Source organism: Notolabrus celidotus, chromosome 9 (assembly GCF_009762535.1).
Source record: "Notolabrus celidotus isolate fNotCel1 chromosome 9, fNotCel1.pri, whole genome shotgun sequence".
NCBI lineage: Eukaryota > Metazoa > Chordata > Actinopteri > Labriformes > Labridae > Notolabrus > Notolabrus celidotus.
This window is the reverse complement of record NC_048280.1, coordinates 20,631,437-20,741,267: the sequence shown is the minus strand read 5'-3', so window position 1 is coordinate 20,741,267 and position 109,831 is coordinate 20,631,437. Positions and strand designations below refer to the sequence as shown.

The 109,831-nt window shown below is 39.8% G+C and overlaps 6 protein-coding genes and 2 long non-coding RNA genes across 16 annotated transcripts; 5 read left to right on the top strand and 3 right to left on the bottom strand.

The window, feature by feature from the left end:
• Positions 1-2,295: 2,295 nt before the first annotated feature.
• Positions 2,296-6,316, top strand: ubl4a (ubiquitin like 4A). The gene is made up of 4 exons (XM_034692715.1): positions 2,296-2,512; positions 4,283-4,388; positions 4,524-4,735; positions 5,595-6,316. Exons 1-4 carry the CDS (start codon positions 2,465-2,467, stop codon positions 5,700-5,702), a joined length of 474 nt encoding a protein of 157 aa, XP_034548606.1. The 5' UTR covers positions 2,296-2,464; the 3' UTR covers positions 5,703-6,316.
• A 1,350-nt stretch (positions 6,317-7,666) lies between these two features.
• si:dkey-32e23.4 (dynamin-1-like protein) lies at positions 7,667-17,446 on the top strand. The gene is made up of 17 exons (XM_034692053.1): positions 7,667-7,840; positions 8,361-8,487; positions 9,232-9,373; positions 9,910-9,956; positions 10,056-10,127; positions 10,223-10,309; positions 10,427-10,589; positions 11,452-11,572; positions 11,723-12,061; positions 12,421-12,541; positions 14,362-14,517; positions 14,602-14,691; positions 14,797-14,895; positions 15,048-15,164; positions 15,254-15,363; positions 15,506-15,665; positions 15,799-17,446. The coding sequence occupies exons 2-17, from the start codon at positions 8,386-8,388 to the stop codon at positions 15,853-15,855; spliced, it is 1,983 nt and encodes a 660-aa protein (XP_034547944.1). The 5' UTR covers positions 7,667-7,840; positions 8,361-8,385; the 3' UTR covers positions 15,856-17,446.
• A 1,014-nt stretch (positions 17,447-18,460) lies between these two features.
• Positions 18,461-31,957, top strand: disp3 (dispatched RND transporter family member 3). Its single transcript, XM_034691548.1, is given in 27 exon segments — positions 18,461-18,512; positions 18,745-18,846; positions 22,857-23,861; positions 23,961-24,180; positions 24,316-24,452; positions 24,564-24,698; positions 26,249-26,409; positions 26,584-26,723; positions 26,844-26,935; positions 27,059-27,223; positions 27,846-27,857; positions 27,860-28,006; positions 28,096-28,242; positions 28,343-28,479; positions 28,600-28,769; positions 28,864-28,994; positions 29,278-29,462; positions 29,575-29,701; positions 30,473-30,565; positions 30,568-30,617; positions 30,708-30,867; positions 31,000-31,098; positions 31,101-31,112; positions 31,242-31,322; positions 31,325-31,413; positions 31,602-31,653; positions 31,656-31,957. Coding segments are annotated over 25 exon segments (4,041 nt in total). The 5' UTR covers positions 18,461-18,512; positions 18,745-18,846; positions 22,857-22,864.
• A 2,869-nt stretch (positions 31,958-34,826) lies between these two features.
• bmp1a (bone morphogenetic protein 1a) lies at positions 34,827-65,382 on the bottom strand. Its single transcript, XM_034692045.1, is given in 22 exon segments — positions 34,827-36,257; positions 37,540-37,790; positions 38,173-38,386; positions 40,100-40,227; positions 40,397-40,522; positions 40,643-40,823; positions 40,993-41,153; positions 42,347-42,490; positions 42,711-42,806; positions 42,809-42,841; positions 42,844-42,904; positions 43,019-43,164; positions 43,547-43,663; positions 44,208-44,310; positions 44,450-44,565; positions 46,125-46,249; positions 51,167-51,272; positions 51,672-51,850; positions 53,269-53,386; positions 53,946-54,071; positions 56,984-57,097; positions 65,159-65,382. Coding segments are annotated over 22 exon segments (2,925 nt in total). The 5' UTR covers positions 65,304-65,382; the 3' UTR covers positions 34,827-36,122.
• Positions 65,383-68,765: 3,383 nt separating this feature from the next.
• Positions 68,766-86,604, bottom strand: kansl3 (KAT8 regulatory NSL complex subunit 3). Of its 5 annotated transcripts, XM_034691183.1 has the most exons (22): positions 86,472-86,604; positions 83,293-83,571; positions 82,971-83,141; positions 82,744-82,834; positions 81,956-82,141; positions 81,019-81,147; positions 79,592-79,708; positions 79,411-79,509; positions 78,298-78,369; positions 78,116-78,190; positions 77,820-77,977; positions 77,651-77,714; positions 77,351-77,539; positions 76,827-76,983; positions 76,418-76,495; positions 75,365-75,544; positions 74,072-74,159; positions 73,723-73,853; positions 73,230-73,336; positions 71,724-71,922; positions 70,680-70,795; positions 68,766-69,427 (listed from the first exon to the last, which is right to left on the bottom strand). In XM_034691183.1, the coding sequence occupies exons 1-22, from the start codon at positions 86,516-86,518 to the stop codon at positions 69,422-69,424; spliced, it is 2,739 nt and encodes a 912-aa protein (XP_034547074.1). In that variant the 5' UTR covers positions 86,519-86,604; the 3' UTR covers positions 68,766-69,421. The 5 variants fall into 5 exon arrangements, with proteins under 5 accessions (XP_034547074.1, XP_034547070.1, XP_034547071.1 ...); XM_034691179.1 differs by lacking the exons at positions 68,766-69,427; positions 70,680-70,795; positions 76,418-76,495 and having other exon boundaries at positions 71,052-71,922; positions 86,472-86,603; XM_034691180.1 differs by lacking the exons at positions 68,766-69,427; positions 70,680-70,795; positions 76,418-76,495 and having other exon boundaries at positions 71,052-71,922; positions 73,230-73,333; positions 86,472-86,603.
• Positions 86,605-91,934: 5,330 nt separating this feature from the next.
• On the top strand, positions 91,935-92,584 carry LOC117818352. Its single transcript, XR_004632347.1, has 3 exons — positions 91,935-91,988; positions 92,304-92,385; positions 92,554-92,584. It is a non-coding gene; the product is annotated as an uncharacterized LOC117818352 (long non-coding RNA).
• A 4,424-nt stretch (positions 92,585-97,008) lies between these two features.
• LOC117818351 lies at positions 97,009-100,726 on the bottom strand. The gene is made up of 3 exons (XR_004632346.1): positions 100,017-100,726; positions 98,432-98,616; positions 97,009-98,041 (listed from the first exon to the last, which is right to left on the bottom strand). It is a non-coding gene; the product is annotated as an uncharacterized LOC117818351 (long non-coding RNA).
• A 34-nt stretch (positions 100,727-100,760) lies between these two features.
• LOC117818348 lies at positions 100,761-107,263 on the top strand. 5 transcript variants are annotated; one of them, XR_004632343.1, is made up of 7 exons: positions 100,792-102,186; positions 102,660-102,920; positions 103,280-103,493; positions 106,015-106,126; positions 106,425-106,506; positions 106,676-106,775; positions 106,894-107,263. XR_004632343.1 is itself a non-coding variant. In XM_034691184.1 (4 exons), exons 1-4 carry the CDS (start codon positions 101,707-101,709, stop codon positions 103,333-103,335), a joined length of 906 nt encoding a protein of 301 aa, XP_034547075.1. In that variant the 5' UTR covers positions 100,764-101,706; the 3' UTR covers positions 103,336-103,395. The 5 variants fall into 5 exon arrangements, 2 of the variants coding, with proteins under 2 accessions (XP_034547075.1, XP_034547076.1); XR_004632344.1 differs by lacking the exons at positions 106,015-106,126; positions 106,425-106,506; positions 106,676-106,775; positions 106,894-107,263 and adding an exon at positions 103,050-103,150 and having other exon boundaries at positions 100,761-102,186; positions 103,250-103,395; XR_004632345.1 differs by lacking the exons at positions 106,015-106,126; positions 106,425-106,506; positions 106,676-106,775; positions 106,894-107,263 and adding an exon at positions 103,069-103,150 and having other exon boundaries at positions 100,763-102,186; positions 103,250-103,395.
• The last annotated feature ends 2,568 nt before the right edge of the window (positions 107,264-109,831 follow it).

Here is a 109,831-nt window from a genome sequence, read left to right as displayed (position 1 = left end):
CCAGCCTACAGGAGAAACGTTTTCATGGATATCTGAAACATTAATGTGGGAAGATATCCAAGAATACTGTTTTAGATAATGCAATTTAATTGTTTCAAGGTAGAACTCTAGTAGTAGATGTCTAAAAATGATGTGACCATAGTCATAATCCTAAATATGGTCATCTAAGAATTATGTTTTGGATATCTGAAATGTCTATTTCAAGGTGGAAGAATTGAATTACAGATATAACAGATATCCAATGTAGCTATACAATCTCAAACCCAGTTGCTATGATAAAACATGCGGGAGGCTATAAACAGAAATGCATGGACTGGATCCCAATTGGGTCAGATGGTCTTTGGGGTATTTTGAAGCCCAGGGGATGGATGTGTTTTAGGTAAACTGGGCGGTGAGCATCAATCATTAAATTCCCCTGCTATCTGGTACATGTGTGAGACTAAAGGTCAGTTGTGAGTACCATTAGGATTTTTTATTCTCCCTGCAATGCAAAGTGACCTGATACCCTACATAATGTGATTAAATGTGATGTATGTCATAGAAAAGTAATGATTAATTGAAATATTGATAGAAATTGTAGTGTCTCATGTCTTTTTTGATATTTTAACCAGACGATAATATTAATAATAGTCCTAATGGCGGATAAATAGTAAATGTAAGTAATAGCAATAATTTTCACAAGAAGGTGACTTAAGATCTGATCCATAATAGTCTCATCTGTCAAAATGGAGGAGGTTGACTTTATGACTTACACTGCAGCCAGTCAGCAGGGGGAGATCGAAATTGTCCCCCCTCATCGTCCATTTTTGATTCAGTCTATGGATGTGTACAAAACCAAACACTAATGTTGTACCTCCTACATACTCAAATAGTACTGCATTCTGCCTAATAACTTGGCCGTTAATATGCAGTTAACAACATACTAATGTGTGTCTTCTCTGGCTCATATGACTTCACCAATCACATAAAACTGATCCAAGTTATAATGGCTAAGCTATAGCACATCTGTTAGACTGTAGAAAGAATTAAACATCAATATAAAAATGTTTGTGACTTACAGCTACTAACTGTAGTTATTAGAATATAATTATATAGGCTTATATTCATATTGCCTATAAATCGTTGAAAACAAATAATGATTGAACAACATGGTCAATTTAGGATTGCTATTGTATTTGGATAAACCTCTTTTGAAGCATATCACATGGTTTTGATTCTGTTTTTGCTCCTTTTGTCTGATTGTTACTTACCCCAGCATCTGTTGCAACCTACCCTGGTATTGGGGTTGGTTTTCACCATACTTTATAAAATATGGACGTAGAATCCGTGACGTCACCCATCTGTTTCTGAAGCGCTGTTTTGAGGCCAATCGGCGGCCACAGCCATAACGCTGCTGTCGAGCGATTGTGACATAAAGAGGCGGGCTTTGAGCCTCCTAGCCAACAGCTACAGTGTTCCCGCCTGACAATCGAGTCAGCTGTGCCTCTAATTGGAAAACTTGTAATCTCAATATCTTCGAAATTGCTGCGTTTGAAAAAAATCACCCCCCGTACAGTGTGTGCCGATCAAAAAATTAGCTATCCAGACTACACTCATCTTTTGTACCAGGCTGTAAACATGTTTATTTCTGCTGTAAAGATCGGCTTTTTTGAATTGGTGTGTATGTGGTTTTTGGTACTTCCGGAGCCAGCCTCAAGCGGATCCTCGATGAACTGCAGTTTTTAGCACTTCCACATTGGACTCATATTTTTTAGACCGGAGGTAGCCGCTTGGTTGTAACAAAGGACCACCGTGTCTTTGATATCAACTCATGAGGTCTTCTTTGTTCAGTTTGTAGTAGGCTTATGTGGGTAATTTATAGAAGAATTTGAGCACTCTAGATCCCAAACTCAGTGAGTTGCTGATGCTGAGGCAAAAAGTCTTGCCACGGTACCCAGTCTCCCCTACAGTAAGCTTTTGTATACTCTATATATATATACATATATATATTTATTTTTTTGTATGTCTTATTCTTATGCCTTGTACAAAGAGAGCACAGTTTACCAATGTCAAATTCCTTGTGTGTTCATAAGCATACCTGGCCTATAAAGCTGATTCTGATTCTGATTCTGATTAAGATATGCTTATTTCGACTTAATTAATTTTAATTGCTAATACATTTTTAATAATTGGTATTCTATAGGCTCTTGTTTACTGTTTTGCACTATCTACTTTGCTGCTGTAACACTTTCCCTTAGAGGAGCAGGCCTACATGACTCCAGCCAGTGGATGGCAGTAGTGTCTTAAGAAAGTAGCAGATGCAGCAGATGCAGCAGCATCCCGCAGCTGTCGGGGAAGAAGAAGAAGTGCTGTTGACAAGCGTGAATCCTTGTGGCTAACCCGAGCTAGCAGAGCAACAAAACTCAGTGGCGAAGATCCTGTAGCTGAACATTTGAACGTTTTGTTTGTGGGTGTATTTTCAAAAATGATCCTCACCGTGAAACCGCTACAGGGGAAAGAATGCAGTGTACAGGTAAGATGAGTAAACACCGTACAGGAAAGAACCACAGAGCAAGCTAGCTCCCTGCTAACAGTTACCTAGCCCGCTAACGCTAGCTTAACAACATCACACAGTCTTTAAGATATTTTACATTTTGAGCTGTATTCAAATTCAGAAACTGACATATGATGCTTGAGATGAAACAAATGACTGTGATGTATCGTGCAAAGAAATTCACTAGATTATCATTTGGTAAAGTAATGTCACATTTCGCTCATTTTTGGAGGAACTCTAAGTTAGCTAGCACTCCTATCCGTAACCACCGTGAAACAGCGGTTTGATTTAATTTGAGGTCTTTATTTCGAACGTGTAAAAATAAAATAGAAAAAACATACAAGTAAAAAAGAAGAAATAGTTGTACAAAAATAACCAACAACCCCAAAATCAACCAGTTCCATTACCAAGCACTGAAACATTTTACTTTACATGTGTGAAAAGGAGTAGGAAGAAGTTAAAACTTATCTAATCCTACCCTTTTATTCACTATTTACTGGCATTATACGAGTGCATTCCCGCAAAACAAATCTTCATCTGCTATCCTCATACTTACACCTACAATCAAAAGCAAACCCCTCATGATTGTCTACACTTGTCTTCCTCCTTATACCTCATGAAAAATGTTTCTTTATACTTCTTCTTGAACTCGATTATGTTCTGACATTGCTGTAGCTCCATATTGAGTCTGTTCCACAGTTTTACAACACAGATTGAAATACAAAAGCTTTTCCTTGTGGCGATACCTTGTCTACATGAGGGCATACACCTGGGTCATACACATAGGTCATACACCTGGGTCATACACCTGGGTCATACCCATAGGTCATACACCTGGGTCATACCTATAGGTAATACGCCTGGGTCATACCCATAGGTCATACACCTGGGTCATACACCTGGGTCATACCCATAGGTCATACCTATAGGTCATACACTTGAGTAATACAACTGGGTCCTACACCTGGATCATACACCTGGGTCATACCCATAGGTCATACCTGTAGGTCATACTCATAGGTCATACCCATAGGTCATACCACTGAGTCATACACCTGGGTCACACAACTGGGCCATACAACTGGGTCATACCCATAGGTCATACCAGGCCTTCAAACACACTGAAGACGCTAACTGTAGAAGCATATAAGGTTTCTGCATAGTGTGCAAGAGCAGAGACCACTGTCATCCACAATATAACCTTTATTCAGCAGAAATTGTCAACAGTTGTATGTGCAGTCAGTATAAAGAAAGTCAACGAGGCAGCATGTAAAATGGAAACATTTTCACAACCTGTTTAAAACCAGTTATTATCATACTTGCTGGACCTCATTTAAGATTTAGCAGAAGAGAAGTGACATAAAACTCTGTTTAGAGTTCAGTTAAATCTCTTTGTTATCAAACATGCAGTGTTTCACCCAACTCTGCTCTAAACATAAGAATATCTCTTCTTAGTAAAAGCATTTCAATCAGTCTCATAACCTCCATGTTTAGATTGTGAATGGGACAAATACCACCTCTATTGAAAAGCGGCATTTTATTTATAAAATCTGCCATAACATTGTTTCAGCTCTCCATGTGCTTTTATGTAATTGTTAGTTTGTATGTAAAGCTGACACCGAATGTAAAGCTTTAACTCTACCTCTATAACCTAACTCTACTCTAAGATGTGATACAGACAGAATGCTGGCAAAATGCACAACTTGTTTTGATCAGTGTAAATGCAACATCACTTTGATGGACTTCCAGGTGACTGAGGATGAAAAGGTATCTAAAGTGAAGGAACTTGTGTCTGAACGTCTCAACATACCAGCAAACCAGCAACGATTGCTTTATAAAGGGAAGGCGCTTGCAGGTATGTTTTTTTATACAGGCAGATGTTTCATAACCTTTATGCAGACTGTAATTGCCAGATCCACAGATCTGTTCAGGACATTGATTAAACATTTACATTTTTTGATGATTGCGTGCATACTTTGTTTTTCATCAGACGAACACAGATTGAGTGATTACTCCATTGGGCCTGAGGCTAAATTGAATCTGGTAATCCGTCCCGTGGGAGAGAGGACTGGAGTGCTGGGGATGGCTGCCAGCAGCAGCAGCAGTGGCACTCAGGGAAGAGTGTGGCAGACTGTGTCCACTATTCTTGCTCGGCATTTTAGTCCGGCAGATGCAGCTAAAGTTCATGAACAGCTTATTAAGGTATGTTTGGCAATCCATTTATATGTGATTATGTATAGTTTCTAGATTGTTAATTCAAATATGTTCTGTTTTTACCAGTAGAGTCTGGAGACTCAAAACTCACTCCTACACCTTATTTAATGACTTCTGGTCTAGACGTGTGTTGAATATACATGTGATGATTCATTCAGGAGATAATGTGACATTTTTGCACATTTACAATATTCATAACCAACATCTGATCTTTTACTTCTCTTTCTGTCAGCACAAATACTAATTTAGTTTGAAGGACATGATTGTCCAAAGCTACATTCATTTGCATTTCAAGGGCCAGGCATATAGATAGCTAACTCAGTATCAGTGTAATGATGGTATTTTTATGTGAAACATAAGTGAAGAACCACTCATTTGGTACCACCCAGTTTCAGATTGAAATAGTGATATGCATAACTGGTCAAATGAGAGATTCAGGGAATTATAAAACATTTTCAACCATATATTTTAATTTAAGTGATAATCTATCACAGACTATATTACTTGGTCCAATACAAAATTGATGCGTCATACTGAAATTTAGATATCTACTTCTTTTTATTCATTTTAAAAACTGCTAAATGTATTCATTACAACACTCTTGATAAGATGTATCTCAAACCTTAGAACCTGTCACTCACAAGAAGTTATCTTTGCATTTTCTCTATTTGACACATATACTCAAATTGTAGCAACTTTTCACAGATATTAAAGGAAAAATAGGGTCATCCTATTTAATGCATGGTATTCATCCAGAATAAAGCAATATATCCCCATTTGATGATGGTTAAAACAAATGCAAAAATATTTTAACTTGGTGTCACTTGATATTTTTCTCTTCCTTAAGGACTACGAACGATCACTACGACAACTTAGTCTCGATGACATTGAGCGCTTGGCAGGAAGGCTGCTTCACCCAGACGGCGAGGGAATGGACACCTCATACATGGACTAAGAATTATTTATTGTAATTGTCTTTTGAGCGTTGCTCAGTGCTTTGAGGTGCATACAGTGCTTAGAGCATAAGAGCATAAGGCTTGGAAAAATACACTGAGTTTTCTTGCAGAGGGCTCCAGCTGATGTGCCTGATCAGTTGCTTAGTGAACAAAGATAGCACTGACTGTTGATCATCTCAGCATTAGGGCTTTCTTATCCATGACCAACGGACTTGGATAAAGAGATTTGGCCATTTTTAATTGGTCCCCGTCACTGATGTAGCAGCAGTTGACTCAAGATCCGACCAACATAGGAGTCCACTTGTACTGTTGGTTTTCCAGGATCTGTGGCTGCCACAACTCCTGGATGACACTAACTTGTACTGAGAAGTCTTTGTTAGTATAATGACTGGGTGTTTTCAGTTAATCATGTGTGAGAAGGAAATACATGTTTTAATCTTTAACTAACTGATTTTCATTGTATGATTTGTAAATACCATCTTTATATATACAAACATTAAAACACAGTAAAAAAAAAAGAAAGACAAGTGTTAATTGTTCTTGTGTTTGTGTGCTGCTATTAAACGTGAACAATGTAATGGATGGATATATTTACTAATAAAGTGATAAAAAATATGGGTTGTTTGGTCTTGATGGACTAGGCGGACAGTGATGGACAAAGTACACAGCTTCATTACTTAAGTCCAAGTATAGATACTCCATGTCAAATATAACTGCAATACAAGTGAAAGTTGCTCTGTCAGATTGTTACTTGAGTTAAAGTACTGAAGTGCTTGCTTTTAAAAATACTTAAGTATTCAAAGTACTTCTTAAAAAATGTCAAACGTATTTTCACAATACTTAAGTGCAGTCAAGAATACATAGGAGTACATTCTGTTAAATTGTGTTTATTTAGAAATCATTACTTGAAATCTCCAAAAACTATACCATGGAATAAAAACAGCGACTAAGTTACTTCAAGCACAGACACACTTAGTTTGAAATGTTCATCTGGAATGAAACAAACATTACGTAGCTCAACACACTTTCTCAGGTTGGATAGTGAATGTTTGTATGTTTGGGCAGAGTGGGAAACAGGGAGAACATTTCAAACGATGCGTATCATGCTTCATTTTAAAAACCTCTAACACAGGCTGACGATATGACCATGGTTGCTCAGGTGGAGAATTATAGCCATCATTACCACCTCTAAATGAACTGCCTGATCTGAGTGAAATTTGCTCTGTGTTTGCTCCACGTTCAACCGTGGAGACGTAGATATACAGGTACGACCTTTATACAGTCTATGGGTAAGACTAAACCACTGGGACAAACAGAACTACACAAACACATTTAACTGTCTTAGGGATCAGATTTCAGAAAAGAGAAGGAAATTTATGAGCTGACTTCAAAGCAAAAGTAGTGAGTAACTCAAGCACTGATACAGATTTAGTGGAGGAAAAAGTACAATAATTGTCTTCTGAATGTACTCAACTCAACTTCATTTATATAGAACCTTTCATACATAAAAACGTGCAGCCCAAAGTGCTTCACAGAATAACAGACAGAAAACAACAGCAATGGCATGATTATAAATAAAATACTTAAAAATAAGATAAAATCAACACAATGAAATAAGTAATAGTGGAAAGAAAAGTTGAAAATAAAGTAGCCTTAACAAGATTAGACGAATACAATAAATAGATAGATAAATAAGATAATTAATAATAATTAAATAAGATAAATATATTTTAAAGCAATGATTAAAATAATAATGATTAAAATAATCATGTAAATAATATAATGTAATGGAGTAAAAGTAATACATTTCCCCCTAAAAATAATACTAAAGTACAGATACTGAAGTCAATTTACTATGTTACTGTCCACCACTGTAGGCGGGACACAAACAGTGAAAACTTTTGCTCTCGACCAATCAGGTGTCTGCATTGGTCATGAGTCATATTTTCTGTCCAATCAGATCGTGGAAGAGTAATGCCCGTACCGCCTATGTGCTGAACTGGCTGTCATTTCTCTCCTGCTAATTTTAGATAGTATTTCGGACTAAATGGAATGCTTTTGACGCTTGCATCATTTTTCTACGAGCTATGATGTACAGACAGAGTCGATAAGCGGGGATATTATTTGTTGAACAAAGGTAAGGTCATAATATGACATCATTTGTTCCCTGCGGCTCAGCTAGCGTTAGCAGAAGCTAGCATATCCTTGTGACTTCCTGCCTTTAACAATTAGCTTCTCAGAAATCCAGTTAGCTGGCTCGGTAAGGGCTGCTGTATCACTTGTTGGCATGTAATTTAGAACACTATCATATATCAGATCAGTGCAATTTATATTGATAACTATGAGCCAGATTAAAATGTCAAATCCGGTGTATAATCTGGTAGGATTACAGTGTTGATCTAGTTGATGCTATGGCGTTACACCCCTCTCATCAGGACCACTCTCCTCTGGCCACACAGTTACTTACTCACTTGCAGAGAGGGGTCTTGTGATTCCTTTTAATTATATAGTAGTCAGCTGTGGTCACAAGGAAAAGGCAGCCGATTGTTTCTGTTAGGGCTTGCGGGTGCACTATTTTCTTACAGGAATCCCAGAAGTTCAACTTTGATGTAATCCTTTCATATCTCTTCTTGTACTCCCCTTTTTTTTACAAGCAGCAATTGTACCCAGACAGTTGGAGGGATGGAGACTCTGATTCCCATCATCAACAGGCTGCAGGAGGTCTTCCTCACAGTGGGTTCAGATATCATACAGCTGCCTCAAATAGTCGTGGTTGGATCTCAGGTCAGTCTGCAAAAACAACACAGTTAAAGATTGATTCACTAACTTGTAACCCTTGTTCAAGCTTTATAGGTTTCACTTTCAATTTTAAGAATTGTTGAATTGGTTTTTCATGTTGAGTTGAACATAAAAATGACATCATGTGATTTATATGTACAATTTAAATTAGATGTAAAACTAGAAAAATATTTGTTATTTGAAAACCAGAAGTATAGACAGGCTATCTGTAATTTTAGGACAAATAACAATTCCTAAGGTAATTGGAAGGTATAAAGACATGGATAGAAAAGATAGGATTTGTAACCTTTGCCACGGTAATCGTGTGGGCGACAAGTACCATATTTTGTTTGAATGCAGGAACACAAGCATTCTGAATAATAGAGAGAGAGAGGTTCATACCCAGGTATTATTTCCACTGCGCTTTGTGTTTAAATTAATTCTACTTTTGCAATCAGATTAGCCAAAACTTGTCTGTAAATTAGGGTCTTTTTGTGAAGAATGTCCTTCCTTTGTTTAAGTAAGATCTGCTGTACTTCAACCATGCCGTGTGCCATCATTATATTGTTTTGTTATTTGTAATTTATGTTCTGTGGCTCCATACCACGTGATCATGGTCTGAGCATCAAATTAAAATGAAAAAAAATGAAATGAATGAACATATGTTGTGTGATATTGTGCACACATGAGCTGAGTTGACGCTGGTTGGAGTGCTGCTATAATCGCTGCTTTCATTATGTACCAAAACAGAGCAGTGGAAAGAGCTCTGTATTGGAAAGCCTGGTTGGACGGGATTTCTTGCCTCGAGGATCAGGAATAGTCACAAGACGACCCCTCGTGTTGCAACTCATTAATGTTTCTCCTCTGCAAGAGAGACTGAAGATTGAGAATGGTACATTTATATTCACTTTTCTGCTTATTGATTTTTTTAACAACATTAGATGGATTCTGATTATAACTATGAAAACGTATAGTTTTGGGTTTACTGCAGGTTATAATTCACTTTCCTAGCATGTTTAAGTAGGACAGGCTTTTCATTTCTGTTCTGTGTGATTAAGTCTTTGGCATGGCTCTGTCACTTATTGTTTCAACTGCAGGCTATAGCTCAAAGAGCCTTGGTCTCTGGTTGCTAACATTCAGTCTTTCTTCCTCTTCTTCTTCACCACTTTCTCAGGAAATGGGGTAAAACAAAATGTCCAAAACAGCTATCCAGGTCTCTGTTTATGTGGTGTGCCCAGACTTGTCTTTGTTTAACCTCATCATTTGTTTTGTTGATCCCTTAAGACATTTTTTCTTTGATCTGAACACCCATCAAGCATGATATTAATCCATTTACAATCTTTTCAGTTTTCCTTATTTGTCCCAGTTTATGTAGCTCAAAGCACTGAGTGTGAAACTACTCTCACTTATTCTTGTTTGTTTGTTCAGGTGTCAAAGCTGAAGAATGGGGTACATTCCTGCACTGCAAGAACCAGGTACATTTATCAAAGCAATTCAAATAATGTGGAAGCTTTCCTTGTCCTCTGTTGTGTACTGCGGTTTGTTAACGCTTCATTTTCTCTCCTTTCTGACAGGTCTTCTCAGATTTTCAGGAAATTCGTAAGGAAATCGAAGCAGAGACTGAACGCAGTTCAGGTGACAACAAGGTGAGAAGAAAGTTTTGATGTGTTTAGTTTTGACACTAAAAAGTAACATTTAACCCTGCACTCATGATTTGCTCTTCCTTTACTCTGCCCTCCAGGGAATCAGTCCTGAGCCAATCTATTTGAAGATATATTCACCTAAAGTGCTCAATCTCACTCTAGTTGATTTACCAGGAATAACTAAGGTAATGATTTTGATTTTGTTTCATATGTACTAACAAAAGTAAGCTGTGTGATTTACAGCTGCACTCCATCCATGCCATGCTTACAATAACGTTGGCTGCCTATTGTTGTTGCCTCAGGTTCCTGTTGGGGATCAGCCAGAGGACATTGAGACTCAAGTGCAAGAGATGATCTCGTCCTTCATCTCAAATCCAAACTCCCTCACCCTCGCTGTGTCCCCTGCCAACTCTGACTTGGCCACGTCGGATGCTCTGAAATTGGCTCGTGAGGTTGATCCAGATGGTAGGACACTTTATTTACAGGCTTCTCTTCTCAGATTTCATTAGACTTTCTGTCCTCTCCATCAGTGCTTATTACGTAACATGCTTCAAGAAGAAAAACCTTTTGAATTATTAATTGTGCATAGGAAATGCATTGTACTCAAGTCATTTCAGGCTATTGAACTTTCCAGGCTCTATTGTTAACAGCAGTCTGACACTTAAGAGGTGCTTAGAGAGTAAGTGTGTCCTTCATTGCCATGTTGCCAAGAGATCTTCGGAGTCTGTCTTTTGCCAATTTTTGATACCTTTATTACTTTCAAATGCCACTTTGATGGTGTGCAAGTCAAAATATCAATTTCTCTGCCCAAATGTGTCCCTACTTGTCTCAATCCTGTCCTATTAGAAACCTGTTTCTAATGTTGTTGGTTCTCCTGCACACTGAGGAAGAGCAAACACTTTACAGTCAGTAGTTATTCTACAGCAGAATGTAACATGTATAGTAGGCAAAACATACTTGATAGTTCTACAGCAATTAGCTCTTCAATTATTATTTTTTAGGGAACTTAAGACATACAACAGAACATGGGAAGATTACATTTTAAAGGTACAGATGGAAGAAATTGCAAAAATCAAATAAAGAGCAAGTCAAAAAATAGAAATTAACCATATCGTCACTCCTTCACAACATTCAGTCAGATGAAATCTAGCCTCACAGGTTTAACATATTCTGTCCATTTGGACCAGATTCTGTAAAATCTTTCCTTTTGAACCTTGAGGGAGAATAAAAGCCATTACTCCTGTCTTTCCTTGTATCAATTTAAAAGTTATAGTTGGGGTACTGTACTGTCCTTGAGGGTATAATCAAAGGTCCCTGTGTTTGCCAGGCCGTCGAACACTACTGGTGATCAGTAAGCTGGACCTGATGGATGCAGGGACTGATGCACTAGAGGTCCTTCTGGGTCGAGTCATTCCAGTCAGACTTGGGATCATCGGGGTCGTAAACAGGTTTGCTGTCTGGAAGTGTTTTTTTTTTATTTAGTTTTCCTTTTGCAATGTTTTAGTATCACAGAACAGCAAGGTGGCAAGATGTTAATTCGCTCATTACCCTTATCCTCTGACTACACTCACTCTCTCCCTAATTGTTGATTCCTACAGGAGCCAGCATGACATCAATACCCAGAAGAGCCTAGGGGACTCAATGAGAGATGAGCAAGCCTTCCTGCAGCGCCACTACCCCTCTCTTGCCTCCCGCTCCGGCTCACGCTATCTCGCCAAAACTCTCAGCAGGCTGCTCATGCACCACATCCGGGACTGCCTGCCAGACCTCAAAACCCGAGTGACCGTGCTGAGCGCTCAGTACCAGGCACGACTCAACGGCTATGGCCAGCCAGTAGAAGACCACAGTGCCACGCTTCTGCAGATTGTCACCAAGTTTGCAAGTGATTACTGCCACACCATCGAGGGAACAGCCAGATACATCCAGACCTCAGAGCTGTGAGTCCGACCTCTTTAAAGCTGCTGGATCTTTCTTGAATACTAAATACTGAAAAATGTCTCTATTGATCAAAGTTATTATTGCATTTAGCACTTTGTTGCAAAACTCAGCATTTAACTGACATCAGTTTTCAGCATTTGACTTGAGGGTTATGTCCTTGGGGAAATGTACTTGTAAATTGAAGTTGTATCAGCATCTTCTTTTGGCACCTTTTATACAAGCAGCTATTTTTCCACAAGGCGATTAATTATTCAAACACACAGAGGGCAAATGTTTAGTTTTGTTGTGACTAAAACTTCTGATGCACAGCACTGAGAAACTCTGTCAGTGTCACAACTGAAACCCATCTTCTCTACAGCTGTGGCGGCGCTCGAATCTGTTACATATTCCATGAGACCTTTGGTCGCACTCTGCAGTCCATCGATCCCCTTGGGGGACTGACTGAGCTCGACATCCTCACTGCCATTCGAAATGCTACGGTGAGCATCTCCTCACTCTTGTTCTTGTGGTTTTTTTATTATTATTTTTTTTTACCATAGTGATTTATTGAAGTTTATAACCACAAAAAACACAGCTTTATCATTAATCATTTTCCACTTTCACAGCTGCATGGCTGTATCTCGAGGTTTAACAAATGGACAAAAAACACAATAACAGCTAAACAAAAATGAAAGAAAAATAATAATAATAAGAATAATAATAATAAGAATAAGAATACAAAAAATAGAATGAAAAGAGCTTCTCTAAATCAAACAAGGCTATTCAATTTGAAAAAAATAAAATCAAGGTCAGTGGCATATATTAAGACAAAATGAAAGACTGCATTTCTACATGGGTTTTGGGACTGCAGTGTTGGATTGTTTTTTAACATAATCAATGCAGGGTTTCCACATTTTTTCAAAATCATGTTCTTTAGCTTTCTGGATGTATGTTATTTTTTTCTAATGGGAGGGTTGACAACATCTGATTTAACCAATGGGTGGTACTGGGTCTGTTAATGTCTTTCCAGTTTTGTGCAATACATTTCTTTGCAAACAGTAGACTATGGTCAATACATTTTAATTCTTTTTAGTGTAACAATGTTTTTCTGGATATATGGCTAACAGAAACAATTTGGGGTCTAGTACAGGGGTTCCCAAACTTTTCGGCCCACGACCCACAAAATATAGGTGGGGAAGACTCGCAAACGCCACTGTCCCTCAAAGTACATGCCTTTTACATGTTCGAAATAAAGACATCAAATCAAATCAAATCAAATCAAGTAATTTAATGTGGCTTAATTTAACAGAACTGCAGAAAATTTACATACCTAAATGAGCATGTGGCTGTGTTTCATGTGCCTTTATGTAATTACCTGCTGCTACTGATATTTTTGATAATTCACTGTTCACTAACCCTAAACTTGGCAGTCATCTGGCAACAAAGATGAAAAAGGCAGAAAACTCATTATATTTTCTTTTTTCAAGGTTTTATTTCAATTTTAGCTACTGTTTCTGTAGATATATTTTTACTATAATGGGTGAAATGTACTATTATTAGATAACTTAAAGAAAAAAACATTCTGGAAGACATCTCACGACCCCCAATTTGTGTCTCGCGACCCCCAAAGGTCCCGACCCACACTTTGGGAACCCCTGGTCTAGTATGATCTGTTTGGAAATTATCTTCTCAATGAAATGTTTAACCTCTTCCCAAAATATTTTTATTTTCCTGCATTCCCACATACAGTGTACTAATGTTCCTTTAGATTCAATACATTTTATACATGTGTCTGGAATGTTCTCATTGTACTTATTTAATTTTACAGGTGGTATACGCATTAGCCATTTGAATTGTAATATTCTAAGTCGACTATTTATAGAAATTGTGTGAACTTTAGAACAAGCACTTTTCCAGTCCTGCTCTGAGATGTTAAGTGACAAGTCTTCATTCCAGGACATTAATCTTTTATGTGATGTCTCTGATGCTTTACATACAACATCATGTAGAATTCTGAGACAAGACCTTTCCTTAACCAATTCTTTGTCATCATTTTTTCAAGAGAAGTCCAGGAAGGCTTGTTAAGATTGTTTTGATTTGCTTTCACAAAACTTCTCAACTGAGGATATTTAAAATAATGTTTTTTATCAATATTGAACTTAAATTGCAGCTCTCCAAATGTTGTGAAAACATTAGATTTGGGCATGTAAAGGGCGTTGATTGTTTTAAGTGTTTTTTTTAAACCCACATTTTAGTCTCTTGTTTGGAGGAATAGCAGTAGAATTGATAGGTGAGTGTGTTTGTGTGTGTTGTCCCGCAGGGTCCCCGGCCAGCGCTTTTTGTGCCCGAGGTGTCCTTTGAGTTGCTGGTGAAGCGGCAAATGAAGCGTCTGGAGGAGCCCAGTCTACGCTGTGTAGAGCTTGTTCATGAGGAGCTGCAGAGGATCATCCAGCACTGCTCCTCCTATAGCACACAGGTTTGCCTTAAGATGATGATTTACAGAGCTGCACTGAATTAATGACAGCACCATACTGAGAGAGCATGTTTCTGTTTTTGCAAGGAGCTTTTGCGATTCCCCAAACTACATGATTCCATTGTGGAAGTGGTGACCGGATTACTAAGGAAGCGGCTGCCAATTACTAATGAAATGGTAATCCACAGCTTCACTAAATTGATCCTTTATAGAAATTGAAACAGCTACGATTCAGTCTCTGTAACTGATTGAGGTAATTTTCTCTACTTTTTTTCCCTTTAGGTTCACAACTTGGTTGCAATAGAACTCGCCTACATCAACACCAAACATCCAGACTTCTCTGATGCAGGGCAGGTCTCAGCATCTGTCAATAGTCAGCAGGTAGTTGTTTGTCTCTTGTAGCAGGTACTTCGTTCTGTAGAGCTCTAACCATTATGTTTCACATACAAACAGTACAGTATAGTTTATAGTAGAATTCCAGGCTCAGTCCAAATTGCTTTGACCCTCTGACTCTCGTGATTTCTTGCTGTCAGGTGGAGAGCCTTGATGGAGGGAAACGCTGGAAGAACGAGAAGCTTGCGGAAGAGAGAGCTCCTGCTGCAGGTTTTGGCAGCCCAAGCAAAGGCCAGGCCATTAACCTCCTTGACACAGTGAGTGGTAGGATTAGCAGCAGGACAAAACACTTAGTGGCGAATACATTGCAGACTGTCAACGTTTTAATTCCCCCCCTCTCTGCTAGGCAGTGCCAGTTTCCCGCAAGCTGAGTTCCAGGGAGCAGAGGGACTGTGAGGTCATCCAGCGCCTCATCAAATGCTACTTCCTCATTGTCCGCAAAAGCATCCAAGACAGGTTCGACTGGAACGAGTCCAGAAAACCTGGGAGGGCTTATCCCCCCTTTTCCATCACCTCTTCTTTTTCTTTTGTAGACTCCATTAGCTGGTATTGATGCAGATTTTCTAACTTAGTCTTGGGGCTGTGTGTTTGTTCACAGTGTGCCCAAGACGGTGATGCACTTCCTGGTGAACTTTGTGAAAGAGCATCTGCAGAGCGAGCTGGTGGGTCAGCTTTACAAACAGCCGCTGCTACAGGAGCTGCTCATTGAGTCACATGACACGGCACAGCAGCGCACCGAGGTTGCGCAAATGCTGGAGGTAAAATTGGCTGATGCTTTTGTTCTCTCAATAGTTCCTAAGCATCAAGGAAAAGCAAGTCCTTTCACTATTTCTTTATCTTCTTTTTCAAGGCCAGTAGATTAACTGCCCTCTTTCTTTTTTCTCTTTTTAGGCGCTCCAAAAAGCCAATAACATCATCTCTGAAATCCGGGAGACCCATCTGTGGTAGCTAGAGGAAACGAACAATTCCCCTGTCTTAGGACAGCTTTGAGAGTATGAGAGTGTATGTGAGTTTACAGCACTGAAAGTGAATGTTAGTGTGTGCTTAGTGTGCCTGTGTGTGCCTGTGTGTGCGTGTGTGTTAGTGTGTCTGAGCAGTACCACTGTTTTCTCATGGACCAATGAACATAGCACATTAAGATGTCTTTTATTCCTGTCAGCTGTCACCCTGACCAATACACTGGGGCTGTTGACTTTCACTGTGAATGCGTGTTGGAACAGAAGTTAATTAAACACTCAGGCCAAATGTGTTACTGTAAAGTTGCATTTAGAACAACACAGCCAAGAACAAATTCATTCCTTTACATCATATCTGTTGGGTAAAACAGTTGTTGCTATAATGTAGATCATATGTAAAGCATTTCTGTTATACTCATGGTTGCTTTTTTGTGTTCTTCAAAATGCTTTTCCTCTGTACAGTTCTACACTCTCAAAGAGAAAGACAAAAAAAAAAAAATCTGGCTTCCTCTGAGCCACTTCAGCAGGTGCTTAAATTATGTTAGATTAGATGTGTTCCAACTTAAATCCCCAGCTTCAGAGCACTCACCAGATTTAGAAAATGAAATGAATTTCCTACTCAATCAACGAAGACTGCAGTGCTACACTGTAGACAGAACACTGTCATTTATAGAAGTCACAGGATGCAGATTGTTTTTTCCCTCCTTATCATTAAGGTTTATTTTCCAAAGATGCGTTTCCTTGTCAGCTCATTATTACTGGTGCAATGCCCTTTTAGAGATGTGTGTAATAATGAACAAAGAGACCAAACCCCATCATTATACATTTTCCTCAGTTTGATTTAAGGAAAGATACAGTCAGGACATCCTGTTTCATGGTGGGATTTTGTTCGATTTAAGACCCAGATAGTATAAATGTAATTTCTGTTGCTTTGCTCTGTATCCTTGAACCACGTCTTCACTGGTTTCTGCTTAAAAGATAAGATTCTCAATCACCCATCCCTGTCCACTAGTAAGGGCAGTATGTGGATATCTCCTGCTTGCAGTTTTCCCTCAATGTTAGCTTACATCTCAAGTTAGACAAACTTTTTTTACTTCTGTGCCAATAATCATTCTGTTGTATAATATCGCTTGATGTGAAACTTTTTCATCTTTTCCATCTGTTCCTAAGTTAGACTGTTGTTTTGCCAAATTCCTTCCTGCAGTGCTGTAGTGATTAATGTGAATCTCTTCTCATAACCAAAACAAAAAATACTCATCCTAAAAGAAGGCTTTTATGGAGGGCCTGCCTTAACTGGACCATTAAAAAGCTACTTTCTTTGTGAAAAGGAAGCAAACACAACATCCTCTCGGTACGTCTTTCTGAAAGCCTCTGTGTACCATTGCATGTGTGTTAAGTATGCACGTGTAGCTGTATGAATGACAGTTATGTATATTTTGTATTAATTTAATGTACATTATTGTTAGGATTATAATTGTGTCGACTGCCTCTGAGTTCTTGCCTGCCAATATTTGTGATATATGTTTACCAAATGAAGTCTGCTAAGATTGGAGGGACTCATTAAACCCTAACAAAGAACAGTGCACTGAGTCTGTTTGGCTGTTATTGATGACATGCACTCATAACAATTGATCAGTTTTCAACGAGGTCTGTTTATTTCCCTCCCACAGTGCTGCAGGGATAGATTTGATTAGACTCACACAGATTATTTTTATTGGTCTCAAGGGGCTGAAATAATAGTCCGTGTAGGACTGTGATGGCAGATTTAACAGGGTGAAGATGTACTGGAGGGTGCAAACACACTCTTGCACAAACAAACAGCAACAAGACTCTGAACCTATTTAATTTGTGCTCCCTCCATACTATGACAGCTGATATAGAAATAGCTGCATTGAATGACTATTACCTTTTATGGTTAAAGCAATCCAAGTTAGACCCGAGCAGAGGTGGAGAAGTGAAATTAAGTAGTTGTATGTTGCAGTAAGAGAGGCGAGAGCTAGTCATTATTGTTGGATGAGAATGAGCATGGGTACTATAATCTGAGCATTATTTGCTCAACAAGAAATAATACCATGAGAAGTGAAATCAGTGAACCTATAAACCCTGTAAGTGTTAGTTTTGCTCGCGGCAGTGAGATTACATCTAAAACAGATTTTCAGATGAAATGGCTTCATGTTATATGCTGTGAGAGCACTCGGTAGAGCAAATGAACCGCAAGGGAATGAACTCTTACTTCAGGTGATTATTTTAAATTGCTTGCACTTTGTCCCCCTCTGTAGCCAGTTATTCTGATCACCCTCATATAACACACCCCATCTCCCCACCAACTAAAGGCTAGACTCGACCATACCATGTCTGACAGTTTTGGAGGGGTCTCGGCTGCAGCATCATTAGAGCTTCATCACTGCGGTCACGTAAAACTAGCTGGCTTTAAGTTGAACCAGAGCAGAAAAAAAATCATTCGTGGATAAAACCCTGCAGGCTCTTTTGTCTTCCATAAGGGGTGTAGAGAGGTTTTAAAGCCGCACTCCCCTCCTCGCCTCTCCTCCGCCTGTGAGCCAGTCAGCAGAGCAGGCTGAACAAAGCCATGGGAGAGAGAGGAGCTTCTGGGAAGAAATGTCTCACTGACTCTGTCGCCTGGACAACCGGGTAAGAGAGGAGGGGAGGGTGCACGAGATAGAAAAAGGACCAGGGAGCATAAAAGGAGAGGAAAACAACACATTAATAACTGCTTATATTGGAGTATTGCTGTGGAGTTTGTGAAGGGGGGAGTGTTTTTGTGTGTGTTTGTCTAGCAAGGATTCCCCCTGGTATTTATTTTTATTGATGAGTTATTAACTATGACAATAAAAAAGTAAATGATTTTTTTCAACCACAACAGAGCATGGAGGGGATGACATTTAAGAGCATAAGTTCTGCACATCATCAGTGGACCCAGAAGGCCTGAACGATTCACCTGTGATTCTTGTCTCATCAGCACCAGGTAAGAGTATCTTCAGCATTACAGATGTTTGCTTTGATAATGACATCTAAATTATTGATAAAAAAGATGAATTACTGATGCCAGGCAACTGTGCAGCTATCCAGAAAATGACAGAAAAAGTGAGAAAGTTGTTTCAAAAATCAATAAAAGCTCATCCCATCAGCCTGGATTACAAGTATTCTTCATAAGAGTAGCTGGAGCAGATAAGTTCTAAGATATAGGCTTCATAATATTTTAGTGTGTGTTGTTTTTTTACGCTGCCAGAAAAATCTAAGTACCGTATCTGTTATATGGGGCTTAGATAATCAGTTTTATTCAGGAGAGTGAGAGAAATTGCCTGGTTCAGCCCCAGGAGGCTTCACAAACCGTTCACAGAGCGTCAAAGTGGGCATAAATCCATGGACAATAAGAAAATGAACACCGTTGTTAGGTGCAAATGGATCTCCAGAGTTGGACTTGACTCTGTATTCACAGTGCGTGAAGAATAGGAGGCACGTCCTCAATAAACATACTGCTGAGCGCTCAAGCATAAGGAGTATATTCATAGGGCACTGGTGCTGAAATCAATGCCCCTTTAAATGAGGTGGTATGCTGGCTGACTTTACACCAGGCTGAATATGTGTGTGGGGCAGGAGGCAGCATGTGATATCCATATTGGATGAGATGGAGAACAGATAAACAGAAGAGGATGGGGTTATTTTTAGCTGCAGTCAGCAATGAAGGTTACAAATCTCTCACCTTGGTGGATGGGATAGAGGTGTGGAGAAAAAGAGGGAGAGATTGAAGGGAAGAAAAGGGCAAGAGAGTGAGGGATGGTGAGCAAAAGGAGGAATGATGGAGATGGTTATAGGTGATGAGTTCAGGCTCACAGCAGGTTGGGATTGCTCATAGCTCCTACCTCACCCACTTCAAAGACTGAAAAAAAGATAGAGTGGACGGAAAAAATGCTGACACTTGGCTAATCCTCTTTTTTGTAGGAGAAAAAAAAAATACATGAGAAAATCTGGTCTAGAGGAGCTTATGGTTCACTCCCCTTTTTGCTTACAACTCACTGAACAGCCCCAAACAGCTGTGTGCTGCAAAACACAAACCATCAAATACAGCTGCTGTACTGACACCCAGTTTACAGAAATTTAATAGAAATACAGACAGCAAGTTATTAAAGGAGTTTTTTTGATGTGAGGTAAGGCAAGGGTATTCAATTCACAATCACAGGGCATGCTAAATACAACAGCAGCTTCATTTTAAATGGATGAGTGAAAGATTTCATACCTCAAAGCTGCAGATAGTTGTTCTGTCAGGCCTTGGTGCATTTATCTGCCTCAGTTTGAAGTGAACACAACATTAAAGACAAAGAAACATGTTCACTTTAAAGCTTTAACACAGACTGAGCCATGTTGCATAAACAGCATTAATTCTGGATAAAGGCAATAAGAAGGATGCCACATTACACTCTATTTTTAATCCACATCTGCAGAGTGTTTGAATTGTTTCTGTACTGCTAATCTTGAATGAACAATTCTAGGAGCTTGTAAACACATTAGTTATACCCGGCTCTGCAGCGCTCACAGTACTCTGCAGCTGTACAGGGCTCATGATTGTTGTATATAAGGCGCAATGTTTCTTGACTGCAAAGACACGTCACACTCGTCAAAAAGAAAGACAAGGATGTTACCTAGAGGCCATGCATCACTGTAGATATCTTCCTCCACTGTACCTGCTGTCTGTTGTAAGATACACAGAAGGCTATAGGGGATGACAGCTCTGCAGGCACTAAGTCTGCATACTCGTCTCTAATGGGTTCCTAAGTCTGTCAGACTTTGACAACTGCACCACTGATCAGCCTGTTTTGATGTAAAAATGGTCACAGAAATGGAACTCTGCGAGATGTGCTGATATTCCTCTCATTTAGATTTTCTATGAATAATAAACAGCAGAAGATCGCAATGTCTTTTCACAGATCTTTGAGGAACTGGTCTTTTATTTGAAGAGTTGATGGCTATGCTGCATTTGTGTTTTTGTGTGAGTCTTCAGTCATTCCCCAGTTTTTCCTCCCCTCATTCCTCCATCCTATCTCTCGCTCGTCATTTTTCTGTGCTTCTCCGGAGCCTCATCTCATCTCCCGATGATGAGAGCACCATCATCAAAACAAACTATTGAGGCAGAGATAAAATGTAACAGGATTAAAATAATCTAATAACCAGAATTAGCAGTTGTATTCCTTTTATGTTACTGTAATTGCACAATTTTATCTCACCAATGTTTTCAAGATTGACCACATAATTGATCACACAGCTGATCATGTAACTATAACACATTACATATTATAAAAGTGGTTGAAGAGGAAAAAGCAGCTTGCTTTATCACATTAAAGAATATATATGTAACAGTGTTCATTTTCAAACAACAGCAATGATAAGTGTAGAAATACACACAAGAAAGTTACAATCTGTGAAGTGGAAGATATGTCTTGTTAATTTACAGCCATAAAGCACTGTAATCCAAGCATTATTGACAATAATTTGAGGCTTTTGTTAGACCAGCTTATTTCATTTTTCATTTCTGCACTTTAAAACCAAACTTTCCCAAAATCATTCATTCATTTTTTTCTATAAAAGCATTTGCACCCAGCGTGGACAGATGCTGATCTGCTACTCTCCTATTAAAAGATGCACTGGTGTCCTTCTCTATGTGGAGAGATGACATGGTGATTAATAAAAGAGATGATGTGCTGATGAAAATGGCTTCAAATATGCCCCCTTTTTTCACTGTGTTAAACACAGCAGAGTGGTTGATTTCCAACTCAACAGGCTCTTTTAATCTCTTTCATGAAAGGGGGAAACAAGCATAAAACCACAATTGCAGAAACCCATTTGAGAACATTATAGTGAGGAAGTGTTGAGCTACGGCTATAACAAACAGGAACATGAAACATGAAACCACAAGCTTAACAGTCATTTAAGCAGAGACTGAATTTTTGTGCACGGCGACTGCACAACGTGACCTTCTTCGGCAAGCTTTGGGATATTTTTTGAACAACACCATGAAATAAAGCTCAATCAGGTGTGAGAGCAAAAACAAAGAAAAGAAAATCTCATAAATCAACATGCACACGTCCAGTTCAGTTTTACCTCCTGGGTTAGTCTCTCAAGGCTCCATCTTCTCTGCTTTCCCACACTAGAAGTCATCTTTTACAAATATTGATTTAAGTGGTATCATTTTGAAATTCTTCTATTTTATGATGGCTTTCTGTTAAGCTGCAGAGCTGAGTATAGCTATCTTTCACACATAATCAAAATTCCCTGTCTTACCTGGCTGACCTTAAAGCTCTGTTAGAGATAAATTGCTGCAGTTAGCAGCCTCACTGCCACTTGAATGCAAACTGTGTACAGCATCTTTTGTGTGGAGGAGGAAGTGGAGGGGAAAAGTGGCACCTATTGACACTATTAGCCAAAGGGTGCCTCTTGCACAGATAAACCATTTCTTTTTCCACAACTCTGTCTAATATCGCACTCGCTCTTCTTGTCAGTAATTAGACATGTGAGATGATTTAATTTGCTGCAGAGCAGACTCTGCTACCATGACTGCTGATGTAGAGCGCCACTAGCAGACCGTCTCTGGGTGATAATGGCAGGCACACACATGGACAGAGGGTAGAATTAAATCAAAGCTTTTAGCCTGTTTCACCCCACAGCTCTTGTGATCAGCATCTCAAAGCAGGACCCAGTTAACCAGTATAATTTCTTGAGGAAAAAAAGGTCTTTCCTCCTCTGTTTTGTCCCACAGGAGGCTCTTTGTTGACAGCTGCTTGAGGACAGACTTAACTCACATGTCCTTGTTGGCTGAGTTTAACTTCGAAACCACTTTGTCTTTCATTTTTGTCTGCTGCTCATTACAGCTGGTTGGAGTTCAAATATTTATTTTGTGCTTATGTCAATTCCCAAAGGAGAAGAAGCTGGTGATTCTTGATGTAAGTGATGATAACAATTGATGGTTTTGGTCCCTGACAGGTGCCAGCATGAATGTGGAGGATGATCCACTGCTGTTTCAGACCAGCTGGGGAGGGATGGAGGATGAGGAGGAGGAGGAGGAGCAGGAGGACGAGGATGGAGTTGCTCATGCAGCAGGGCGGCCCTGTATCCCTGAGGAGGCTGCATTGTGTGGGCCGTGGAGGGCAGTGGGATGGGTGTACACACAGCCCTGGGCCAGTGGAGTGGTTTTAGGGGTCGCTATCCTGCTCCCATGCACCCTGTTTACCTACATGCTCCTCTACTGCCCTCCCCTGGACATAGACCTATCCTACAGTGCCTTTGAGGTTCACAGTCACTTCTCTGCTGAGCGCTTTGACGCCCTCACAATCGCTGTTAAAACTCAGCTGGGCTCCTGGGACAGACGGAGGCGAGACTTAGATTACAGCGAGGCTGAGGCCCTGCAGGAGCTACTGCTGGAGAAGCTGGGCAGGCAGAAAGCATTAAACAGGACAGATAATGAGGGCGTCAGGTTCCCTAGTCCTCAAAATGACACTTTAGACTCAGGAGATGATCAGAAGACAGACGCTGCAGCGGGCAGAGATAAAAGAACAGCTCTTGATTTGGCTCAGGGGGAAATTGTGAAGCACAATAATTCAAATAAAAATGCAGAGGAGGATGAGAAGAAATCATTGGAGGAAAGTTCAAGTTTGCCGCTCATTAGGAGGAGCAGGTTTGCTCCCAATTACTACATACAGAGCCAGGCTTTGTGGAAGATCGAGCTGGTGTTTGTGGCACAGGGGGAAGGCGATCACAACATCTTCACACCAGAACGCCTGCAAACGATTCATCATGTGGAGCATCTGCTCATGCAGCATCCGCAGTTTCATCAGTTTTGTTGGAAGCCTCTGGAGATGTTAAGAGATCTGCCTCTAGGGCCGTCCTACTGCTCTCCACCTAGCTCTCTCTTGTCCTATCTCTACCCCAGTGAGAGAGGAGGAAAGATTTACTATGATGGCATGGGCCCAGATCTGGCAGATATTCAAGGTGGGTCCAGAGTGAAGACAGTGAGGGTAAAAATGTACAGCTTGAACATAAAGACCACCTGTAGCAGTCCTTCTAACAGTGCTGTGTCTGTATTTTCAGGTTCTCTGAGTCTTGCCATCACCCACCCACAGTTCTACTGGTACGTGGACGAGAGTCTGTCCCCTGAGCATCTCTCCTCCTCTCTTTTACGCAGTGAGATCCACTTTGGAGCTCCTCTTCCCTCTTACTACTCCATGCAGGATCGAGGTGACCAGCAAAGATCTCGCTTCAAAAACTTTGTGGTTCAGTATGCAGACATGCTGGCCAAGCAGTCTACCAGGTCAGCAGGATATTACAACTATTTTGGTCAGTTATTACAATGTGTAGTCATTCTTTTAGGTGTCAGATTATTTACATGTAGTGATGCAAAGGGCTGGAATTCGATGTTACTTTATATTTGTGTCCACTGTCCCAGCCAGGTGAAGGTGCTTTACGGGGGAACTGAGCTGTTTGATGATGAGGTGAGACACACCTTCCACAATGACATGATGCTGGCTGTCATCAGTGGAGCCTGCATTACAGTGCTCGTCTATATCCTTACCTCCTTTTCTGGTACAGTATGGTGCTCTTTTTCCTTGCACTGGTGTGCCTCTATTTTAATGTTTGAACTGTTTATCAAAGTGAGTTATTTGTAATTATACAAATGTTTTCTTGTGTCTGCAGTGTTTCTAACTCTCCTTGGACTCACTAGCATTGGACTGAGCTGCTTAATGGCTCTTTTCTTATACCACGTTGTATTTGGTGTGAGGTACCTGGGCATTCTCAATGGAGTTGCAGCCTTTGTTATTATTGGTATAGGTAAGAAAAGAAGAAATTCATTCACTTTTCATCAGAGAAAGAGTTCAACAACTAAAAAATATATGCTTTGAGATATCAGGCAGTTATATATTATTAGAAAATATCTCCCAATCTGTGTTTGGGTTCAAGAACTATAACCTCAGTTTTGTCCGAGATGAGCAGAAAAGCATTTCTGATCATTACGTCTTTATGTCTTTAAGACATGCTAGTTAGTTGATTGGTTTCCTCTGGCTTCACCGATAAGGATTATTGAGCGTCATCGTCTAAACAGTCAGTGGTGGACAAAGTACAAAGCTTCATTACTTAAGTGAAAGTATAGATCCTCCGGGTCAGATATTACTCCAATACAAGTGAAAGTTGCCCTGTCATATTATTACTTGAGTTAAAGCACTGAAGTACTTGCTTTTAAAACTATTTAAGTATTCAAAGTACTTCTTAAAAAAAGCTCAAAACGTTGCATTTTCAAAACACATAAATGCAGTCAAGAATACATAGGAGTACATTCAGTTACATCATGTTTATCTAGAAACCATTACTTGAAATCTCCAAACACTATACCATGGAATAAAAACAGAAACTAAGTTACTCCAAGCACAGACAACTTAGTTTGAAATGTTCATCTGGAATAAAACAAATGTTCTTTAGCTCAACACGCTTTCCCAGGTTGGACTGTGAACTTTTGTATGTTTGGGCAGAATGGGAAACAGGAAGAACATTTCAAACAATACATATCATTCCTCATTTCAAAAACCTCTAACACAGGCTGAAGATATGACCATGGGTGCTGAAGGTGGAGAATTATAGCCATCATTACCACCTCTAAATGAACTGCCTGATCTGAGTGAAATGTGCTCTGTGCTTGCTCCACGTTCAACAGTGGAGACGCATAATATACAGGTATGACTAAACCACTGAGACAAACAGAACTACATAAACACACTTCAGAAAAGAGAAGGAAATTGTAGTGGAGTAAAAAGTACAATAATTGTCTTCTGAATGTAGTGGAGTAAAAATAATAAGTATCCTAAAAAAATAATACTCAAGTAAAGTACAGATACTCAAAAAATGTAATTAAGTACTGTACTCAAGTACATTTACTTTGATACTGTCCACTACTGATAACAGTGAATATTTATGGAGTCTTTCCACATGAAGCTACCGAGAGGAAGCATGATTAAGGTGAAAATAATTAGTCCAAGCACTGAGCCTTGTGGTACACCATGACTAACCTTGGTGTGCACAGAGAACTTTTCATTTACATGTACAAACTGAGGTCCATCTGACAGATATGATGTAAACCAAGCTAAAGCGGTTCCTGTGATGCCAATTAGTCATTCTAGTCTCTGTAACAGGATGTGATGGCCAATCGTGTTAAATGCAGCACTAAGATCTAATAGGACCAGCACAGAAGAAGACCACTGTCTTAAGGCATCATTGGGTCTTTGTAAGAAAAACGTTGATGCTTTTTTTGTGAAACGTAAACAGCACTTAGGCAGTTACATTCACCACAGTTTGTAATGCGACTCGTTTGTTCTCTCACTGTTGCTCAGGGGTGGATGATGTATTTGTGTTCATCAGCACCTTCAGACAAGCTTCCCACCTGCACCAGCCACAGCAAAGAATCATCTACACAATTAAAACTGCTGGCAGAGCTACTTTCCTCACTTCCTTCACCACTGCAGCTGCTTATGCTGCAAACACCTTCTCTCAGGTAATCATAGGAGAGAGAGGCAGCCGTAATAGGATCTATACAGAGAGACTGAATGACTGCCCTGTTATGGATGAAAAGAAGTGCCTCTCTCAGCAGACAGATGTTTTCATGTGATAAGCACAAATTGAATGTTTCAAGGTCTTTTACACTGTGTTCCATTTAACTGACACTTAGATCCCAGCCGTGCATGACTTTGGCCTATTCATGGCCCTCATTGTCAGCTGCTGCTGGCTCTCGGTATCTGTCCTGATGCCAGCCACACTGTGCATCTGGACCAAGTGTGTGGAGCCCCAGGAACAAGCCTGGCTGAATTGGTGAGCAGTTATTTCCTTATTTTTTGTGTGAGATGTTATTTGTGCATGCTGTGCAACACCACAGACGCGATGTAATCCCTTCAGCTGTCTCCCTCCCTAAACTGCCTCCTCCCTCTGAAGCTGGAAGCTGTTTTTAGGGCTGTCAGCAAGCCACGGGCCTTTGTCAGATGAGGATGATGATGTGGCGCTTCTGTCGGTGGAAATGGAGCCAGGTAAGATTGTTATCTCCCTTACATTGAATGGATGATGGGGGCAGAATGGGGAAAGGGAATGAGTCCAGGCTGTAAAATGTTGCTGTCCAGATACCATTAAGCCTCTGTATTTGTCTCTTCCAGGCTCCTGTGACACAGACAGCGATGCAGCCATTCTTTTCCTGTCGGTGGAGACACCTCTGTCCCCTACAGGAGGGCAGCATGTGGGTGTGGTGAGCTCAAATCTTCAATGGGCCCTGAAGCATTTAGTGGCAGAGCCAGCTGTGGAGCAAAGAAGAGCTGTTCTTGGTGAGATTTGATAAAAACTCTGAGATTGTACAGATTGACAACCCTTAAAACTGATCACCTCAAAAGATCAAGGATAACTTACTCTGTTGTTTTTTTGCAGATTTTACTTTTTTGGCTCTTGATCTATGATAAAGACTAGACAATTAGAATCCTAAGAATACCACAGCTCACTTTGAAAACTAAAAATAATCCAGGACTAGACAAGCTTTAGCATTACAATGCAATGAATAATGAATCTACCTACACTATGAATTTTTATAAAGTAGCAAAACAAGAATAAAAAAGAGTTAGAAACTGAAAAATGGAACCTTTTTATTCGTCATAAATATCTCCTGTGGCCAACCTGCAGTATGTTAAGCCCTCACTGTGAGACTCACTGATTCAGACATGAGAGTAACCTCCAGCCAACATGAGAACTGTTTAAGAAAAGCTGTAATCTCTGTGTAGCCTGGGGAGGAATGAATCTCTCAGAGGAAGAGGCAGCCGCCATCATGCAGTATTCATCCTCTCTCTTTTTGACTGTAATTGATCCTTGCGCCTTGTCTGTCCATCAGCAGCTCTATCTAATCCATCAATCCGTCCTCTCTCTGTCATTGTTCATCATTGTCTTCCTCTCGTCCAGGTGTCTTCCTCCTGGGTTGCTCTTATCTGCGGGGTGCTGCTGTCTTCTGAGGCCAGCCACTCACGCCCCGCTTCTTTTCCGTCGGAACACGAACCTCCAGTCTTTGCTGGCGCTGAGGAGCAACCTCAGTGGCCAGGGCATCTCTTGCCCCATGTGCTCAGGTGAGACTTTAGTGGCAATGGACGTAAGCTCATCAGTTAACCCCTGTGGCTGTGAAGTAAAATATCTGATCTGATTTTTTGTCCTGCAGGTGTATTCATGGAAAAGCCCCATCCTTTGTACACTCACACTTCCTCATCAGCATTTAAGTTTTCTACACATCAGCAAGCAACAAGCACAATGACCTCTACTGCTGCTCGTGGCTCAGTGAGACCAAATCCAAGCACAAATCAAACAGGTAAAAGATTCAACACATAAAATTAATTCCCCTCTTACCCTTGTTCTTGCACAAATATGTTCTGAAAGTCTGAAATGAAACAGTAACCACTGTTTTTCAGGCTCTTTACTTACAGTGTACATTTCAAAGTTGGACCTTGGGGCTTCTACAACCCTTTACCGCTTCTCTCTCAACACCAGCATTCCCTCCCCGTGGAAACTATGCAGCTCAGATCATGAGGAGGTGTCATCATTTCAGGTTATAGAGCAAAATAAATCAGCCTAATGATATTTTAATAATTTGTTGTAATGTTATGCCTCCCATCTGTGATATGCCTCACCAAAGCGGCTTAAAAATAATCTTGTTTTATCTGAATAGGCTTATTATCAGCCCTGCAGCAATTACACCAGCAGAATGACAGTGTGTGTTTCCCATGTGTACCATCCGTACCCCAGCTGGATGATTACATCCACCTCATGTGACCCCCATCATGGCTGGACGCCAGAGTTTTCTTTTTATGTAGCGTCATCTCTGCAGCAGCACTGCAGGTGAAAACACACAAACTAAAAGTATCAGATTAGATGGACTGTCATGTTGATTCAGTGGACAATTGGTCACTCCTACTCTGTTTTCTCCTCTTAGGAAGCTGTACTATGCCCAGCTCCGCCTGAGACCTCATCCAACCCGAATGTGTGTGGGTCCACCTGGCTGTGGCATCAGTTCTGGGCCTGATGGACCCACACAAGGATCCTTTTATTCTCCTCTTCCCAGTGGTAAGGGAGCAAGTGTCACAGCATCATTATTATTAAGAGGGTTTTGAGCCCCATCAGGAGGAGGTCTATTTTCCTCTGCATGAACCATCTTTCTATGTCACTTATTTCTATTGAGTCGTAAAAGTAGAGAAAAATGCAGATATGACTCTATTCAAATTTACCCTCTTAAAGTGGCACTCTATGAACCCACTTGAGGATTTTCCACAGTGCCTCACTTGTACACACATTTTTACTCTGTATAAATAATGCTGCTAAGAGATTTTCTCTGCTTCTATTTATAAAGATCCCTCATCCGCTGCCAAGATGAAACCATCCAAAACTTCTGGCTTCAACCCATGCAGTGGCGGTGTGTGTGGCCACCCAGCGGTGCGTCCTCTAGTGGACACAGGGGCAATGGTTTTCGTTGTGTTTGGCATCTTGGGTGTCAACCGAACAGGGCGCAGGGACAACCATGTGATAGGAGATATGGTGAGAGTCACACCTGTGTTAGCACAAAGTTTTAATCAACAATAGTCAAGCAAAGCCAGATTGTTCTATCAATTTCTCATGTGGTTGATGTGGTGTTTAACTCTCTTCAAAGGGCAGCATCATATTGGATCCAGACTTTGACATTTTCCAGGAAATGGGGCATCTTTGCAAAATCTGCAAAGCAATTAGTGAAAATAGAGAACTTGTGAAGCCAGGAGGAGCGCAGTGTTTGCCATCAGGTAACACTCAAACACAATTCTGAGGGAAATCTTTTATATGAGAATAAATACTTTAATTACAAAATACAAAAATAGAGATAGTCTTTAATTAGTTAGTTGTTTATCCTTTGAAGCATTAATCAACAACAAAGTTATTTATTGATCATTTGGACTTTTATTTAAGTTCCTAAGAGGAAGTTTGAAGTGTGTGTCAATGGCAACCCTGTGAGGACAAAGCAGAAAAAATTCTATCTTGCTGTCCTTATCGGTCAAATGTATCACTCTTTGCTCATCTTTGTCATGGAAAATGCAACAATAAAAGTCTTTCTTCACAGTATTCAAACCTGCAAAGGAGCTCCATTTGGCAGGAGCTGTGTCCCTTCTGCCATTGCACTAAACAAAACACCCCAGTAGTAATGGTCTGTTTACTTTAATGTAAAGGCATTATATTGATTTCAGTCGGCTTCAAAAGCTGTAAAAAACTCTTAGATGTTTAAAGCAAAACTGAAAAAAGGGCCACCTTCTTAAATGTGAAAATTTCACACGTCTTCATTAAACTAAACTTTTCAATTTTTTAGACAGCTTTGGACTTTTAAATCCTTTCTTATATATAATTAATTCAGTGTTTTTATGAACCAAAGACTGTGACATACAGTGCTTAACAACTGTGGCATAAAAACACACATCAAAATAAACTAGTTACAACTAGATAAATGAATACTGTAAAATAATGGTATAAAGAAAATGAAAGTGCCAATGAAAATGACATATGCTCTCTTTCTGTCCCCTCAGGTAATAAACTGTCATCTGTTCTGCCTCTGCTCCACCCTGAGTGTCACTCTCTACCTGAACCCAACCTGCTTCCTGGTCAGCTCTCACACGGAGCAGTGGAATGCACGGAGGAAAGGTCCGCTGGCTGTCCATGGCCTTTGAGTCTGTGAGTCCAATCATCCGTCAGTTTTTCATCCCTCTATGTCCCAGACTAGCACATAAATACCTCACTTTTTATTCTGTCTTTCCTATCAAGACCCGTACAAGGGGAAATCCTCCTTTCAGGACCTACTCTGACTTCCTCCAGTGGGAGAACTTCATCCAGGAGCAGCTCGCCTCCCTCCCACAGTCCTCTGATCTGCAACGGGGTTTCCAGACCTGTGAGCACTGGAAGCAGATTTTCATGGAGATTATAGGCAAGTGGAAAAAGTGGTACTACATGTCAAGAGATGTTTTTCTGCTTTCTGATGATGGATTAATCCACAGGAGAAGTGAGAGCAGCAGTGTGTAAAAATCTGTTAATCTGCTGCTCTCTGGTCTGTTTGTAGGTGTGGAGAGTGCCCTCTGGAGTCTGCTGCTGTCTCTGGCCATCTGTGTGGCAGCTGTATCCGTGTTTACTGCTCATCCTCTGCTGCTTTTGCCAGTGCTCACACCATACTAGGTAAGATGTGAAGTCCTACATTCAGGTTTTTGATCAACTTATTTTTTTATACTCAGAATTGGATTCTAAGAGGAGAATATTGACGCCTTTGGATCCTGCTTGTAATTCTGGGTTCTTGTCCTTCTGCAGGAGTGATCTGTCTGGTTGTGGCCTTCATGTATTGGCTTGGTTGGGAGATGGGCGCAGTGGAGGCAATTTCTCTCTCCATACTTGTGGCTCCTCCGTGGATTACTGTCTGCACCTTGTGGAGGGATACCTGCTGGCTGGGGAGCTCATGCCCTCTACACCTAGTCAAAACTTGGTATGGGAGTGTACATATTTTTTGCACAACTCGATTATGAGTAAGTACAAGAAACGTCCCGTTTCCACGTGTTTTAACAAGCTAATGACTAAGAATTTGGATTCAATGATTCAATAAGGTGAGAAGTGCCCTCAAGGCTTCCGAGTAGAGAGGAGCGGCTTTGTTACTTCACCATTTTTGTGTTGTAGGAGCCTGCTGTTGAGAGGCGGAGGCGGACCTTGGAAGCAGTGAACCATGTGGGTTTGCCATAGTGTCCAGTGCCGTCACCACAGTGATCTCTACAGTCCCCCTCTTCTTCTGTGTCATTGTGCCTTTCGCCAAGTTCGGCCAGATAGTGGCCATAAACACTGCTGTCTCCATTTTCTTCACCCTAACCGTGACTGTGGCCATGTTGGCATGCATGGCCCCTGCTAGCTTCAGCAGACTCCCTGGTGCTGTGTTCAAGGCCAGCCTGGGCTGTGATGGTGGCATTGGTCTTGGGAGTGGCCGCGTGCTGGTGGGAGGACAGCTGGGGTCGCTGGCCTAGCAATCAATCAGCATGTAAACACAACCTAACCCAGACTCACTCTGATGTCAGGCTGAAGGAGTCCCTCTGTATGCAAACACAGAACTGAAAGCACCCTCACATTCAGGAGGATCGTCCGATCAGTGAAAAATGTGTACTTTACAGCACAAAGATGTCAGAATCTATATGATTACACGATTGTAAATTGTTTTTCATCACACAATCCATGTTTTTCACTTGTATTGATCAGTGGATTGTTAGTACTAAAATATTGTGTAAATGATTGTGACTCACATTGGTGGGCTGACCAACCACTCTATTAGTTTAAATGATGATTCAGTAGAGCTATTTTTTTTTTAGCTTCCATATCGCCTTCAGCCTAGAGGTGGAGATGATTGAGTAATCATTGGGAAACACTGGCTGAGTCACCGTTCTCGTCTGTGTAACTTATTGAGTTGTGAAGAGCTGCTGACTGTGCTGTGACCTGCTATCGTGAACCCCGTCAGGGCCGCGTTTTCTGACGTCTGTGCAGATTAGTGTTACCGGTTTACTTGACTCACAGGCATCTTGTGAAACATGATGTTTGTTTTATTTTTTATGTTTTCACAGATGGATATTGATTTTTTTTGTTCTGTTTTGCAGCCACTTCTGTAACAAAGGTTATGATGTCATGATGTGGCTGGATTTAAAGTTGTACTCAGATTTGTACCCTGGTCAGTTTTGTTAAATGTAACGTAAATGATGTAAATGTTTCAGTGTGCTGCTCACACACATTTCAGACTACAGTATATGATTCACTTTGCTGACATTTGAACATGTTTATATCTTAAATCTCTGACTTCAAGGTCTCTATTTTTGTCATCAGCACCAGTTGAAAAAACCTCTCATCAGGTCCTCAGGTGTACTCTTTTCACACCCTTCATCACACTTGTAGGCACTCACTTCAAGCAACGTTGCTCCTGCACAATTTAGAGCACCACTCACACACTCATCGACGTGGGCTCCGCTCTGCCCTGCAGTGAAGGTGAGGGCCATTTGTCAAGCCACATAACACAATAATGGTTATGGAGAGTCTGACTCTATTGCAGCAAGTGCAGTAAATTTCTGTTGTGTGTGTGTGAGTGTGTGTGTGTGTGTGCGTGCGTGTGTGTGTGTTACTTGTGAAAGTCAAATAAAACAGGTGCAGGAAGCCTGGAGTCTTGTTTTGTGAAGGAACAGCACTGCTTTCTTCTGCATTGTTACATAACGATGAAGACCTGTCACTGTTCTTGTACAGTCACATAGTTACTGAGAGAGCTACAGCAGAGAGCTTCACATCTCCAGTTGGCTGTCGTTAATTATTCATATGAAACGGCTCAGATATTACATTGAATTGCGCATCAATGTTTCATTGAACAAAAGTAAGGTGTTCTGCATACAGCAGGCTTACTGTTCATTCTGCTGGAAACAAATGAAGGAAGATGTTCACTTTTTTTGTAAAAGCAGAAAAACCTTGTCAGACTTCAGTTTCAGAGAGTCCCCTGTTTTATTCAGTTAAAGCAGCGGCAACACATTTAAATGCATTGTTGTAGAAAAATAAACCATAAGGTGATGAAAGTAAAATTTACTGCCAGCGGACACGCTTCCATAGCATTAAATGACTGTGGTTCACTTAACTGACCTTGAAAATGTGACTTTAAACAGGATTCATTTATGTATAAAGATCATTACACTTATAAGAATGTGCAGTTGGTCTTTTAAGAATTAATTAGAATTTACAAGGGAAAGATTGAGGTGGGAATACCGAGACTGCATTGACTGGCAGCATCATATTTCTAAAGAATTAATACTCCACTGAAAGGGAACTATACTTCCTAATGGAGAAATCCCTACAGTTTGCCTTACTGCGCTGAAGACGCTCAATTTATTTCAATTTAGTTTCTGCATATATGTTATGTGCCCTGTGATAGGCTGGTGACCTGTCCTGGTTGTACCCTGCCTTGAGCCCAATCACACCTGGGATAGGCTCCAGCCCCCCACAACCATTAACAGGATAAGCAGTAAAGATAATGTATGGATGGATGGATTGATGTTATATCAGTACGGGCTCATGCGTCTGCCTTTGCCATTGACGCTTCAAGGGACACGCTCTAACTTGATGCTAAAATGAGTAGTAAAGCGATAGTATAAGCTAGTATAAAATTTGCAGAATAATCTCAGTGTCTGTGATTGAAAAAACAAACAATTTGTGGAATTCAGTAAGGAAATGAAAAATGAATGCAGAAAGCACCTTTCAGAAACACTTGCTTATCAATGTGAAATATGTGTCTCACCCAGTCTGCAGCCTTTTTATATCTGAATTTATTTTCTGTTCTGTTATTTAGAGAAGAGTAAGGACTAAATGCAATTGTGGCAGTCTGTTGGTGGTCTCACTGACACTACTCTGCTGTTATTTTACACAAAATAAGAGGACAACAAAAATGCAATGGAATGATTATTGATGCAGGGTTAGGTTACATAGGGGATAAATATTTGGCAGGGTGGAAAAAGAAATGCTTGCTTGAGATGGCAAGCCTGATTTATAAATAGAAAACCAAAGATAACATGAGTGAGGGGTATTTATAGCCGTTTATGTTTATAGCGTATAAAATGATCCCCTACAACTTAATTCCAAAACAAACCCGTCTACCATTTATGTCCCCGGGTGTGTGTTACTCCACTTCTTCACATGTCCTCACATCACTCAACAGTAGCTCAGTTGGTGCAGCACAGGACAAGCCTTAACTGAAATGTCACATTAAAGGTTAATGGTTATAAGTTAATATAGTGAACAAAAGGTCAGATGTCAAACAGATATATTGGACTGCTACCCTGTCACATGACGTTCTTGTCATCATACTGAGTGAGAAATGAATGGAGAAAAGGAAGGTGTAAGCAACATTGTATATTCAACATAGATCAATGGCTACACATAAGAAGGCAATTATAGGGCTAATTTCAACAGTACCTCTTCCCTATACATTATATATGTAATTATTCTAACAATAAATAGCCAGGCTCATTTGGTTCTTGAGAAATACTTCATTGTACCAAAAAAAGGCATTTTCTCTGGAGAGAAATTATTTTACATCAGAACTGTAAATCAACACTGAAACATAAGTCATATTTTTATTACCCCATGTTGCAGGGCACACACAATGTTCAAGTATGCCTGAGGAACTAAATGGAGCAATTAAAAAAAACAATGAAGAGTAGGAGAGATAAAATGCATTTAAAAATAAGTGAACTGGCATTGCATTTCACAAAAACCCATAAGCTCATGATTTTGGAACAATTCACTGTAAAGTGCTAACTGGTTCAAGCTGAGAAAAGCACATGTTCCCTTTAAAAGATCATACACATTACTTTTTACATGGAGGTACAGTAAAAGCCAGTCATCAGGCAAGCAATTACCAACCAGAAGACATGGACCACAATTCATTTATTAGTCCTTTAATAAGATAACTGCTTCCTTAATTTCCTTGTTAATGGTAACATCGAGAATCTTGCCACTGGTTGCCAGGACAATGCCAATTACAAATGCTGGTGTTGTCACTGTACAGTTTTCCTTCTTTCCTTGTAATTACATGCAACTGACTGACATACAGTATCAGAATCTCAAGTTAAGTCCTTATCCTCGGACAGAATGGAACCAAAGGAATGAAAGTGTGAGGAGAGGAGAACAATCATCGAGGAGTGCAGGAGATCTTTCCTTACTCCTCCTCCTCTTCCCCTCCTCCCCCCCGGATGTGGTTGGCTGGCCCGACAAAAGCAGGGATCTGTCCAGCTGATGCCTGCCTTCCTACAGGTCCTGAGAATCCACTGTTTTCCTTTGTGCCTCTCATTAGGAGGCATGTTAAAAAATAAAGAAACAAAGAACAAAAAGATCTGGAGGGGACTGGGTCAATTAAATTTCCCCGCCTAAAGCGGACACTCCTCCTCCCACCCCAACCCTAACCATAAAAAGGTAAAAACAAGGTGTACTGCAGAATGGCTTTACTCCTCACAGTCTGCGGGGGGAGCTAGAGCCCCTAGGAGCTGAGGTGCGGTTGGTGGTTTTGCGGCTGTTCTGTCGTGTTTGATTCATCTTGGTGGCCGAAGGTTTCCGAGCGTCAGGCTGGCGCCTCCCCTGGGGGCCCCTCCGTTTGCCCCTTTGCCCCGCACGGCCCCTTCCGGCCCCCGCTGGTCACTTGCGTGAATGCAGTGTGTCCTGGAACTTGGTGCTGGTGTAGCGGACATGAAAACCTTTCTTGTTGATTGTATCGTCAGAGCGGAACTTGATCACAATGGAGTCACCGGCCGAATAGATCTCCTCTGGAGGCTGTGAGTGGAGACAAAAAAACAGATTCATTTGTGCAGCTGCTTTCTGGTTCTTTGACTGCACTTCAATTCAAACCAAAGACTTGTCACATGCCAAATCTGAAGTCAAATCAGTGACCATGACCAATGGCTTCTGACTGCAGAGGATTGCTAGTTCCCTGACAGACAGGGTCCGTTTTAGGGACCAGGAACCAGGACTGGCTCTTTCCAGCTTTATTCTGATTAAGGCTTTAGCTTCTATTGAAGTGGGGATGAAATACAGTCTGATGATTAGTTCCAGGTGCACCTCAGCACAGAGCTCATTTTTAGTGCTTCCAGAGTCAGCCAAATTGTTTCCATTTAAACAAAAGGAGAATTAACTGCTTAGTGAGCACAGAAAATATGCAACGCAGGACCTGGCTGTTTGTCAGAGTAGTGTTATCACATGAATATTAATTCAGAACATTATACTGGAAAATAATTAGCTGGTTGAGGTGCCCAGGCAGCTCTGCTCCTGGTTTCAGAAAGCACCAAGTGGTAAACACCAGACTGTTGTCGCTCACAATATGAATTATGTATGTACAATAGCCAATAGTCCTGTTTTATAAGGAAAGGAGAAACTACATCAGAAACTTGATTGTAGACCCAGACATGTCTAGTCTACTATTAATGGAGAAAAGCCCCTGGGCTAAAGTAAGCCTCCACTTGCTTTAATGAGTTTTCAACTACTTTGCGCTGAATTGTGTCAGTATATTTCGACCTGTTTTATAAAAGGAAACTTGATTGAGAAGCAGATCCCTGGGGTTCTTAGGGTGTTATGTCCCCTCCAGCAACCGATTCATGTGAACAGGCATGAGTGAAAGGCCCAAGCTTATTATTGAAGTGTGTAAATGAGATCAAGCTGTTCTTTGACCTGAGGAAACTTGTGTTTCTATCCCCTGCTGGCCTCATTGTTCTAGACTCAGGCTGCAGCCTCAGCATTGGCTTATTAATTCACAGTTACAGCCCACTGCCAGAGGCTCTGATAGGCTATCAGCAACCAGGGAGTGGAAGTGAGTGTGTGACCTACAAGCGCCTCTGCAGCTTCACTCCCAAACCCAGAGGAAAACCCCGACTTTAACAAAGCGATTAAAGCTGGACAGGAATCAAAAGCCCCAGGGTGGTTCACAAACCACTACCAAAGGTTACTTAACAGCAGTTCTATTTCCCAACAACTGTCTGAAAACTCTCACTGTTATACTTTTAACAGCAAAAAAATGAGCTGCGACAGGCCAGCTATATTGGCAAGTAAGAAATGTTCATACCCCTGAGCCACAGTAGCGTCCCAACCGAGGGGACTTGGTGTCAGCTCCATCGAAGAGCTCCATGTAGTCGTAGCCGCAGTCTGCTTCCTCCTCAATCTCAAAGGTCTGGAAGATTAGCTCGACACCATAGCCTTTCTCAGCAGAGATCACCCACTGACAGTCGGAGGCTCCGGGGTAGTTGTTGTCCCCAAACTGGGCGTGGGAGAACAGGTCCTTGGTTTTGACTTCAGCCTTTAGGCGACCACCACATTCTGCAGGCAGAAAAGTTGAGCAGAGTCGGACATTTTGTTCAAGGTTTAAGTACGGCTGCTGTGCTTCTTGGTCTCTGGCTCATTTGTGGTTTTACAGTCATACAGATACAAAGAAGTCTAAATCATGCTCTGTTGTTAAATATGAGTCATAATCATTCTCAGACAGGGAGGTGAAATGTAATCAAAACTAAATCCTACATGTATTCACTTTAGAAACCACTGTGGAGTTTGATTTGTGAGTAATTAACCTGATTGAACTTGATGCACCCAGAACATGAAGGTTTGACAAGAAGATTTGACTGGAATCCATCTTAGCTACTATTATGGTTTTTATTTAGCAGGTGGAGAAACTGAGTACTGTTATTACAGCAGCTATTCTTACCTGCAGTATGGGAAGCCTCAAAACCTTTCTTCTGTACAGAGTTGTCAGAGAAGAAGCGAACGAACAGCTTGTTTCCACCCGATGTGATGGGCGGGGGCTTCTTGGTGCCACAGAAGCGGCCCAGACTTGGAGCTTTCCCATCTCGCCCATCATAAATCTCAATGTGGTCATAAGCACACTCCAGGTGGGCCTCCATGTCAATCTCATTGAATGCCTGCAGCAAAACAAAATTAATAGTATTTTCAAAGAAGTGTGTTACAAGTAAAAATGTGGTTTAAGCTAAACCTTATTGTTTTAATCAATCATATTTTCTATATGTATCACAGTGATGCATATTATTTCTAGTACAGTCTGCACTGAGGCACAAAGAAATACAGTACAAACAGGAACAAAGCAGTATAATTGGTATTGGTATACTACCAGTATATAAACTTAGAATGAAAAAGGCCTAAAGTAAGGCAAAAAAAACCAAACATACTTAAATACATTTTAATCTAACAGACAACTTTTGGTTTTAGAACCAAATTTTTATCTTTCATTGATTTATTAATCATTAAAATATTACATTTAAAAGTAAATATATTTTATGAATACATCAAATGAAAAATGTTAATTAGAAATTTGCTTTTTTTTTTGACAAGCAAAATTCCCAAAACGCACCAGATTTTAAAAAAAACAGATCAGAACAGAAAACCTACAGTCTTCTATTTTATGTTCACATTAAGTAGAATAAAAAGATTAATTTTAATTTTTCCATACGAGGTATCACCTCAATAAAACATATCAATATTTTAAGTACTCTTTTAAGAAATGTTCAAGTTTGTTTTTACTGTGTGCCTGTAGCACTTTGAGATTTCTTGAAATTAAAAGTGTGTTATAAATAAAATGTATTATTATTATTATTATCATCATCAGCGTAGGGCAGAAACCCTTTATCTCCAACAGCAATACTTTCCATGAAGTTAAAAACTATGTTTTTCACAAAACTAAATACTGTATAAGATTCAACCAAAGCTTAAAAAAAAAAAATACTTCATCAGTCATATTTTTGAAAGCTCATTTTGCCTACTGGCAAAGGAAGATCAACCTCATTGATTAATGGAAAAATATTAAAATGATTAAATATGGAGATACAAGAATTCTGCCCGACAGCAATGATATTCAAATTTGAATGTAAGTGAAATATCTAATTTTCATTACAGAAGATTATTCAGCTTTTGAGAGCACGGTTTAATCGGTTATGGTTGAATATCTTTTGAGCTATAAATTGAATCTCTGCTGTACTGAAATATCGGTGGATTATAGTTTTCATAAATTCTTGAAATTTTGTCTTCTTCAATGTTAACACCACAGTATTTGACTTCAGGTTTTACAGGGATTCCTGCAACTTTCATTGATTGCAGAGTTTCACTGGAAGCAACTCACATTTACAAATGTTAAACCGGAGGCTGCTGAGCACTCATTCAAAGGTTTGACTGTAATATCAATTTGTGAGCTTTATCAACAAGCTGACTCAACGAGATAACCCTCCTTTCTATCCACTTGTCTTTTACATGTCTTAAATTGTATATTGTCTTTCTTTGGGGTTAGGGTTAATTATCATTTACTTTTTTAAGGTTTTATATCAAACATAGAAAATGTGAAAGTCCAGCACCTTAGGAACTCCTCTTTTTTAAATTTTACCTCTTCGAAAAAGTAATTGTCTCATTTTGATATACAGTATGTCAGTGACAGAGTGTACAAATTTACAGATAACAACAGAAGGGGGAGCCACACATCATCATTAGGGATGGTACAACAGCTTCTGACATCAGCAAAGTAAACACAGATGTCCTCTGTGGATTTCTGTTACACAATAATCCAAACACAAATAAATACATGACTGACCAGAGAAATTACACAGAGAGTGGGAGGGAGTGATACATACGATCTTGATGCGGTGGCCTGGAGTGGTGGTGAGGGCCCAGGTGCAGGCCTTCTTGCTGGGATATCTATCTGGCCAATTTGGGCTGGTGATGATGCCATTCACGCTATTCACAGTGTGATCACAGCCGGCTGTAAAAAGACATCATTGAGTCAACACAGACTTCTGCATCATGCTAGAGTGAAATTCAACTGCACTCAAACTACTCATCTACCCCAATGGTTGCTCAGATGGCAAAAGATAAGCCGAGACAGTAAATTAGCATCGATATCAAAGCAACCAGAATCTGAGGAGAGGTACCTTCTTTGCAGTCGTGTTTGTTCTCATGCAGCACAAAGCCGCTCCTGCACTGACAGCTGTAGCTTCCAAAGGTGTTGACACACTCATGTTGACAGCCTCCGTTCTCCTTAGAGCACTCATCTTTGTCTGCGGGAGCACATAGGACACAACCTTGTTGACAATTCCCTCTCAATCTGACAGATAGCAACTCCTAAGACTAAAAAATAATAGGTGTGATGCTGTGCAGAGCTCTTTTATGACACGTACCTGAGAAGAACTGTGCTTTGAAGCCCTTTTTGGACACAGTATTGTCTGATTTAAACTCAATTCGCATGTTGTTGTACTGTGAGGTGATAGCCTCTGGTTTCTCTGCCCCGCAGAACTTCCCATGTAGCCTTGAATCTGCTGAAAGCCCGCTGCGCACCTCCACGTAGTCATACTTACAAACCTGTGCAGAGAAACAGAGCTTATAAAGAGGCTGGGACATTGTGTTTGGTTTTAATTACAGAGGAGATGAAGTTTGTTTTCTAAGAATGTGGACACATGTGGTGCAATGACAGAGAGATAGCACAGAACAAACCCACCCCGCGCCGATTCAAAATAACCCCAGTGCTCACGTCATTGCCCTCAGTCTCGAAGACGTCAAAGAGCAGAGTGATGCGGTACTGTGTGGGGGCAACCAGTTGCCAGATGCAGTTCTTGTTTGGGGGATACTCTCTTGGCCAGCCGGGGCTGGTGATTGACCCATTCAGCTTGGTGATGAAGCCTCCACAGGCAGCTAGACAGAACATACAACATGGGGAGAGTCAAGTAAAAATAGTTTGCTTTGATGGATATCCAGATGTGGGGGAGAAGAGGAAAATATTTTCACCATATGTCTCCACAGGATATGCTCAAAATGCGTATGAACTTTACAGCTAAAAAAAGTGTGTGATATATCCTTCTGTGTCCTGATAAACCCAGATTACCGCCTGGCCTGTGTGTGAGGACGAGAGAAAGCTTTGCATCAGTTTATGCAATGCACAATATGTTTAAACAACTGGTCACTCACGTGGCTGTTTTTTGGCTCAAATTTAAGTGACGCGTGAGCTCCACAAACTGCACAGATGTGTGGTGATACATGTATTGTAAAGCTGTCACATGTATTAAATAGTGTAAAGAAAATGTGATGTTATTTATCTCATTTTAAAAGCAGTGCACACACAATAAATTCACAGCTTTTGTATACATTTTTTTCCTCTGTATTTAAATGCAGGTTTGATAATACTGAAATTCTACACTATTATTTTTTTATGTGCAATATGAAAGATGTTCAGCTATTTTACATTCAATCAGAACATAACAAATGTACATTTCATCTGTTTTCTGTATTTAAATATAATGTGAAATAATAATAAAATACTAAATTCTTTAAATTCTACTGTGCCATTTTTTTTTTTAGATTTTTTCCTCCCATATCAGGGTAGAGAGCTTATTTTAAAACACTGAGCAGGGACAGTATCTTCTGAGTAGCTTGTATTTACTTCAAATCACACACAATTTATATTGTTTCTTTTGTCGTCTCAACCTCAAATGTTGTTAAGGTTTTGTTATTTGAATTCCAATTCTTTAATACTCATTCATTCCTAAGGCACTACATTATCTACACAGCTCCTTAATGCGCTCAATATTTACAAACACAGCACAGCTGTAGTGACAGCATACTTCCTCCAGGGGTGAGTGGCCAGTGGTTCAGTGGTAAACCAACACTCTACAGCATGTATACTAATAGTTAGGTCTTTAAACAACAGCATGTAATTTGAGCTAAAAATAATGTTTGCATTGTTGTGACCCAAATCTTTAAAGACAGTGCTCCAGCAGCACATGTATCACTGCTGGCTTTACAGAATAACTGTGCCTGTTGTATTTGGATGGCTAACTGTTTAAAGTGCTTTAGCATGTGAATACATGGTTGGTGAGCAGAGCTGCGACTTTTTCACTGTACTTACCTTCGGCAGCTGCGCTTGTCAGCAGCCAGTTCATAGCCTGGGTCACAGGCACACTTGTAGCTGCCCAGCGTGTTGACACACGTTGCTCACAAGCGACCGTTGTCTGGCTTGGAGCACTCATCCATCTCTGAGAACACAAAGATATGTTAGGATCTGTTCTTCTGCCCCCTGGCTCAGTAGTTTATGAGAGAAACTCTTCAAAATATCAGCAGAGCCAGGCTAGAAACATCGCCGGATCTAGCTGTGTGAGTGAAACAAAACATGTGAAAATCACTGTAAACCTACTCCAACAGACAGATGATTGCCAGGACACCTCAGATGAGATTTTACAACCCTTGACCTCTAACCTTTGAAGAAGTTAGCAGCAAAGCCGGCCTTGTTGACAGAGCCATCTGAAACAAATTTCATCCACAGCTGGTTGGAGCTTGGTTTGATGTCATCTGTTTGTCATAGCCACAGAAGCGACCCAGCAGGGGCTGTTTTCAGAGTTTCCATCACGGACCTCCAGGTAGTCATAGGCACAACTGTCATGTCGCTCAATCTGGTAAAGGTTACAGCAGGATATCAGTTGAAACTCTCCAAATAAGCTGTAAAATTCACACAGCATAACATTATTTCTTATATATATATATATAACAAAAGATTGGTGTCCTACCTCAAAAGACTGGAAGGTAAGGCCTACATGGTAGCCCTGGGCCACTGTTATCTTCCAGACGCACACTTTGTTAGGCCTGTAGTCATCAGGATAGTTTGGGGACTGAATCTGGCCGTTGTCCTTCTTCACCTCTCCACCACAGATGGCTGCATATGACAGAAAAAAACAACAAAAAACATACTTAGCACCCTTGATAACAATGTCGTCAGCACATGCCCCGTGTGCTCACTGTTCTGAGTAATGCAGTGTGGATTAGCTGAAATACCTCCACCACCAGCTCCCACACACGCAAACATACACACCAGCCCTTCGCACGGTCTGGAAACAATGGAGCTGAATGTGAGGGCCAGCCAAAGTCTGATTAATGCAGTGTAAAGAGCCTGACACATCAGCAGTAGGGGAGCCAAAAAACGGTGGATATTACTGCAGCTTCTAGGCACATTGTTGGATGTGTGAGCAGCCATGCGTTCAGTCAGCTGAGCTACAGACTGGAATGGGGTTCAGGGAGGTCGGGGAACTGGTACTTACCCTCATAAACGGCAGAGAAGCCTTTTCCCACCCAGTTGCTGCTGCTGCGGAACTCAATCCACAGCCGGCTGTCGGTGGAGATGATTGGTTCAGGCAGCTTATCACCACAGAAACGACCTGGGTCACAGGTGAGGACACAAACACATAAAGCAAGATTTTATCATTGTGACAAGTGTGATAGCTCTGAAATTCTTCGACAAAGCTCACTACTTCACACAAACTAAATTCCCTGAAAGAAAGCACTCAGACACATGAACAAAAACAGAACTGTACCAGCAATAAGAATCTTTATTTGACTACTCAATGTTTGGTAGATTAATAGTCTTTGACTACCTAAAAATAGGGTTTTATTTTGTATATCTGTCACCGATCAACACTTTTCTTTAGCCCACAGTGTTGTGATTAAATGTGCATATTTTTAAACAACACATATATTAAAACTGTTTAACTGTCACTGCTGTCTGACCTTGAACCAAAATGCAGCAGTTAATCTGACAATTAATTAAATAACATTCTGGCAATAGTTTACTTTTATGATAGTAAGCTATTTAACTTTGAGTTAGGAGATGAGAAAACTTAAGCAACTAATGATCAGAGGGATCACTAATAAAATAAGTTGTAAGTTGCAAACCAAGAGTTGTGCTTTTCCGTTAAGACGGACCTTTGAGAGGCGCCTTCCTCCAGTATCCATCTCTGATCTCGACATGGTCGTACCAACACAAGTGACTCCGGTACAAATCCATGGAAGTGAAATTCAAAATGATCTGAAAAAACAAGAAAAAAGTCATTACTGAAATGATTTATCTTAAAGATCAAAAACGGCTGTGCTCATTGATCTAAACATTCAGTAAATGTTGTTTGAAGGCGATCTTTGTTGACCGGGTGTTTTCCATATGCTCATACCTTCTCCCCCGGTGTGACTGATATCCTCCAGATGCAGTGCATGTACGCCGAGTATCCATTTGGAAATCCAGGAGAGGAAAAGTTACCACTGCTGTCCTGCAGACTGTCCCCACATCCTGAGCACAGAAATAAACACACACAAACCTGCACGTGAGGCCTGAGCTGTGAGCATGATGCACTGCCAATTAGTCTCTGCCTCAAAACACCTAAGCCACTAAAACTCAATCTCTGCAGCCATCAGCACCGAAAAAATCCCCTGAAACCTTGCAGCAGAGACAGATGCTCAGAGCTGGAATTATTACACCAAAATGTGAAGCAAAGGGCAGCTCTTTAATCTTCTATGGCACATGTGCTGATAATATTCACCCATAACTGTGCAGTTCACCCCACCCCTTCTCCTACCTACTCCAGATGATGATCACACAAAGGAATAGAGAGTGTGAGCATTCTCTGAAAATAAACCTGGCCCACTATAAATAACCCAGCTCTCTAGAGGATGTGATACATTATGTACGTGTTGCCGGTGAAACAGCCTTAGTTTGACTGGCAAAAAGTAGGTGTGCAAATGTGCAACTACTGATTCCATAAAACACTATCTAATGGAATGATGAATGCCAGGCAGGGGAGAGGAACTGAGAAAGAGCACTTAGTATCTTCAGTCCAGAACTGTACATGCATATATTACTACCTCTATCTTATCTTTACCTTGGTCTGGGAGTAAAGAAACATCACCCTCCACTTTCAAGGTTCAATGCGTCCCTCAAGATTTGTGCATAAGCAATAAAATGAGCTAAGAGTTGCAGGTGATAATAATTGGTAGAGGTTTGCCAATTACATGTCTTTTAACAAGCACTTGGGCACATACAGAGCATGACAAACACTACCAGGAATGCTGTGTGAATGGGAGATCTGTGGCTCTTTTAAGAGTTTTTGTCCTTATGAGCATGTGGAGACTCACTTCCTCACAAAGTGAGTCACATCAACCAGTCAGAGTCTTACTCACAAGACACAGAATATAGTGAAAGAAGAGGCTTTTGCAGAATCATTTAGGGTTAAAAACCTGTGATCCTACGCTTAAACCACACTGGCTGATCCAGCACTGGTTACTATGTGTATTCATTTATTGTTAAACTAAGGCTGACAGCTCAGTGTGTCCTGGTCTGACCTGCAGTTAAACTGCTTGACATCAAATCTATTCAGCGGGGACTGTTCTCAATGTACATCTGTTAATGCAATAAATTCTGTTAACTTCAACAGCATTGAGTAGTCTCTCTCCTCTCTGGAAGCATAAACAAAGTGAGTGGTTCAGAAAAGGCTTATGTAATGCTCCTTAGTGTATCGTCTCACAGTTTACATTGTACAAGCTGTGATGTGAAGACGTGAGCGCTGTTCCCGGCAATCCTTTTCGTAATTTTCTTCTCCATCACATCTGTTCTTTTGGGTTTATCTGGAAAAGAGGGATGACAAACTTCCTGTCCCTGGGTAGTGTTTACACTCCTCCCAGCCTGGGATTCTTGGACGTCGTAGCCATAGAACCACAACACATCATGAGTACATGCATGGCTATTTCCACACAGTGTGAGCTACATCAGGCCTCTCTCTCAGTGCTCTGTTGCACTCATTCTAAAATACACAGGAAACTCACAGCAGACAGGATCTGTCATTTTAGTCTTACTGGAGCATTTGTAGAGTTTGCGTGCCTGTCCGATATCCCCTTTGCTCAGTCTAGTTCTCTGGCCAATGGGTGGTCTCACTCCATTCACATCGTAGCGTGGCAGGATGGTGTCCAGAAAGATACCTCTGCAATTAAGCAAGAGAGACTGACGTGAATATAGCATGAAACACAGACAGCACGCACACAATCTGAATTACATTTTTTCAACATAGACGTACATCAAAAACTTGTCTGCTTATGTGACATACCATCATTCAGTGCAATTCAATCATTGGCATCTGTTTTTATTGTTGTCTTCCAAATAAAATAAAAACAACTTAAAGCTGCTGTTGGTAGGAATGGTGTAAAAAACGTTACTTCTTTTCTGCTGAGTTTGGAGAAAAGATCATAATGCCCATCGGTACTCATCGGTAAGTTGAGTAATTTGAGACTATTGCGAAATCTCTGCGTTTTCCAATGACTATGTATAAAGCAATATTACTATTCCCCTCGTTCCCGTTATGAAGGACCAATCCTAGCTAAACTCCAATCCTCTGTCCTGATAGGTTAAGGGGCGGCTTCTACTATGTCCTACGATTGGTTATGAGTCTGGCATTGCATGACTGCACACGCCGATCTGTGTTGGGGGGCTAAGAGGAAATCTGGTTGGGAGGGATAGTGTTGACATGCGAGGTCCCTCTCTCTGAACAGATGTTTACTCTGTGACTACCAACAGCAGCTTTAAACAACAATGTGGCCACTTATTTTTAAATGCCAACCAAGCTTTTAGACAACAAAGGCATGGGGAGAGCCCATTTCAGGTGGAATGATATGAATTTTCTACCATATAATGTCTTAAATTTTAATGGGATTGAGCCCAAATTGATCACTTTTACATGTGCTTTCTCCTTTTTTTTAATATATATTTTTGGCCTTTTTATTGACAGGACAGCTGAAGAGTCTCAACCTCAAATGTTGTTATGGTTTTGTTTTGTGATTTGAATTCCATTCCTTTTTTCCTTTTAAGCTATATTTTTGGGTCATTTTTTTTCCCATTATTTTATAGGACAGCTGAAGAGAGACAGGAAATGTGGGGAGTAGAGAGAGGGGAATACATGCAGGAAATGGTCGACCGGCCGGGAATCGAACTGGTGACCCCTGCGACGAGGACTGTAGCCTCTGTATGTGGGGCGCTTAGACCACTAGGCCACCAGCGCCCCACATGTGCTTTCTTGCTGCAACTTCACCGTCTCCCACCGTCTCTTACAACATTCATGTTGTACGAGTGTGTCTGTGTTTAGATAATGGTTCTTATGTCATTCTTTTTCATTTCATAAAAAAAAGAGATGTTTACTTTATGATTCTTTTGTATCTAATCTCATGCTGAATTACAACAGATGGACAGTTGCATTCCCTTATCAAATGTGCTTTTGAGGTCAGGAGTCACATGTCCAGTTTCTGAAGTTCTCGCTGACACCCCCCCTTCTCACACACGTCTGCTCTACAGATGGACCCAAATGTAAAGCTTAAACTTTCCTCCCAAGTTATTGAGCAATCATAATAAATTGCATAAGCTGAAAAAGGCTGTGAAATGAACAACAGCCAGATGTCTTGTTTGAAGTCTAAAATGAAAACTGTAAAAAAACAACCAGGTGCAGCATCTCTGAAGCTTTCAAAAGACAGACCAGTTAGCCCAGGAAGACTCTTCTCACACTGCTGTCTCACATGACTCTTTGCTAGTTTATCATCTCCATTTTTCTCCGGTATTGGCGAGCAACAGCACAGCTCTATGGCCGTTCCCATGGTGACATGCCTATCAACGCCAGGCATGTGCAAACATAGCAGCCTAAGCTAACAGTTTAGACTCTGCTTGCCTGTCTGTCTTTCTGTGAGCCTTCAGGAGCCCGTATGCTGGCTGCTGGTGAAAAACGCCACTACAGCCAGTGTCAGAGCAGACAAAGGCCACACTGGCAGGTCTCTATTTGAGTTGGCACTGCTCCATGCACCAGCACTGAAAAATATCTCTGCAGCAAAGGAGGGGGGCGTGCAGAGTTGTGGGTCGGGTAACACGCCAGAGACAAAAAGCATGGGGATCAGGCCTACTTGTCCCACAGTAGACACAGAAAAACATCAAGACAAGCCATGAAATCTTCAGAACAACATCCACAGCAAAGGCCCTGGCTTCCCACGGTGATTTACTGTAAAACACAGAGCAAACACCCCAACTAATAATGGGCTAACAAAGAAAGACACTGGCACAGGTACATCAGCCAATCAGCACTCAGGAGCAAAAGTGCTAGGGATGACTTGTGAAAAGCTAACAGGAGCCCCTTGTCTGCTAATACAGCTCTGTGAAACATTCCCCAGCAGTGGTGGCCATTCCCCTCTCCTGTTGATCAACACGGTTCCACAAAGTAGGATAGCAACAGAGTCAGAGTTGGAATCAAAACAGAACCAGGAACAGGACAAAACAGCTGACATGAGCGTACTTTATGGCAGGCATGCTTTGTTATTTAACAGGCTGTAGTGCATACCATACATTTCTATTATGCTCATGATGTTCAGTCCAAATCGTGAAATGAGATCAAAATCAATTAAATTAATGTTCCATGTTTCAGTGCTGAGCAGACTGAAATTCTCTTCTAAAAGATATGTTCTTGTAGAAACTAAATAAATGTCAATGTCACTCAGTTGCAGTGGATTTTTAAGAACATATTTTTGATGTTGTAATTTTTTATGTGAAGTTGTTGTATGCTTGTATTTTCCTTGTTACTCCTGTTACCTTAAAAAACACACACACATAACAAAACATGATCTAATTCTGGGAAAAGGAAGGAGAGCAAGATGTCAACGTTGTTCTGCATGAACTGCATTTTTGACCTACAGTTTGGATGCACTGGGCCAGACAGGCATTTCTGTACATTGGCCTAAACCCAGCTGCAGCCTCTGCTTAGACAAAGATCCCCTCTCTGCTTCCCAGAATCTGTTTGCCACAGGAGCATGGCAGTTGATTTGGGAAGAGGCCCATACACTAAGAGAGTCACACAGGGCATGGGAGAGCCGATGGTTGGGAAAGTGAATCATATACAGATGATGAGTAAGAACATCAGGACAGCTAACAGCTGGTTCTCATATCAGAGCGAGGTAGAAATGAGTCAAGACTGTTTTTTCCTTTAAATTATATGTGCCCATAGATTACATTACAGCAGCTCCTCCTCTTGTCCTGCTATAGTTAAAACACTGCACAGTCCATGTGACTGTTCCTGACGCTTTCCCAAAGATTCCTCCACTTTGTTTATCTATACAATGGATCACATCCTGCACACGTCGGCAGGATGTAACAATAATATTTATACAACTTCATGTTAAATATGATTATCACAGCCAAGGACATTATTCAATGTACACGGACAGATTGCAGGGTGATGCTTTTGAAAGCTAAATCTTATTCCATGTCTCCCAAGAGGTTCATTTTGACTTTGCAGTTGCCCAGCTGGTACGTAACACTTCAAATTAAACACATCCTGAGATGAGTAGAGCAGTGGTCCAGACTGACCGTGTTTGTCACTGGGATTTTTCAATTAAGTGTTGCTGCATGACAGCACAACATCTGGAGGGACTTCCTGCCGCATCCGTCAGGGAGTACTGAATGAGGTCAGCAGGCATCAAAATCAAGTGCCATTATAAGTATGACACATTCGCAGCTCCACTTTTAAAAACAGAAGTCTCTCTATGCGGCATGTTTCCACTGTCCAACATTTCAATACCAAATTTGGATATATATGGGTGTCCCTGGTTCAGCCATTTTTGTTCATTTATTTATTTACAGCCCAAAGTCTTTAGTCCAACTTTAAAGTCCTGTGAGTCTTTTTATAGAGCCAGGGGTGCACCACAAATTTCCACTTGTCCATTCCTTACCATCCACAGGACATTATCAAGGGTTGACCTAAATTGTGCAGCAAAAGATTTTAATTATTGCACCTGAATACTATGAAGGTGCTACGAAGGCTGTTCAGCAGACATAGGAAATGAATCTATGAGTTCCTGCAGCAGCCTCGGGTGAACATAATGCTACTAATCATTAGAGCTGCTTCAAAGGGCCATTTGGAGCATAATGAGGTGGTTTGTAGTTTGAGGCACAACTTTTACAAGAAGCTTCACACAGCCTTTAAAGTGAAGTGTAAAATTATGTTGGGATGAAGCAAGGCTACTAACTGAGCTAGTTCAGCAGCAGGACCAGGACAAGTGCCGCTTCACAGGGTTTGCTGCTGCTGCAAAAGCAGCGGGAACTGAGGAGAGGAGCGTTAATCTGAACAGGCTGTAGGAAGAGGCTGGCACTTTGACTATGACTACAAAGCCTTGGCTTTCACTTCTAAGAAAGAAATCGTAGAGGAACAGCAATTCAAGTTTGTCAGAGGTGTTAGATTTTCATAATTTTGACACAATGCTTAGAGTTTAAGTTTGCTGAATGAGACTGTAAATTGTAAAAAAAATACCATTCCAGCAACACCTTTTAGAAACTGCAATGAATCACTTCATGTAATATTTTCAACCCTCTTTAGCCAAACTTGAAAACACAGACAAGAGGAAGATTTTTGTTTTCTTTCAAAATACAGCTCTTGTCACAGCAACTTCATAAACACCCATAAAAGCAACCCTTTCCCAAGAAACCTGTCTCTTCTTCTTTGTACTTATACTAAGAAAGTGAGGAGTTCAGATCCAAGACAGACTTTCAAGGAACAGTAAGCCCTTCTATCTTCTTGTCCTCAGGCTACATGTTAGTCTTCTAGTGATTTATTATTGAGGGGAATTAAGTGTTTCATTCTTTCTTCTCAAGCTTTAGGAATCCTGCCACATTACTCAGCAGCCGCCAAAAGGCACAGACCTGGTGCATTACAGATCAATATAGTCATAAAATTATGAACAAATTACTATCAGCAGAAATTGAAAAGAAGAAGATGGGTTAAAAGGTTACAGCTGAGCAGGAAAGTGCTCTGCCTGACTTGATCAAACAACAGTTTTAAGTCTGGAGTGCATGAAGTGGAACTTGGCTTGGCTCCTACCTGGAGAATGTATTCCTGGCATAGTGCATGATACTGTCAAAGTCATAGACTTCTCCCAAAGAATCCACCTCCCCCGGCTCCATCTTCAGAAAGTTATACTCCTGCCCTGTGAGAGGAAACAGGGACAAGAAGAGTTGGAACACAAGGCTGAGTCATACAGTAAATCTTATGTATGTAAGTCAAAGGTGAATACAGTTGTACTCTGTCTGAATCACACAATAGGGCTATGGATACAAATAAGCCACCTGCATTAGTATGAGAGAAAGCGTGAGATATTTCAACCTTTGAGGATGACAAAGGTTTGAGCATTTGGCATTAATCTTGGACACTGACTGTGTCATGATTACGTGTTTCTCTGTGGTTGTCTTGCTCTAGCAACACATGGTTTAAGGAAATTCTCAAACAGAGCGAGCATGAGCGAGAACTTGTGCCCCATTCTGTATGTACTCTCATCATTTTGTGTTTCTTCTTTCCTCCATTATTGCTGAGAGACTTGTGCACCTACCTGGCTGAATGTTGTCCCTGATAATGCTGACGTGTTCATCTCGGTCGGGCCTTGTGTGTTCGTGCCAGAATCCGATCACATGACCCAACTCGTGCACCACAATGCCAAACTTGTCACAGTTTTTTCCAATGGATATGGCCTGGGGGCCCCCTCCTCGACGACCCACATAGGAGCAGCACCTGTGATTCAGCAACCAGATGCACAAACAGAGAGGCAGTGTTAACAACATCCAAAATACAGTGACTAGACTTTTTTATCACTAACAAGGGAGTGGAAACTACAGCATGATGCAAAAAAAGTCATGTTTCCCAGGGGAGGAAGGAGAAAGAATGATCTGGCTCTATAATGCCTCCCAGCGTAAATCTCATCCTGCTCTGTTCATACGTAGAAGTTCTTATAGTGAGAACGACATTACCTTTACAACCTCCGGTCTGTTTTACAGGAGAGCTGTACGAGGCGACCCATCATCCACACATACAGCAGTGACATTCATTCATCTGCCTGCCAATGCTAATGCTGAGAGTGACGGCAGAGGCTGGCTGGCTGCAGTGCTCCATCTCAGCATGACATGAAAGGGTCAGTGTGGGAGTTTGGAGGACGGGCACACACATCACTGCCCTGTGGGCCAGACGGCCGCTCTCTAATTACTGCGAGCCCAGCCAAGCTCTCCTGAGACACGCCTTGAACTTTGCACAGGACAGATGGGGGCCTGCTGAATATGCAGCAGAGTCAAGCATTCCCACTGCTAACCGCTGCCGCCTGCGTGGATAATGTCATCCCTGTTGCTCTAGAGGCCAGGCTAAAAATGGCTATCAACAGTTGGCTAGGAAGAAAGAAGTTTCACGAGCTGCATCCGCTTTCTGTTAGGCTGTTTGTTTTGAATGATGCATATCAGTAGGAGAGGTACAGTGTGTGTAATGGCATAATGGTTCCAGCTTGTTCTCTAAATCTTTGTGAGGTTAAAACATGGGAACATTTTAGGATTGTGTGTCCCCTGAGAACCTCTCTAATACTGCAGCTAATAGCTCTGGCCTCTTTTTGCTCAAAACCTAAAATTAAAAGGTTGTGCTGGTTTGTGTTCTAAAACAGCAGCAAGTTCTTTTATCTAAAAATATTTTACCATTACATGGAAAACAGCCCTGCATGTCCAAACAGATTGTCAATTGTCGCTTAGCAACAACAAGAGCCACAAGCAGAGCTTCCCTTGAGTATCTGTTTGAGAGGAAATGCTGAGTAGACACTGAGCTGAACTTCAGGAGAGGGTTATGGAGAGGCTGAGGAAGTCTCGCCCTTGGGAGTCATTCTGTACATCAAGCATGACACAAAGTGGTCAGTGACGGATGAAGGTTGATGATGAGGTACAGGAGACATTCCAGGCCACTGAACGGCTGCCTCTCTCAGGATCTGTAGGGGGCTGAAATAACAACTCACACAGAGACCACGGATAGAGAGGTTGAACAATGGTGAAGGGATGCTGAGCAGGAATTAAGGAAGAATTCTAGGGCACTAAATAATGAGTTGTAGATAGCAAAGGCTCAAAAGAGGACGACCATTGTTCAGTGTCTTCATGTGGAAGCTTAAAACCCCATGGACTCACCCGCATGGTCGGTAGGTGAAGACAATATAGCTCTCCTCTTGGGTCCTCTCAATAAAGGTCACACAGGTGTGCTTCTCCCAGTGTCGCATGGCCTGGCGGAATATTGCCCGCTGGCTGCCTGAATAAGATGAGAGAGAGAGGGTGAGATCAGTAGAGCTGATAGTAACACACACATACACACACACATAGACACACACAGAGCATTTTATAGTAGAGGGGAGATGAATGGAGAGGCAGACAGCTGGAAACACTTTTAAGTCAGGACTGGTAATCAACTCTCAATTAGATTTGTATAATCATCATGGAAACATTTTTGAAATTATAGTTCCATAGTATTTTATTGGTTGTATAAAAAAAGAACAGCAGGTTTTTGCTCATGGTCAATTACCCACCACAACTATGATTACGTGAAAAGCTCTAGGATATTTATTTTTAGTTTCATTTTGAGGAATAAGAACTAAGTTGAATTTAAAGATGATGCCTCAGCACTGTATTTTCTGTTGCAAGTTCTTCTTTCCGAAGGGATCCATGGTTTGAAAATCACTGACCTTTTGAGAACCCACGCATGGCCTCTTATTATCTATAATGCTTTATATCATACAAACACTATTTTCTTTGATTAAAAAGCAGAGTTGACATTTTTGCCGTAGGGTGTCAGTAAAAGACGTGTGACTTACCACTGAAGTTCCCACTGATAACATAGGGAATAACACCTTCAGGCCAAACACGTTCAGGTCTGGATGTGGCGGCTCTTTTCCTGCGGTGGGATCCCTGCCTGTTTTGGATACTCAGATTGGTTGAACCTGAAGTTTAGAAAATCAAGAAAACAAAGTTAACAACAACTCTAAATCACTTCATTTCTTAGTTTGACATAGCAAATGTTTCACCACCACATTCTTAATGAGCAAATAATCTGCACAGTTCCACAGTTCCTCAAAAGACAAAAGACACTTTTAATCCTAAAACTAAAGTGCATTAGTCAGAAAGTCTAATTAGCGAGTCTCATTTAGGAAATTACTCCCTGAAAGAGACATCTGTTTGTCCTTCTCTGAATAAAGGCGCTGCTTTCTTTCTCCTTTCAAATTAGTTTCATCATTTTAATGTCACTCAAACGCACATTAATGTACTGTAACCATGGAGACTAAGCTCCTACCTAAACCTGGTGATTATAAAAAAGAAACATCCGTATATGAACCACACACAGCAAATCACCTTACTGTTCTTCAATAGGCTGCAGAACAGACAGGACTCAGAAAGAAGCAATTATAACTTCTACGTGAACCCCTTTAGATGTGAAGCCATTTTACATAAAAAGTTACAGGAAGTGAAGATAAAACATGTGAACAGCAAATGTCTTTGCCAGAAAAAACTACGTTAATTACCAGATCTATGGAGAGCATATCAAACGTTTAGCCAGTGAAATTATTAGCTCAGTTCTTGACATTCTATGATTAGCATCAGGTTAATGAAATAGAAGATTGATCCTTTCTAATTAAAACCATGAAGCAGGGATGTCAAACGAATGTTTATATTTTCATCCAAAACTATCTCACAAAGGATTGCACCATATCAGCAAAGTAAAGTGATGAATAAGCATGTTGTTCTGTAGCAACATCCCCTTCATAAAGTTGTTGAAATCCAGAAAGAGGTACCATTAATATGTAGTTTTTAACCACAGCCAGGAATAATGTTTTAAACATTTAAAACCTTCTGACCTTTAATAAAAATAAATGATGACTTTTGATCATATATGCTACAATACATATTCCCTTGTCAGACTCTTTCCTCATAAATGGAATAAGTACATATTTGTCTTAAGCAAGTTCAATTTACAGCACAGGATTGTAAAGGATGTCCTGATTTTAAGTTATAAAATGTAAATGAAGAGTTAATTTGCAAAAACAGATATCTCCATTTTTAAAACAATTTTAAAAAACATATTTGTTTGTGATATAGATTTTAATAAAGTTATATATTTAAGAAACCTCTTATTGGTAATGTAATTTTGACTTAGTCACAGCCTCCCAACTTCAATTGATAGATAATACCTAAAGCTAGTAATAGAAAACATATGCTTTCTGAAACATTTCTTTATTTCTTTTAAAGTGAGTTATCTGTTTTTGCAAATTAAATCTTCAAATGTTTTAAAGAATAATTTTCTTTTCTACTTTTTGATTGCTAATTTATATTTTTTATGGACATAAACAAAAATAATGTATTCTCAGAAAGCTTGGTAACAGGAGGGCCTTTCTGCAAGAGGACTTCAAAAGTTAATTTTACTTTATTTGAAGATTCTCGTCAAATATATCTGGTTGTGTCACATTTTAATGGAACCCTGCTAGAACCTGTGACACACTGATCCAAAAACTAGCACACAGGTTATGTATTAATTCATTTAGTATTATCTATGGAATGTTGGGGAAATAGTAGAATCTGGAGTTCTTTCACAATCTTCTTCAATAATATATGAATGAGTGAATTAGTCTGAGGAGGTCTTAACTCTGTCAGTATAAAGAACATCTTTATTGTGAAACGTCACCTGGATGACCCTGAATGAAGTCCACAAGCTAAAACATGCTGGTTTCACAATAAAGTGGTTCTTTATCCCATAAGTACTGCTGTGGAAAAAAAACAAGTACATCTGGTTTCAGTACATTATGTACAAAGGTTGCTGTTCCATAACAACACTACCAGCCTTCGTCATGTTTGAAACTCAGTTTGATAAAGCTACAAGCCAGTTCATGGCAAGTTTTTTTTTTTATTAGCTTGAACAATGTGTTCTAGTGAATTTTAGCCTCCAGGGGTAAATCTTAGGAGCCTGCGGAGATCAATTAACACGTCCACACTTGTGCATGTGTTGAGACGAAGTCTGATAACAGCCAAATCTCCCCAGCTAACTGATAAGACTGAGTGCTAAGGAGACAAACCCGTTGAAGATGTGTTAATTACAATAACAGGATTAAATCTACAGTCTTCTTTCTTTATGGGTCAGGAAACACTGTTAGACTTTTATCACTATTTTAGCGGCATCCTTGGTTCAACCAAATGCCCACATTGATTAATAAAAATCATACAACAGCTCAAAGTGGAGGAGACATGACCATGCATCTTGGAGCATATTTTCCACTATGTGTCATTTAGTTACATTCAATAAACTGCTCAAGATTGAAAAATGAGTACTTAGATCAGACTGTACACACAACGTGTAGCCTTGAGTCTCCTTTTAAATCCCTGTCCCAGAGGTCACTCTTTAGTCTGAAATTAATCTTACTCAGTGGATATTTTAAGCACAGTTGAAATGTATTTTTAATCCTCTAAAATCTCTCTTTACTTCAACATGCTCATTAACCCTGGTGAACAAACAGCAAAATGAAACCATTCAGGCACAGACAGCGACATGCACTCTCATGTTGGTTCACGCTCACCTTTAGTTAATAGGATTCGGAAGACTATTGGTTTCTGTTGACTCACAGCTGCTATATAAGTACTGCTTTTCATTTTAAGAACGTTTTAGCTGACAAAGCCTCGCAAATACTCTTAAACATGGTAATGCAGGTGTAAAAGCATGCAGCAATAGCATTACAGCTGTAAAAGATTTAGAAACAGCTCATGAAAAACACAAAGCTACTATTTGGCAGCTGCATGTGCTGACTCTTAGTTGTAGAGAATGAATAGTTGTACTCTCTTGTTGTGATCTTCAAAGAACGGTTGTTACCTGTGTCTGTGTGATTGACAGTGTGGACAGTTCTCTGAGCCAAATCTATGATTCTGTCCACTCTAAACATCCGAAGGTCCTCTTCATCCAGGGCAATGTCTCCCAGAAAGGCAACTGAAAAAGACAGAGACGGCACATGTCAGACAACTGATAGGAAAGTGCACGATACGGAGCATCATTGTGCGGAGCTCCAGGTCCTTCAGGCGTTTCCTGCTGCTCAGACTGACTTAGGCTACATGAAGGCCCAGTCAAAGAACGTTGGGGTGACCTAGAGTGCCTGACACATGTACTATAGGTTCAAATACATACTTACTACCTTTCTTGGACTTTTTCACAGCAGAATAAATACTGTTGTGAAAAAAACAGTAGGTCTGTTAGGATGACAAATAGTCGCCTTTTCTGTACTGAAATTAAAGAAGGGAAATGTAAGTGACTAACTGAACATGGCTGGTGAATGTTGCAACAAACAATGAGTATGAACTCAGAAACCTTCCTGCTGATGTGTTTATTCAAACCATGATTAATCCAGATGTTACCACAAACACATAAAAAAGTTACACAGTCTGGTGCCTCTGAACAGTTTGTGAGAAGGATCCTATATGATACACTGACACACTGACACTGCTTCCATGGAGTAATGTGGGGCACCTTGAACAAGTAATAGCTCCTTAATGAGGCCAAGGAGAGGGAAAGTAACCAAACAGCTCTGCTTTATGAGGAATGTGCTTTATTGGATTCCTTACTATATGCCCCATTTCTATAGAGAACAGGCTAAGAGTCCTCTCACTTTTATAGGCTTTTAACACCAGCATGTCTCTAGAATTAACAGTTCAATTTGTGTGCAGAAGTTGGGGGAGCGAGGTAGGACTGGGGGGGTAATGGAGAGTTTTGTGGGAAGCAGTGGGAGGAAAAACAGGCAAAGGGATGGCACTGTAATCCCTGTCTGCACAGGAGATGACAACAAAACGGGAAGGGAAGAAGAAAGGAGGGAGGCATATCCTTTCTGCCCAAACTCTGGCTTCGAGAAAGGAAGGCAGATGTGGAGCAGAAAGAAAATGAGAGCTTTCTTGATGTGTGTTTGGAGGTTAGTGTGGTGGAGGGGAGACAGGCCCAGAGGGGTAGGAAGCCAAGGGAACCACCAAACAGTAGAATGAATGGAGTACATTTACAGTGCTTGTCTTTGTCAAACGTTTGAATCTGTAAATCTTTACTCTGTCACCCTGATACAAGCTATGTGTTGATAAACTTTTATTTAATTTTGAGGAAGCTTATAAATTTTTCTCTCCTTAAAAGTGTAAGAAAAACATTCACAGAGGGGCTTTTTTTTAATCTCAAGCACTGTCATAAAAGTTCGACAGAGATCAGAGACAAGAGAAAAAGGGATAAAATGCACAATAGAAACAAAGACGCACAAAAAAACCCTCTTGGCATGCATGCACCCTTATTCACCAGAAGAGTATTATTGAAACAATCTGGAGTCAGCTCTGCTATACACAGAGCAGTCTTCCACCCTGCAGGTCATAGAGGTTGCACAGCAAAACGACTGTGTTTGGGATTACAGGATAATGACAGCAATAAGAAAAAAGTGTAGATCACTGATGGCAAGACAGGGCACGCACGGAGGACAGGTTTAAATTCCAGAGGTCAGAGGGATCCTCTAATTTAAGCTCGCAAAACACACTAATTCCCTGCAACTAAATCCCTGAGACACAAAACAGAATACTCACAATCAGCACTCATACTGACAGCCACTGCCACAACACCGCTGATAAGGGGAAGCTTCCAGATGTCGCTCAGTATAGGACGGATGGGCGGACTACAGAAGGACATTTTTCTCTCTCATCTTCACATTTTTTTTATGACTGATTCGCAGAACTGCAGTAAGCTAAAGGAACAGGCAGTCCTTGAAACAATTAAATGCAAGTTGTTAAAAAAAGATCGGAAGCACTGAGTAAAAGTATTCAAAATAATTCTATGAAATACTGTCTTACTTCATACTAACTAAGGGAAAATAAATAACAATTGGATGGTGTTTCTTCAAACATGCAGTGTCAATTTGCACGTATTAGCAGTTTTATACACAGCCTGTGACCAAATAATGAGGTACAGGCTTTCTCCCACCCCCATTAGGTACACGGAGGGCTGTGCTCTTGGTCCAAATCTCCACCGCTGTGTGGAAGGCAGGCTGGGTAATCCGCAGTGTCATTGTTCTCAGACAACAGAGGAGATTGAAGTGAGCAAATGTACGGCCCGGCGGCATTAGGACTCATTTCCCCCGGGCACAGCAGTCGTCCTGGAGACGCTGTTGCAGGTTTATGGAAAGACTCGCAGGGATTGTGAATTAATCCCCTTGTCTCCTGGCTTTAATTATCCACAGACACACAGTTTTAGGGAATCTTTTGTACACAACTCCAGGCTGGGATTGAGGGCAAGCTATGGAGAAAGGTGATAAACTCATCTCGATCCAGAGTGCTGTACTGATATGACACGATGAGACAAGTGTGTTGTACTGTAGATTAAAAACCCAGTGAATGTGGCAGATGGCAAGTGATCGTCATCGTCCATAGATGAATCTTGTTCCAAACATTTTTCATTACCTAAATTACATCAGCTGCAGCATGACTATCCATCCACAACAACTATGGCAGAACAGAGCTTATAGTAAGTGATCTATTTCACATTTTTCTTTTAAAACATAGAAAACAAAAAGAGAAGTGCAAATCTATACAAAAGACAAATTAATGGCATTATATCGAAAGATAAGTCAGATATTTTTGACAAACCGTTTGGTTATAAATCCAACCCCCTTGCCTTTATTGAATTTTTTGAGTTAATCTAAACCATCATAATCCTCCTCATCTCAGACTGCCCCATCAATCAGCCTACCCAGTCAGATTACATGAGATTTCAATCAAATTAATCCCATTGATTCATGTAATGCCCTATCCCCGACCTCTGTGGTGTCAAATACTCCAGGACTATTCCCATAAATCTCCTTATGTGGATACCAGACCACGACATCTGCCACTGAAACCTGCACAAACATCAATACTAAGCCTACGCAGACACTAACACCAGACTATATTTAGAAGGCCAGCTCTGCTGTGAGGCCTCGATTTACTCCTTGCTGTGCTTATAGAGACATTTTAAACAAGCTTTCCCCATACAAGACCTAATGATGAGGGATGTGAAAGCCCGGCCAATATGTAAGCCTGGAATGCATCACAATGCCCTGGCACCGCCTTTCACGGCCTGTGTTTGGAAACAAACACTGCATTTGAATTCCAATGGAGACCAATGGTGTATTGCATTAAGGTGATTAGCATTTGATGACAGTGTAAGCATCACTTTTCAAGTTTCATTCTGTAGCAGCTCTGTATACTGTCTGTTTATAGTCATTGTACCTCCGAATACTCTGGGTTTAAAAATCTGGGTAGAAAAAAACAGACTTTTTGTGAGAAGAAATTGAAACACATTATCCTAACTGGGGAAGGATGAATTGTGTTACGCATGACTCTCACTGTTTAAATATGCTTCTTCTGTCCTTTGTAAAAACAACACCAGCTGTTATTTCTTCAGCAAATGCTTACCTTGACATAACCTAACACAGCAATTAGAGTCCAAGGCAGTAGACGAAAAAAAATACATTTTTTATACTCATATAAAAAAAGGTATAATTAGAGGAGGGAATCTACAGAAGTCTCAAGCTACAGGCTGAGATTTGAGTAATTCTTTTCCAATAAAAGGCCTAAGTTTCATCAAGATTTCAAGTTACTGTAAACAGACCGCAGCTTCAATCTTATTGACAAAATGAGAGCCAGATGCAAAGGGCACACAGCAAGATGCTGCCTCCCCTTTAACATTTCACACTCCATCAAGCCCATTAGCAGATTGGATTTCCCAGCTCATCTGTGCCACTGATTACTGATATATCATACTGCCAGTCAAGCCCCCTTTAATGACTCATCACCCGCCAGCCATTTGTCTCTTTTAATGTCAACTATACACAGCATTTGAGCTCATTACAAGGATAAATAATTCATTACCTTACTGCAGGAATGTTTTTTTCTACCTGTGACAAAACTCATTTTGACCCTCCAGACTTCTTATTTCTACTTTGGACAGCAGAATAACATATACTCATTTAGCCTGGCATGAGGAAAAAGGAGGTTGCCTCACAACAGATGTCCAAAACAGAGTTTAAACAGGGTTATTGATGGGCTAAATCTGGAAGATTTCATCAAACATCAACACTTTACATAAATAATAGTTATTTGTGGCTGAAGAGGAAATCTCAAGTATGCACCACAGGTGGAAAAACAGAAAAACAACTCTTTCACAGAAGCAGCAAAGCAGACCATATTTAGGAAAGAAACAAAGCGTGAATAATGAAGACGTGGCTGTTAAACAGCTCATTATTATAGGCTAATTGGGTGCATTTTAGCTATTTCAATGAGCTCTCGCACAGCATTTGCTGTTGCTTAGACTCTACACCCAGACTTTGTATTAACGCAAAGCAAGATTAGTTATAACTTAGCTCTGACGACAAACACACTCCTCCAACTAGTGCAGTAAAATCAGGCCATAGATCAGCTCTCTAATCACCTGAACCCCATGGAGAGAGAAGTGGCAGGGGTCCTGTAATGTAAGAAAAACACCCAGTGTGGGCTCGCCTATACAGCCCTCATTCCATAATAAAAGAAAGGCGGCTGCTGAAGTGTTTCTAAAAAGGCCAATCATGGGGTTCAACAGAGAGCCTCATCACATTAGGCAAAGACAGAGGCATTGAAGGATGGAGGTTGGTGTTGTCAGCTGCCATTTTTAAAGACTCAAACAAACAAAGATACAAAATCAACCTTATTGTTTTGTAAAGGAAGTAGTTAGTTAAAAAAACACAGCCAATAAAACCTGCTGGTCTAGCTCCACTTAATGTTGAAAAATACATGTTGATGCTTTTAAGCAGAGCTTATTTTTACATCTAAACATCATATTATAAATCTCTCATGCTTTAAAAGTGCCTGTCAGTGAAATTATCCTAATGTAGTCTGCCACAGAGCTTTTTTCAGAGGCTCTTAACAGCAAATGAGTGACACTTCAGAGACTAAACATCACACTTGTAAGAATATAGAAGCTCTGAAACTATTCTAAAAAAGAATCCATCTGTTGTCATTTCAACGGCATAACACAGACAAGGTCCAACATAGTATCTTGATTTTACTTGCTTTTGTGATGACTTAATGTCTTGTTTGCTTTCGTTGTAGTGTCTTCTTCAGCAAGCTGTTCTAGAAGGTTCTCTTAAAATAAATTCAAAAGGTATCTTCACAATCGAGTGATAACAGGAGTGGCATGAGACTCTGCTGACAACACAAGTTTTCTGAGCAGCAAGCAGATCATTGTAGATAACCTATGTCGCCCCCTTGTGAATGGCCTGCTTTCACTTAACCTGGGCTGGTGTGGCACAGTAGTGCTGGCATGCCCAGCTGTGATTTCCCCTGGCACGATGTGAATGACCTACAGTCTATGTGAGGTGTTTGAGCCAGCCAGAGAAGAGAAGAGGAGAGCAGAGGGCCCGCTGAGACAAGAAAACCCTCTTGCGTAAGAGAAGACAAGAGAGGAAAGAGGCGTTCAGGTTGACCTGTCAGCTTCCGAGGCCACAACAGCACAGAAGCACAATCGCCAACACTCAGACAATCACAGAGAGACAATGCCAATACTGGACTCTTTTTTTTCCACCTCAAACCAGTCACTGCTCTCATAATTATTATTTAAGCAGAGCAGACAATGAACTTGGCTGGTTCTCATCCATTTTTCATTTTAAAATGAGTGGATCTAATCTCAGCGTGCTGTTAAGAGTCCTAAATGACTTCCTGGGATGCTGCCAAGTTTGGAGTATGCAAACTCAGGAATTTTCCACTGGTTAACTTCCTAATTAGATGGCATTACTTCAGTGTTATTGCACTGCTCACTTCAATCAATGCACATTTCTATCATTTCTTGTATGGTGATGAGTTTTATAATTCTTTGTACATAGGAAAACTTTCAGGGATTATTTATGTTTAACAGGGTTTTGGCAAACCTGCACTGTGGCAAGAAATTATGAAGTTATTGATTGTGTTTGAAATAATATGCAAACATTAAACTTAATATTTACAACTTCATCAATTAGTCAACTGACCAGTAATCACCTGAGTATTGCACTTATATTCAAAGGTGTTGTGTTTGGTAATTATCATATGTTCTGTCATTCATTCATTTTCAACACATGCATCACTTAATGAATGAAGCCAAATTTTGATGAAAAAAAGGACTTTGGAGCAAAGACATAAGACCAGCCTGAAATGTTTTCCTGCCTCATAAACTTCACATGGCCATAAGCGATTTCCCTGGAGGAAGCAGAATGACATAAAAATGCTGAACTCAGGGCCAAAGAAAGCCATCAAATACACTTAGTGGAGTGATGGGCTTGAAAAAAGAGATAAACCTCCACCATACAATAATTATCAAGCCCACACTAGTTAAAGATGCAGGATGACAACAGTGAAAGATTCAGTCACTGATGTGTTGCAACAGAGTGGGAAGGAGGAGTAGTTAGGAGTAAAAGGGAGAGCTGAGAGACCTTGGACACATTGCTGCATAGTAGGAAGCAGGAAAGCAGGTGGGTGTTGGATGAGCTGCAGACTGGGAGGGTTAGCAAAGTGGGAGTTTGTGCTTGTGACCGTCTCACCTGTCTGCAGAGGTGCCTAAAGAAAACCATAAAACAAAGCTGCACACCATTCAATGACAGTTTTGAAACTTTACTCATAATGTTGAAAGCACCTTCATGTTAACAAACATCAAATATGAATGGGGAAATCCATGTGTGGTTGTTCCTTAGCATCACATTGTGGCCACAATATCAAGGACTTCTAGGAAATGAAGCAATATAATTCACTTGGAAAAAACAAACAGCATCATCAACCCTTCGTTAGTTTACCTCTCTGTCTGAACATCATGTCCATGTCCACTAAATCTACTCAATGGATGCCAAACTATCTGCTGTGACCACTTGAATGACTCAAATTGAGCCAAACAAAAAGTAAGGCTCTTGAGTGGGACATGGGTCATCTGGAGCCTGATCTTTGTGATGTTTATGTTAAACCACAACAAACCAGTGACACTTTTACTCAACTTCTCTGGCGAAAGATGAGGAAAACAGATAGTAGCTGAGAGTCAGAGGATTGAATTGTGTGGGTTTTTTTTCCCCCCGGCTGCCACATCAGAAATTGTCAAATGCCAAATCGGTAAGCACTTCCAGGACTTTAGAGGTCATTTTGACTGAAGCCAACTCTCGGTATCTGTAACCTGAATACTTTCACCAGATGGAAAACACAATCTGTTCAAACTCCCCCAAAGGGATTTGGCAAGACAGTGAGTTCACAGTATACACACACACACACACACACACACACAAAAGATAATCATGGCATGTAGTTTGATATTCTATTGCCAATTAATTTGAGAATATGCAGACAGTTTTATACCCTGAGCCACATGACACAAGCCAAAGAAATAATGTGTGCATAATTTCTTAGCTCCACTGTACTCTGCTCTCTCCCCTCCTCCACTTTGTTTTAGTGGCCGTGTGAACAGCCGGTGGAAAAAAAGACTGAGCAGTGACAAAAAACAACCAGAAAGGGAGTAGAAGTCTACAAAAAAATTAAAGTTCAGATTTTCTTCGTTTGACTAACAACTCTGATTTATTAGTAGCCTAACTCACAGTGGAGAAAACACAGAATTAAAGTGGATTTACTCAAAACAGCAGGCTGCTGCAACTTTTCACAAAAACTTGAGCCAAAACTTTTCAAGTCTCGACAAAGGCATTCAGAGTCATCCTTCTTTTTTTCCAGTCTTACAGTCTTTGCAGCCACTCTCTGTGCTGGGTTATCCTAGGCGACCAAAATGTGTTCTTCAAATGTTTAAAACTGCACAAACTATGTCACTCAGTATAAAACAAATGCACACAATGTTCCCTAAAGCATTTTAAAAACTACATTCAGGGCTGTCATCCCTCCTAAAAGCGTCTCTCCGGTCGATCACTGCGAGCTCCACAAACAGATTCGTGGCATGTCTCTACCTCCTCATAAAAGGTGAATCACACAGCGTAGTACAGAGGAAAAAAGAGGAAAAAAATCTTACCAGCTTTACAGGGATCCTTGTAGTCGATCACGTCTGATGTGGCAGTGGGGTCCACATAGTAGCCCGGATCAATCGCCTCCAAATCGATCGCCAATATCACACCGAGACAGGATAGAAGAAGCAAACATCTCGCCGTGAGATCCATTATTGTGGTGGGGGAGACGGCGTAAGACGGAGGATAAAAGGTAAAGGAAGAGAGAGGGACAGAGGGAAAGAGAGAGAGGGAAAGAGAGAGAGAGAGAGAGAGAGAGAGAGAGAGAGAGAGAGAGAGAGAGAGAGAGAGAGAGAGAGAGAGAGAGAGAGAGAGAAAATGGGAGGTTTTTGGGGGAAACGAGATCCCTCCAGAGGGCGGGTTTTAAATCCAGCCTCTCTCCGGTGTCTCGTCTCTGCTCTGGGGGCAGTGATCTCTCTCCGCCAGCCGGAGCCCCGGGCTCAGGGAGAGGACTAACTCACAAAGTTTGATGATATGGCAGACCCACAGGGACGATGAAATGAGCTTTATTCGTCGGTGATGCCCCTGCGCGTTGTTATTGCTCCCCTGTCGCTCCATCAGGGTTCTTCAAAGGGAAATGGGACACTATCATTCGGTTCACTTGATTGTATTTCTTAGTGAAGAGTTGTTGTTGTGGTTGTATTTTCTCCTGTGTTTTTTTTTTAGTGATATACCTTTATTCAAATTTTAATCGACCAAAGTAAAGATATCACATTTAACTCCCGGAGACCAAAACTTGTTAAAATGTTGCACTGTTTTTAAAAATGTGTCTATTCTTCCAAATCTCAACTTTAACTACCCTTTCATGACAAACGCGGGGATTGATATGTTCCTTAAAAGGTCTCATGTTCCCTGACACTCTTTTCCATTCCTAAATCCAAATGTAGGAGATTTGGAGACAGTCTATTATAATCGTGAGCTGTTTACGCACGCACGGTTTTACACACGTGCGCACTCAACTCCAGCCACCCAGTTGTGATGTCACACGCAAGCAAGCGCGTATATTCAAATAATTACAAACCCATTGATTGAGCTTGACCTTATGCTTTGCTGAAGAAGTAGCTCAAGAAGTCACGAGCAAATCACAATGATTGGTGCGCCACCTGTTGGCAATTTGAGGAATACATAAATGTATGTAAATAAACTGCTGAGAAGGAGTCTTGATGAGCAAGCTGGCAAAAAACCCCAACAATTGTACACTTGTTTTTAATACAGAGAGGCTTAAAGTTAATCGTATACTGTCTACACATCTTACGGAAAACCTATTCTTGTTAATGACTATAATTTGCCTAATTTAGCCAGCTGCTCCAAAATTCAGCTGCTAGAATGCTGACAAAGACCAGAAAGAGAGCCAACATTAGATTACACCCGTTTTAAAGTCTCTGCATTGGCTTCCAGTATCTTTTATAATAGATTTTTAGATTATTTTATTGTTTTTAAAACTCTTAATTGTCTTGATCCTTCTTATTTATCAGATGTGCTTTTATGAGCCAGTGAGAGCCCTCAGGTCTTCAGGTAGTGGACTTTTAATTGTAGCAAAAGTAAGAACAAAGACTCACGGTGAAGCAGCTTTTTATTATCACGGCCCACGCCCGTGGAACACCCTACCTAAAGATCTGAGGGCTTCACAGAGTGTAAACATTTTTAAAAGCAAACTCAAGACCCACCTTTTTAGTCTTGCTTTGAACTGAGTTTCATTCTTATAACAGTTTTATTTATTTATCTAGTTCAAATTTTAGTCACTTTTATTATATTTTATTTATTTATGTACTTGTTTATTTTATTTATTTTAAGTATAGCATCTTATTTTCTTTTAATGGTTTGATATTTAAGTGTTTTATTATCTTAGAATTTTGTTATTTTGGTGATTTTAATTTCCTGTGTTGAGTTTCAACATCTTATTTTACCTCGAGTGTTTCCTCATTAAGAGGTCACGAGAACGTTTCCTCAGTTCATTCAGCAACTTATTTTTTATTTATGTATTTTATTTTTATTGTTTTTATTACTATCGTTGCATATATTGTGGGGTTGGGGCTGGGGGTGGGATCTTTTTCTTAATTTATTCTATTTTAGGTTGTTTTTATGTACAGCACCTTGTGTTACAATGTCACCGCATGGAAAGTGCTTCAAAAATAAAGTCTGATTGATTGATTGATTATTGCATTTCTGTTTATTACTACTTAATTTTTTTAGTGCTTCAAAAATCCTACAGACTGTTTCTGTCTTGTGCTATCAGACCCTCTAGATCTGCTATTTATAAATCCAAGAATGCAGAGGAACAAGTTGACATCCAAAACTATACCAGGGCCCACCCACATGGCCCAACAACACACACCTTTAATCACTCAACTCTGATAAACATTTAATTTTAAGAATATATTCCCCAATATATTGTGTCATTAACAAAGAGAATAATAATGATAGTATCTGGAAGTGGGCCTCTGGTAATGCAGTGGAGAAAGAAAAAAATCAATCCAGATGCATGCAGTTTGTTAAGCAACAAAACAAGTCCAAATAGTGAATTGATATATTAGATAAACTGACACTTTTGATTCAGTTTTTCAAAAATCCTCTCTCTTGTTCTAGATAAAGTGCATTTAATGCTTATACCTTTGTACCAGTGATCAATGCTTTTTAATAACTTTGGTAGATATCCATCTGTGAGATTAGTCTTTGTAAGGTATTAGAGACAATCATCCTCATCAACTGGCACCTACACTTTATAACTATAATTATTACGGTTGGTATCAAGAGCATAGTGTTAAAACCAAAGGTCCTTCTTTTGTTTATTGTAATTTTACTGAATCAAATTTGAACAAAAATAAAATGTAATCCATTAAATGTATTAAGAAGCCAATAAATGCTGGTTTCTTTTCATTTTATCACACTGTAGCCACCTTCTTTCCACTACTATGTGGTAAGGATTGGATGGAGAGACCTCAGGTGGACTCTTTACTCCTGCAGCTGATGATGATGATGGCGATGGGAGGTTCTGTCAGCTACTCTGGTGTTGTTTGTTTGACAGGCATCAGTTATCCTGTCTCTGACTATTACAAACAAGGTCTGGTTTATATAAGCAGGAAGAGAAACACTCATCTCTTCATCTCATCTGACCACTGCCTATTTGTGGAATTTAAGACAGGATGTCTGCTTAGATGAGTGGGTTGTATTTATGCTGCTGCTGTAAACACTGCAGTATAACAATGATGCATTAGAGTGAGAACCCTCATCATAATGTGAATACAAGTTTCATTGCTTGCTCAAGCAAGTGCTGAACAAACAGGAACAAATATTTACTTTAGCAAACACTTAAGTGTCTGGAGATAAATTTCGGATTTGTTTTCTTTATTTTTGGTGTGGCCCCTTCAAGTCTGTTGACAGTGAAAGCAGGACAAAGTTCAGATGTGGAATACACTATAGATTATGAGGTTATAGAGGAAAAAAAACATGACAAAAAGTGTTAAATGTAATAACAAGCTTCACCTGTTCTTGTACTACAGCTTTTTTAGTAAGCATTACATATGAGCCTAGCTTTGCAATTCACTATGGCTTCTGAAATCAAAAGATTATGGCATCTAATTAGTGTTAAAATTAAGCTCTTACTGCAACATATAATATGGTTCTGTCATCTTTTTATTGTGCAAGAAGACTGCTTCACAAAGGGTAATTATTATAATGAAATTCTTTCATGATGTGAATATAATACAGTGATAAATAATAATGAAGACATGACAAACATTCTAATTAAGTCATTTCACAATTATGCAGATATCCAGTTGTAACATCAAAATGCTTCAAAAACAATTCCAGTTAATTACATTTGTGTAGACCTTTGATTAATGAGATGCAAAGTATCTTATTAGTTGAGGCTTTAGAGGGCTGTACAGTGGAATTATCCCAGTCTGGGGTTTTAGTTTATTCTCACATGATATGATTTCTTTCCAAGAGGATAACGTGTTTTCTTAAAAAAATTTAAAGGTGTAAACAGAGAGCACAGACTTTAACATCAAGACCGACATTGCAGCGTTATTAGAGTCTGTACACAGAGGTTAAGTATGTGAGCAGCTCAGCCGCAGCCCAGGGAGACTGCTTGGCCTTTTCTGACACTCTCTGGAGAGTGGGAGGCAGGTGTTCTGCGTATTGTGGGGTGTTGTGTTCATCATGGCAGGGAGGGAACAGTCTCATCAGCAGGCTGCAGCTCCCAGATGTCTCTGGCATGGCACCAGCTTATATCAGATGTGCCACCACATTGAAATCACAAGCAGAGATTTTCACTGCTGTAAAAGGGCACAAAGAAAGTGATGAACTCACAGTCGAAGAAATGTAATAATAAACATATTAACATGAAAGTCTGGAGTGGCATTAACTTCTTTTTCACTAGAAATGACTTAAACGTGAATGCAGCTTCTATAGAAATAATAAGGATATTGTCAGCAATACCACATGAAATATTTCTTGATTGAAATTAAAAACAATACTTGGCTGAGAAAGACATTTGAGCTTTGCAGTCTGCAGATTTTTTATATAAATCTGTAATATCACTGTACTTAAAATATGAATAACTACTTCATTTTTGACAATTTTTCCTGAATACTATGATTGTTTAAAAAAAAATTGTAACCCCATATTTAATAGAAAATAGCACAAAGACAACTTCTTAAATGTTTAAACTGAGAAAAGTCGTTTGTTTTAGAAAATAACATACCTATTTTGAATGTGACACTATCAACTCATCTCAAGAATACAGGGACAGGATTATATATTAACTTCTCTGTTTCATCACCTGTTCCTTTAGCAACACTGCAAACATTCAAAAAAACGAGGAGACCACTTGCTGTCATTTTGAAAGTGGTATGTATTCCCATTCTTATATGATGACGGATTTCAGCTGCCCCACAGTTCAGGGTCTTGTCAGTCATATTTTTTGTTTCATAATGTGCCAAACATTTTCTATGCGTGACAACAAGTCGGAACTATTGGAAGACCAGTTTAGCACCCACTCTTCTACTACAGAGCCATGCTGATGTAATTCTTGCAGAATAGGATTTAGCATTGTCTTACTGGAATATGCAAGGCCGAAAAAATATATTGACTACTTGGCAACATGTTGCCTGAAAACCTGTTTACAGTATTGTTCCACATTAATTGGGCCTGTACAGATGTGCAGGTTACCCATGTTATGTGCACTAATACCATCACAGGTGCTGGCTTTTGAACTGTGTGCTAATTACACATGCTTCCACATTACTAATACTAATGAAATGAATTGCTGCAGGTAAAATAAGATAAGAGATAAGATAAGACAGTCCTTTATTCGTCCCACAATGGGGAAATGTAGGTGTCACAGCAGCAAAGTAGACAGTGCAAAAAAGTATATAGCAAACAAGAGCCTATAAAATATCAATTATTAAAAAGTTATTAGCAATTAAAATTAAAGAGGTAAAAATAAGCATATCTTACTATATATATATATATATTATTGGTTATATGTCTGTATGAGTAACCATTACAGGGTTAAATGAGACACACCTTTGGCTCACTTGTTTTAGCTGGCGCCACATCACCAGCTTGGCTGAGAGATCCCACTCTACTTGGCTGTGCTCCTCTGAGGGTGACTGTTATCGATGTGGGGGCTTTCTGCCCTACTGACACACAAACAAAACCACTCAGGACTAATTACTACACCAGAACCCCAGAAAATACACTACAATGGACATTTCATCTTTTGACTCGGAATGACCTCAAACTTTGTGGTTAGGTTGGCATATTAGAGCAACAGCAGGGTTTCTGACAATGAACACAATGAGCAATAAAATCAAGATTGGAGTTAAAGTCAAGAAAGAGGAGTGAGAAATATAACTGATTGACACACAAAAAGAAAGAACAAGAGCAATGAAGACATGAGTTTAATTCCAGTCTTTATTGTTACAACGAGAACAAAACTTAGGTAATGCCTTGTGCCAATTGTGTGGCATTTTATTGTTTCTCTGGAAGATGCCAGCATAAATTAATGGATATTATAAGCAGGCGATTGAATGGAGGAATCTACAACATGAGGAGGGAAAAATCTGTACATGAAATGACCAAAGATAAGACACATGTCATGACATACAAGCAGCTTGGATTGAATTTCTAGGTTTCATGTTAAATTTGGTCAACTTCACCAATATCAACTTTATATTCAATCCTGATTCTTCGGTATGAAATGGTTTCATACGCACATTTACAGTTTACATTTGCATGAATTCAATATAAACAGTGATAAGTTTGAGCTTGAAACTCAAACTGTAAGCCTTATGATTTCTCTATGGCTCTTGATGAACATGAAAACAAAACATGTCATATGAAACCCATGAATGCTGTGTAGCTGCGCATCTGACTCAGAGACCTTACACCTGTCAGTTCTCCCAGACAAGCCATCTAACACAGGTCGACTGAGCTGCCCACTACAGTCATCTACTGCGCTAATCTTCTCTGGCCTATGAGCATCCTGGACTACTGTTTCCAAAACAAAAGATGAATGAACCCTGGGCTTTCAACGTGGCCGTCGTGTTTTGGCAGTTCGAGACATACCAGCGGTCTGATTGGTGATGTGTGCCAAGCCAGGCAAGCTGCTGGCAAGTTTGGCCAGCCCGCCATTGGTGAGCAGCTGGTGGATGGCGGTGGTTTTAGCCACTCCTCCTGTGGTGACCACAGGCACCGCCCGAAGCAGAGTGCTGCTGCTGGAACTGACCGAGCCCAGAACCTGACCCTGAGGTTTCCCACAGACTGCCTAAGGGAGGAGGAGAAGAGCACACAGTGCTTAAAAACTCAGTAAATGTGCATACAAACAGGCGGAGGGTTAATTCCAATTACTGCCCTCAGAGAATTTGAAGTCAATCTGCACCTTTTCCATTATGTGCACGTGTTTAGTTAGATACACCAATATGAAGTCTGAAAGTTTGTTGACCTATAGTTAATTCTTATAGATGAAAAAAAGGGTTAAGGAAATAGTGGAACACACTTCAACATCTGTAAATTCCTGTAAATTCTATGGTGTTAAAAAGATCCTTAAAACACATTCACTGAACATGTGAAGAGAAGAATGATGCTTACAATTAAATGATAAAACAAGTAAGGAAGGCTGTACTGGCAAAGGGATGTTTATGTTATGTGTTATTAATAGCACAGCTTTAGCTGCTTTATATCCAGAGGGTGTGATTTAATGTTGTCAGGAGACAGTACAGTGCAGCAGCTGCTGTTCTAAATACTGTTGTCACACACGTCTGACATCGAATGAATTTGTTGCAATGCAAAGATGGCTGCACGTGTTTCCTTGCAGGTAACCATGGCTAACAGATGAGGAACAATGGTGTCATGCACCATCTTCCTTTTAAAGTGTTCAGTCACTCAATCATGACAGATTGATCGCCAGCCTTGTCCCCATCAACACCCACACCTGTGTTAATGTGTGTGACACCTGTGTGTTATTGAAATTATGTTAGCTGGTCATTTTGTGGCAGGGCTGAAATGTAGTGGAAATGTGTTTTTGGTGATAAAGTTAATTTTCAAGGCAAAGAGGGACTTTGCAATTAATTGCAGTTGAGCTGATCACTCCTCATAACATTCTGGAGTATATGCAAATTGCCATTATAAAAATTGAAACAGCAGACTTTGTGAAAATGTAATATTTGTATCATTCTCAAAACCTTTGGCCATGACTGTACACTGGAAAGCCCTAAATTCAAATACAATATTTTACATGACATAAATTTTGTTTATTTCATCTTACATTTGGATTTTCTTTTTTTTTATGAAGTGAAATTGATAAATGAACATGACACCTCTTCTGTAACATGCTGCCCAGATTTTTATGTTGCATTTAGCTGGTTCGGAAGGCATATAATGCCTAAAATAGACTTTAAAAAGGGTCAATTTGACCCGCAACATAACAGGAGGGTTAAGAACCCCCTCCACCCTTACCTTAATTACACTGACTTACAGGACACAGACTTTCTTGTGATTTAACTTTAAACAAGAAATTCTTCTATTGTGGCTTTTTGATTTTTTATGCGATGTAACCCTGTATGTGAGAGGTACCTGGGTGCTGCCTGTGTTTGCTGCTGTGGAGGACAGGCTAGGAGCTTTGGTAACGATCTCCTGTAGACTGAAACTTAGACCTTGAAGCAGACTGCTGGCGGAAGCTGCTGCAAACAAAAATAAAATGACAGTGAATCAGCAAGGTGGAAATTCAGTTGAATTCAAAGCTAAGTAAACTTCTACTCCCATCCAGTGCTCCCACAGGCCTAAACTAAATGGACACACAAACACAAACACAAACACACACCACATGAAAGTCAAGTCCAAAAGTCAAGGTTTAGGACAGCACAGACAGCAATGGCGCAAGAGGTGATCAATGATGATGTTTGTTTAAATATGTTGTCCTCACACACTGTTCTCATCCAGTGGTATAAATGTAATCTCTCCCTACATAATAGTTGGAGCTTCTCTGTGTGCTGAAGCGACTGTGCTGAGATTAGCTGCACAGTTGAAGACTGCAAACAGGCTGCTTGGCAGGACAAGACAGAGATACCTTGAGCAGTAGCTGGAGCTTGCACCTGGGCTGGTGTGGAGGACCCTGACACCATGCAAGGCTGCACGCTGCTGCTGAATGTGCTGGAGCCCGGAGACAGGGCACCAGACACCTCTGAGCCACTACCAGACCTGCAGTGACACACATAACCACCAATCTACTCAGGTGCTACCCCAGCAAGTGCTGTTTGGTCATCATTCAGCTCCTCTGAGCCCACCACTCATCAATCCCTCTGCACCAGACACGCTTCATACAAAAGGGTGGGGAGTGGGCATGTGTGTAGGCAGGATTAGGGGTTTAGTAGCTCTTTACTGAGTGTGCCTGTGTTTAGAGACACAGGCTAGCTTACCGCTGGCCTGTTAGAAGTCCAGAGAGCTCCTTGGCTCCAGCCACAGTCTGTCCCACAGTCACTGTTAAGGGCTTCCCAGAGACACCCACTGCATGGAAAAAGGCAAGGCAACTTTATTTGTATAGCACATTTCATACACGAGGGCAACTCAATGTGCTTTACATTAAAACATTAAAAGCATTGGGAACATTCAGAGAAGTATAAAAGAGCACAATTAAAATGACAAATATAATAAAACAGAAAAGAAAAGGATAATACGTTTTTGTTGATACGGCAGCCATTTCTGAGTCATGTTGATGTTTTAAGCTCCGATAATTTTGTGGATGAGTAACCTTTCATGTCAATGTAAGTAATAAGAGGCATATGAATCAAACTGCAAGGACCCTTGAGATGCTGCTCCCCTCTTTTGTGTTTCAGTGCTTGTTTATGTCCTAGATAATGGTGTACTATTTTAACCCATAACATTTTACTTTATTCATTTTTGTATTTATTTCAATGTGTTTATTGTATTTCATATTATTTATTTTATTATTATTATTTTATTCATTTGTTTTCATTTCTTTCTATTGTAATGTTTTGATATTAAGTTGTATTCCCTCTTAATGTTACCATCGTGGGGGTAGTGGGGGATTCTATTAATCAGTATATGTCATCACTGTGAATTATTACTGTTGTATTGAAAAATTCATAAATAAACTTTGTTTAAAAAATTGTAAAAAAAAGAAAAGAAAAGGATAATTAAAAATATATTTAAAGTCAATTAAAAATGTGCATTTAAAGTGAGTTAAAATATGCTAAGATAGGAAGGCAGTGGCAAATAAAAAGGTCTTAATCTTTGATTTAAAAGAGGTGAGAGTTGGAGCGAAGGAGTTTGTTCCAGATATGTGGTGCATAATGACTAAACGCTGCTTCACCATGTTTCGTTCTGACTCTAGGGAATGAAAGCAGACCAGTACCTGATGACCTCAAAAAAAGGCATACTTTCTGTTATTCAACTTAAAAATTAAGAAGAACTTAGTATGTTATTCATAAAAATACTGAAACAATCACCAAGTGGACAGAAACTCATGTGTTATAGGTGCAATAGTTTTGAAATAAGCAATCCTTGATCTTTGGCAAAACTGTACATAAACATGTTTGTGTTTCACTCACTTCATATACCAGGCCTCAAAGGTGATTACGTTTACTCTCATCATTTTAACAATTATCATAAAGATAATTTTGACTCAGTTACAAAATAAAAAACAAATACTTCAAAGTGCACATCAATGTACTGCTTTTAAAGTGCTGTACCTTCTTGTGCCGCAGGGCTGATGGCACCCCCTGCTGACTCGCTTTGGGAAACAATGGTGACCTTGATTTTAGCCCTCTTTGAGGCTTTGGTTGGTATTGGACTGGGTGCCTGCCTCCTCTTGCCATGAGACCTCAGTTCGTCTCTGTCCAGACTGTCCATCTGGTCACTAGTCACTGGCACTGCACAACACAGACAAAGAAAGGACACACGTTCATCAGGCTGCTAGAGTGACTTAGACCTGGCTTGTTTCATCCTTCTGTATCACCTACAGTTGATTTTCAGCCCCACTCGTTTGCGCAAGTTTTTACCCACTGTGCAGCAACAGCCTGCTTGACAAAGTGCTTAGCAATATGACATTATAATAATTCCATGTGGGGGATTCGGAACACATGTGACCAGCTTCAAGTATGAGTGCTCACACACTTATTTTAGATATATTGTGCAGTACTACCTCGCATCATTTGATACAGTATGTGGAGGCATTGATCATGTAGCCCAACGTATTTAAGTGGGCTGTGAGCACAAACATAGGGCAGATTGTGTCCCTTATGGTGTCAGGGATGGAGCATAGCAGACAGACCCTCATTATATCTCCATTTTTCTTTTATGAATCATCTGTATCTTCACTGCACTGTTTTATTATAAACTCTTCTCCTTGACAGTATGACCCGCGTGGGTTGTCCAGTATTAATACATTAAATACAGTCTTCCTTACTGAATAAATACGGACTGATACGGAGAGAGCGGGAGGTCCTTAATGTGGCCTAGCACACATGAGCGTACCCACTGCTAGACCGTGGGGACAAATGCCTCCCAGACCACCTGTGTTTGTGGACTGAGGGATAGCATAGATGAGCGCTCCCACCTGGAGCTAAGGCTTGTCACTTGCGCTCTGATCCCCCAGGAGGTACGTTGATGCAAGGTATAAACAAGGTCTGAGGTGGTTTAGTGAGTGCAATTTGTGACATTCGTACAAAATGAGGGAAGTGGAAAAAAGAAAAGGAGGGAAAAAAGACAAAGTAGAAAGAGATAGAAGAGAGATAGATACTTACCAAAAATACAAGGAGGGGTGCCAGGAGGAAGGTTTTTCCTCACAAGCATGTTTTGTTTCATAAAAGCAGCAAACTGAGCTGGAACAGATTTGAAAAAAAGTTGGAAAGGAAAGTTGTAGAAGATAGAAGATAGAGAATGAGAGGAAGAGTATTTCAGTCACGTTGCATCTTGTCCCACAGATGTCGTGACATAGTAATGGCTGTAAATGTCAATGCAATCAGTTCAACATCTTGTATACCACCATGTATGCTCAGCTGGTACAGAAGTTGAGGTAAACAACTCTTTGTAACACAAGTGGGGCAAATTTGAGTGCTGTGTGAGCAGATGTACCAAGGACCACTGCACATGTTAGTGAATGTGATTTTGTGAGTGAAATGACCGAAGTTCAGTGACTGATGGTGAACTAACCCTGAGCCTGCTTGTGAGTGAGTACTGTGCCTGAGCGCTGCATGTGCGTCTTCAAGAGCTGTGTGGCTGTGATCAGGCTGGACTTCTGTGCTGGAGACAGACCAGATGTCTTGGGTTTGGGACTTGAGGTGGGACTGCTGCAGACACTAGATAAATCCTGAGGACAGAGTGAAAAGGAAATGACACCTGATGAGGAATGAATCGTGAGAGTCAGCCACTGAACACAGAGACAGTGTAAACATGTTGTTTGGAACATTCATTAGATACAGCATTTTGATTTGAACATGGTTGGCACTGGCAGAGACAAAGCCTGGACAAGTGTTCAAAATTTGATCCAAAATAAACAAAGTATAAAAATATGTTTAAGAGTACTGTGATTTTGGTGATATAAAAAAAAAAAAAACAAGAAATCTGTAGTTACTACTCTCTTTAACTGATAATGAATTGTTCACATATGATACAAGAATGGGAGGCACTTCTAAACCTTTGAAAACTTGACTTTACTGTTAGCTATGGTATCTGACCTCTGAACCTGATGGTGAGATGGGAACCCTTAGTGCAGGGGATGAAGGTCGTCCTCGTTCCATGTCAAAGGGAAGCTCCCTTCGAGGCCTTTTCTTCTTCTCTGTGTCCATATCCCTCATCTCCCCTGAGCCATGGCTGTGGCCCTCTGCCCGTGTGAGTACGCCTGACAGGAAATCAGAAATCTCATCCTGCAGATCAATGATGACGGAAGTAATAAAGATTATTATTGGTGTTTATGATCTTATAATACAACAACATGGTTAGACCAACTGTCTCAAACAAATATTTCAAAGACCAACCTGAACACAGCGGTCTACCATGGTCTGCGTCAGCCCCTCAGACTTCATTTTCACTGAATTGATTCTGTGGAGGGAAACCATTTCATGTTAACACTACAACTGAAAGACATCTTTGTCTTTGCAAGGAAAGCTTGCTTCTAACATCTGAAGTTTAGAGGTTGTGGCTGACCTGAGGTTATCGTCTGCTCCTCCTACCACCACCATGCTGTTGTCTGCCCTTAGCCTCTCCCTGAACTCCTCCATGCATTCAATGCTACATTGCAGTGCGTTCTGACCGACTACGAATAGGACTGGGGTCTTCATGTCCAGCAGGGGGTCATCCACATCCTGCAAACCAATGACAGGTTACTCTTCCCAACAAAGACCAGAGCCTAAATTGAGTCATCCTTGTAGAAATAACAACGATAAACCGAAGCATTAATATGAATAAGAAAAAAAACTGGAGGATGATGATTTCATTCTTACCCCTCTTGGCCCGTTGACTGTTAAAAGGGGGAAGCCAAGACACACCACAGCTGTCAGGTACTCCATTAGGGATACCTGTAATAAACAGGTATCTATAAACTAATGCAGCTCTTTTTAAGCAAAACAAATACATCTACATTATCATATTCTTAGTGACCAGATCAATATGATATATGACTTACATGACAAGCGATGAGAGCGCCTGTGTTCCAACCAACCAGTATAATGGGTTTATGGGGGAAGTGGCTGTGGACCTGGTGGGTACAGTTATTACACATTCAAGTCATCCTCACAGATACCTTATGCAAAATTATAAACTAAACAACTTAATTCATATTCCACTTAGGGATGTACACAACTAATCAGTTATCGATTAATTGATTGTTAAGAAATTACTCGAAACACACATTTTTGTTGTCAATTTTCCGTCACATGGAACAGACATCATGTGGTCTCATATTATACTCATCTATCAGGGAGGTGTTTTAAGTTTAAAGCAGGTTTCGATGTGAATCAGCTGTTAAAGGTGTTGCGCACAGCAGAGAACCTCAGCTGGCGGCTGCGCCTCAGGTCTCCACGTGCGCTTTTTAAATAGGATCAATACCCAACTGCTGCCAACAACAACACAGTTACAAAGGTTGACAACTTTAAACAGGACATTTCTCCACCTTTGGATACAAAGCCAACAGACTGGTGGGAATTGCTAGGAATAGCTAGAGCAGCAACATCAGAGCCGTCTGAGCTTTTCTGCAGCTAGACCGATTATGATCCGGTTGCGCTCCCGGCTGACACCTGACCGAACACACATGTTTATTTTTCTCAATAAGAACGAGTAGACAGAAAACTGGACACTGTGAGTCTGACATACTTTTCTGTTAGTATTATGAGCCTTCACTTTATAAGACTATGTCTGCACTCCGCAGAGAATATTTTTATGAGCCTGATTGTTGATAATCAGTGTTAAACATGTACCCGTATTCGATATCATAGGTTATATGCATTTTGTTGCTGTAGAAAATATTTGTATTGATTAATCTATAATTGATCGTTAACATTTCCAAAAATCAATCACGGAAAATACTTAAAATGTACATTCCTAATTCCACAAGGTTTAATTCTGTTTAAGTTTCTTTTTTGACCCTAAAGTTATTAGCACACCGTCTTGTATTGAAACATATCTGAGCCACCTTAAATTAAATAATATATGACCAAATGTCCACAATGTAAATTAAACAAAAAACATCACTATCATAAGTCGAAAACAGTCCAATACGTGCCAAACAAAAAAACCATACCTCCATGACCTTTGCTCTGACAGTGCCCAACATGTGCTCCAAGCACTGTGTGATGCCAATATTTGCTCCACTGTTCACATGACTGTGCACTGGGATGACCTGACACAGAATCAGATGTTAAAGGCACTTTTCTGAAATGTATAAAAACTCATATTTTAGGTGGGTCAAAACAGAGTGATACCTTTCCCAAACAAGAGAGTTGCGACTGCCAAAATCTCATTCGCCGGGAGGTAGAGAGGGCAGGATTGGTCGGGCTTGATGGTGCAATTAGGATGAGTGGGGATCCAGGAAGCTTGCTCTGCAATATTGAAAAAGGAAACCACACCGAGATGTAGTCTTTTACTGCTAAAAACATATGTTTGTAGGACATAATTTTCATATAGAGCCTCTTGAATGTGCTTGAGATATACATGTCCTCTGGTATGTCCCTTTTAATATAAACCTACTTCTTCAGCTTTTGAAAGTTTGTACACACCTGATGCCTTTCAGTAACCATGGTAATTTGGATTATTTCTACAAGCCAAGCAACAACAATCCTCCTCTACACAGCTCACCTGCTGTGAAAACTGAGTCACAAGGGAAACTTAAACTTTTGTAACTTCATAACACATACTGCAGGTCAGTGTTGTAGTAGAGTCCCCAAATCCGAGTCAGAGTCCAAGTCAAGTCCTCATGACTTGAGTCTGAGCCAAGTCGAGTCCTCACCGGTAATATTATATATTACAAGGAGGGCAGCCATTTGAATCCAAACTATTGACTGTTAGACTGACTGTGTGGGACCTTTTGGATGTGTAGGAAACACATTTTTTTCATTAACAAATCTAACATGAACATTAAAACAGTCTGTATCAATATATAAGCCCGAGTCCTCCTCTCTATCATCCGGGTCCTCTTGCAGTCAATGCTCGAGTCCGACCCCAAGTCATGAGTCATCAGCACTCCAGTCCAAGTCAAGTCACGAGTCATCAGTGCTCGAGTCCAAGTCCGAGTCACGAGTCCTGCAAAACGTGACTCGAGTCGGACTCAAGTCCGAGTCCTGGACTCGAGTACTACAACACTGCTGCAGGTGGAGGCAGTCAACACAGCAAAGACAAGGGTTGGGGCAGCAAGCAGCTGTGGTCAAACAGAATGTGCGTGTATGTGTGTGCGCGCGTGTGTGTGTGCGCGTGTGTGTGTGTGTGTGTGTGTGTGTGTGTGTGTGTGTGTGTGTGTGTGTGTGTGTGTGTGTGTGTGTGTGTGTGTGTGTGTGTGTGTGTGTGCGTGTGTGCGTGCGTGCGTGCGTGTGTGTGTGTGTGTGTGTGCGTGTGTGTGTGTGCGTGCCTGCACGTGCGTGTGTGTAGGGGACAAAGGTGGCAAGATTAAACAGGCTTACAAATTAACACTGATAAAGTTAAACTAAAACCAGGAAGTACTAGTTTTAACAATCAACCGACGGAGTGTATTCACCTGTAACGTTGTGCTTCTGATGAAAATTAGCGATACATATATTAAGAAGGATATTAAGCTGTTTTTTGTCCCACTACTGTATAATGTATTGTGCTGTCCAGAAACAAAAATATAGAATTTCCAAAAAGACATTTCTTTCTGTATACCAAACTGAGTGGTTACCGGTTTGTTCTGGGACAGGACTCCAACAGCGGGGTCCCAGGGCCGTTTCAGAAGCAGTGAAAGGGCCTCTGCACTTGGAGTGCCACTCTTAGCTGATGTCAGCAACATTCGGTCAATCAGCAAAGGCAACTTCAAAGAGACAAAGAAGAATAGTGATGAAACGTGAACCCTGGATGATTTGGATATTGGAGCAGACATCTGACAGGGAATAAAGACTATATCAGAATGCAGTGTAACATACAAGTCAGTAGGGTTGCAAAATTCAGTGAACTTTCAAAGTTGGAAACTTTCCATGGGAATTAATGGGAATAAACCAGGAATTTACTAAATTGAAGGTTGGCTCTTAATAATGAACTGAAATATAGTTGGGGAAAATATATTTTATCATAATCCTGACTAAGACAACCAGATTTCATGCAAGTAGAGCTGAATGCCTATGTTATTCCTCAGTGACATGCACATAGCACACTGCTTACTGCAGGGCTATTGAGGCCACGCCCCCTACATGCTCTTTTTATTTGCATGTTGAATGGGACTCTTTTAGCGCGGGAGGGTCTCTTAAAATTTGAACATGTTGAATGGGACTTTGTTGGAATTGCATTTTTGTAAATTTTTGAATGGGTTGGGTTGGGGGGTGAGTAATATTTAACTCAATATTCATGGTTTTGTTCTTCAATGAAAGAATTGATGTTTCAATAAAATATTTAACACTTGATAAAGTCCTACTTACAAATAAATCTGTTTTAATTGTATTATTTTGGATGGATGTCTGCTTATAACAAAACAAATATTTATGCTTGGATACAATACCTTTCCATTAAACTACCCTTAAATTCCCATAACTTACAATTTTGAATATTTCCAAAATTCCCCAGCTTAGCTTCCCATGGAAATATACCGGAAAATTTCCACCCATTTGCAACCCTACAAGTCATACCTTGCTTTTGAGAGTCTGCAGCACATCCAGGTAAGCAGCGAGCATGGCGAGACTCAAGGATTCAATCATAGTAGTGTGTAACCACTGTGTCAGTTTGGTGTCCCAGTTCACACTGGCCAATGCATGCCGCACCTTCCTCGCGCACTTGTCCACAGCTATTCTCCGCAATATCGGCTCATTTGAGGCCTAGGGGAACAAGATCAAACAAGTGACTTAGAATTATTCGATCCATTCACGAACAATCAAAACAAAAAATACTGACAGCTGTGCAGGAATCGAATCTGCAAAACTCAAAAACAGGTGTTGCGTCATGCAAATTCATAAATGGCTTTGGTATTTACAAACAACTTTACAGCATCAAGCCATGAAACATCCCATTTTTACCCACATTCCATTGAACTTGCATTATACATTTAATAAGTCCAAAAATGGATGGTCAAAATAACTACATAAACCAAAAAAAGCAAACTACAAAACTGAACCCTCAAATGACAAATACATACATACAATGTGTCTTTAATTTACATTGTGTTTACTGAACTAAGTATCCTATTACATATTGTCCTGGTCTTTCTCTGGTAAATTGAATTAAATATTGCCATAGATTCTAATGTGTAAACAAACACACATTATGAAAATTCAATATATTAGGCAGATAAGTTGTATGAATTCTAGAGTCCAGCTCCAGCTGATACAAATAAACAAAGAAACAGAGTTGTATGTACACAAGGCAATAATAGATTTCTAATAATAATAGATTAGAACAAAATAGAATAAGGAACACTTACATTTTCATTGGCCAGGCGGGCTAGTCTTTCAGCTTGCAGAGCTTTGAGGACTTTATTGAACAGTTTGTTCTGGGCCACTGACCATCCAGTCCTGAAATAAAATAACTATAATGTCAAAACAATACACTCTAAATTAAATTGTGCCTTCTCTTCTTGCAAAGGACATGGAGTGATACAGCAAAGGGAAAAGATGGTTACAAAGAAGAGGCCTTAAGATGTTTTATTACTTGTTTATATGTTCCTCCCAGTCATCAGGTGGTGGAGGGCTCTCAGCAACTGTGCGGGCAAACAGGACATGTCGCTCACACTCCTTCATCACACTCAGAGCTTTGTGGTTATCATACAGAGGAACAGGTGTTGGAGTAACTGTTTCCACATCTAAAACAGAATCCGATTCTCTGCAGACAAAGAAAGAAGGTCAAGTTACTCTTAGGTCAATTATAGTTTATATAATTTATAAGGAATTCCTTTCACTACAGCTATTAGGGTTAATGACAGGTGTAGAATGATATGCAATTCAGGAACAGATTATGATGAATGTTGACTCACGGTAAGGCTTCAGGCTGGCGACGAGAGGTAACAAACAGTGTCCTTGTGGGCCGGGCACTGCTGGCATCTGGGTGGGCGTTCCAAGGTTTGGCATAGCTGTGATCCAGAAATACCAAATCCAGTTCTCTTTCATGAGCTGACAGCTGGAAAAGCAAGGATGTCCCCATCTTTCGTGCAGATATCTGGAAGTCCTTATCCCCACCTCGATGCATCCTCTTCCTGGGCCCCAAAGGGCCCTGAGACAAGCTCAAACGCTTCAATTGATGCAGCTCAAACTTGCTAAAGGGGGAAAAAAGTGAATTTATATCTAACCACATACGTTTTAATACATACACACAGGCACAATTGGTATTCTGAGAGTCCCGACTTAACAGAGGTGCTACAGTAATTGATATCTTTATTGCTGCTGCATTATTTAACTTATGAAACAGCAATTTCTTATTGAACTTAGTCAGGTGATGCTGAAGTATTCAACAACCCTCAGAGTCCATCCAGCAAGCACTCCTACTGTGTAGGTGCAGCTAAAAAAAATTTAATATTGTGAAAAAGTTCAATATTTTTTGTCGCTCATTTCAGAAATTGAAAATCGTATATTATATTGATTCAGAGTGAAATATTTCAAGTCTTTCTTTCTTGTAATTTTGATGATTATGGCTTACAGATAATGAAAACCCCAAATTCCGTGTCTCAGAATAATTAGAATATTATGAATACTACGATCAATTATAAAAAAGTCTATTGTGGCTCTTGATGTGCTGACTCCAGCCTCAGTCCACTCCTTGTGAAGCTCCCCCGCATTCTTGAATGGATTTTGCTTGACAATCTTCTCAAGGCTGCGGTTATCCCTGTTTCTTATGCACCTTTTTCTACCACACTTTTCCTTCCACTTAACCTTCTATGAATATGCTCTAATATGGCACTCTTTGAACAACCAGCTTCTTTATCAATGACCTTTTGTGGCTTCCCCTCCTTGTGGAGAGTGTCAATGAGCATCTTCTGGACATCTGTCAAGTCAGCCATCTTCCCCATGATTGTGTAGCCTACTGAACCAGACTGAGAGACCATTTAAAAGCTCAGGAAACCTTTGCAGGTGTTTTGAGTTAATTAGCTGATTAGGGTGTGAGTTTTCAATATTTAACTCTTTCGCATAGACTGTATAAAATATGGACGTATTATCTGTGATGTCACCCATCTGTTTCTGAAGCGCTGTTTTGAGGCCAATCGGCAGCGGCAGCCATATTGCTGCTGTTGAGCGATTGTGACGTAAAGAGGCGGTCTTTGAGACTCCTAGCCAACAGCTACAGTGTTCCTGCCTTTCAATCAAGTCAGCTGTGCCTCTCATTGGAAGACTTGTAATCTCAATATCTTCAAAACTGCCGTGTTAGAAAAAAATTCACCCCCCTACAGTGTGTGCCGATCGAGAAATGAGCTATCCAGACTACACTCGTTTTTTGTACCAGGCTGTAAACATGTTTATTTCTGCTGTAAATATTGGCTTTTCTGAATTGACGTGTATGTGGTTTCTGGTACTTCCGGAGCAAGCCTCAAGCGGATCGTCGATGAATTGCAGTTTTTAGCAGTTCCACAATGAACTCATATTTCAGACCGGAGGTTGCCGCTTGCTTGTTCGCAATATTCTAATTTTTTGAAACACTGAATTTTGGGTTTTCATTATCTGTAAGCCATAATTATCAAAGTTACATGAAAGAAAGGCTTGAAATACTTCACTCTATGTGTGAAGAATCTACATAATATACGAGTTTCACTTTCTGAAATGAGTGACAAAAATATTGAACTTTTTCACGATATTCTTATTTATTTTGAGCTGCACCGGTTTAGTTAAGTAAATAGTTACACAGTTGTACTTAGACAAAAAATCTCAAATTCAATTTCTATGTGACTTCTTTAATGTGAGCATATGAGTGAGCTCTATAACTGAAAACTGCATGTTGTTGTGTTTTTGACTAGTGGTCAATACAAAACATTTGGAGGGGTTACCTCGGACTGTTTGGTACTGATGGACTTTTTAACTGAGCAACTGATACAGAAAACAACGAGTTGACATAACATTTGTTTTAGCTGAACGTTACAGCTATATGATAATCCAAAAATTTAAAACGTAGGAACTGCATTATTATTTTTATTATTTTAATCACTGCTTTAACATTTATTTATCTCATTTAATTATCTATTTATTTCTTGTATTCATCTGATCTTGTTAACACTACCTTATTTTGAACTTTTCTTTCCACTATTATTTCTTTTATTAATTTTACTGTATTGATTTTATTTTTGTAAGTATTTTATTTATAATCATGCCTTTTATAATGTTTTCTGTCTCTCTGTCATTCTGTGAAGCACTTTGGGCTACATGTTTTTATGTATGAAAGGTACTTTATAAATAAAGTTGAGTTGAGAATTACTGCCATGAGGTATAGTACATTATTTAAATATTATAATACTACAATACAATACTTTATAGTGTAAAACAACACTATAGGCTGATATATTTTAAAATATCATACTTGTTTAATACTCACATATAGCCAAAAATGAAATACTCTTAGTCATACTCACACATTTATTGGTCTATTTACTAAATATCTAGCAATAACTAACCCTATGAAAAAGGGACTGTCAGTGTTCTGCCGAGTTGTGCTGCTTGGTCGAAAAATGCTACCGTAGAAGACTACTACTACTACTACTACTACTACTACTACTACTGATTCCGATGCATGATGTGTTTTTTGATTATAAACAGGGGTAAGTGTGCTACAGGGAAAATGAGTGCATGTTTCGTTATCCCATTAACAAAAATTAGAATAAGATTTCCGGAAAAAAGCTAAACGTGTTTTAACAAAGTAATATCTCTTGTCATTATGCACAACAAGCGTCTTGTACGCTTGCGCACAACCGCTTCGTAGCATTTATCTTTAGGAAGCAGTATTCGATAGAACACTGTCAGTGGGATGGCCTTGCATGCTAATATTAGCATAGCAGGCCAAAAGCTAACTACATGGCGCTTGCATTATGTGTTGCAGCTTACCTTTTTGCTCCGTCACTCTATGCTTGTCGCCAAGCTGTGAAGTATTCTTTCAAGGCAAATAAGACCGAGGAAGAGCGATTTCTCTGGTAATTTACAGGTTTACGCAGAGCAGAAATATTTGGAACGTACAAACCTTACTTCCTTTTGTTTTGTGATCCCTTGCCGTGTTTGGCTCCACATCCTTCCTTAGCAGAGTAGTCAAAACAAGAACGGCAGTGAGGGCGTCATTGTAACAAAACTGGCAACCCAGTTCGTGGCGCGTCCGGCGCGTCAGTGGGCGACGCAAAACATGACCCGGATTATCTTTAGTCTTTTTATTTTGGAAAACCTTATTGAAGGGTTTAGAAAATAACACATATACCATAATAATCATTACATACGTATAACATAAACATATTTACAGACGAGGATTAGGGTCACTTAAAGATATATATATATATATATATATATATATATATATATATATATATATATATATATATATATATATATGGCAAGCCGTTCAGGAAATTAATATATATGGAATGAAGTCTGAATATATGGATTGAAAGTCTGAATATATTGAATGAAACTTGATATATATGGAATGAAACTCGATATATATGGAATGAAGTCTGAATATATGGATTGAAAGTCTGAATATATTGAATGAAACTTGATATATATGGAATGAAACTCGATATATATGGAATGAAGTCTGAATATATTGAATGAAACTTGATATATATGGAATGAAACTCGATATATATGGAATGAAGTCTGAATATATTGAATGAAACTTGATATATATGGAATGAAGTCTGAATATATTGAATGAAACTTGATATATATGGAATGAAGTCTGAATATATGGAATGAAACTTGATATATATGGAATGAAGTCTGAATATATTGAATGAAACTTGATATATATGGAATGAAACTTGATATATATGGAATGAAGTCTGAATATATGGAATGAAACTTGATATATATGGAATGAAGTCTGAATATATTGAATGAAACTTGATATATATGGAATGAAGTCTGAATATATGGAATGAAACTTGATATATATGGAATGAAGTCTGAATATATTGAATGAAACTTGATAAATATGGAATGAAACTTGATATATATGGAATGAAGTCTGAATATATGGAATGAAACTTGATATATATGGAATGAAACTCGATATATATGGAATGAAGTCTGAATATATTGAATGAAACTCGATATATATGGAATGAAGTCTGAATATATTGAATGAAACTCGATATATATGGAATGAAGTCTGAATATATTGAATGAAACTCGATATATATGGAATGAAGTCTGAATATATTGAATGAAACTCGATATATATGGAATGAAGTCTGAATATATTGAATGAAACTCGATATATATGGAATGAAGTCTGAATATATTGAATGAAACTCGATATATATGGAATGAAACTCGATATATATGGAATGAAGTCTGAATATATTGAATGAAACTTGATATATATGGAATGAAACTCGATATATATGGAATGAAACTCGGAATATATGGAATGAAAAATCACGTCATGTATGGCCTGCGCCATCTTGTCTTTCTGGGGTGTGATCATAGGGGTGTGATTTAGTTTTCCGGTTAGACGTAGCTTTTAGTAATGCAACCATGAGGGAGGCACGAGATGTTTTCACTGCAATTTTAATTAATGAAGGGGTTATCAACCCCTTGGGTAATGCATGTGCTGTTTAGTCAATCCGTATAGGAAAAAGGAACCCACCCCTCCTCTCTATTAAGTTGGTTTCATCCAAAAGTGATGATCGGACCGTCTGCACAGAGAGACGAGAGGAACACGAAGCAGTGGGCTGCACAAGCATTTAGGAGGGTAGTAAACAAGTGAAAATACGAAAATATTAAATATCACAGGTTGTACACACTTCTACAGAAGCTAAAGATATTGCCCCTTCTTTATTCAGGTGGTTCAGTCCTCTAGTTCGCTAGCTAACTTTTGTTATGACTTGTGATAATGTAGCATCCTGTTCAATGTTAACAGGTGGAGCTCATACCTGTGTGCATCATCTGACAGTGAGTGAGTGTAATGAAAAAGTACGACCAAATTACCACAGGTTACAGAGGTAGAGGAAAATGTGTCCCCTCAGAAACACTAAAAAGAAGTGCAAAAGGTTATTTTCAGAGAGACATTAATAAAAGATGAGTTCTCTTTGATGACAATAAAACAATACGATTAGAAGTGGTGTTCAGAGTACTTATTTAAGCTTTCATTCAATATATTCAGACTTCATTCCATATATATCAAGTTTCATTCCATATATTCAGACTTCATTCCATATATATCGAGTTTCATTCAATATATTCAGACTTTCATTCCATATATATCAAGTTTCATTCAATATATTCAGACTTCATTCCATATATATCGAGTTTCATTCAATATATTCAGACTTTCATTCCATATATATCAATATATATATATAATAAAAAGGGCCAATATATATTTTTATTATGATTATTCAGAGAAAAAGTCAGAATTCCGAGATTAAAGTCAGAATTTTGAAGTTTTTCTTTCCTTTCTGACCTTCTGACTTTAATCTCAGAATTCTGACTTTTTTCTCAAAATTCTGAATTTTATCTCAAAATTCTGAATTTTATCTCAGAATTCTGACTTTAATTCTGACTTTAATCTCAAAATTCTGACATTAATCTCAGAAATTTGACATTAATCTCAGAATTCTGACTTTTTTCTCAAAATTCTGACTTCAATCTCAGAATTCTGACTTTAATCTCAGAAATCTGACTTTAATCTCAGAATTCTGACTTTAATCTTAGAAGTCTAACTTGAATCTCAGAATTCTGACTTGAATCTCAGAATTCTGACTTTAATCTCAGAAACCTGACTTTAATCTTATAATAATACTAATAAAAAATATATATTGGTCTTTTTATTTTTATTTTTTAAGTGGACCTCATCCTCTTCCCTACATAATAAAGCATAATTTGAGGGTGGAAAATATAAAGCTTTTATCAGAAATAATCACTAATTATTTAACTTATTAAATAATAAGTTAAATAAAGGAAAAATGCAAGACAGGTAAAGGAAAGAGAAACAAATATAAATGGTGAAATTCGTGTCAATAAACATTTTTATTCTTTAAATACACCTTGAATGAAATCCAAAGTGATTATGTCTTTTGTTGTTGTTGATGAGCTTTAAGGCCTTTATCAAGTGTTTGCATTCAGTGACAAAAACTGAGCAGCATGGATGAGATTTATTAAATTTGGACTTATGGATATGAACCATGTACCAAGCAGTATCAAAAGATTAATCAATTATTGAAACTTTGTATTGTTGTTTTCATAATCTAAGATTATCTTTGAAGGAGATGATAGGCAACAGAATTCTCCACATCTCTCTTAAACCTGGATTAGCCCAGAGCACTTGAAATAGAGAGTTGCGTCATCTCCGTCGGCTCCAATGGACCACTTTTACAGCACTCTGTTGCAGAGTATTGGCTCTGACAATGGATTTTAATTCCTGACCACCTTAACAAATACTGAATTAAAATAAGAGAAAGAGATGGAGAAACACCTTGCCTACATTCCCTAAATCGCCTTCACCTTTCATATTCACTACTACCCCTACACCCTTAAATACCACCCTAGACCCACTTATTCATCATATGCTGTAAAAAAAAAAATCCTGTGTCCCCTAAGAACTACTGTATCCCAACAGTAGCCTACCTTTCCCTGTGTCTTCTCACCCATGTTCAGTAACCCCTTCAGTGTGACCTCCTTTACCCCCTAATTCCCTGAACTTGTTCCTCATCCCTTTTCTTTGTACATTGTATCTCCTACACCGCAGCATGACATACACCTCTTCCTGACATCTTTCACACAGGCCTGCGTCATGTGTCCCTACTAATTTCAGTGTCTTGTTTAGTGAACAGTGTCCTAACCTTAAGCTTACTGTTCCTTCTCTCTTCTTTCAACCACCCAGCCTTGATACTTTCATTCTCTTTTTAATTTGATAAGCCTCCTTTTGCCATCTCTCTCCCACCTTTTATGCCATAATTGATTGTCCCCTTGATTACACCTTTTACATTACGATACCTTTCCTTGGCAAAAAGATTCCTCTTACATTTCCCATTTTCCAAGCACTCCTGTTACACCTATTTCTCCCATCTCTGCATGTTTTGCTGGTGTTGATTCCCATTCTTGACCAGATAAACAACACATTTATTTTTCTTTAAACGTTTTCTTCAATTCTGCCGTTAAGGCCTGGCCACATTAGTCGTGGGTTAAAAACAACTCAAAAAACCATCACATTTCCAACCCTGTCCAACTCTTACCTATAAATCTTTAACTTAAATTAATCCTGAACCGTTTTTTTTCTGGAAAGAACGAACAAACTGTTTTTTGTTTTTTGTGTTACAAGATTTACACAGTTGTGACCTCTTGCATGAAACTGATCGCCCCTCCCCTTATTTGGCTCCAAAGGTCCCTGCAAACACAGCAGTTATAAGCGGGAGCGCTTCATAAAGAAAACAAGATATTTTATCCTGTTCCATTAACAAGATTTGAAAGGGAAGCAAGTCCTTCTGCCGCTATGGTGAGTTTTCAAACCGGTTCATTGTTGTTGCTGTCATTGGGTTTTGATGGAGTAAAGTAAATCATGGAGGACAATTTTCAAAATGAGATGTTAACTTCTGAAAAATGATGATAGTGAAATTTAGTTCTCCATTTAGTTTTCACTCTTTAGCTGACAGGGATCTCAGATCAAACTTTATAAAATGGAAATTTTGACAATTTCGGTTTTCTTGCCAAAAGCATTCAAAGACAGCTTTCTAAATGTTGAAGTAAAATGTTAAACGGGACATATCACGCTTTTTTCATCAATATATATTGGTCTAAGAGGTCCCCAAAACATGTCTTTAAAGTTTATGCTCAAAAAACACTTTGAAATCAGATTTTGGCATGCCTGAAAAGTCCTCTTCTTCATTCCTCATCAGAACACTGTTTTCCCTCTGACCACGCCCCCTCCGGAAGTGGATGTACCTCGGCTCTCCAGCACGTTGATCTAATGTTTACATGTTGGCTGAATATACACGGCTGCTCAGAAATCGCGTTACTTCAACCCTCTGAATCTGATCCTGACGGAGAGGCGCCTGTAGCAGGACCTTTCTGAACGATTGGTTATAGATTTAGTGTTTCTTGTTGTTTTATTTATCAGTATGTAGACGTGTGTCTTGGTACACAGCTACGAACATGTAGCTATGTGGCTATGCTAACTAGCGCTAGCACTTATCCATGATAAATAAAAATCATCCACTAGATCTTCAAATCTGCAGACGTGGGGAGTAAAACCGACCTCTACCAGAAAGGCAGCAGGACCTTTCTGAAGGATTGGTCACAGATTTAGTGTTTCTTGTTGTTTTATTTGTCAGTATGTCGACGTGTGTCTTGGTACACAGCTACAGCTATGAACATATAGCTATGTGGCTATGCTAATTAGCGCTAGCACTTATCCATGACAAATAAAAATCATCCACTATATCTTCAAATCTGCAGACGTGGGGAGTAAAACCGACCACTGCCAGAAAGACAGCCTACAACTAGCATGCCTCCCTCCTAAGCCCCTCGTTAGCACACATTTGTGCAGGTAATGAAAAATGGGGGAGGGATTCAGTATTATTTTATACAGTCTATGGGCTGAACAAACTCCGAGCTCTGACTCTGTGACAGACCGGATATTGTTGTTACGTAACAAAAACAAGGAAGTCTGAAACGGCTCGTTTCACACACATTTACAGAAAGGTGTAGAAATCAGAACAGGGGCAGAATGGATTTTTTTCATTCTCGGGGGGTTTGTAGACATGCAAGGGACACATATTTCAGGTAAAGAACCATTAAAAAGTCAATTTTGCATGATATGTCACCTTTAAACTGTGATGTATGTTTCTGTTTTCCTGTGAAGAAATACCTGGCTCTGTCTTTGGTGCTGTGTGCACTGATATCCATGTCAAATGCACAATGCTACAATAGGGCTTTGACACCAGGTAAAAAAAAAAGGAACACATATTTATGCATACAGTATTTTAATTCTAAACACCAGATATAAATTGTATACACAAGTTATCCTGATGAAAACAAATTTAGAAAAATCACCATGATGCCACATTAAGACCATGCAGAAAAAAGTTAAGCCCTTGTCCTCCCTTCCACAGGCATGACCCACTGCCAGGATGAAGTGGATCTGACATGGCATGCAGTAGGATCTAAATGGAGAAACAGTCAATGTTATGACTGTACTTGTGATGGATGTTGTGCTGGGTAAGAAGAAACATGCAAATATACCACACTTTTATAGGAAACGCTTTACAATAATGGGACAGTTTTCTTTGACAAATAATGCTTAATTCATGTTGAAGTAATGCATGACTCGTGATGAATTTCTATATGAATTGATAATTAATTCCTGTTGTTCACCATGAACTAATGATCCAGTCACTATGACTTAATGTAATGGAAAAGTGTTTAATACATAATTAGTTAAGGTATGGTAATTAACAGTTACTTCATACATCAATTCATATATGACCAAATTTGCTGGACATTTGAGTTTTTTTTAGGATAATTACTAGGGGTGCACCTATCCTACTTTTAGGTCCTGATACCGATATCGATACCTGGGCTTTGTTATATACCGATACTCGCCGATCTGATCCTGGTTTGATTTAACAATCTCTATTCCTTAATGTGAGGATAGAATCATGTTTAGGCAACTACAGGCTTTTCTGACTTTGTAAACCAAAATAAAATGAACATTTTTAAACAGATAGTATCATTTTTCAAGAGATTATAAATATGTACCCACAGTTTGGTGAGCTTATCTTCATAACCAACAGATATTTAAAATTCAACTTTAAACATCAGCAGTGGATAAGAGGAATTAAATATTCTGTATAAAAAAACAGCTTTAAATGAGAAAATCAAAAATATGTCAACGTAGTGTTTCCCACTGAGATGAATAGATCTGCCATATGGATCTGCACTATATATCGGCCCCTGATATCCGATCTAGCATTTTAAGTCCGATCTAGCCGATATCCGATACCAGGATCGGATCGTTGCATTGCTAATAATTACATATGAGCAGCTTCTCAGGTTGAATTTTGAAACGCCATACTTCTGAGAACAAACTGAATGGTGTGTTTGTTTATATACATAGACTATACATATATATAAAGTATATAAACAGAAACATATGTATGTGTGTAAAAGCTGTATATATACATATATAAACCGTATATAAACACGCACACACACACACACATGTATATATATATATATTATATCAAGCTAATTTGGTCATATATGAATTGATGTATGAAGTAACTGTTAATTACCGTACCTTAACTAATGATGTATTAACCACATTGTCATTACATTAAGTCATAGTGACAGGGTCATTAGTTCATGTTGAAAAACAGGAATAAATGATCAATTCATACAGATATTCATCATGAGTCATGCATTACTTCAACATGAATTAAGCATTATTTGGCTAAGAAAACTGTTCCATTATTGTAAAGTGTTACCCTTTTACATACATACATACATTGAAGGAAGAATTGATCACTTTGGTATTTGTGTGATTGCAGGTATACAACCCCAAGATCTTTCCCAGATGACTGTGTCTCAGTTTTTGATCCGGTGGCATGTGAATACATTCTGCACAAAAGAAATAATCCATTTGAACGATGTATGATTTATAGTGGAGTAGGAAAGTGAGAGAGATGACTCAAGCTTTATTTCTAAACAGACGGCTTCAAACGTAATGTCAAATAAACAAAGAAAATATATGCATATATATATTTTTTTGCATGTCTTAGTAAAAGCAAGATTTTTCCAAATGAGATGGTTTATCAGCTTGGGCTGTAGAAAGCCATATTATCAACATAAGTTGTCGGTTTAAAAATAAAGGCACATGTCAAGTTAGCTTACCATTCACTTAATCTGCCTGTTGTGAGTCACCATCTTTTTTGCAAGTGCAATAAAAGAAGTTTTAAAACTCAAAACTGACTGGACAAACTGACTGTACACACACTGAAGTGATTAGTTTGACCAATGATATATAGAGATTTGAAGAACATCATAGACATTTTGTTGATTGATCCACGAGCACAGCTTAGTGAAAGAAGTCTGAAATAAATCAAAAGGGCCAATGTATTTTTTTATTATTATGATTATTCTGAGAAAAAAGTCAGAATTCTGAGATTAGAGTCACAATTTTGAAAAAAGTAACAGATATTTGAAGGTTTTTTTTCTGACATTCTGACTTTTTTCCTCAGATTTCTGACTTTAATCTCAGAATTATGACTTTTTTCTCATAATAATAATAATAATTAAAAATTAAAGCCGCAAGCGGCAATGAACGGGCCCTCACACAAACGCCGCCTGATGTGCACCACTGCCTGAATTAAAAAAAGATGATCTTTGCAGCTTCAATAAACATGTTAATAGCCTGGTTCAGAAAACGGCTTGGCTCTGTGTAGATCATTTCTCTATCGGCACACACTGTTCAGAAGTTATTAAGATTGCAAGTTTTTGCCTAAATAAGGATATGACTGACATAACTGACAGGTGGGAACACATAGCTGTTGGCTAGGAGGCTCAAACTCTGCCTCTTTGCGTCACACTTTGACTGGTTGAGTTCCGCATTACCAATATGGCTGCCGCCGACAATTGGCTTTAAAACCAGTGTTCAGTGTATGTGCATGTGTGTTTCAGAGTATATATGCAGAATATTACAAAAGACACAAGTTGTCAGCTGGAGAGTCAGAGAGAATGAGGGAGAAAGGAGATCTTTTATAGCTGGAGGGCACCATAACAGGTGCAGCTCATCTAGCTGGTGACCCCCAGCCAGGACACGCCCCTGCAAAACAGACACAGTTAACCAGACAGACACAGAGTGGCCTGCAGTGGCAGGGTTGTCACCGCACACACACACACGCACACATACACCTGGACTTAACTGTGTTGTCTATACATACCTCTCTGTACATACCTCAAATATTTATCACCACTGTACATAAGTAAAGATTGTTTGATTGCTCGTTTGTTTCTTTGCACTTCTGGTTACTGTTTTTTTATTACAAGTATTTTGTCTAATGTTCACCAATGTTCTGGCACTTTAACATCTTTGTATATATCTCCTTCATTCCCAGCACTTCTGTACTAAGCTAATAACTATTCTGCGCTTCTGTATATTATTTTAGTTTATTCTATTTTATTTGATCTTTAATTTATTCTATTTTATTCTCTTTGATCTGTATTTCATTCTATTTTATTTTACTTGATCTTTATTTTATTCTATTTTATATCTATTGTATTCCTTGTTCTATTAATATTTTGACTTTCTTACATACTGTTTATAAGAGTTCTGTATTGCCTGAGTTTCCCTCCCCGGTATATATAAAGTTTTTCTGATTCTGAAGTCTGTCCAATTGATAGGCTCTTCATTTCAGGGACCTTTTGGATATTGCAACAGTACAAATGCAAAGCACAAAATTACAAAAATAGCAAACTTAGGTATATACATAAATAAGAGGCATATTCTGAGGTACTCTGACCTCAGAAACACAAAACTGCTGATAAAATGACAAATGTGAACACATGAAATCTGAAGGAAGACAAAGCATTGTAACACAAGTAAGCTCTACTTTATTGAAGAATAATCATTCCAGTAACATGAATAAATTAGATGAATTACTTATTATGATACCAAATATCAAATCTAATTGAGTGTTGTTCAGCATTCCTTATTAGCTCACATACACACACACATACATGAAACAGACAATATAAAAACAGAATACAAATATGTATATAGCTGACATCTGGATATTATATGGTATTGTGGTATTGTGAAGTACATGCATGTACACACAATAAACAGCAATGAATATTCATGAACATGAATTGAATTTGGTAGTTATACACAGTTATTTACGCACGGTGGTGCATATGATGTGTCAGAGGTGTAACACAACTTTTTAAAACATACTTACACTGTGCTGTGAAACCGAATTTAGAATTAAATAAACAAATAAAAGCACAACAAATGAAATAATTATGTGTTAATAAAGAAGTGTGAAAAGGCCAGTATCACAATGACGACCAGAGTCTCTGCAGCGACATTTGCTTTGAATGGTGATGATCTGCATTGTAGTCTCTTGTAAACAAAAAAAAATAGCTTACATTGTTTGAAATGTGCTTGACTTGACAACATACATTCATATATAATCCACTGCATCCCTGTCATACACTGATTTTACCACTAGAGTGTGCTAATAATCCACTACCCCTGTCATACTCTGCTTTCACCATCTGGAGGAGCCACTCCCCCACATTGCTTTTGTCATTACATTGCTTGCTCTCTGCATCTGTAGACTTTGGGCCAATGGCGTCTGGGTATATTTGCACTTCCATACGCCTGATTCATACACAGAGAATCCACTGAAGGTTATACCCTTCTGCTAAGTGAGACTCGTTTAAAAATAGAAAATGACTGACCAGTATTCTTCTCCAAGAAATGTCTCTCTTCAAATGTAAAAAAAAAAAAAAAGGTAGTAAAGGACTGGCCATCAACATGAGGGATGAACCATTATGAAAAACACCAAGTGACCAGTATTGTGATCTATTGTTGCTGGTGGATTTTACCTGAGTGAATAAAAACCTGCTGCTTTTCTTGCATGACTCATGTTTGCCCTCTTCAGGACAAAAGGGGAACACCTAGTGATTAGTTTTGCTTGTCTGACAACATAACACATAACACCGACATAAAGATAACATCTTTCAGAGTCTGAATAACAGATGGGTCTTGTAGACTAGACAGCAACTGGGTGGAGAGCTGGAGCTGCCACTGGTGCCATGGGGGAGAGACGGTTTGCCTTTGTAGCCCAGAGACAGGATGTGCTCCTGCAGGTGTGTGATCCATCGCTCTTGCACAGACTGAGGTCCATAAAACACCTTTTCACAGAACCTAAACAACAGCAAGATGAGCAGAGTTATCTTTGAAGCTTTAAATAGGTAAAAAAATATCTCAATGCTGTTATTAATCCACAGAGTTAATAAAGTTAATATCTGAGCAGAGGAACACCAATGATCTTGCTGGCTGTGTTCACTATGCGCTGCAGAGTCTTTTGGCAGGAGGCAGTACAGCCGCCAAATCACACAGCGACGCAGCCAGTGAGGACGCTCTCGATGGTGCCTCTGTAAAAGGAGAACATGATGGGGGGTGGGACTTGTGCTTTTTTCAGTTTACGGAGGAAGTAGAGCCGTTTTTGAGCCTTCTTGGCCAGCGATGCAGTGTTGTTTGTCCAGGAGAGGTCATCAGAGATGTGCAGTCCCAGGAACTTGGTACTGCTTACCCTCTCCACAGCAGCGCCGTTGATGGTCAGTGGGAGGTGCTGCTGTCGGCCTCTCCTGAAGTCCACGACGATCTCTTTGATCTCTACAACGCAGCTGGCTCAGCGCACCGTGTTCCGATATCGTATGTCAGTGGCTTCAGGTGGAGCGATGCTTTTAAACCATAGCTGTGGTCAGAGACGTGCAGATCCTCCCACTGAGTTTCCACATCGCAGCGTGTGGGCATGGCAATCTGGTCCTCCTCGCAGTTGTCCACTGCTTCGCTGACTCTCACTGATGCATCTGTTGAACCCCCCCCCCCCCCCCCCACATTTTCACATTAGCGCTTCAATTTCAACCAGGCGGTCACACAAGTCAAGTGAGTGTATTTGAAGGTCCAACATCATGAGCATTAGTACGGCACGGTCAGCATTCAAAATCATGTGAGACAGAGCTCTCTAACTGTAGCTTGCTCTAGCCTACAAGCATCTTACAGGGATAATATGTGCTACAGTAAGACTGTAATGTAAATAACCAACGTAAGTTTGATACTTATATGGTCGCAATGGTAATCCTCCATATTAATTGCAGTCAATTAAATGTTCATTATGTTCACAACGTTAGAGGTAAACAAACACGGATTACACGAGTGTAACTTTAGGCTAACAAGTCAACAATAACAAGCTAGCTTACCCATATCTGAGAACCTCTTCAGAGCAGGGGCTTCTTTACTGGAGCATCATAGCCGAGCCATTTCTCGGGGTAAGGGTACTCATCTGTCGGCTTCCCGTCCACGAAATCAAACGAGCACACATACGGGCGCTTAGGTGGGCACTTGAGGTTCAGCGCCTTCAGCCACAGCCTAAACTGGTCCCCGTCTTTAGGGGGTGGGTGCAGGTTGAGTGAGGGAGTGAGGAGAGAAGGACAGGTAAGACGGAGCCAGCCAGCTAGAAACAGGAGGATTGGGTCTGGCAGTGTTGCGGACCCGTTTCGAATCAGCTGCGGACTTAGCCTAATGGTTAAGTTGCACGCCTGTGAATCAACAGGCAAAGGTTCGAATCCAGCCTGTGACTTTCTTACCGCATTTTTCCCCCCACTCACTCCCAGTTTCTACCATAGACTGTATAAAATATGGACGTAGTATCCGTGATGTTACCCATCTGTTCCAGAGCGCTGTTTTGAAGCAAATCGACGGCAGCAGCCATAGTGGTAATGCGGAACTCAACCAGGCAGAGTGTGACGTAGTGTGAGCCCCTTAGCCAATGGCTGTGTGTTTCCGACCGGGAGTCACGTCAGTCATGTCCTTATTTGGGCAAAACTCGTAATCTTAATATCTTCTAAACCGTCACGTTAGAAAAAAATTCACCCCCGTACAGTGTGTGCCATTAGAGAGATTAGCTTCATAGGGCCAAGCCGTTTTTTGAACCAGGCTGTAAACATGTTTATTAATGCTGCAAAGATCGTCTTTTTCCCATTCATATCTATGTAGTTTCCGAGTTTGCCGCTTGTTCAAATCAGAGCTCAGGAACAGATGGGTGACGTCACGAACACTACGATCCATGTTACAGTGATATGCACAAAGATGGCGAGGACAAGCACTTAGGGAGCGATGTCACAGTGAGCATTCTGCCACAACCAGCGCAACCCGAGTCATTGAGCATCCTTGCCCACTTGCCAAATTTCGTCCGTACTGGGACTCAAACCGGCAACCCTCCGGTTCCCAAGCCGAGTCCCTATCGACTGCGCTACAGCGGATAGTCAGTCTTTCAGTACTGAACTAGGTGGGTAGTTGGTCTTTATGGACTGAACCATAGGACTGAACTCTACTGCCGGTAGCTCCATTTACCCTAACCTTGTCCACCGATAATTAATCTAAATGTTTTCATTGTGTTTTATCTGACTTGACAAGGATAATTTGGGAGATTTGCGGGAGTTTTCCGCGAAGGCAGAAATGGGACGGTAAATGTATAAACCGTGACTAACACTTCAAGTTGATTTAAACACGATATGTTGGGTAAAAGTGTTCTGGTTGTAGTTTTTTCCCCGATATCACAAATAGTTTGTGTCATCATCGATCAGCATCACACACTGTTATACCGGCCTTTGGAAAACACTCTGTGAGTAAACTGTCAGAAGGTGTTTTCTCCAGCTTGAGTCATACGGAACATGATAGACGAAAACAATGTAAACAAATGAAAAAACCCGTAAAGTAAGCATGTCCAAGCAATAAACTAAAACATATAACACAATAAATCTGAAAACCCTTTGAATGACCTACCGTGAAAGATGCCTTGACGGAGTTTCCCGTTGTTGTCTGCACATGCGTAGATGCCTTGCCATCTGATTGGTCGAGCCGGCAGGAGGCGGAGGAATTTTTGAACAGTTAAAAATGGAGAGAAATGGAGAAGGGAGATTTGATTGTCAGGATATGGACAAAATTGTTGAGAGGCAGAGGAACTTTCACTGTTTTTTTTTTTGTTTGTTTTTTTTTCCCTAGCCTGAACAGCCAGGGTTTTTTTTTTTTTTTTTTTTTTTCCCCTTTCCCTAGCCTGAACAGCCAGGGCTTTTTTTCCCTTTCCCTAGCTGTTCAAGCTAGGGAAAGCCAGGGTTTTTTTTTTTTTTTCCCTTCCCTAGCCTGAACAGCCAGGGTTTTTTTTTTTTTTGAAACCACGCATGCCAGTGAAATGCACAGTTGCGCTAGTTGTGCCCTCTGCCTCACAACCAATAATCCAATATGGCCACCTTGCTTATAAATCATCGCCTGCAGCTTCCCATTTCTATCACGGTGTTGAATATAAAAAAAATGTGGTTATGGACTCAATAACTTTATTATGATTCCTCCACAAACACAAAGTACAAGATACATCGAAAAAACCCGAGAAATGAGTAAAAAACGGTCAAAACCGAGAAATGCTTCGTGTTTCTATGGAGCTCCGGGAGATGATGTCACATATATACTGTGACTGTTGACTTTCGCACCTTCTGATTGGTCAATCTGACTGGATTGAAATTTGGATTAGCAATCTACATTAAAAATTAGATTACCGCCTATGATGTTTGCAGGAATGTAGTGCAATCCTGGCACAACAGCGCCATCTGTTGGCAAAACAGCGTAACATCACAAGGCAGTTAGTTAGACTGTGATTGTGTGTGCATGCAGTCAGTTGGACAAATAAACGTCGTGACCGAAGCACGTCGTTGTGAGCCTCGTGCATAACATGAAACCCACAAACATTACATTGGCGACGAGAATTAAAAATCCAATCCAAGAGGGTCGTCAGGAGCCTGCTGTTTTTCCGAGGAGAAACGAAGTGGACAGACAACGGCAACAACACAGCTAAGTTAAGCTAAGCTAAACAAAGAAGCTAACAGACACGTGGAGATCTACACACGGAGCAGGTATGGCAGGAAACACCGCTGCCCTTCCACCCTTTGACACAGAAACTGAACCTGGCTCTGTCGGACCTCGCTGGACTAAATATGTGCAAAGGTTTGAGAATTTCATCACTGCAATAAACATAACTGGAGATGCTAGGCTCAAAGCACTGCTATTACACATAGCAGGAGAACGAGTGCATGACATCTACGGTACTTTAGCAGCAGCGGATGATAAGTATGCAGACGCAAAGCAGAAGTTCGCCGCTTATTTCTCTCCCACGAAAAATGTTCAATATCAAGTGTACATTTTCAGAAATACAGCTCAAGAACCGGGAGAAAATCTGGACAGCAACCACACCAGATTGAGGATGTTATCTAACAACTGTGAGTTTGCAAATGCTGAAGAAGAAATAAAAACGCAAATCATTCAAAGCTGTGCATCATCAAGACTGCGCAGGAAAGCACTGAGAGAGCCTGATCTAAGTCTGCACAGCTCCTTGACCATGGACGAACACTAGAACTGTCCGAAATGCAGGCAACTGGCATAGAGAGAGGCACAACAGCAACTGTCAACGCAGTGGGTCAAAGGAATGCAAAGAAGTATCCAGATAACGAATAATCGTTGCAGGAACTGTGGAGGTAATTATCCCCATGATAATGAATGCCCTGCCAAAGGTAAACAATGCAGAGCCTGTGGCAGGCAGAATCGTTTTGCAAAGCAGTGCCGTTCAAAACCCAAAGACACATATATGAAGAGACCACAAAGCAGAGTGAACTGGCAACCAAAGAAAGTTCATAATATAACTGAGACTGCTCCAGATGAGGAAAAAGCGCACGACGCTTATGTTTTTGCAGTAGATGCTAAAGAAACCTCAGAACTGCCACAGACCCACATAAAGCTTAATGGCAACAGAATGCTTGTCTTGATAGATTCAGGGGCCACAGCCAACTGTATCAGTGAAGTCAATTTTCAAAAACTGAAGCCCCGCCCACAACTCAGTCCCACTAAAACTTTCCAAACTGGATCTGAGAGCTGGATACCATCAGCTGGAGCTTCATCCAGACAGCAGGTACATAACCACATTTTCTCACCTTGGATTCACGCAGAGAGACTGCTGCGCGCAGAGCGTTTCTCTGCACCATCTTGCCAGATGTTCCTTGGTAAAGCTGGTGGTACCATTTGGCCAGTACCTGAATGCCCCATTCAACTGGCTGATATGCAATGACGTGGGCTCCATGAAGTAGTAAGCATTTTGCATTTAGTATCATTTTGTGCTTTTCTAATTCTTTTAAATTCCACACAGGATTATATTACCTGAATATTTGTTTGCTCAAACTCTGGCTAATGATCATCACAAGTGGCAAAGTTTTTTTACTCTTTATTTAAATGCATTGGTATTAATGACAATACTAAGCTGATGTTTATAATTATAGCATTCTGGACAAACACAGAGAGGAGATGAAAAATCCTAACAGGAAGTGTGAAGTGGGGAACCAGTGGGTGAAGGACCACCTCACAGAATATGTGGAGTGCTTCCCTCAGGTGTCCTGTCACCTGGAGGCCAACATCACCCGGTGTATCTATGGCCAGAAGGGTTTCGAGGATCACACCTTTGAGGAGATGTGGGGACTGTACAGCCAGTACCACGCCCTCAAAAATCACCCCAAGGACTTCACTCCGGAGCAGAGGGAGGTGGTGCTGAAGGCCCACAGCTCCACGCCGAGGTGGCTGAACACCCCGGTGACCCACATCACCAGCTTCCAGATGAAGAGGTTCAGGAAATTCATCAGGGACAAGGAGCAAGTAAGTGTTGACTTGATCATATATTCATTATTAAACAGTCAGAGCAGGATACGTGAAACATTCTGATATGAAGCGAAATGTGTGTTTAGTTGTAGAATTTAATAACTTCTACTTCATAAATAGAGATAGTTATTTCATTTGTTGTTAGTAGGCAGTCACGTCCACATGTGACGCTTCTTTGTGGCCTGGTGATGAATCTGAGCTGATTGCTGCAAGCCAGACAGTGGAGTGTAAGAGAGAGAGAGAGAGAACTTACACACATCCAACTATAGAAGATAAATAAACAATAAAAAAATAATACAAACACACTGTGTTTTGTAAATGCGTAGACCTGCTCATGAGCCAGTCTCGGCCCGCAGAGACGCAGTCCAGTGTCCGGCTGCCGCAGACGCTCTCCACTGTCCGGCCGCAGTAGACGCAGTCAGTCAGTCCAAGTCTTCAAAGACATTTCTGGTCGGATGAAGATGCGACGGGTGATGAAATTGGACCGAATGTGGTTTTACCCACCAGAACCCCCCGGCTACATCAGTGGAGGTCTTCCCAACCCACAGGTCTTCTTTCGGAGCCGTTATAGTAAGCATTATAGTTTCCTCCATTTTGTTTGTGATTTTTCCTGTAATTTCTGGATGGTGTTGTCCTTTATTTCCAGAAGTGCAGCTTGACTCACACAACAGATTTTCCCCGCTGGATCTCCTTCCTTGCTGTTTTAATGAGTTCTGCAGGGCTTGTTTTTCCTTTGCATTTTGATGCATCACCTCAACGCCTGCCACGCCCACAGTTTTTGTCTGAACAGAATTCCTTTAACAATAATTTAATTGTCAATATGTCTGCTATAGAATGTGCCTCATTTTTAATCGTCAAGGTGTCTTCTATAGGTTGCTCTTGGTTTGGAATGAATCGGAGAAAAGCCTTCGGAGAAGATAACGAAACTATGCACCCTTATTTGGACGCCATTTTTCATGTTCAAAGCTAGGTGGCACTCTTCCTGTTGAGTTTCGAATATGGGTGCATCAGACTTTTTTGTGCGTCCTGATGCCACGAATATGCGTAGAACTTTTCATGCATGTAGCTCAAAAAAACTCTATGAGTAGGGTGTCATTTTTACCTCTAGGGGGTGCTACTGAAATTTTTTTTGCGAGACCTATAATAACTTGCAATTTTCACCAGACCGATGAGTGTGCAAAAATATCCGTGCTTTCATTCACATTCAGGGGTCCAAAAATGTGTTTTAAGTGGCGGAAGAAAGAACAATCCTTAGGGTGACAATAGGGCCTTCGCCACCATCGGTGCTCGGGCCCTAAAAATAACTTTCTTCATGATGCCATCTATTTTCTCAAGAGCACCAGTCCCTCCTGCAGCAAAATACCCCAACAACATGATGCTGACACCCCCATACTTCACAGTTGGGATGGTGTTCTCAGGCTTTCAAGCTTCCCCCTTTTTCCCTCCAAATGTAACAATGGTCATTATGGCCAAACAGTTAAATTTTTGTTTTATCAGACCACAGGACATGTCTCCAAAAATGTAGGTCTTTGTCCCTGTGTGCATTTGCAAACTGTAATCTGGCCTTTTTATGTAGCTTTTTGAGTAATGGCTTCTTCCTTGCTGAGTGGCCTTTCAGCCCATGTCGGTGCAGGACTTGTTTGACTGTGGACAATAACACTTTCTTACCAGCTTCAGCCAGCATCTTCACAAGGTCTTCTGCTTTTGTTCTGAGGTTGATACGCACATTTCGCACCAATAAAAGTTCAACTCTGGGACACAAAGGTCATCTCCTTCCTGAGCGGTATGATACCTGGACATTCCCATGGTGTTTATACTTGCGTATAATTGTTTGCACAGATGAACGTGGCACCTTCAGGCATCTGGAAATTGTACCCCGGGGTGAACCAGAGTTGTGGAGGTCGACAATTCTCTTCCTGATATCTTGGCTGATTTCTTTTGATTTTCCCATGATGTCTCACAAGGAAGCAGTGTGTTTGAGTTGTGCCTATAAAATGCATCCACAGGTGTGCCTCCAGTTACCCCAATTGTTGTCAATAAACCAAACAAAAGCTTCCAAACAATGACACTATCATCTGGGCTTTTCTAAATTGTTCAAAGGCACTCTAATCTTAGTGTATGTAAACTTTTGACTTTGAAGAAAATAATACTAAAACCTCTAATAAATTATCTCTGTCATTATTCTGACATTTAGCAAATATGAATAATTTTGGTAATCCTAACTGACCTAAAACAAGAAAAGATTAGTCTGATTTGATGTCAGACAGTGAGAATAAAAGATGTCTTTTATACAGTGTATGTAAACTTCTGGTTTCGTCTGTAACTGTCTTAGCTTGAGAAATTGCTTCCACCCATTTTAGTGCTACCAACACAGCCACCATCTCTACTGTGTAACCCCCAAACAGTCGTACAGTATGTTCCCCTAATAATGCCCACTTCTTTTGCTGGAATTGCAATCCCAAATCATGTTACTCCTGTCTGTTTTTTTTAGCACCTTTTGTGTCATGTACAAAGTCAGTGTGCTTTTTAACTACATGATACCTGAAATCACTTAACAAAGTTACTGTGTTTTTCCCCTTTCCCTTTTACCTTTATTATATCTACTTTTGGACACAATGACATCCATGGACTCGTCACCAGAACTGATTGGCTTATTTGAAATCCTTTCTCTGACGAGTCATTTGGCTGACAAGCTATTCGGTCCCTTACCTTGGAAAAAAAAAAATCCCTCTTACCATTTTCCAAGCACTCCTGTTACACCTATTTCTCCCATCTCTACATGTATTGCTGGTGTTGATTCCCATTCTTGACCAGATAAACAACACATTTATTTTTCTTTAAACGTTTTCTTCAATTCTGCTGATACGGCCTAGCCACGTTAGTCGTGGGTCAAAAACAGCTAAAAAAAACATCACATTTCCAACCCTGTCCAACTCTTACCTATAAATCTTTAACTGAATTTCATACTGAACTGTTTATTTCTGTAAAGAACGAACAAACAGTTTTTTGTTTTTTGTGTTACAAGATTTACACAAACAGTTGTGACCTCTTGCATGAAACTGATCACCCCTCCCCTTATTTGGCTCCAAAGGTCCCTGCAAACACAGCAGTTATTAGCGGGAGCGCTTCATAAAGAAAACAAGATATTTTATCCTGTTCCATTAACAAGATTTGAAAGGAAAGCAAGTCCTTCTGCCGCTATGGTGAGTTTTCAAACCGGTTCATTGTTGTTGCTGTCATTGGGTTTTGATGGAGTAAAGTAAATCATGGAGGACAATTTTTAAAATGAGATGTTAACTTCTGAAAAATGATGATGGTGACATTTAGTTCCCCGTTTAGTTTTCACTCTTTAGCTGACAGGGATCTCAAATCATGCTTATCAAACTTTACAAAATGGAAATTTTGATAATTTCAGTTTTCTGCCAGAAGCATACAAAGATAGCTTTCTAAATTTTGAAGTAAATGTTAAACTGTGATGTATGTTTCTGTTTTCCTGTGAAGAAATACCTGGCTCTGTCTTTGGTGCTGTGTGCACTGATATTCATGTCAAATGCACAATGCTACAATAGGGCTTTGACACCAGGTAAAAAAAAAAAGGAACACATATTTATGCATACAGTATTTTAATTCTATACACCAGATATCAATTGTATACACAAGTTATCCTGATGAAGACAAATTTAGAAAAATCACCATGATGCCACATTAAGACCATGCAGAAAAAAGTTAAGCCCTTGTTCTCCCTCCCACAGGCATGACCCACTGCCAGGATTCTGATATGACATGGCATGCAGTAGGATCTAAATGGAGAAGCCATTGTTGGGACTGTACTTGTGATAGATGTTGTGCTGGGTAAGAAGAAACATGCAAATATACCACACTTTTACATACATGCATACATTGAAGGAAGATTTGATCACTTTGGTATTTACAGGTTGTACAACTGACTGTGTAAACTGTGTGATTGCAGGTATGTAACCCCAGGATCTTTCCCAGATGACTGTGTCTCAGTATTTGATCCGGTGGCATGTGAATACAATGTGCACAAAAGAAATAATCCAAATAAACGATGTATGATTTATAGTGGAGTAGGAAAGTGAGAGAGATGACTCAAGCTTTATTTATAAACAGACTGCTTCAAATGTAATGTCAAATAAACAAAGAAAAATATATGCTTTTTTTTTTTTTTTTTGCATGTCTTAGTAAAAGCAAGATTGTTTTCAAATGAGAAGGTTTCTCAGCTTGGGCTGTAGAAAGTTTGCTTACCATTCACTTAATCTGCCTGTTGTGAGTCCCCATATGTTTTGCAAGTGCAATAAAATAAGTTTTAAAATTCAAAACTGACTGGACAAACTGACTGTACACACACTGAAGTGATTATATTGACCAATGATATATAGAGATTTGAAGAACATCTAGACATTTTTTGACTGAGCCACGAGCACAGCTTAGTGAAAGAAGTCTGAAATAAATCAAAAGGGCCAATCATCAAAATACAAGGTGCAAAAGGAGAGAATGCTAGACCTACTGAAGATGAAGAAAGCATTGTATATAACAACCTTTATAAATATGGTTATCATTCTGTATCAAGACATTATATTCAATGGGAAGAAAACACTTGATAAAGACAAAGAAATTAGGCCTACCACACCATGCTGTAAAATAATAAGCATTATCAGCAAATATGGTAATTTCAAATGCAATGGCAGTCAACAGCCACTAGGGGGAGTAGCAAATCATCTCTTAAAGTTTTTAGTTCACACAATGTGGTAAATGGAGTCTTTCTTTTTAAACGTTTTTAACAGTGAGGTATTTTGAAAAAAATAAAGTATACAAAAAAATTTCACTTACTAACTTAACACCACTAGCCCGAAAGTAAAATTCTGTACTTTTCCCCTCAGTCTAAACACACCTGTCATACCAAACATTTAGAGAACCTTTCTGAAATTTCGTGTTGATGTCATATTGTATTCAAGTTTGACCCCTATAGGACAGATGTTTTTAAAGTAGTTCTTTGTGGGTGTGTCTGTGTGTCTTTGTAACACCTGCGTCCATGACTCATTACTGCTGCAGCCAGATTTTCTCAGTTTATCTTTCTTAGGAAGGACATTTGCTCGGTCTGAGCTATCTGTCTCCTGTTGTGATCGTCTGTCTATGTCTGTCTGTATGGTTGGCTTACAAACAGGGAGGAATATTTTCCACTGTTGAAGCACACAGTTATAAATAAACAGTATAAACAGTGACTGAGCTCACAGATGAGATCCAGGGTTCTGTTAAAAGCCTCATCTCTACGTTCCATTAATGTTTTTAGTATTTCTTTGACAACATTTGAATTGTACCAAGAAGTTGTGGGTGTCTTAGGTTTTTACTGCACTTTTCTCTAAAGTTAGATATAATGCATCGTGGACTTTTACAACATTAGTGAACATTCTGTATTTTTGCATCCAATAAGGAGAAATAATTTACCTCAGGTACCTTACTATCCCTAAAAGATTTCTCACTTCTTCAGAAAATCCCACTCCTATGCTAATTGTATAAAATTATAAAGTGGGATTTTTTTCTTTTGCTTGGCCAGTGTTGTTCTTGTCTGTGACGACTGCTCCTCTCCAGTGTGCTAGGTTATCATCTTCTTCTGTTTCTCTGCTAGATCATCCTGTTTCATGCATTCTAGCCTACCAAGAGAAGCTGAATGTTTTAATTGTTCAACAGTCGGTACATTAGTTTAGACAATGATTTAAATCCATCATCTATTGGTTCCTGCTATGAATTTGAACCTTTTATCAATTACTAGTTGATAGACAATTGAATTTCTTAGGATAAGTCTTAAACTGTATTTAGCATTTAATATTTCAGTCTCCATTTAACCTGGTTATCCATTTTACTTTGAAAGCTATGAAACTATTTATCTGACTTTAGCGCACTATTCCTAAAGTTTTTTTCAAACATTAGCTCATTCTTTAACCCTCCTGTTATGTTCGTTTCTCTGGAACAGTAATAATGTTCCTGGGTCAGTTTGACACGGGGCATATTCAATTATCTAAAAGTGTCAGAACCCCAAAAAATCTAAATCAGACTTTTTTTAATTTAATTTTTAACTCCATTACTAACCAATTAATTCAAGACTCAGTCCATTTGTGTTCTTTAACTCTCACAGATCATAGTTCAATGAGGATAACTCACTCATTTTTCATTTAAAATAATGTTAAAACTTTTTTAATGTACACTGGAAAGCCCTAAATAGAATTACAATAGTTTTACATGACATCAATTTTGTTTATTTTATCTTACATTTGGAATTTTTTTTTTTATGAAGTGATGTTGATACATTAACACGACACCTCTTCTGTCACATGCTGCCCAGATTTTTATGCTGCATTTAGCTGGTTTGGAAGTCATATTGCCTAAAAATACTTTTAAATGGGTCAATTTGACCCGCAACCTAACAGGAGAGTTAAACTTGTTTTCCATTACTTTTAGCTGATTAAATAGGATTTATTATTTTCTTCTTTTAAACAGACACTTTTCCTGCTTGTGAATTGTTCTTTTGTTCCCAGTGTGTCTGTGTCTGTCTTTAACTTTGTGGGGTTTTTTTTTGCTGCTGACTGTCTTGGCAAGATCTCCCTTGAAACATAGATTTTTAACCTAAATGGGACCGACCTGGTTAAATAAAACATATAACAAGCCAAGGGAAAAGGCAGTTAAAACAGAAACTCCGTGTGTTGGTCTGTATGTGTGTTTCTACATTCTTAACAATGAATTCTATTTGACTAACACATCATTTCTAGTTAGTGGTATCATTACTGGCTTGACAATCTCAATTCCATCCAGTAAATCATGTTCATGTTTTTCTGACTGCACTTAGAAAGTATCTTGCAGGAGAAAAGGGCTACTGCACAAACCCTACCCCA

What these genes read in the sequence shown, in the direction of transcription:
- ubl4a (XM_034692715.1), top strand. Translation starts at nt 2,465, where the DNA reads ATGATCCTCACCGTGAAACCGCTACAGGGGAAAGAATGCAGTGTACAG. An exon ending in GGAAAGAATGCAGTGTACAG is followed by an intron (nt 2,513 to 4,282) that starts GTAAGATGAGTA and finishes ATGGACTTCCAG; the next exon opens with GTGACTGAGGATGAAAAGGT. An exon ending in TTCATGAACAGCTTATTAAG is followed by an intron (nt 4,736 to 5,594) that starts GTATGTTTGGCA and finishes CTCTTCCTTAAG; the next exon opens with GACTACGAACGATCACTACG.
- si:dkey-32e23.4 (XM_034692053.1), top strand. Translation starts at nt 8,386, where the DNA reads ATGGAGACTCTGATTCCCATCATCAACAGGCTGCAGGAGGTCTTCCTC. An exon ending in TAGTCGTGGTTGGATCTCAG is followed by an intron (nt 8,488 to 9,231) that starts GTCAGTCTGCAA and finishes GTACCAAAACAG; the next exon opens with AGCAGTGGAAAGAGCTCTGT. An exon ending in ATCATCGGGGTCGTAAACAG is followed by an intron (nt 11,573 to 11,722) that starts GTTTGCTGTCTG and finishes TGATTCCTACAG; the next exon opens with GAGCCAGCATGACATCAATA.
- kansl3 (XM_034691183.1), bottom strand. Translation starts at nt 86,518, where the DNA reads ATGTGGAGCCAAACACGGCAAGGGATCACAAAACAAAAGGAAGTAAG. An exon ending in ACAAAACAAAAGGAAGTAAG is followed by an intron (nt 83,572 to 86,471) that starts GTTTGTACGTTC and finishes TTCCCCCTTTAG; the next exon opens with CAAGTTTGAGCTGCATCAAT. An exon ending in CAAACACAGGCAGCACCCAG is followed by an intron (nt 71,923 to 73,229) that starts GTACCTCTCACA and finishes CTCCTCCCTTAG; the next exon opens with GCAGTCTGTGGGAAACCTCA.
- LOC117818348 (XM_034691184.1), top strand. Translation starts at nt 101,707, where the DNA reads ATGCAAAGAAGTATCCAGATAACGAATAATCGTTGCAGGAACTGTGGA. An exon ending in TCATCAGGGACAAGGAGCAA is followed by an intron (nt 102,921 to 103,071) that starts GTAAGTGTTGAC and finishes TGTTGTTAGTAG; the next exon opens with GCAGTCACGTCCACATGTGA. An exon ending in TGCAAGCCAGACAGTGGAGT is followed by an intron (nt 103,151 to 103,249) that starts GTAAGAGAGAGA and finishes GTAAATGCGTAG; the next exon opens with ACCTGCTCATGAGCCAGTCT.